Source organism: Pseudonaja textilis, chromosome 2, assembly GCF_049901715.1.
Source record: "Pseudonaja textilis isolate UNSWEBS1 chromosome 2, rPseTex1.2, whole genome shotgun sequence".
NCBI classification, from domain to species: Eukaryota; Metazoa; Chordata; class Lepidosauria; order Squamata; family Elapidae; genus Pseudonaja; species Pseudonaja textilis.
In genome coordinates this window covers 16,142,512-16,286,690 of record NC_141991.1, presented here as the reverse complement: position 1 = coordinate 16,286,690, position 144,179 = coordinate 16,142,512, and the positions used below count along the sequence as shown (strand labels likewise).

At 40.0% G+C, this 144,179-nt stretch overlaps 5 protein-coding genes, 1 long non-coding RNA gene and 1 pseudogene across 8 annotated transcripts; 3 read left to right on the top strand and 4 right to left on the bottom strand.

Moving 5' to 3' along the window:
• The first annotated feature begins 9,474 nt into the window (after positions 1-9,474).
• LOC113451361 (vomeronasal type-2 receptor 26-like) lies at positions 9,475-20,930 on the top strand. The gene is made up of 5 exons (XM_026722742.2): positions 9,475-9,762; positions 12,975-13,235; positions 15,447-15,674; positions 16,881-17,007; positions 20,020-20,930. Exons 1-5 carry the CDS (start codon positions 9,475-9,477, stop codon positions 20,928-20,930), a joined length of 1,815 nt encoding a protein of 604 aa, XP_026578527.2.
• Positions 20,931-24,901: 3,971 nt separating this feature from the next.
• Positions 24,902-32,989, bottom strand: LOC113451360 (vomeronasal type-2 receptor 26-like). 2 transcript variants are annotated; one of them, XM_087923338.1, is made up of 3 exons: positions 32,857-32,989; positions 27,216-27,342; positions 24,902-25,800 (listed from the first exon to the last, which is right to left on the bottom strand). In XM_087923338.1, exons 1-3 carry the CDS (start codon positions 32,983-32,985, stop codon positions 24,902-24,904), a joined length of 1,155 nt encoding a protein of 384 aa, XP_087779464.1. In that variant the 5' UTR covers positions 32,986-32,989. The 2 variants fall into 2 exon arrangements, 1 of the variants encoding a protein (XP_087779464.1); XR_015741557.1 differs by lacking the exons at positions 24,902-25,800; positions 27,216-27,342 and adding an exon at positions 31,537-31,771 and having other exon boundaries at positions 32,857-32,935.
• A 29,742-nt stretch (positions 32,990-62,731) lies between these two features.
• Positions 62,732-77,819, top strand: LOC113451362 (E3 ubiquitin-protein ligase TRIM39-like). 2 transcript variants are annotated; one of them, XM_026722744.2, is made up of 4 exons: positions 62,732-63,010; positions 74,729-74,815; positions 75,394-75,468; positions 76,900-77,819. In XM_026722744.2, the coding sequence occupies exons 1-4, from the start codon at positions 62,932-62,934 to the stop codon at positions 77,418-77,420; spliced, it is 762 nt and encodes a 253-aa protein (XP_026578529.2). In that variant the 5' UTR covers positions 62,732-62,931; the 3' UTR covers positions 77,421-77,819. The 2 variants fall into 2 exon arrangements, with proteins under 2 accessions (XP_026578529.2, XP_026578528.2); XM_026722743.2 differs by having other exon boundaries at positions 62,776-63,010; positions 74,717-74,815.
• A 15,182-nt stretch (positions 77,820-93,001) lies between these two features.
• On the top strand, positions 93,002-108,024 carry LOC113451363 (16 kDa beta-galactoside-binding lectin-like). The gene is made up of 4 exons (XM_026722745.2): positions 93,002-93,147; positions 101,963-102,042; positions 105,419-105,590; positions 107,809-108,024. Exons 2-4 carry the CDS (start codon positions 101,966-101,968, stop codon positions 107,947-107,949), a joined length of 390 nt encoding a protein of 129 aa, XP_026578530.1. The 5' UTR covers positions 93,002-93,147; positions 101,963-101,965; the 3' UTR covers positions 107,950-108,024.
• Positions 103,757-112,466, bottom strand: LOC148126759 (uncharacterized). Its single transcript, XR_015741558.1, has 5 exons — positions 112,353-112,466; positions 111,353-111,452; positions 107,710-107,982; positions 106,540-106,614; positions 103,757-105,579 (listed from the first exon to the last, which is right to left on the bottom strand). It is a non-coding gene; the product is annotated as an uncharacterized LOC148126759 (long non-coding RNA).
• A 2,064-nt stretch (positions 112,467-114,530) lies between these two features.
• LOC113451359 (heat shock 70 kDa protein 4L pseudogene) lies at positions 114,531-115,256 on the bottom strand (annotated as a pseudogene).
• Positions 115,257-119,704: 4,448 nt separating this feature from the next.
• LOC113451364 (uncharacterized) lies at positions 119,705-138,353 on the bottom strand. The gene is made up of 2 exons (XM_026722747.2): positions 138,060-138,353; positions 119,705-126,557 (listed from the first exon to the last, which is right to left on the bottom strand). Exon 2 carries the CDS (start codon positions 126,341-126,343, stop codon positions 125,036-125,038), a length of 1,308 nt encoding a protein of 435 aa, XP_026578532.2. The 5' UTR covers positions 126,344-126,557; positions 138,060-138,353; the 3' UTR covers positions 119,705-125,035.
• Positions 138,354-144,179: the final 5,826 nt, after the last annotated feature.

The window sequence follows — 144,179 nt, the reverse complement described above, 5'->3', positions numbered from 1 at the left end:
TATGGCGGTGCCAGATGCACCGGTCTTGCAGTTGGACCCTTGTCCCTGGCAGAGTGGGCAGCAATATCAAGGGCAGTGATGGGAAGTTTGAGATCATTGATCTGGAAAACAGCATTAGTTTGTACAGGATCCTCCACAGGAACAGGCAAGGGGCAGCGACTAAGAGCATCAGCGTGGCATAGACTCTTGCCAGGTCGATGAACCAGTGTATAGGAATAGGCAGCCAGAAATAAGGTCCACCTGGTCATCCTTAGAGACAAAATCTGAGGAATTTGTCTTTTGCCTGACAGAAGGCCTAACAGAGGCTTGTGATCTGTAATCAACTCAAAATAGTGTCCATATAGAAACTCATTGAATTTTTTGACAGAAGCAACTGCAGCCAAAGCCTCCTTGTCAATTTGGCTGTAGTTGTGCTCAGCTGGGGAAAAAGTTCTGGAGAAAAGGGCAATGGGTGCCTCAGAACCGTTAGACAATCTATGACTTAAAACAGCACCTATGCCAAAAGGAGAAGCATCTGCTGCTAAAACTAAAGGTCAATGCTCATTAAATTGGATCAGGACAGCATCAGATGTAAGTAATGATTTGACAGCACGGAAGGCATGGGTTTCCCTAGGTCCCCAGTGCCAGGAGGATTGCTTATCCAAGAGTCCATGCAGAGGCTCTGCAACGGAAGCTTTATGTGGCAAAAATGAAGTGTAAAAGTTAAGAAGTCCTAAAAAGGCCTGGAGCTCCGTTTTGTTAGTTGGCGTGGGTGCCTTGTGAATGGACTTTGGATTTGATTGAGTGAATACCAGAGGCGTCAATTCTGTATCCCAAAAATTCTATCTGTGGGGTGGCAATAGTGCACTTGTCTTTCTTTAACTTAAGACCATGCTTTCTGAAACGATCAAGGACTCTTCTGACTCTTTGCAGTAACTGAGATTTGTCAGAGGCAGATATTAAAATGTCATCAAAATATGGAATTACGCCCGGTAATCCTTGAAGAAGTCTTTCCATTAAGGATTGGAAAATTCCTGGGGCCACACTTATGCCAAATTGGAGGTGCCTACATTTGAAAGCACTCTTGTGTGTTACAAAAGTTTGTAGTTCAGAGGCTGTGTCATCAACAGGGAACTGTTGATAGGCCTGTGACATGTATAATTTCGCGAAAATGGTTCCTGACTCAAAAGATTGTAGTAGGTGCTGGATAACAGGGACTGGATAGGGTCTATGGCATCTAGCAAACAGTCAAATTGGTTTCTGTAGGATTCCCATGTTTCTGCTGTTGGTCTGAAAGGTGGGAATGCAGGGTTTGAAGTCATCTTGACTCAGCAGTGCCAGATCTTCTGAGGAAAGTTGAAATTCACACTCGCAAATAGTGACAGTAAGCTCTTAAAGTGACATTCAGCTCAGTAGTGACTTCGGCTCTTTTTTGGAGTGACGTCACTTAGCGATTCTTTGCCTGGTTGCCTCTTATATGTATCCCACCCTTGTCTCCAGTGTTGTAGAGTGGCGGAATAACCTGAGGCAAACACAGAGCGAACTTCAGCTTTTACTTTATTGTAACAATAAAGGGTTGCTGTGGCTGCCGCGCTAACAAGGCAGCCAGCTGGTGGACAACAACTGATGCCATTTGACAGCTCCCTTTTCTAGCTGGCTGTCAAATGGCATCAGCCAATAGGAACAGTCCGTGTTCCTGCTGGAAACACAGACTGGAGTGAAGAGTTCAGCTCAGTCTTTTCCGAACGCCACACTCACCATCTAAGTTAGGCCTTAATCAAGTCAAGTCAGAAGGTATTTTCTAATCTCCTCCTCTCCCAATATGTTTATTGTACCTGATTAGTTTTAGAAACATATTTTATGTATTGTAGTACAAATTGGTTCATCGACATTTGTCATGATCTTACAGCTGCAGAAACAAATGCATGCAATAAACATTTTTTGGATGCAGCCCATTGTGCAAAGTGTCCAGATGATCAGCATTCCAATAAGAAGTGAGAACAGTGTATTATCCCCAATGTTATAACGTACCTGTCCTATAAAGAAAACTTGGGTCTCATCCTGGTTCTCTTTGCCTTTGCCTTATCCATAACTACTGCCTTTTTTCTGGGAATTTTCATTAAATACCAAGAAACCAGCATAGTGAAAGCCAATAATCAGGACCTCACATATGTTCTTCTGATTGTCCTCCTACTTTCCTTCTTGACTTCACTTCTATTCATTGGGTGTTCCAACACAGTGACTTGTCTTCTTCGACAAACCACGTTCAGCATTGTTTTCTCAATTGCTGTGTCTTCCTTACTGGCCAAGACTGTCATGGTGGTGGTGGCATTTCTGGCCACAAATCCAGGCAGCAGGATGAAGAAATGGCTAGTTTGGCCACCTCCATTGTCTTGTCCTGTTCTGGGGTTCAGGTGGACATCTGTTTGATATGACTGAAAATTTCTCCAGATTCTGGGCATCTGTTTGATATGGCTGAAAATTTCTCCAGATTCTCCATTCCCAGATTCTGACCTATATTCTCAACCAGGACACGTTGTATTGCAATGTAATGAAGGCTCAGTCACCGTGTCCTACACTGCCCTTGGCTACATGGGCTTTCTGGCTGCCATCTGCTTCTTCTTGGCTTTCCTAGCCAGAAAGCTTCCAGGGACCTTCAATGAAGCCAAGTGGATCACTTTCAGCATGCTGGTTCTGCGCTGTTTGGATTTCCTTTGTCCCCTCCTACCTGAGCACCAAAGGGAAATACATGGTGGCTGTGCAAATATTCTCCATCCTGGCCTCCAATCTGGGCTTACTGGGCTGCATCTTTACACCCAAATGCTTCATTATTATCCTGATACCTGACATGAACACTAAGGAACATCTAATGGTGAAAAACTAGGAGGTTCCGGATTTTAGAAATTATTTTTGAGCAACTTACTGGTATTATAAAATAATATGCCTTGTAATTATTCTTCTTTTTAGGTGTTCAAAACAATATTCATCCATGTTAGATCTGAGTTATAATATCTAATTACAGGTAGTTTTTGGAGAACGATACTTATACAGTAACTATTCAAAAACAGGACATTGCTGAGTAAGTGATACTTATGACTAGCCCTCAAAGTTATGGTTGTCCCAGTGACATGGCCATTATCTGAGCACTTGGCAACTGACTCTCACTTATGTCACATAAGCAAGTCACATTATCACCATTTGCAAGCTTTCTTTCTTTTTTTTTTAAGAACAAGTTTTATTGATTTTTGAAGACAAACAAAACATAACACATAGAAGTATAAAACCTCCTTTCTAAGAATTACTTATAAATTTCAACAAGGCAAATAAAGCATTATTTTTTAAAACATAGTTCCACATTATCACACTTCCATTTACACATATATATCTTTTCCAAATTTCTCATTATTTCTCCCTTCACTTTCATTCAATCATATTTCCTTCTATCAAGGTTTCAGTAATTCTCAATCAGTCATAAGCACACAAAATACATAACCTAAAGCAAAACATTGGAGAAAAAAAAAAAACCTCCTTAGTTATCATTTATACATATCTTTTCCCAATTTCTCTCCCTTTAATTTCATTTCTCCAAGATTTTATTAATTTAGAATCAAACGTAAATAATCCACACACTAAACATAAAACATAAAACTTCTTTTGAAAAGTGACTTGGCCCCAGGTTACATCTTTTTTGACAGACCTAAATCAAATTCATGCCCACCTTATATACCCTTCATATCTTATTAACCATTTTGTATTTTCTATATAACTTCTCCCATCTTTTCACTCTCTTAATTATATTTTATTTATTTCATCTTATTTCAAAGTCATTATACTTATATCTTTTGTCCGTTCTTTACCAAACATCTATGTATCTCTTCCCTTTAACAAAAAATTTCCCCTGTAATCACTTTTGAAGTATGACGCCTTCTCCTAAAATAAAGCTTAAAATAATACATAATTTCCATCCTGATTCTGCTTAGTACATTCTACATATTAAATCTTAAAATAAAAGAATAGTAAACTTATAGTATAATTAAATATATAATTTCTATTCTAATTCTAATTCTGATAAGTACATTGTTTTAGGATAGAAAAAATAAAATACTAAAGTTATAATAACATTAAAACACTAACAAATTAAACTTTAACTAAGCATTAATCATTTAACAGTCTCCTAATATTCAATCAAATATCAACATCTATCATTATTAAACATTAATATTTTATTAAATATTCCAATAAACTGTTTCAAATGCAAATACTACAATACTATCTTATGCACTCTTGCAGAATCTTCTTTAATTATAAACTATCTATCATCCTTCATCTCTAAAAAAAACACCTTTTTTTTTTAAAATCTTATCCTAACCTGTGGCTTTTTTTTTCTTTTTCCCTCCCTTTCTTCTCCAATCTGGTCTTTTTGCCCCCCCCCTCTCCTCTCCCCCTTTTTAAGTTTCCCTCTCTGTTGTAATTCTCTTTTCAATTGCTTTCTAACATTGTACCTTCTTTTCAGTCTATTTTTCTTTTTCTTGGTTGTTTTATTAAATCTTAAATTCTCCTTTTCCCTTCCTCCCTTCCCATTTTCTTTCTTAGTCAAACTTTTTAGTCCATTAAAAATGGCTTCTTCTTCTTCTTCTTCTTCTTCTTCTTCTTCTTCTTCTTCTTCTTCTTCTTCTTCTTCTTCTTCTTCTTCTTCTTCTTCTTCTTCTTCTTCTTCTTCTTCTTCTCCTTCTCCTTCTCCTTCTCCTTCTCCTTCTCCTTCCTCCAGTGTTTGCTGGTATGTAGAAACCGCCATTTCTAAAAAATGGAAGGCAGCTCCCAAAGAATCCTTGCCACTTTGTTGTCTTTCTTTTAATTTTTCATATTCCATTTTCAGTTCATCAACCGATGGTACCATTATAGGTTTTTTTTAAAAACAACCCAGATGCTTTCAATCTTGAAGTAGTTTCCAAATGTCAGAGTTATCAAACAATCCAAACAAACAAAACTTTTTTCCTCTTCTTCTCTTTACAGTTTTTTCTCCAGAGGCAAAATCCCAGATGTGTTTTAAAAGCCGTATTACCATTAATTAATGGTCTTGTAATCTTCAAGGCGTCTCCTCCAGCAAAGTTTTTTAAAAAAATTTTAGTCCTCCCCTTCCCACTTATAACAAAGAGCTTATTTTTACCTTTAAAGAGCAAGTTTTTCTGTGCTCCTTTGCTTTCTCCGTAAGGAGGGGGAGTGAGCTTTCCTTCAGCACTTTCGCCAATGTAACAAATTCTTTTGGAAACAAATGTATTAATCCAAAGTCAGGTTTCCAGGGTGTTTTAAAAGTAACATAATGTCGTGGTTTAGCCAAGAAAACTTCTCCTTCTAAGACTTCCTCCTGCACAATCTTATCCAGTTGAAGATTCCTTTGTGGCTGCCATGGAGACAGCCGCTCCACCGTCTCAGGAAAAAGGAGTCTAGCTGGCTGGGGAAGGGGGGTGCGATGTTCCCAGACCCCTGCCCGGATCTCATCTGTCTTCCGCTGCCCCTTCAGGGCAGCAACAACCCCCAAATCCAGTTGGATCGGGGGTACCTTGACAGCGAGCGCAGCAGGGACCCGCAGAGAAGCGGATTCCTGCCGCCGCCGAAGCCTTACAACCGGAAGTCTGCAAGCTTTCTTTTTTGCTTCCCACAAGCAAATTCAACAGGGAAGTCACCAAGGAAGCTGGCAAGTCACTTCCCACCATTTTTTTCTCACCCAAGATCTTCACCATTGACTTTATAGACATAATCATCAATTTATTATTTGGCATTTTACCGATGTCTCTGAGCTCTATTTAGATCACTGAAGAAGTTTCAACATAATCATTTTCATATTCTGAAAGCCCGGTGCCCTAGAGTCTCTCACTCAGAAGAAGGGGAAGAAAGCCAAGATGGTGAAGAATATTTGAATTGGATAAGAGTGGACACAAGTGATGTAGTGCAACCTTCTAAGTGTGAGGTTGTTGTTATTTTTGTAAAATGGGATCTTGAGATTGTCTATAGCCCTTGAGGCAGCCATTTTGTCAGAATGCCTCTCACCTGTTTAATGAATATATCCACTAAACTGAATATATCCCATCTGAAAACTTTACTGAAAAATGGTTATGATTGTTGTTGTTGTTTGAAGCTAAATGCTTCTGTCGTGATGGGAAATCAGCCTAGAAGAGATTGTCATGGTTTCCTTAATACAGAGGCAGTCCAGCTGTGGCTTCAGTGCAAAAATGACACTTTTTCCTAGCATAGTCCCTGCTTGAAATCTCAGCCCATGATCTTGGTGTCCCATTTTGAGCTTCAGGGTTTTTTATCCTTTGCTATCAGTATTTTCATGCTTCACTTGCTGCAAATTTTAACACTATACATTTAAAGATAAATATTGACACTATTCCCAGAGCTTCACCAATGGAAAAAAAAAACATAATTGCGATTTTTATAATTACAAGGGATGTAATACTACTGTCATGTTCTTAACTTGGTCCTGTGCAATAATTGGGGAATAAGTGAATGGCTGTGGGTCGGGAAATTGGGGTTCTGATCCATATCAAAATTAGAGAAATGAGAGGAAAGAACTAGATAAAATGGATGGTCCTACAGGATACCAGCAAAACCAATTGAATCTATCAGTGGATGGCATGGAACACATGATTTTATGTTATCTCCCCATGTCTATCAATTCATTGTACTTAGTGTCAGCTTTGGAAGGCATTTTTTTTTAGAAACTTCCACACTGCCACATTCTAGTGCCTGGGAATTTTGGAAGTGGGGAATAGAGGTGGAAGTTTAGACATAACAACCAACATTCTTCTTCTGAGTCAAGGACAAGCCATCCTACACTTGGGAAAGGAGTGATTGGTGGGATGTCTTTAGTTAGGATGGCTGGTGATTGGACCATGTGATGGACTGATGGGTGCAGGGGATGGGGTTTGGATTTTAAATTACAAAGGGAAAATCCAGAACTCTCAGATTCAGTTTTTCCCAAATGTGCCAGTATGACTATTCTAATAAAATGGAACTTTGACAAAATGCCTGTCTCAGAGTCTATATTGGTTTGGAGTTTGTTAGTTGGAATGTTGACACTTAGCAATTTCTAGACATGAGATAAGAGGGAAAACACGTCTTTCGAACTGTTTAAAATCATCCTTGGACTATCTGAGGGGTGGATGGAAATACAATAGCAGTTGTGGGCATGTGGACATCTCCTCTAGGAATAGCTAGAGGGAAAAGCAAAGCAGCTGTGTGAATGCAATCAATGAATAGCCCTTTAAATCATCCTTGGGATAGCTGTATATTAGGAGGACACTGATATAAAACCTTTCCCCTGCCTTGAGGCCTTGGCTGGTTCCAAATTCTACACCAGTTGGACACATCTCCGAGAGAAGAACACCCCACCCTGGATTAGGCACAACTCAGTGATGCATATCAGTTGCTTTTTCCTCCCCAATAAGGTCGCAAATGAGGAGACGCCTTGTGGTTGAATGACCTGGCATTCATCAGCAGCAACTGAAGGCTTGGACTTCCAAGGATCTGCTGTATTCAAGCAGATTCAAAGCTTTGTTCAAGCTTTTCTTGCTGATTCCTTTTTATAACAGAGTGGGACAGAAGATAACACTGAAACAGAACAATATGAACTACATCTTTACTTACATCTTTATTAAGGGTATAGATTTACAATAATGAGTTCCTAAATCTTCTACAAATTACAAGTAACAGGCCATTTTGCAGATTAATGCATTAAAGGAAAAACAATAAAATTTTAGCAAAATACAAATTAAAATCCAAAGCATTATAACTTCACCCAGGATATTTTTCTCAGATCTTATCTCTAACGATGAAGGCTGATAGTCTTCCATATTTAGAAACTACAGAAGAAGACTTTTAACAGGGGCCTCTGATGGTTTGTTCAATGAACCATGATCTGGGGGTATCTGTAATATCTTGCCTTCATGAGAAGAATGGGTTCATGTGCACCAGTCAGAATAAGAAGGAATTATTATCTCTCCACTGCCTAGTAAAAAAAAAGTTCAGTTGTTTTAGCAAATCACACTCTCTAAAATCTCAAAAATAAGTTTCTAGTGTAAAAGGCAATTAAACGTCCTTGAATTGTTTGCTTTCTGACTCTTAAACTGGAGGTATGCCCTTGAATCATGCAATGCACACCACTGTTGCGACAGTCATTCCCAATTCCCCTTCTAATTATTTAAAACACGATTATTTATTCTACATTGAACAAGGTTTATAGGATTTCCACCATCACCTTTAGTTATAAAGCAATGTGACAAGAAATGGTATATACAACAACTGAAAATGTGACCTGACACTACGTCCTCTTCAGATCAAAGCAAAGAAAGGGGTAGAATTAGACAGGGTCTATGTCAGTCTGACATTTCAGATTCCTTCTCCAAACCCAGGCTGGATCATCTCCCATGCAATTATCTTCTTTTGTGAGCTCTGAGATCCAATAAAAAAAGAAACTATAGGAAGACACTGCATTAATGTATGTTGATGCTGGAAATACATCTCTTTCTGCTTCTGCTTCTCTTATTAATTCCCTATGCCATGATGCTGATAAAATGTCCATTCAAGGCAATAATAGAAGCAAAGAAGGAGTTTAATTACTATAAGCCAGGAGACTACATGATTACTGCAATAACATCAATAATATTTTCACATCTTTACCCATATGATTTTTCCAAGCCTCCACCGTATAGATTGGAAAGGTAATTATCAGAGTGTACAGGTTTCTTGGGGGGTTAATTTTACCTGCCTCAATGTCATTTTGTAGAAATGATGTCTTTTTAACAATTCTTCAATTTGAGAAAGGCAGGTCATTATTGTTTCTTCCAATGTGCATTAGGGAAAGAATCTCCTAAGACACATGAAAGCTGACCATAAAAATTTACTTGTAGGTTCTTCTACAAGGATCAGTCTCCAAACAGGACCAGGGTAAAAGGGTAATAGATTCTACCTGTTCTCAAAATCATTACCTTGCCTTGCAAAGACTCTTGAGCAGCAGAAAACTTTTAATCTTACTTCTCACTATCTCCTCTCCTTCTCTATGTTACATTCAATCCTTCCCTGCTCTCTTTCCAACCTTTTGTTCCACCCAATGCCTTTTTCCAATTTTGCAATCTTTTGTACCTTCCACTTTACATTTGGTTTCAATAAAAAGAATATCGTAAAAAAACAAATACAGACACTCAGTATGTGTGAGTGTGTGTGTGTGTGTGTGTGTTCTCTTTTTCACATTTTTATAAAGCACTGTTTATGTGTTTTTTTTTACTTTGTTGATATATATATATATTATCTGTGTATTTTTTCATTTTTATTTTGTTGCTGCTTTAAAACCAATAAAGTGATTTTTTTTAACAATGAGCATCTGATCATATTTTATGCATTGCAATATAGAAATATAAATCCACAGTGAATATGACTTTATTGAACTGAAGAAGAAAATTCAGGTGGATGATATGATATCTGTTATGTTGCAGTATGGATACAAGCTTCTACCATATTCTGCCCTTCTTCTTATCTGTTCATGAGATCAACCAGAGCCCAAAGGTGTTACCCAACATCACTCTGGGGTACAATATCTACCAGAACTTCTTCACTGCAAGAATGACATATGAGGCCATGATGGACTTGCTGTCTACAGGACAGGAGAATATCCCAAACTACAAATGTGGAAGACAAAAGAACCTGCTGGCAGTCCTTGAAGAGACAGATTCTGAAATCTTTGGTCATATTTGTACTGTTTTGGGCATCTACAAAATTCCACAGGTATGAAGTTAAAGCAAACTTAATTCCTTATTGTAAATTCTTAATCTCAAAATAAATCTTAAGTGACCAAGTAGATATTAGAAGACCAGAATGAATTTTCTACCCATAACTTACATAGATATTTCTTTACAAAGTCTGCACTACTATTACTATTAATCTACTCATCATTCCTTATCACCCATCCTCTCCCACTTGTGACTGTAGGACTGTAACTTTGTTGCTTGTATCCTCATGATTTATATTGACTGTTTCCTAGTATGATTTGATTGCTTATTGACTATTATTAATTTTTTTCTAATTTTATCTCCCTGCCATAAAATGGCTTGAAAACACAAAACGTAAGCTTCGTGATGTCTTTATTTTTGCCATTGAAGAATCTTTCTTTCAAAAAAGGATAACAATATGTAGTTGGTTTACTTTATTGATTAACCCATCGACCATATCAAAGTGCAGACTTCCAAACACTAATTATTACTAAAATCCAGAAAAAAAAATTAAAATGAAATTGGAATAATATGCAACTTAAAATGAAATTGGAATAAAATACAATAATTTAATATATGGGTAAATAAAATATGTTTGTCAGTTCAGGGAAAAAAACAAGTGCCATGAATAAAATCACATGGACTGTCTTTGAAGTTTAAACAAAGTTTCTAAGAAACTGAGTGTTGGATGTAGGTATCGGTTGAACTTTGAATGGTGGATCTGTGTATGTGTTTGTGTTTGTCTCTCAGGAGAGTTTTGTCTTCCAATGTATGGAGATGTTCCTTTCTGTCCTGGATCATGTGATGAGTCTGATCCGCTATGTGGTTGATGCACAGATTGTGTAGAGCTCGTGTGAACCTCAGTTGTTGGCAGCTAAAGTAATCTACTGCATCTGTTCATTCACCCAGGCTTAGCTACATGGGTAGGTTTTGACCAGAAGGGTATATTGCATGAAGATCACCCATGAGAACTACCTACAGATTAGAGCATCCTAGTCTGAAATTTCTATGGAGAATCTCAGTCTTCTAGGTCATATTTGTCCCAAAGGTGCTTTTTCAAAAGACAACTGGACTTTGTTTTTTCTCCTTGAAGACATTTCACTTCTCATCCAAGAAGCTTCTTAAGAACTGGAGCTAGCCTGAAATTGTTTTCAGTAAACTTCTCTCGGCAGTGGAGAAAAGCTCTTAGAGATAATAGAAAATACTTGTTAGGTCTGGTTTTAGATTTTGGAAGTTGTTTGCTCTCCAAGCTTGTTTCCATTTAGTTTCTGAACATTTCATTACCAGACTATGTAACATCGTCAGTAGGATTTTTTTGTCCTATTCTCCTTAGCTTATAAATGTCTTGTGTACCAGGTTGGTCAGTTGGTTATGTGACTGGTTGTTCATTTGGAGCTATATTTAAATTCTGAGCAGCTGACTGGTGCTCTTGTTGATTGGTCATTCAAATGGTCTGGTTTCTTATGTATTCATATGCTGGATCTCTAGATCAATATGCTTATTAATTGCTCCTTTGGTATAAATTTGTTTAGTAGAAGAAATGCTCTGTCCTACAAATTGACAAAAAAAATATCAGAACACCAAATACAAGTTAGGAGGAAACAATCTTGTAGATGACCCTCACTCTGTCAAGGACCTTAGATCTCAAATGATCTAAACCCCAAATCTCACTGTAACAGCATTGCCAAAAAGGCTTTCAGAACCTTATTCTGTGAAGCTTCTTCTCTGGCATCATTGAATTGTTAACTAGGTCATATAAACCTTTGCCAGACCAATTCTCAAATACAGCTCGTTCACCTGGAACCTGCACTATATATTTGACATTAACACAATTGAGTGGGTTCAGAGGAATAGAACTCACAATAGAATTCCCTATGCCTCCAGGCTCAAAATTTTGGGCCTGGACAATCTAGAACTATGCCGCCTGCAGTCCGATCTAAGCATAATACACAAAATTGTCTGTTACAACATCTTACCTGTCAACAACTTCTTCAGCTTCAATCACAACAATACACGGGCAAACAACGAATACAAACTCAAGGTAAACTGCTTCAAAGTCGATTGCACAAAATACAACTTCAGTGACAGAGTGGTCAATGCCTGGAATGTCCTACCCAACTCCATTGCTGCAGCCTAAACCAATCATAGCTTCAATCTCAAACTGACTACCATGGACCTCACCCCATTCCTAAGAGATCCTTAAAGGGGGCACACATATTTACTCCCTTTGTTCTTGTTTAGGTTCATACTTATACTTGTTATCTTGTACAAGTTTGACAAACAAACAAACAAACAAACAAATAAATAAATAAAATAAAGAGACAGGCAGGCAAAAAAAACCCTCCGCAGGCTTCAATAAATTCAAGTGCATGGCAGATGCTGGCACGGCCAATGATTTTTATTCCTTCCCAATCTAATTGATGTTGTTTATTATCAATGTGGTTTGAGGTCAGGAATTCTTGGTCGTGGCATTTAACCACTAGTTGATGTTCATAAACCCTTGTTTTCAGTTGCCTTACTCTTTGTCCCATGTAGAAATATTTACAATCGTTATGATGGATTTTGTATACTACGTTGCTCTTAGATTTAAACTCTTAGATTTAAGACACTGACTTTTATCATTAAATGTGACACAAACTACCAGTGTTTTTTCTTCCAACTCAGATCAACTATGGCATCATCAGCCATACTCCTGAACAAAACCATCATTTCCCTTTTTTGTATAGGTTGACCCCAAAACAAGAACCTCCTTTCTCTGCAATTATCAAGCTGCTCCTTCATTTCCAATGGACGTGGATCGGTCTCATTTCTCAGGAAAATGAAAAAGGGGAAAATTTTAGAAGAAGCTTGACAAATCTAGCTGTAAAAAATGAGATATGCATTGTCTTCTCAGAGATCATTCCAACGATGAACATGGATAGAAGTCTTAAAGGAAAAAGAACGAAAGGTCTTCTTTCTGTTTTCAGTAGTCAAGTCAAAATTATAATCTGTCAACTGGATTATCCAGCCACAGCAACACTATCAAGCCTAATACAATATACTGATTCAACTAATGAATTCACTAAGGGAAAAGTGTGGATTGCAGCAACTTTGTCAGATATAAGTTTAAGAATATTTTACTACTCTGTTGATCTCCAACATAAACATGCTTTGTTTTCCTTCCTCACCCAGACAAAGACGAGGACACAATATTATATTTTTAATTCATTTTCACATATTGCCACACAGTTTGGCATGGAGGCATTCCAGTGTTCCCATTCAAGGCCTGTGTGGTCTAAAAAAGTTTGGGAAAGATGCACAGAAAAAGAGAACTGGGAATTCCCACCCAATCATGTGGTTGCAAGAATTCTGTCTGAGAATGGCTCTGGTATTTTCAAAGCAATTCAAGCTGTGGCCTTGGTCCTCAATGCTGTTTCTTCCTCCCAATTCAGTAAGAGGAGGATGTTGTTTAAAGACCATCAGTCAGCCCAGATTGTACAGCCATGGCAGGTGAGTATTCTCCTTTGAGGCTCCACTAATGGTCCCCTTTCATTTCCTCTGTCAAACCCCAAAACAGCAAGGATGACAAATGCTGTCTTAGGGTTGCCATACCTGGGGAGAAGAGGCACAGAAGGTGGTGATGGCTAAATGAAGCATTGAATTTTTGGACCTTCAGCTATGAGTGGCGAGCAGCAAGTGGAGCCAGAGTAGAACTGATAAGCAGCTGATCCTGTGTGCCTACAAGCCAGCCAATGATCAGCTGTTCAAGGCTGCCTGCAGGTTGGCTGACAAACAGTTTGATTGAGGCTTCCTGTGAGTTGGCCAACAAACAGCTGATCATGGCTGCCTGCAGGTTGGCTGACAAACAGATGATTGAGGCTGCCTGCGGGTTGGCTGACAAACAGATGATTGAGGCTGCCTGTGGGTCAGCCAACAAACAGTTGATCATGGCTGCTTGTGGGTTGGCTGACGAATAGCTGATTGGGTCTGCCAGATGTTCAGCTACTCCAGCAGAGGTGGGGCTCTGGCAGGCACTAACTTTTTTCCTTTTGAACTAAACTCACCGTGTGCTGAGATTTCAGTGAAATAAACCATTGGGAAATCACAGCAAGTGGTGTCCTGATTTGATTTTGGTCCAGAACTCAGACCTGTGAGTAATTACTTGATTGACTGTAGGGAAGGGTAGGATATTCCAAAAAGCAAATACCTAGATTATATTATTTGAGAATGAACATGAGAGAGATAATGGGGATAAATCTTTCAAACTGTCTATGCTGGTTTGAGATGCTTAAATGACAGAGATAGCTGTAAGGTGATAAAGCTATTTTCCTCATTTGCAAATTAAATAAGCATCAGGATTCTCCAGCAATCTTCAACCTTCTCCTTTGATCATATTTGCTGCTCTTGTGTATTTGCTAAGCCAAGGAGTTAGTCCTGATTTTGTTCTAATCTCAAATTTACATATCTTGAAGGTCTCATCTCTTTTTACATTCTGATTTGACTTCACCAACACTCTTGAGCCTTTTTTGTTGCATTTATTAATCCAGCTCCTGTCTTCTTAAACCAATGGTCTTAGTTCTAGATTCCTTTTACTCAATCTACTTTCTATCAAGATACTTCTCTTACAACTACAAACTATACTTCCAAATTATTGAATCATTATACCTACATATTTCTCTAATGTTAACTTCTCTATCTCCCCATTTCTATAGCACTAATCTCTATACAGTATTCATAGGTGTGTGTTTGTGTGTGTGTAAAGAGGATATCTATTCTGGTTCCCAACTGCATTCAGTCTCTCATCTCTTTGGAATTTCTCCTGTCTTCTGCTCCATCAAAGACCCCACTTTTCCTACAATGGTGGGTCTTTGGGGTCCTTCTTTGTTCCTGGTTGGGCTTTCATCTTCTAGACCTTTTGTATTGCTTCCGGGGGGGGGGGAGAGAGAAAGAGGACTTCTAGTACATCCCTATTTCTAATTATTAACAATACTATTTCCTTTCTGCTTAGCAAGATTTTGGGCTTCAGGAAGGCTCCCATCTACTTCAGCTTTTTCACAACTCACATGGATATCCATCAGGTCTTTGTGTCATTTCTCATGGATACCATGACAAGCTTTCTTGTTTCTCCCACTATCTCCACACTTCCATGCAATTTTTTGCTCTTCATCCTTCACATCCAGCTGCTGTTGCTAGCTATGCCATCTGAAGACTGGGGGAGAACTGAAATGGGAGGCTTGCAATCTGCTAAGGAAAGGAGAGTTGGGTTTGGTTCCAGGACAAGACCCCTGAAAGTTGGGAAAAAGTTATTATTTCAGAGTCTATATGTATGTGTCCATATTTGTGTGTGTACACACACATATACACACAAACACACAAGATTTTATTAATAAATCAAAGTAGAACAAATTTTAAAAGTCTCACACAGTATCACAGGAAAACACTTGGATTTAATATGATATAGTTTCAATTTCAGCTCTATGCACTTTTATTTTTTGTTAAAGTTCTGGTGCTAAGCTATAATTTGGTAGGATAACTGAAGAAAGAGGGAGAGAAGCTTCCCATAAATTCCTGAATCAACCTCCTGCAGGTCAAAGTGCTGCTCTAAAGAGATTGAACTATTCAGAGAACTTCCAATCCAGAGTAATCACCAGAAAACATTGAATAATGGCTCAAAGGGGAATATGTAACCTGCCCAGGTATTTTTTTTCTATGTCTTTGCAGCTTCAACGGAAGCTAAGATACTTCCAGCTTTTCAATATTTCCAGAGATGCAGTTTATTTGGATGAAAATGGACTTCCTATGGCTGACTTTGATATCATGCACTGGAGAATGTTTCCCAATGCGTCGGTGGTTGGTGTGAAAGTTGGGAGTGTAGAAAGAGAAACCTCATCTGAAGTCAAGGTCTCCAACAATCAGAATGCCATTATATGGCCAACATCATTTAACAAGGTAGCTGATGCTGCTTGATTTTGGGTTTTCCTGTTATCTCTCTGCATGCAAACTTTTCTGTTCTTAAATAATTCTCATTGAGAATTGATAACTTTCAAATAAGGAAACATAAGACCCCATTAATTTATTGGATACCATGGTTCTTTAGAGCGTTCAGTAATTTATTACAACCTGGAATCTGCTATACCAACAATTGTCAGATTCCAAACAAACTCTCCATCTCAGTTCAGCACTCAAGAGTCAAAGTCCATCCAAGTAAGAATTTATTAGAGAAGTCATATTGGCACATCTGGGAAAACCCGAATCTGAATTCCTGTGTTTTCTCCTGCTATATTAAACTCACACCCAGCCCCACTTTTCTGATGACCCTCAAGGCACACTCTCCAATCCACTTCCATTCTAAACTCCTGCCAGTCACTCCCCTCCAGACTCCAGTGACTTGGCCTTGAGCTCTGGCTAAAGAATGTTGTTGAGGCTATCCTCCCTTCTCACTTTATTTTCATTCCCTTGGCTACCCATCCTCCCTTGTAGCAGCCCCAAATCTGATTCAAGATGGATGGGGCTGACAACAATTGGATTAGGTTTTACAGTCTACATTATTGAATGGGAATATGGTATCCTAATCAATAATCTTTTGAATAATCTTATTTTCAGAAGAGAAAAGCCAAAGTTTCAAGGGGATATCACCCTGCATTACATGAGAGAAAGCTATCAAGTTAATAATGTAATGAAGGAAATTGGGGTAGTTAAAAAAAGACATTTTCTTGATGCAATGTTCCATTGTAGGACAGAAACATTTGTCACATTGACAAAGAAAGCCACATTTTGGAGGTTTCCTGCCAAAGCAAAGATGGAAAGAAAACTACAAGATGTAGCATTCCCACACTTGCCCTAAAGAGAAACCCCATTTTGTAATGGAACCACTTTCCTTTAGAATGGGGAATAATGGAAATAAAATGTTTCTGGATTGACAATAGATGTGATAGAGAAATATATCTCTTTCATCTGTTGCTGGTGTGCAGAGTCCATTCCCATAAAGATCAATGTTAGATGGTACCTCCAGTGGTGAGAAATTGAAAGTTGAGGGTTTGCTATGCTACTACTCCTTGGTTGAGTTGATTCAGTGTGCTCTTTGTCTTCCAGAAACCAATTGATAAAAAATATTTGTATATGTTACCCTGGTTGATTTTTATTTTTTATGTTTAGATGGCACCTTCTTCTAGATGTACAGAAAGTTGTTACCCAGGACATGCCAAACTCATTAGAAAGGATGCCCCAGTTTGCTGCTATGACTGTTCTCTCTGTATGGAGGGAACATTTTCTGTGCAACAAGGTAGGTGGTTTTGGAGAGAAAAAGCATTGAGAATGCAATCAAAATTCATTCCTGGTTTTCTGAAAAACATTTCTAAACATGCCCCAAAAGTATTTTTTCAAAAGGTAAGTGGAGTTTTTCCTTGAGGATGTTTCACTTCTCATCCAAGAAGCTTCTTCAGCTCTGATGCAAGAATAAATCACAGTACTCACAATTGGTATGGTGAAGTTTATTACAGCAGTTCCAGTCCTGATAAGCAAAAAATGGTATTTCCCAATTAAAGTCAGCTCTGGGAGCGTCTGCCTCTCAGTGCCTTTTATGCTGTGCTCTAGTGCCTCCCAGCTAACAACCTGAAATCCACTGCTGCATTATCTACTCCCGTGCCTCCTCCTCATGCCTTTTTGTCACTGCTTAATCTTTATTTGTATTCCTTTCTCTGTGCTCCCTGTCCTATCTATCCCTTCTGTATCCTTACTTACCTCCCATTCCCCTGACATCTACCTGAATCAGGATCATAAATCCCCACCAAATGATATCTCCAAAGCCCCACATTGTGGTTTATATCAACACGCAGTCCGGAAATAAGCCTGATGACTGATTAGCGTCCATGTGCCTCTCAGCTGTCTAGCCAGGCTAACGTCCATGGTATTACATCGAACACAGTTCCAGGCGGCTCCCATGCCTCTTGTCTCCCATCTCAACAATTCAGCATAAATGACAGTTGTTCACACATCCATCAGTCCCACAGCCCCAGCAATGTGTCAGGCTCTGAGTGAGTGCCAGATGCGAGTAAATTCCTAGTGCCCGATGGTTACCTTTTGAAAAAGTACTTTTGGGACAATCATAACCTGAATTATTAAGAATCTTCACAGACATTTCTAAAAATGTGTTCTTTCCTGCTAGTTACAGACCTAATGACTAGCATAGTTTCTTTTACAATTACACAAAGTAAGAAAAAGTTCACAAACTTTTCAAGGATTTGGTACTATTGCCAAATGTTGCCTGATGATGGAGACATTAAAATAAATAATGAAAGGTTGCTGCAATCTCTCAACTTGTCTTCTTGCTGGTTTCAGTTCAGATAAGTCTTATGAATGCTGATGATCACATTTTTCTTCAGCCTTTAAAGCAGTGGTGGGATTCAAAACAATGTACTACCGGTTCTGTGGGCAGGACTTGGTGGGTGGGGCATGGCTTGGTGGATGTGACTTGGTGGGCATGGCAGGGGAAGGACACTGTAAAATCTCCATTCCCACCCCACTCCTGGGGGAAGGTTACCCCATCCCCTCCGCACCCCACTAACCTGCTTTCCAGCTCTGTTCTCCTGTGCAGGGCAACAAAGCCTATCAGTTGGGACTTGGGAGGCATAGAATACATGGGGGGAGAGCAAGTCAGAAGTGGTATTTGCCGGTTCTTCGAACTACTCAAAATTTCCACTACCAGTTCTCAAGATCTGGTCAGACCCTGGTGAATAACATCACTGCTTTAAAGCAAATGATGATTATTTCAAATTAAAGTTGGGTGCTTTGTATATCTCTGTTCGTCTCCCTGGTGGGCAAATAAACTCCAACATGGGTTGTTTTTTCCAGCCACAGGCCAGACTTAATGTGCTAACAGCTACACTCCCTAATGAAAAAAAGGAGAGAATACAAATCTTAATTTTACTTAAATTAATGAATGATTTTAATGAATATCATTTCAGCCCACACTTCGAAACATTTTTTCCACTTGTAAAATCGAATCCCCTAGTGGCGCACTGGTTAGAATACAGTATTGCAAGCTAACTGTACCCAGAGACAAGGAGTTTGATCCTGTCAGGGCTTAAGGTTGACTCAGTCTTCCATCTGACAAGCCCCTTACCCCTTGGTAGCACAGTTGATCTGACAAGCCCCTTACCCCTCAGTAGCACAGTTGATCAGCAGCTCTGGACACCCCACCTCATCCAGTACCGAATGCCGCCCTGCTGACCATGGTGGCATCTTCCAAGGAGCTGGCTGCATGGTAGAGGGCTGCAGGCAGTAGTGGAAGGCTCCAGAGGCTGTTGGTGATGATGTGGTGCACAGCGATGACCTGGATGGATACTACAGTGGCAGGTGCTCATGGCTTTGTCAAGCCCTTTAAGGATGGAGGGGAAGACAGGAAGATTGGGGCTGCAATGACGGCGCCTGTAGAACTATAATCACTGTTAGAGCTTCAGGGGCTCGCCATAGGAAAGGGAGGGGCTGACATAATGACATGCAGCACTGGCAACAGTCTGATTGGAGCTGAGATACTGCTGGCTAAGATTGCATCAGCACCTACCAGGGAGCATCCGTAAGGCTGTTTTTGTGAGGACATTGTTTCTACTTGCCCCATTTCAAGCCTGTTGTCTGACCGTAGCCACCATTGACAATAAACCTTCATCACTACATCTGGTGTGGAGTGTGACTTGTAAGTAACTATGGTTCTGGTCCTAAGGGCATTGAGACCATCCTTCGGAGGACAGTAAAATGGGGACCCAGGCTTTTGGGGGCAATATACTGACATTGTAACCTGTCCAGAGAGTGCTGTACAGCACCATGTAAGGTCTAAGTGCTATTGCTATTGTTGAAACTATCCAGGTAGTAAATTTGATATAAGTACCCCAAAAACATCCCCTTCCATTATAATATATGGAAGGCAACAACACAAGAATATCCCAATAGTAATTAAGCAATTTAAAGCCAAAGTTCAGATTTCTGCCCATCTGATGCCTCTTGTAAAATTCAAAACCCAACATTGCACAACACTTTTACATTTCAGGTGATATTCAGACCTATGCTCCGTACTATTTGTTCAGTATTACTTGTTCATTTATCTTTCATGAATATGTTTTCACACCATCCAACATGGTGTGAAGAAATAACTAAATACATTGGGAAAGTATTTTCTAATATGTTCTCAACCTCCTTCCATATCCTCTCTCACTGCAGCATATTAAAAAACATATTTTATGTATTTAGTAATAATTTTCATGATTGTACAGTGGCAGAAACAGATGCCAATGTTTTTCAGATGCAGCCCATTGCAGTAAGTGTCCAGATGACCAGTATTCCAATGAGCAGCGGAATCAATGTGTCCCAAAAAGTGTAAGCTTTTTGTCTTATGAAGAAATGTTGGGTCTCATCTTGGCTTTCTTTGCTCTTGCTTTGTCCCTCATCACTATCTTTGTCCTGGGAATCTTCATTAAACACCGAGAAACTCCCATAGTCAGAGCTAACAACCGGGACCTCACCTATACTCTCCTGGTGTCCCTCCTCCTTTCCTTTTTGGCCTCCCTTCTATTTATTGGTCACCCCAAGAAAGTGACCTGTTTTGTTCGACAAACCATTTTCAGTGTTGTCTTTTCTGTCGCTGTGTCTTCCTTGCTGGCCAAGACTGTCATGGTAGTAGTAGCATTTCTTGCCACAAAGCCAGGCAGTAAGATGAGGAAGTGGCTTCGGAAGAGTCTGGCAAACTCCATTGTTTTATTGTGCTCTGGTGTTCAGGTATGCATCAGTATCATATGGCTGGGATTTTTCCCCCCATTTCCAGATTCTGACTTTCATTCCCAACCAAGACATATCTTGATACAGTGTAATGAAGGCTCAGTTACCATGTTCTATTCTGTCCTTGGCTACATGGGTTTTTTGGCTGCTATCTGTTTCTTGGTGGCTTTCTTGGCCCGAAAGCTTCCAGGGACATTCAATGAAGCCAAGTTGATCACCTTCAGCATGTTGGTTTTCTGCAGCGTTTGGATCTCCTTTGTCCCTACTTATCTGAGCACCAAAGGGAAATACATGGTGGCAGTGCAGATCTTCTCCATCCTGGCCTCCAGCCTGGGTTTACTGGGCTGCATCTTTGTCCCCAAATGCTATATTATTATTCTCAGACCTTCTATGAACACCAAGGAGCATATGATGATGAAAAACAATGAGGCCTCCTGATATTGGTGCTTTTTTAAAATTACAACTTACAGGCAGTATAAAATAATTTATCTTGGAAGTAATTATTTTCATGAGTTGTAGCTTATCTTTCTTCATTCCATGTGAATTTTGAATGATGATAATTGATTAATAAAGTTGCTGAAACAACTCAACTGTTTTCAAGTTCTTATATTGTTTTGCTATTGAAATTCATGTTAACTGAAATGAAGCCAGGTAAACTATTATCAGAGATGTTCTGCATGATGTAGTTTTAGAGGAAGTCAACAGCTATGGCTAATTATGATGAGAGTTTCTGTTATTATATTTTGAGATTACATCTTATTTGCTTGAAATTTCTTCTGAGATTTAATTTTTTTATCAGTTTCCAATATATATTTGGCTGAAGGATAGGTGACAGGGTTGCAGGAAGACACCCCGCCCCCGGAACTGTAACACATAATTTTCCTCCCATCATTTTTTTTTCTCCACTAATTTCTTATCTTTTTTGTTCACATTGGCAAGTAGGTCACAGATGGCTAATAGGCACATCTTCCTTAGTGCCGCTCTGTACTCCACTCTACACTTGTACTTTACAGCTGGGATTCTGAATCCAGATCCCCATATCTGACAGGCTCCAACTGATTTGAATGTTCCTTAGCCATGTCAGGTCTGAAGTTGCCAAATAGTCTTCAAAGAGACATTCACGTACAGTGCTTTGAAAGAGTTCAAGCAAGTCTGTGGAGATTCTCAGTCATCCAGATCATGGTTGTCCCAAAGGTGCTTTTTCAAAAGGACTTTGTTTTTCCTTGAAGATGTTTCACTTCTCATCCAAGAAGCTTCTCCAGTTATAACTCTGCCTTCGATCATAACTCTTGATCCCTGCTGAAAGAGGAGGTAGTACTCATGACTAAGAGCAGGGGTGTCAAACTCAATTTCATTGAGGGAGGGCCGCATCAGGGCTGTGGTTGACCTTGGGGGGCTTGGGTGGGTGTGGCTGACTGGGTAGGTGTGGCTGACTAGATGAGCATGGCCAGCTTGATGCCATTCCCCGAACTGCTGGCATGTTTCCTCTTTGCATTGAGTAGACCGTTCCAAAGCCATGCTGGCATAATTGGGTAGAACGGGCTGAAGCTACATTGACCTAATCTTTCCTCTCTGCATTGGGTAGACCAGGCTGAAGTGATGCAAGTAGACCAGAACAGCCCTGCAAGCCAGATCCAACCATATTTCTGTTTGTCCCCACCTGTATGAAATTCAATGTAGAGAAAAGTAAAGTCCTACACTTAGGCAAGAAAAGCCAATAGTACACATACAGACTGGGTGAAACCCAGCTCAATAGCAGTAACTGTAAGAGGTATCTTGGAGTCCTAGTGGACAACCAGCTAAATATGATTCAGCAGTGTGCAGCAGCAGCCAAAAAAGCTAATACAATCCTAAATTGTATTAACAGTGGGATACAATCAAGATCAAGGGAAGTACTAATACCACTCTATAAAGTCTTCATAGGACCACACCTAGAGTACTGCATCCAGTTTTGTTCACCACATTATAAAAAAGATGTTGAGTCTCTAGAAAAAGTACAGAGAAGAGCAACCAAGATGATTAGGGGACTGGAGGCTAAAAGATACAATGAACGGTTGCAGGAACTGGTCTTGGCTAGTCTAATAAAGAGAAGGACCAGGGGACACATGATAGAGGTCTTCCAATATTTGACAGGCTGCCACAGGGAGGAAGGGGTCAAGCTATTTTCTAAAGCCCCTATAGGCCAGACAAGGAGTAATGGCTGGAAACTGAACAAGAAGAGATTTAACCTAGAAATAAGGAGAAACTTTCTGACAGTGAGAACAATCAACCAATGGATTGCCCTTGGAAGTTGTGGGAGCGCCATCACTTGAGACTTTCAAAAAGAGATTGGACTGCCATTTGCCAGAAATGGTGTAGGGTCTCCCGCTTGGGCAGGGGGTTGGACTAGATGACCTACAAGGTCCCTTCCAAATCTGATTACCTGTTATCTGTACTGTCTGAATTGCCAATTATTGCTCAAATCTTCTTTTTTATCATATTGGTCATTCTGTATTTCTTCCTTTCTTTTTTCCCCATTCTTCTTCCTTTCTATTGCCACATTCAAACTTTATATACCACCCTTATTAATTCCCTTCCTTCTACTCCCTTCCTTATATTTCCCTTATTAACTTCCTTCCCTCTACTCTGCCTATCCTCTGTTTACCTGTCCTTTTAGGCTGAGCTAGTGAAATAATACCTGGATTTTAGAAGTCTCACAAACAGGAAATCCTTTCTTCCTAAATTGTATTCCTTGGATTTCTTTGCTTCCCATTTTAAAGAATAACTAATTCTTCCATCATTCATTGTGGTGATATGCCTTTGTGGCCATCGCATGCCACTACTCTACAATCTTGGGTCGCACTCAAGAAAATTCAAGAACTCAATGATGCAAGTAAAAGATATGAGGCCAGAGAAAATGGCTTAATTCCTCCCCAAGCAGAATCTCTTGTAATTCGCATATATAAACCATCATGGATAATCTCTGAAACTTTTTTTAAATGGATACCATTTAGCTCTGTGGAAATTAAATTGTTTCCCATAATCCAAGGTTTGAAATTAATTTACTTAGAAAGTAATCTGAATATATGCTTTCAAAAGAAGTATTGAAAATAACTGAACTTTAACTGTCGTTTGGGTTCAGGGGAAGACTTGGGAGTTACTTTTTGTTGACTTTCTGTCAGGATTTTCTTCGGAAGATTGGAAGTAATTTGCTAATGCTATCTTACTAGGACTGGTCCAAAGTCACCCAGTTGGTTTCGGCCCAAGGCAGGAGTAGAAATCAAGTTTCTTGGTTTCTAGCCTGGTACCATTTACCACTATACCATTTCACCAAATTGGCTCTGAAGCCAAGCTTATTTTCATGGCTGCCGTTCTGCTAAGCAACACAGTGCAAGCTGATAGCCTGACATGAGAAACAGGGAGGAGAGGGCAGTGAGGGAGGGGAATGGAGGGAGGAAACCAGGAGGCATAGAATCTAAGCTGAACACCATCCGAGTGGTGAGAAGCACCAGCCGATTCAAGGTCATACACCAAAGAATGCAGAGCTGGTGAGCATGTGAAGACAGGGACCGTTTTCTAAATAATTTGTAAACACCTAATTGTACAGTGACTGATAACCAGGGGGCTGGCTGAGGACAAGGGAAAGTTAGCTGTATCCTTTCCTCATGAAAATCTCTGATCCAGCTTTGCCTTTTCTGCATACTTTTGGCTAATTATGGGACAAGAGTCTTTTTTTTCCTAATGGACCAAGTGGGACAGTTGACTTGTGTGCCATTGTAAATCAAGTTTATTGAGATTTGGCTGTTAAAGAGATCTTTTATTGTTACTACAGAGTTTCATTCTCAAAATGAACTAATCAATATGTAAAAGACAGCACTTCCTATTATCTTTAATTCAAAATATAAAGTATTGAGATTAAATTATTCACAGCAACACATATTGTATTCAAACCAATCTATATCATCTCCAGAAAAAAGAGGGAGGGGGTTAAATAAATTGTAAAAAGATCCAGAAACAAATAACTAAGTAAAAGTTATAATTGTGCAACTACAGCTATTCAAAATCTATATGAAATAGAAAAAGATACCAAAACCAGATCATCATTAGCAATAGATTGTCATCTCATCTAAAAATTATTTTGAGCAAAAATGTTTTATAATTCTGAAATATGTTTCAGAAAATATATTACTATTAGTGATTATTTGTGATTCAGGAAACAAAACTATAATAAAATAAATTAATGATTTAAAAGAAATTTGTCCTCTTATATATCACTTCCATTTGACACAGATTAAAAGCTCACACTGGAGAAACAATTGTTAAAAAAACATAAACATGTTTTTTATTACTTCTATGCCATCTTATTTTATATTACAGTACATTGTTAAAAAAAAATCCAAACAAAAATAAGAACAAAATCAAGAGCCCTCCTAGTTTTTCATCATCAGATGCTCCTTCACATTCATATCCGGTCTCAGTATAATGATGTAGCATTTGGGAATAAAGATGCAGCCCAATAAGCCCAGGCTGGAGGCCAGGATGGAGAAGATCTGCACAGCCACCATGTATTTCCCTTTGGTGCTCAGGTAAGTGGGGACAAAAGAGATCCAAACACTGCAGAAAACCAACATGCTGAAAGTGATCATCTTGGCTTCATTAAAGGTCTCAGGCAGCTTTCGAGCTAGGAAAGCCACCAAGAAGCAAATAGCAGCCAGAAAGCTCATGTAGCCTAGGGCAATGTAGAACAAGATGACTGAGCCTTCATTGCACTGCAGCAGGATCTGTCCTGGTTGGGAATATAGGTCAGAATCAGGGAATGGAGGAGAGATTCCCAGCCATAACAGACAGATGCCCACCTGAACACCAGAGCAGGAGAAGATAATGATGTTGGCCAGAGTTTTCCCCAGCCATTTTCTCATTCTGCTTCCTGGCTTTGTAGCCACAAATGCTACCACCACCATGACAGTCTTAGCCAGCAAGGAAGACATGGCAATTGAGAAAACTATGCTGAAAGTGATTTGTCGAAGAAGGCAGGTCACTTTTTTAGGTCGACCAATGAATAGAAAGGGGGTCAAAAAGGAAAGCAAGAGGACAATCAAGAGTATGTAGGTGAGGTCTCGATTATTGGCTTTGACAATGGGAGTTTCTCGGTATTTAATGAAGATTCCCAGAATAAAAGCAGTGATTATGGATAAGGTAGTGGCAAAGAGACTCGGGAGGAGACCAAGTGTTTCTTCATAGGATAGGAAAGTTATAACTTTGGGGACACAGTGATCTTGTTTCTTATTAGAATGCTGATCATCTGGACATTTTTTGCAGTGGGCTGCATCTGAAAAACACAAACAACTTAGGGCATTCTGCAATTTTGTAGTGTGATATGACTAGAAGACTAAAGAGTTATTCATTATCATAATGCCTGCTTTTTCCCCGAAAGGTTTGACTGATTATTAATCACTGTAAAAATCTGATTCCCATTTTTAGGAATGCCCATACATATTTGGCTGACCAATGAATAGAAGGAAAGGCAAGAAGCAAAGCAATAGAGAGACTCTGAAAATATATATAAAATTCCAGTTGTTCGCTTTGACTATGGAAGTTTCACGGTATTTAATGAAAATGTGTAGAATAAAGCCAGTAGTTAGGGACAAAAATCAAGGTAGAAATAGCCAGGATGAAATCTAAGGTTTCTTCATAAGACAAAACTTTATAGTCTTTGGATCACACTAATCTCAGTTTTCACTGGAATGATGTGTTAGAATTTGTTGCAGAAATCACTTCCAGAAAGCACACACAGATAACTGATTCAGTAGGATTCATTAACTTCTTTATATATATATAACACATAAGTAAATGTACAGTACCGATGTACGTTCTTCCAATGTGGTAGTAGTTACAGGCAAAACACAAATAGAGGAGAGAACAGTTTCAGTTTTCATTCAGAGTTGCAGACTAGACCAGACTTGTTTGCAGCTTCAGAGCTCAGAGCCACGCCCAGGCTCCTTCCAGTCTCAGCTCCCAAACAGCCCTCATTGGCTGACTTATTGGCTATACCCATACATTGGCTGACCTTGTTACCATGTCCTATTCCATCCAGTCCCCAATGGCTGACCTGTTGCTCTGTCTATCCCAGTTCATGAATATTCTGACATGATGGTCATTTGGACACTTTTTACAATGAGCTGCATGCAAAACACAGAAACAACTTTTTGCTCAATTAACACCTATCTTGTATTCATAAGCATCCACATGTACTGTATGTGTCCAACAATCTCACCCATATTCTAATGTTTGCCCCTCCAGTGAGGCCCAAATAATCATTTTGTTCAAAATTCTGGATAACCTCAGGAATCCTGTGGAACACCTTCATATTTATCATGTTGAGGTCAACTTTTATACTATAATTAATTATTACTATAATTAATTAATTAACTACAATATAACTATAAGCTGCCTGGAATGACCTTTGATCATGAATTGGGCAGCATATGAAATTAATAAACAAATAACTATGTGATCTTGTTATTAAATTCATTCCAGTTAACTTTGCAAGAAATAGTCATTGTTACCTTTATAAGATTTTCCTAGTTTGCATTTAGCCCCAGAAAAATCTGAGTGACTTTATTCTCCAGATTTCTCTTCACTGTGGTCCATTACAATCCATTGTTCTCTTAAAGTCTTCCATTAAGAACAGAAGTAATTGCTTAGCTGGATCCTCAAGCGCTGTTTTGCTTTAGAGTAACTTACCTTCTTGCATGGAAATTGTTCCTTCTATACACTGGGAACAGTCATAGCAGCAGATGGGTGCTCCCTCTCTTATGAGCTTGGTGTATCCTGGGTGACAACTTTCAGTACATCTAGACAAAGGGGACGTCTAAACATAAAGGTCAAAAGCAAATTAGGAGTTATTTTTATGAATGGCAATTAATCACAGAATGGGTTTCTACCATCCTGGTATTCAGCTGGTTCTGACCGGTTCTGGCATACCAGTAGGAAAAATTTTGACTGGTTCAGAGAACTGGCAAATGCCACCTCTGGCTGGCCCCACCCACTGACCCCCACTCTTACCTCTCCTATATTCTGTTGTTTATTAGCTCAGCTGATTCACATAGAGTGGATTGCCATGCCTCAGCTGAGCACAGCACAGTACAGTGAGCACTCTGAACCAGTAGGATTTTTTTTTTGAAATCCACCACTGGTTTCCACCCTGGACTAAACTAATCATATAATCTCTTAATATAATCAATGCTTTTTACACAGTTTGTGTTTGTTTAATTTGAACAAGGCTTGGGTCAGAACAATAGCAGGATTTGGGATAGAGCAAAGAGAAGCTATATTTCAGCTCATTCATGACTTCTTAATCCAAACTGGTAAAGAACCTATACTTGGCAAATATCCTGATTATATACACCAGTCAGGTCCGGATCATAAAAATCAAGAATATGTTTCAAGGTTGCTTTCCAACTTTAAAAAGTTGGAAAGCGAAAATATTATTTTCAGAAGCTTCTTCAGAACAAAAGAAGTTCCTTGCATGAGAAACAAAATATTTTCAAAGAAAAAAAAAACAAGAAAGTCAAATTGCCTTTTGGGAAAGCACCTTTGGGACAACCATGACCTGGATGACTGAGAATCTTCATAGATATTATTCATTTTCAACCTCATACTCCTTTTCTCAAGCAACCCTAGAAATAGTTTAGTTCTAGTTCTTGTTTTAGCTCTACTTCTAGATATAGATCTATAGCTCTAGATATCGATGGCATGCATTATTAGTTAAATAATAAAACAAAAAACAATCAATTATAGGTACCATGTTAAATGATATTGGCCATATAATGGCACTTTGATCAATGGAGACCTTGACTTTTGAGGAGGCCTCACTTTCTGTACTTCCAATTTTCACCCCAGAATTAGATTTATTGGGAAACACAGCTCACTGTATGATGTCAAAGCCAGCATCTGGAGTTCCATCTTTGTCCAAGTAACCTCCATCCACAGAAAAATTTGAAAGCTGGAAGTTTTTCAGGAATGGGTGAAGCTGTAAATGTATGGAAAATCAGACCTGTAACTTATATATTCCACTTTGAACCTTGATCTGTTTTCTTTGTGACTATTATTATGGGTTAGGACTGATCTGAATAATTCTTCTTCAACTCAGTGCTTCTGTCAGGAAAGAGACTTGGGATTTTAAGGGAAGTTTTTCTCCTTTCTTCCACAAGGAAAGCAAGATCTTGTTTAGATGTGTCTTGTGTGATATTTGAATGAATCACTATTTGTCACTGAACATTTTAGTGTCCATGAGAACTTGATCTCTCAGAAGAATAAATCTGATAGTATAAATATTTTGTCCAAGCAATGTTCTCATGTAAGATCATTTAATTTTTGAGGTTATACTTTAATGTCTTTGAATCTCCACTATCTCTATCTCACACATCAAATGAAATCAGTGAAACTGACATAGTATGATGATTCTTGCTACCTGAAACTGTTGCTGATCCTATGCTCATTTCCTTGAGCCAATGAGCAGAGTCCTGAGATGATGGACAAAACTTTGCATCCAAACCCACTCCATTCCTGTTCAATACTATCACTGGAGGAAGATTTTCTTTCTACCTGGTGACATGTAGAAGAAGAAGGACATCAAAGCTGGAGGAATTTACCAGCCCCTTTGCTCATTATGCTTTTAGTGGCAAAATCAAGATTGCATAAAATAGAATAACCAAGTTTGAAGGGACTTTGGAGGTCTTCTAGTCCAACCCCCTGCTTAAGTTGGAAACCCTATACCACTTCAGACAAATGGTTATCAAATCTCTTCTTAAAAACTTCCATTGTTGGAGCATTCACAACCTCTGGAGCAGTGGTGGGATTCAATGTTTTTTACTACCGGTTCTGTGGGCATGGCAGTGGAAGGATACTGTAAAATACTGTAAAATCTCCAGTCAGAGGTGGGATTTGCTGGTTCTCCGAACTACTCAAAATTTCTGCTACCGGTTCTCCACAACTGGTCAGAACCTGCTGAATACCACCTCTGCTCTAGAGGCAAGTTTTTTCTCTGATTAATTCTAACTGTCAGGAAATTTCTCTTTAGTTCTAGGTTGCTTCTCTTCTTGATTAGTTTCCATTGCTTCTTGTCCTATCCTCAGGTGCTTGACTCCCTATTCTTTGTGGAAGCCCTTGAGATATTGGAACAACTACTATTATGTCTCCCCTAATCCTTCTTTTCATCAAAATAGACATACCCAGTTCCAGCAACCATTCTTTATATGTTTTAGCCTCCAGTCCCCTGATCATCTTTGTTGCTTTTCTATGCACTCTTTCTAGAGCCTCAACATCTTTTTTACATCATGGCAACTAAAACTGGATGCAGTATTCCAAGTGTGCCTTACGAAGGCATTATAAAATGGTATTATTAACACTTCCCATGATCTTGATTCTATCCCTCTGTTTATGCAGCCTAGTATCATTGGGAGTATCATCGGGAGTATCATCGGGAGTATCATCGGGAGTATCATTGGGAGTATCATTGGGAGTACATCAGGTCAGAGGCAGGCTAGGGATTATCAATTGGTGCAGAAATTTCATGTGAAACATTTTTCGTCAAGGATGATGGAGGTAGGCCCTTTTCTTGGGTACTGCCACATTTCATTGTTTTATCAAACCAACAGAGAGAAAGACATGAGAAAAAGAAGAAGGTCTGCAGAAGTAACAGAGCTTGCATACAACTAAACATTTCAGTATTTGATTTAAAAAGAAGAGAGGAGAGAAGAAGGAAGTTGGGATCTGATCCTAAATTGGTGATGGAGGGTTCTATATGTTCCTGGAATATAGGAGGCTTGATCGCATTGCTGGATTTGTTCTCATATCTAGCCCTACAGATCAACAGTTTATCTGATTTGTTGGTCCCCAAAAGCCTGGAAAGATGCACTGGTTTTATATCATCTGGCTTTCTAAGGCAGGGGTCTCCAACTTTCGCAACTTGAAGACTTCTGGACTTCATTTCCCAGAATTCCTCACCCACCAAAGCAAAGCTGGCTGAGGAATTCTGGGAGTTGAAGTACAGAAGTCTTAAAGTTGCCAAGGTTAGAGACCCCTGTTCCAAGGAATTCTTCAGGAGGAAAAACTATGTTTAGTCCAGAACTCAAAAAGACAACTATATTTTGGGACTGGAGACTAGAAAAGATGAAGGTTGCATGATCCAGGGAATCACTTTCACCCCAACAGATTGCTGCCTCATCTATCTGATGCTTATTTAATCTAAAAATGGGGGGAAATCTTCCTTTCTGTAGAGTTACCCATCCCTGTTATCACTACATTGAACCCACACAAATGGCTCTTGATGGGAAACAGTTGAATTCCCTCCTCTCAATATGCCTCCACATCTCATAGAACAAACACCAGAGATGGGAAAGTCTTCTTCAGAACACTTGTCCTCCCCAGCCCTGCTGACCTCCAGTGGAGCACTGAGAAATTGAAGGGGGACCATCAGTGAAAAGAAGATGAAGTCCTACCTGCCATGGCTGTATCATCTGGGGTCCAAGTTGCCTCCTCTTCTGGCCCAGTTGGGAGGTATGGGCAGCATTGAGGACCCAGGACACTGCCTGAATTGCAGTGGGAATACTATAGGCATCCTGGGACAAGATTTTTGCGATAATATCAGCAGATGTAATTTCCCAGGTCTCTTTTATTGTGCATCGTTTCCAAACCTTCCTTGACAGCTCAGAGCTTGAATAGGAACATTGAAATGTTGACTGTGCTATGATCTCAAAAGCAAATAAGTCAGAAGGAGCAGGATTGTATGAGGTTCCTGTCTTTGTCTTAATTACGAATGATAAAAAAGCATGCTTGTGGTGGAGATCAACGATCCTGTATAGCAATGTCACACTAAGATCTGACAAGGCTGTTACAATCCACACTTTCCCAATGACTAATTTTTCTCTCCTGTCCATGATTCTGATTATTAACCCCAGTGATGTTACAGTTTTCAAGTCCAATTGAGAAACAATTGCATTTACGTTACTCTTTCTCAAGTATAAAAGCAGGTCTTTTTCCTTTTCAAAATTGAGCACCGGGATGCTTTCTGAGAAGGCAACGCAAACTCCTTTCTTGAGGGCTGCAGGCACAAATGTCTTTCTGAACTTTTCCCCATTTTCATTGTCTGGTGCAAGGAGGCAGATCCAGGTCCATTGGAAATGGAGGAGTAGCTTGACAATCACCAAGTGAGGAGGTTCTTGTCTTGGACCCAACCGGTAAGAGAAAGGAAAATGATACTTATGCTCAGAAGCATGACTGATGATCCCATAGTTGATCTAAAATGAAATAGAAAAGCTGAGTGATTCTTTTGCTACTAGAGATAATATTCAATTGCCAGAAACATTCCAGAAAATAATACCAGCTCAAAATTTGAGTTCTTCTTGCTGGTCTTTTTCCAGCCTCTCTTGTCTCTGATCAAGTCATCGTAGTTTTTTCCAAGAAAATAGGTGATTAAACATAAGTTTTACCCCTTTGAAGGAGTAAAGAGAAGGGAAACAAAATTTTAACATTGTGCATTTATTCTTCCTTCATTATTTCTTTTGCAGGTTGATCCTGATCATTCTTTCCAGTCCACCAGAATGCACATCTTTAACTTTGTGTAGCAATCTGTCTCTAATCTGCATTTTTTTTTCACCCCCTGACTTTTTAATTCACCAAGTATCCTTTTTCAAACTTCATATTTGCTTGTCTTCCGGAGCACTCTATGGTGTAATTTCTTTTGTTCTTTTCCAAGCAGCTTTCAAATTCCTTTCCCTTACATCCACGTTCCATTCCTTTTGCTATTGTTTCAAAACTGCTTCACACAAAGATGCCAAGTAAATGAAAAGAAAAATGTAAAAACATTATGAAAAGAAAATTCTTACAAGGCTTTTGACCTTTTCGATGGAATTAGCAGCGATGGCTATATTGACTGCTTTAATTAAAGAAAATAACACAGCAAACTTCATTTCCTTTTTGAAACCACTTCTTGAGGTGGAAAAAAATGAAACTTTGGGTTTTGCTAATTAGATAGATTTGTTGTTATAGAAATGGCTAATATATATTACTGGGTAAAAGTAATTGTTAGAGTTATTCTCTTATTCTACTGTGCTAAAAAGAATCAGAAGACAATGCTTTTCTTTCTTTTTACCTTTTTACCCTACACTTTCCTCTTCCCTTCCCCCTTGCTTTCCCATTATTTTCTTTTTGTCGTTGTATTTTACATTGTGATAAACTAATAAAAAATTAAATGGCAAAAGTCTTTTCATCTTTAATATCTGGCCTTTGATTCTAAATTTATTCAGTGATCTCCACCAAGATCTATTTCTGGACACCTTCGGAAAAAGTTGCAAAGCGAACATAGCTTCAATTATATCCATACCTGTGGGATCTTGTAGGTCCCCAACATAGCTGCAACATAATTAAAGAGCTCAGAATCTGTCTCTTCCAGAACAGCCAACACACTTTTTTGCCTTCCACACCTGTAGTTTGGGACAGTCTGTTGCCCCATGGAGAGCAAATCTATCATGGCTTCATGGGTTATTCTTTCATTGAAATAATTCTCATATATGTTGTAGCTCAGGGTGATGTTGGGTAACAGCCTCGGATTCTGATTGATTTCACGAATAGTAAAGAGGAAGGACAAGATATATGAGAATCTTACCGTGTCCATACTGCAACATAAGAGATATCAGTGGATTGTCAGAAAATACGACTTCAGCAAAAGAGTATTCAATGCCTGGAACTCACTACCTGACTGCTGTTACATCCTCAAACCCCGCAAACTTTAACCTCAATCTGTCTACCATGGACCTCACTTCATTCCTAAGAGGTCTGTAAAGGGGTGTGCATAAGCACACCAGCATGCCTACCATCCCTGTCCTACTGTTCCCATTGATTCGTACTCATTTATAATGTATATACGTATACCTGTTTATACTTATATGTTTATATGTTATGTTCATACTTATACTTGTTTTCTCATACATGCTTGACAAACAAACAAATAAATAAAAATAAAATAACAGTAGAGTCCCCTTGACATCAATGGGGCTTCTTCTCACAACAAATATTGTAAGAGGAAGAAATGTTTTTTACATCAAGCAAAATTATCCTCACAGAAAGAAGCTTTGAGTGAGGGAGACAACATGAAAAAGAATTCCTTCAGCAAAATGAGCATATTCATATTAAGTCAAAGGAAAAATATCCAAGTAGACAGATTTCTTAGTAAATACTGTTTATCTGTGATTCAAACTAATGTTTGTATAACCAACCAACTATTCAATTAGTCCCTTTTTCAGGGATAGATAGCTGGAGGAATCAACATTCCGAAGAGGCTTGTATTTGTTATTTTATTTCTTGTTTACAGACTTAAATATTCAAACTGATTGGGGTTGAGTATAAATAAAACAAGTCAAATGTACCAAAATGCTTTGTTGCACAATAGTGCTGCTTTATTGCTCTATAACTGTCAGCTCTAGAGCTCCAGAGGCTTTTTCTGCACATTATTCTACTTTTATGACAAAATGCTCTTTCCTTGGTAAGCACATACATTCAGCTCAGCGGTGTTCTCTTCCAAATTTGTTGTTTTTAACTGTTCATTTAATTTAAATAAAATTAATTTAACTAGGAAATTCAAAGATTTGCAGAGGGGGGTAGAAAAGAAGGAAGGAAGGAAGGAAGGAAGGAAGGAAGGAAGGAAGGAAGGAAGGAAGGAAGGAAGGAGAGAGAGAGATGATAGATGATAGAAAATGATAGATAATGATAAATGATAGGTGGAAAAAAATTATAGATGATTGAGATAGAATTAAATGAGATAGAGACAGAGACATAGAGGGCAGGAGAGAGGGAGGGAGATGGAGAGAGAGGGGTTGGGATTGGGATTGGGATTGGGATTGGGATTCTACCAGTTCGCACCTATTCGCTAGAACCAGTTGTAAGCATTCTAAGCAGTTTGGAGAACTGGTTGTTAGAAGAAATTACTGGCCTAACCCTGTAAGGAAGGCAGGAAGGAAACATTCTGGTGTTGCTTACCGAAACTGCCTCTCCGTTAACCCTTATTACATTCTTGGCAGGACTAGACTTCCTGTCTCTGGAACTTCTCTGGAGTTTTTTTTTCCCCTCCTTTGCTGGTACTTTTCTTGTGTGGAGGGACCATTCAAAGTTACAATGGCACTGAAAAAAGTGACTTATGACCATTTTGCACACTTACAACTGTTGCAGCATCCCCACAGTCATGAGAGGCCAGGCAAGGAGATGCGTGCCTCGATGTGAGTGATATTGAGTTGACCACACCCAGTCAGTAACATGAGCACCAAGCCATGTCCACCCAGTCACATGACCACCAAGCCATGCCCACCAACTAAGCCATGCCCACAGAACGGGTTGTTAAAAAAATTGAATCCCACCTCTGGAGTGAGAGATATTATACAGCAAAATATATCAGAGAGAGCATTGCAGGGAATGAATAGAAATCTGGGTGAGCAAGTTCATAAGTTTGTCTTTTGCCAAACACTGTTTCCACCCTGATAGTCATTTTGTGGACAGACATGACACCACCTATTCAGCAATTATTTAATGAGAATACTGCCAAAGCTGTGTGTGTTGATGCTGGCTCTCAAACTGCTTAAAAGGAACCTGTAAAGTTTGGCCTTTTAAAGTCCATTGTGTGATACCAATGCTTTGTTCCTCCTGCTAAGGATACTATTTCTCTTTCAAACCATTCCAATTAAATTAGATAAAAAGTTCTTTAATGAATTAAACAAAATTACCATGAAATTTATTTGGTCAGGAAAAAAAGTGAGAATAAAATTAAGCTCACTACAAGATAATAGATGCAGAGGTAGATTTGGTCTCTCCACCTGGGAAATGTACTATAAAGCAGCAGTCTTAACATGGATTAAAGAATGGGCCAATCTGAGAAACAAAAGAATCTTAACCCTAGAAGGGCATGGCTTAGAGGCGGAGTGGCATGCCTTCATGTAGAACCCTGGAAATAAGAGATATACACACTTTAATAGGCATGTAATTCAAAGCTCATTATTGAAAGTGTGGAAAGATATTAAACATAAACATTTTATGCAGATTCCAGGGTGGGTATCCATCATGGAGGCATTGATCCACCCCAATGCCTTAGAAACCGGAAGAAAGATTAGATATTATGATGTCCTAAACTCCCAAGAAGGATTAAAGACGAACCAAGAATGTAGAGAACAAGGGATGAAATAGAGTGGTGGCCATATTTACAACTTAAGATGAGATATAAAAAAGATATATAAGAATTTGGAATTGAGGTAAAACCAAACCAATTAGATAAAACATTAGAGCGAACAGATGAAAAATTAATTTCTAAAATGTACAATTATCTATTAGAATTTGAAATGGCAGAAGAAATAGTTAAAGGCCCAATGATTGCATGGGCAAGGAATGTAAGGCACAACATTAATCTGGAAGATTGGGAAAAAATTTGGAAACAAAATTATAAAATAACAAAATCGGTTGTTTATAAAGAAAACCAATACTAAATGTGTTACTGGTATGTGTGGCACCTTAAAGGTTAGCGAATATGTATCCAAACTTAAATCCGGCCTGCAGGAAATGAAAGCAAATGAGGGGTATCTTCTTTCACGCTTGGTGGCTTTGCCCAAAAAGTAAAAAGTACTGGAAAAAAATTAGAATTTGGATAAAAGAAATTACAAATATACAACTAGAATTTAAGGCTGAAATATTTTTGTTGGGAATGTTAAAAGGGGACTATGCAAAAGAAATGAAATACTTAATTCTCCATATAATCACAGCAACAAGAATGGTGTTGGCACAATGTTGGAATGGTGACCAAATGCCAACAAATAACTAGATAATTCAGAAAGGTCTTGACTATGCTGAAATGGACCTACTTAGGGATAAGGCAGACTCCAAATGTAGTACAGCTTGGGAAAAATGGTATAATTGGATTCAGGAGAAAAACTAGGAAATTAAAAGATTTGCAAAATGAAGTGGTTAGATTAAGAGTATATACCAAAATAGAATATGAATATTAGTAAAAAAAAAAATTGAATAAAAGATCAAACCATCTTAGCTCATATATGTTTTATATTTGTATTTATATATTGATTTTGTTTGCAACAAAACATATCTTTCACATTGTATATATTTTTTTCTTTTTAATCTTTAATAAAGTTTATTTTTTTTAAAAAAAGAAGGAAAGAGCATTCCATACTTGAAAGAGAACATCGGAGAGGACAAAATCAATCAGCAGAGTCATGTGCATCACAATAAATTACCTGTAAAACCTGTTGGTTGGTGGCATGTCAAAAACATATGGATGAAATAGAGTGTTGACTGTAGAGAGAATTCCGCTAATCAGGTAATCTCCTGGCTTGTAGTAATTGTATTTTTCCTCTCTTACCAAGTTCAAGGGACATCTGGTTTTCAGAATCCCACAAGGAAAATGGGACATCAGTAGAAACAGAATCAGCAACACTTGACATCCCATGATAGAAGCACTTGCTATAGCTGGACACAGACAGTTTTATTGTTAATGTCAGAGCTGCCTCATTAGAGGCAATTAAAAAAAACCCTTTGTCAAAGGGCACAATGGCACTTGCTTTATCAGAAGTGAAATCCAGCACCAGATCTGAAAAGAACTACATATTTCAAATAAACAAAGTCCCTCCTTTCTCCAACCAAACCCTCCCATCTCTGCCAAAGAGGTGGTACTTATGGATCAGATTTTTCAGATTTTGAATGTGAGCAGTTGGTAAATATTTCTCAGAAAGGCATCCTGGGGCAGAAGATGAAATCACGAACACACTAGGGGCAGAAGAATAAATTACTACACCATGACTGTGATAATTATAAGTTAACATATAAGAATCCCAGCTGATTTTTAAAATTTTATCTGGGGATGCACAGCAGGAGAAATATCTTTGTTGGACTCCTGGGCATCATTTCATTTTAAGTGTTAGGATTCTGGCAGTTACTCCAATTAAATCATGAATCTCAAGCCAAACTTCCAAAACTTCAAAGAATTTATTGAGAGTTAACATGTCAGCACGACCTGGGTATAGCCAACTCTGTGACACATAATTTATTGTCACCCTTGACCCTGGCTTCCCCCCACCCCACCCCCTGGGTGAATCATAATTCATATTCTCCAATGAGACACATCCATAGCCAAGAGTCATCAATCACACTCCTAACTACCTCAATTCCAACTACAACTGGCCTTAAATGCAAGCTTCTCAATGCACGAAGCCTTGTGAATAAAATACCTGAATTTCTCCTCTTACTAAATATGGCTAAATTCAACATCATATTTGCCTGTGAAACATGGTTCAATGCATCTCTCCCTGACTCCATTACCACAGTAAGAGACTATCATGTTTACTGAGCAGATTGTGAAATCCGTAGAGGAGGTGGTGTTGCTAACTTCTATAAAATCATCTAAAAAACATCCAAGTTACCCAGGAGCTTGCTCTTCCTGAGACCATCATCTGTGAACTGTCCTTAAATATCACATTTTGTTTCTTACTATGTTACAAACCCCCTGATTATAACATCGAACATGTAAACAAGCTAAATACACTACTAACATGGGCAGCATCCTGCCCACACACGTTTATCTTTCTTGGTGACTTCAATCTACCTCATATTAACTGGACCCTAAACGAATGTAAAACTGAACCCATACATACAAATTTCTACAAAGCTGTAACAAATCTGGGACTGGAATAACTAATAAACAACAATGCTAGACTTAACAACTGCCTCGATCCCATCTTCTGCAATAGTTTGAATTCAATTTATGGAATACAAATTAAAGAACCCACAATGAGATTGACTTTTGTCTCAACATACATCCATACAAAAATCATCACAATGACGGAATTCCCAATTATAACATCAAAAAGGCAACTATGATCTTATAGACAACGATCTCTCATCACTTGATTGGCAATCTCTATTCACTGGACACAGTACTGTTGAAGACCATTACAACATATTTTTACTTTAAGTCAAAAGAGTCATCAAACTTTATGTACCAATAACAACTCCCCAAACCAGAAAAAACAGATTACCCATAACAATAAGGAAGCTTCAATCCAAAAAAAAATCACTTTGGCGAAAAAACAAATCTGGTCACATTGCCAACTTCAAAAGCCGATACAAAAATTTATGCCACCAGATAAAGACTGAATGCACCAATTATCACATTAAACAAGAGGAAAACCTTCTATGCACCAATTCCACCCACGCTTTCTACAATTTTGTAAACAACAAACTAAAAGACTCAAGGTCCATCCCACCCCTGAAAGGACCTAATGGTAAAGACTGCAATGATGACACCATTAAAGCCAATCTCTTTAACACATTCTTTGGCTCAGTATTTGTAAACAGCAATGGATCATGCCCAGTATTTCCTAATTGAACCACAGACTACAATGATCTAGTACATATTGATTTTACAGAAGACAATGTTGAAAAAGGACTACGCAATCTAAAACCATCTCTATCTATTGGACTGGACGGAATATGTGCCTACTTCTTAAAAAAGCTATCCACTGCCATAGCAGAACCTCTAAGCATAACCTCTTTGAAAAATCTTTCAGGACCAGCTCCTTGCCAAACCTATGGTCACAAGCCAGGCTCATCCCATCTTCAAAAAAGGAGACCCCAGCCTAGTTGAAAATTACAGACCAATCTCCTTATGCTGTGTCACCTGTAAACTCATGGAATCAATTATTAACCAATCCGTCATCCTCCACTTGGAGACAAACAACCTACTCTCTAATAAACAATTGGGTTTCAGAAAAAAAAACTATCCTGTAATCTGCAACTCTTACACTGCAAAAACATATGGACTACACAGCTCAATCAGGGCAAAGCAATAGACGCAATCTACATAGACTTCTGTAAAGCCTTTGATTCAGTGGTACACGACAAACTACTACTAAAATTAAAATCTTATGGTATTTCTGGACACTGCATAACTGGATAGAAGCATTCCTGTCAAACAGACAACAAATGGTCAAAATTGGGAGTGTCCTATCAAATTCTGTACCTATCAACAGTGGTGTCCCCCAAGGCAGTGTTCTAGGACCAACTCTCTTCATACTCTACATAAGTGACCTCTGTAATCATATTAAGAGCAACTGTGTTCTCTTTGCTGATGATGTAAAGCTATTCAACACCACAGACAATACTGCTACCCTTCAAAAAGACCTTGACTATGTATCAGAATGGTCAATCAAATGGCAACTTCAAATCTCAACAAATAAATCTTACATATATGTCTTACAGATTGGCAAAAAAAATATCAGAAAATAAAATACAAGCTGAATAGTCAAGACCTTGTCAATGATCCAAACTCTGTCAAGGACTTTGGAGTACTCATCTCTAGTGATCTAAGTGATAGAGCCCACTGTAACTACATAGCCAAAAAGGCATTAAGAGTTATTACCTAACTGTAGTATATAAAATCATACATTGTAATGTCCTACCTGTCAATTAATACTTCAGCTTCAACCATAACAATATAAAAACTCAAGGTTAACCACACCAAACTTGATTGCAGGAAATACAACTTCAGCAACATAGTGGTCAATGTCTGGAAATACTCTACCTAACTCTGTGGTTTCTTCCCCAAACCCCAAAAACTTTAACCTTACACTGTCTACTATTGACCTCACCCCTTTCCTAAGACACCTGTAGGGGCCATGCATAAGTGCACCAATGTGCCTACCATCCCTGTCCTATTGTTTCTTTTTATTTTTCTTATATGTATCCATTTCATGACTTCATAACTATGTTTATACTTATATCTGTTATCTTGTAAGCAATTGACATATCAAATAAATCAAATAAAAAATAAATAAATGTCCTCCAGTTAGATTTTTGTGTGGCAGAAACTTCAGTCACCTAATTACTATCTCTGAAAAACTATTTATGGAATGCACTTCGGATTTCCAAGTTGCTGTACTGCTCTTTCAAACCCCCTTCCCTCTCCCTTTCTGTTGGCAACTCTAAAATGACCATAGAAATATTTTATGACTTGACATTAAGGATCAATTAGGCAAGAATCACAAAAGTTTTATCTTTACTCAATAAACTTATTTTTGAGGTACCAAAGTTTATAATATAGCAATACAACTGAGCAGTTTTTAAAAGAGAACATAAAAATTCCTCTCCCTTTTCTCCATCTTGGTATGGTTGAGATCAGTGGTGGGATTCAAAAAAATTTACTACTGGTTCTGTGGGCATGGTGTAGTGTGGCGGGAGTGGCAGGGGAAGGATACCGTAAAATCTCCATTCCCACCCCACTCCAGAGGGAAGGTTTCTGCAAAATCCCCATTCCATCCCCACCCCACTAACTTGCTTTCCAGCTCTGTTCTCATGTGCAAGGTGACAAAAGAAGACCTTGCCAATCAGCTGGGACTCGGGAGGCCGAGAATAGATGGGGGTGGAGCCAATCAGAGGTAATATTTGCCATTTCTCTGAATTACTCAAAATTTCTCCTACTGGTTCTCCAGAACTGGTCAGAACCTGCTGAATACCCACCTCTGGCTGAGTCTCCTCCCTATATTCAGATCAAATGCAGCAGAATAGTACCTCAGTACTCAATTGCTTTGAAATTCATAGGATTTGGTATTCAACAAATTTTGACAAGGAAATTTTGTCCAATACTTGTCATTTGTTTGGCAGTCATCCTGCAAGCCAGAACTTTTAGGTGTCCATTGCCTCATGATTCACTACCCTTTCCCATTGAAACAAAGGATGATGTGTTAGTCACGCAGTAGCTCTTGCCCCATTCACTTCCACTTGTAGTCTTACCTTAGCTTCTAAGGTCATTTTGTGTATTTTTGTGTGATTTTCCCCTTATCTGTAGAGCTAAGGTGATTTTTTTATTTTATTTAATCTAAGTATATATTAACTTTTGGGTTTATTTTTCATGTAAAGTAATGACATACAACCCTATCTATTTACATATTGCCTTAACAATATGCATTGTCTTTGGTTTGGAAACATATTACATTTATTTACCTTATTTCTTATGGGAAAAATTTGTTTGGCTCTCATCAGTTTTGGTGCTCATTGCACCTCTCAGAGCCAATTAATGATAAATATCAAGGTACCATTTTATCTCCAAGAGAAGATGATTAACTTTCCTGATTACAGGAAAGTTGGTGGCTATCTAGGCTGTGAATAGAATAGAATAGAATGGAATGGAATGGAATAGAAAGGAATAGGAATAGGAATAGGAATAGGAATGGAATAGGAATAGGAATAGGAATAGGAATAGGAATAGGAATAGGAATGGAATAGGAATAGGAATAGGAATGGAGTGGAGTGGAGTGGAGTGGAATAGAATAGAATAGAATAGAATAGAATAGAATAGAATAGAATAGAATAGAATAGAATAGAATAGAATAGAATAGAATAGAATAGAATAGAATAGAATAGGAAGGGACCTTGGAGGTCTTCTAGTCCAACCTCCTGCTCAGGCAGGAAACCCTATACCATTTCATACAAATGGTTGTCCAATCTCTTCTTAAAAACTTCCAATAATCAGAGCATTCACGACTTCTGGAGGCAAGTTCTCCCACTGGTTAATTGTTTTAAACTGTCAGGAAATTTCTCCTTAGTTCTAGGTTGCTTCTCTCCTTGGTTAGTTTCCACCAATTGCTTCTTGTCCTGCTCTCAGGTGCTTTGGAGAATAACTTGACTCCCTGTTCTTTGTTGGAGCCCTGAGATATTGGAACACTGCTATCATGTCACCTTCTTTTCATCATACTAGACATACCCAGTTCCTGTAACCGTTTTTAATATGTTTTAGCTTCCAGTCCCCTAAACATCTTTGTTGCTCTTCTGTGCACTCTTTCTAGAGTCTCAACATCTTTTTTAAATTGTAGTGACCAAAACTCGACGCAGTATTCCAAGTGTGGCCATACCAAGACATTATAAATTATAAAGATTGTGCATAAGTCCACAATCATTGTTCTGTATTTTGTACAGTGGTGGATTTGTAAGCTGTACAGATACAGATAGATAAACTCAACAGGATGTCCATAACAAAGTATATTTATTGGTTCATCAGGTATCCTCATAACTCACATTTGTGATGAAGTTCTTCTTTAAGTTCTTCTTTAATGACCAATCTTTGTATATCTGTCTTGTAGGTAAAAAGATGGTTATCTTCTATCCTTTTTGTCTCATCTCATGGTGATAGACGTAGAACAGTTACCATGAGTCTGTGAGTTCAGCCAAGAGTGAGGAAAACTCCTCCTATCCATCGAGGGTCAATTTAGTGACCAATCAGGATTACAGATGTGGTCACGTGATATGGACTACATTTCCCAGGATATCTTAACTACATTTACCATAAGGGGACAGCTCACAACTGCTACCTAACTATCCAAATCCCATTAACTCTAAACTATCTGGACAGTACACTCCCCACCTGGAATTGTAAATTCCACTATTCCACTATTAAAAGAAGAAAAAAAAAATTAAGGATAAACTAAGATAAGCAGTAGACAGTAATACTAACTGAATAGCAGATAACTATATAACTAAGATAAACAGTTAGCTATATAACTAAGAAAAACAGTAAACTTTAACAAAGCATCAAACAAAGCAAAGCATGCAAAGCTTGAGGTTCAATCTTCAAGTTCAGCCTCTTGGTGCAAGTCTGCTGGTCACCTCTGGTGGCCTTTTACAGGTGCTCTTAGTGGCAAAGGTGAAAGTCTGGTGGTCGCTTCTGGTGGCCTTTTAGGATTGGAATGGTACTCTTGCTTCCACAGTGTCAAAGGGCATCAGGAAGCTGTTGGAAAGGATGTTGTGGAGGCATATGCCCATGTACAGCATCTTAGTGGGTGTCTGGTGGTTGCTGGTAGCTGTTTAGGGTGTCCTAGCGAAAGTGTACTGATCACTGGGGGCCTTCTAGTCTGGAACAGCATTCTTGTTTGTGATGGTGCTAAAGGGCATCGGAAGTCTGTTGGAATGGATGGTGCTAAGGCATTTGCCTGGGTTGGAGCCTGCATCCAATTGACACTGACAATTCCTATGATTCCCCCATCCTAGTAGAGATATGATGGCCACTGGGCCGTCTACAGTGCCACCAACTGACTTGGAGAAGAGAAAGATGGGTGGGGCATTATTTCCCAGCAAGAGTAGGATCTCAGCCTCTGGATCTAGAGCAAGGAAGTGATGAGCCAGGTGCTGTAGGTGAGGCATGCTACTTATGATCTCAGGTATTGCAATCTGAATGTGGTCGTTCAGTACCCCATCACATTCAAACAGTGGTAGTGGGAACTGGGAACTTCCATCCAATGACTCCATGCAGAGTCCAGTAGCTCTCCTCCCCGCCATGCTTCTTGGTCCATGGCACATTGATACAGTGAAGTTCATCCTGTTGCACCTCAAAGAGGTTGAAGAATGGGGGTCTGGCCAGGGTGCAGGTGCTTTGAGTATCTATTCGCATGTACATTTTCATGGCATCTTCAGGGAATCCTTCAGGATACACTTTGGCTAAACAGATGGGAAGATACAAATGAGGGCATGGTGCGTCGGCGCACTATGCTGTGCAGTTGACACTCATCCTCAGTTTTGGTTGCGGTTTGGCAGTCTGCTGAGGAGCCCTGTATGCTTCTGTGTTACATTGAGGCTCCTTGTCTGAAAGAGGGTTATGCGATATCTGCAGTGGTGGCTCAGAGTCTGGATGCAGCGCGGTCAGGTGCTGGTCACTATTGCATAAGTTGCATTGCACCTTGGTTGTGTAGTACTTGGATGGGTGTTTGGATTCACAATACTTGTAGCAGTATTGGTACTCCCTTAGCAACTCTTTTTGTTAGTCAGTGATTTCGCTGCAAACCCAGTGCACCTGTTCAGCGAGTGACGAGTGTGGTGCATAGGACAAAACTGTATTCTCCTTGTATGTGGAGATCTAAATTGGGTTGTATCTTGATGAGTCAGCTGCCAAACTCTTTTTTAAAAAAAAAATTTTTTATTGGTTTTTAAGACAAACATAGACAAACAAAACTTAAAAACATCAAGCCATCTTCCATATATATACATACAGCGTGTCCATTGGTTTACAAATTGTTTTTTGCTTCCATTTCGTAGTCTTCAATTACAATTACATTGTATATATTCTCATATTTTCAATCAAATATTAAATACATTAATATCATTATTAATCAATCATTTGACTATACTTTTATTCATTCATGTTTTATGAAGTAATCCATATTTTACTTAATTTGTTTTATGACAGTTCATATTATCATCTCTTTATATATTTATTATTTTCTAAGAATCTACATATTTCATTACCATGTTTTATTGTCTAACCATTGATAGGATAGATCCCAAATCTTACAAAATTGTTTATTTTCTTGTTCTCTGATTTTAAATGTCAATCTACTCATTTCAGCACATTCCTTTATTTTCTTAATAACTTCCTCCTGTGTTGGAATTTTCTCATTTTTCCAGTTTTTGGCAAATACAATCCTAGCCGCTGTTAATACATTTACAATCAGATATTTCAAGTCTTTACTATATATTTCAGGTAAAATTCCCAATAAAAATATCTCTGGTTTCAAGTCTATATGTTTTTTTTCTCATTTTTTCCAACCACATGTGGATTTTAGTCCAATATTTTTTGGCATCCGCACAAGTCCACCACATATGGTAATATGAGCCAGCTATCTGATGACATTTCCAACATTTTTCAGATTTGTTCTTGAACATTCTTGCTATTCTTGTTGGGGGAAAATGCCACCTGTAAAACATCTTATACAAATTTTCTTTATTTGCTGTTGACATTGTCATTTTATAATTTTGAGACCACAATTTTTGCCATTAGATCAATCCCATATCCAAAATTCTTCCCACAAGCAATCATAGTTTCTTTAACTTGTTCTTATTCTAGTTTAATTTCTAATAAATATCCATACAATTTTTAATCACCTTTTCATCAGTACCTGTCAAAATCTTATCTAAGTCAGTCAGTTTATCATAGAAACCTTCTGTTTTAGAATCTTTGTCATACCTTGAATGTATTTGCACATATGAAAATAAATTCATCTTTATACCTTGTTCCTCTAATTTTTGCATGGATTTAAGTTCACCCTTTTCATTCAATATTTCACCATATCTGGCTGTTTGTTCCTTTTTATATATTATTGGATAAGAAAATGCTTCAATAGTCGATCACCAGAATGGAATTTTCAAATAACATTGCCTTTTAGTCTTCTCCCAATTTAACCACAGAGACTCCCATATATAATGTCTTCTAAAATACCCCTGTGTTTTAGTTCCTTTATACCATAGAAAAGCATGCCACCCCAACAACAGATCATGTCCTTCTAACGTCAACAATCTAGTATTTCTTAATGTTATCCATTCCTTAACCCACATCAGATTTGTAGCTTGGTAATACAACTCCCAATTAGGCAAACCAAATCCTCCTCTAATTCTAGCATCTTGCAAAAGTTTTAATTTTATTCTCGCTTTCTTACCTTGTCATATATATTTCAATACAATTTTATTTAAATCTTCAAAATAATCTTTTCCAAGCCTAACTGGAATTGTTTGGAACAAATATAAAATTCTGGGTAATATATTCGTCTTCATTGTTGATATTCTCCCTATTAATGACAGTTGTAAATTTTCCCATTTCGCCAAATCTAGTGCTATCTGCTGTTTAAGTTTGATATAATTATTCTCTTTTAATGTACTACATCTTGCTGTCAAATGTATCCCCAAGTACTTGATCTTGTTCGTGACCTGAATTTTCAATACATCCCACCAGTTCTTCCTTTTGTCTTGATAGCGTATTCTTTGTCAAGATCTTTGTTTTATTTTTATTTATTTTCAAACCAGCCACCTTTCCATATATCTCTATCTTTTCTATCAATTTTGATGCTGTTTCTAGTGGGTCTTCTAAAATGAAAACCAGATCATCTGCAAATGCTTGCAACTTAAATTCTTCCTTTTTAATTTTCATCCCTTTTATATTATTTTTCTCTCTAATATTTCTATTTAGCACTTCCAAGGTTAACACAAACAACAGAGGTGATAGTGGCCACCCTTGTCTTGTTCCTTTTCTTATATCGATAGAGTCTGTCAGTTCTCCCTCTATCATTACCTTTGCTCTTTGCTTATGATATATAGCTTCTATTGCTTGAATATTTTTTTTTGCAAAGCCCATCTGTTCCAGCAGTAATAACATGAATCGCCAATTCACATTACCAAATGCTTTCTGTGCATCTAAAAATATCAAAGCCATTTGTTTTTCAGGGTGTGTCTCATAGTATTCCAAAGTGTCCAAGATTACTCTCATATTGTCTTTAATTTGTCTCTTTGGCAGAAATCCATTTTGATCAGGATGGATAAAATTGTTTAAGTATTTTTTTAAGTCTTTCTGCCAATATTGAAGCAAAAATTTTATAATCTGCATTTAGTATGGAAATAGGTCTATAGTTCTTGATTTGTAAGGATCGGCCTCATCTTTTGGGACAAGTGTAATATAAGTTTCTGACCATGATTTAGGTAACTTCTTCTTTAACATAACTTCATTCATAACTTCTAGAAATGGAAGGTTCAACAATTCTTGTAGTGTTTTATAAAATTCTGTCAGAAGTCCATCTGGGCCTGGTGCCTTTCCATTGTTTTGTTTCTTTAGTGCTTCAGTTAACTCCATCATCGTTATATTGCTTTCTAACATTGTTTCAATCTCTTTAGGTATCTGGGGTAGATTAGCATTCTGTAAATACTGTTTAACTCTTTCCTCATCAATATTCTCTTGTGTGTATAGTTTCCCATAATAGTCTCGTATAATTTCCTTCTTCTCTTTACTACCGTAGCAAACTTGGCCTTGGTCATCTGTTAATTGCAATATTTTCCTTGATTCTTTCTTCTTTCTCAATTTATATGCTAACCATCTACCTGGCTTATTTGCATCTTCAAAATAGTTCTGTTTTGCACCTTTAATTTTCTGTGCTAGTTCTTCTTTTTCCATTAGTCCCATTTTATATTTAATTATATCCATTTTTAACTTAATGTCCTTTTTCTGTGGCATTTTCTGTAGCTCTTTTTCAAGTCCTTTATACTCATCCTCTAATGCCTTAGAGGCTAGTCTTTTCATGGTATTACTTTTCCTTGTATAGTCTATTATCAAGCCTCTGGCATATGCCTTCATCGTATCCCATATGTTCTGCATTGATGTATCTTCTTTTTTGTTTTCTCTAAAGAAGAAAGCCAGTTCTTTCTCCATCCACTGTATGAAGTCTTTTTCCTTTAATATAGTATTATTTAATGTCCATCTAGATCTTCTTCTTTGTCCTTTCCATTTAATTCTCATTGGATTGTGATCTGCTCAAGTACTTGTTTCAATATTTATTTCTTGAATATTAGCTAACAATTCTGTTGATATCCATATCATATCTATTCTGGACCATGATAAATGTCTGTTTGAATAGAAGGTGTATTGTTTAGTCTTAGCATTTCTTTCTCTCCATGTATCTTTTAAATTTATTTCTTCTATCATTTTGAAAAAAGATTTAGGGAGAGTCTTTCTGTTTTGCTTTGTTGTTTTCTGTGCTGTATAGTCCAATTTATTATCTACAATTCCATTAAAGTCTCCCATCATAACGATATTAGCATAGTCCAGTTCAATTATTTTCATATGTAATTTTCTATAAAATTCTTCTTGATTGTCATTTGGGGCATAGATTGCAATCAGGAGTGTTTTCATATTATTGTCCAGTATTTCCACCATTAGTAATCTTCCATCATCATCAGTATAGATAAATTTCGCTGGGATAATATCTTTAATGTATAAAACCACTCCTCTTTTCTTGCATTGTGTCAAAGAAGTAAATATTTTCCCCAATTTTGGCTGTATCAGCAATTGTTCATGTTGCTTTTTAATATGTACTTCTTGTAGGCAGATTATATCAAATTTTAATTTCTCTAATTTATGAAAAAAAAAATCTTCTTTTAACAGCTGAGTTAAGTCCATTTATGTTAATTGTAATCAGTTTTTTCTCTTCCATGGTTATATTTTGTAGTTAGGTTTAGCAGCTCTCATAGATCTTGGTTCACGTTGTGCTTTGACTTCCACCTTTTCGCCTACTGCACCTTCTTCTTTTTTAGTCGCTATTTTGGCAGTCCTCTTGGAATTCAATTAGTGAGATTTCTTTTTCTGCCTCCTCCTCTTTCCCTCAAAAATATTCTGTATAAAATAATTCTGCTTTCTCAATTGAGTCAATTCTATGTCTCTGTTCTTGCCATGTGAACATTAAACCTTCTGGGATCAGCCATCTATAATTCACCTCTTTTTTAAGTAGAATTTTAGTCAGAAATCGGTATTCTCTTCTCATCTCTCTCACTCTTCTGGGTATTTGTTTCGGGACCACAATCTCACTGTCTTTATATTTCAGTGTTTTCTCTCTTGCCACTTGCAATATTTGCATTTTAATGGCTTTCTTTGTAAATCTGATGTGAACTTCTCTTGGTAAGCTATTTCTCATTGCATATCTTGTGAAGACTTGATAAACCTCATCTATTCCATCCATCATCTTCCCTTTAGTTATTTCCAGAGCTTCAGCCAAAATTTCTATCATTATCTCAGCTAGGTTTTGTCCCTTTTCTTCCTCTATGTTTTGGAATCTGAGATAAAATTCAGATCTGTCCATCTCCCATCTCAACATCCTACTTTTATCTTGTTCAACCACAGTTAATCTGCTATTAGTATCTCCAATCTTCTTATCTGTTTATCTTCTTCAATTTTTTGGAATCTCTCATCATACTTCATCATCATTTGTTGAATGTTCTCCACCTTTTCATCAGTTTTTCCTGTTCTTTGTTCAATGTTCTCTATTCTCTTTTCAATATTCTCTGTTCTTATTTGTATATTTTGAATTCCTTGCATAATCGTCTGCAGCGTCACTTTTTCCTTTTCTTTTTCTTGCTGTAACATCTTCTGTATTGAGCGTTGTCCTCCAGATGGTGAAGAGGAAGAAGTAGAAGTTGAGGAACCAGGGGCTGTTAGTTTCCTACTCATTTCAGACAATTCAAAATCTTCAGGTTCTTCCAGACCTTAGTGGGAAAAAAGAAGCCAAATAATAACAATAGTAATAATAATAAAAAGAAAATTTCTTCAGGTTCTTGTATATCTTAATCCAATCGATTGGTTAGATTGCAGTAAAAACTCAAAAATGGAAGAAAAGACTATAAACACACACAAAAAAGAAAAAAAAATATTAAATCCTGGAAAAAGCAGAGAAATAGAAAAGAAAAAAACTAAAGAAAAGAAAAATTCTTCATGTTCTTCAACACCTTAATCCAATTAAAAAGTCTCAGGTATAAAAAGATGCATAACAAAAAAAAGAAAGCCACAAAAAAAAAACCCAATATGGAAGGTAAATAGAAAAAAAATACAAGGGAGGGAAAGAGAAAAAAGAAAAGAGACTACTCCCTTAAAAAAAAAAAAAAAGAAAAAGGAAGGGAATCATTAATACAAAGCTTTTCCTTTAAAATAAAATGCAAACATAAAAATTAGACTTCAAAAACAAAAAGACAAAAACAAGTTCCAAAAGTCCAAAGATCCAAATAGCTATTACAAAATGTAAGCTAGTAAGGAGGGGGTTTGTTAAAGTAAGAAATAACCCAGCTTTAAAAAAGTAAAAAGAGCACACTGCACCTTGTTTGGTTATCCAAGGCTTTTGTTAAAATTTATAACTCTCTTCTCCAAAGTCTTATCACCTTTTTTTTCTATAAACTTCAACACCAGACTCCAGCTATTGATAGAAATCCAGAAGAGCACCTGCAATAATACTCTCCCATGCTCGTCCCTCTATCTTACCAAACAGGTAATATCCTTGAAAAGAAGTCTCAGTTCTTTCTCAGCTTTGTCTGGTCAAGAAAAAAAAGAGATAGAATATTTTCAAGTCTCTAGTTGGCAGTGTTACAAAGTTTCTTCTGCTTTCACTTTCCCCCTCCTTTTCCAAACAAGATATAATAAAAATTAATTAAAAAGGGAAAGAGCTATTTAAAAAGATGACAAGAAGGGAGTCTCTAGCCTAAAATATTATAAAGTCAAAAAGGAGAGTAAGAGTAGGTGAAAGAAAAAAAAAAGTCCAGTTTCAAAATATAAAATCATGTGTAAAAAATCCAGCAATGAGAAAAAAAATATTACTTTGACTTTCTGTCAAAACTTTTACAGATTCTTTCTTTTCCTTAGAATGTCCTTTCAAATCTTAAAATAAAGAAAAAAATCTCACCAAACCGGCACACTTTCTCTTTCCATTCTCTTTCGTTTCGGAACTGTCCCAACTTCAGCAGCTTTAATGGTTGCCTCTTTGCCGCTGGCAAAAAAAGCTCCTGGATCTATTAGGGACTTTGTGGTGTCCCTGGGATCGACAGGATGTGCTCTTTACATTCACCATCTCTTCAGGACATCCGTTTGGACCATCCAGGAGCAAAGATATCGACAGTGATCTCAGACCTCTAAGATCACATGCTGTATCATCGTGACACCAGCTCCGCCCTCTCAGCTGCCGAACTTGTGAAGGTTGAGGAGTGTACCTCTGTCTTATGGACAGCTGTGAAGTGTCTTTCCCTTGCAGTGTGCATAGGGCCTGTGGACAATATATGGGTGCTGTTGTATCGTTTTTCATTGGGAGGGCTAACAGCTCTGAGTGCACAGGCCCGGGAGGAGTTGCACACTATTGCCTGGTGGGCCACAAATTTTTCAAGAATGGTTGTTAGGAATAACATAGGTTACCTAACGTAGTTTGGGTAAAATAATATATATAAACTATGATAGTAAGTTTAAGTGTGTGTCACTTTAAACTGCAAAGCATGTAATTTTGGGTGCGGTGTTGAACCGCCATAAGAGGGAGCAAGAGAACCTGCTCATTTGCTGATGATTCCTGATGATTCCTGATGATTGACTGGTTTGATGAATTGATGGTTTGTTAACTGCGTGTTTTCCCTACTGCTGAGTTGCTGAAGGAAGAGAGGAGGTTTTCACTTCTTCATATCTCTACTGCGAGGAGATATATTACTGGACTGATATTTGTAAGTTTACTGACCTCTCTTTTTCGATACTGGAATTAGCAACTGAATAATCCCTGGATGGACTGAATTAGTGAATGATATATGGACTGTTTGACTATGCTATAACTCTTACTGGAATAAACTATTTAACTAGCACTGTGTATCTGTTTTACTGAGTGTAAGCTACAAAAATGTTTATCTCACATATTTTGCCTGCCTGCCTGACAGCTGTGCAGATTCTGCTAGGGTGTATCCCTAACAATGGTAAAGGGTATAAAGTTGTGGCAACCCTTGGCCAAGAAAGTGTTGGACATCTGGAGCCACTGTTCAATTAGCACCTGTGGGAGTTTTCAAATGATCTTGTTTTGCATGTTGTCTTGGTCAAGGCAAGTGAGTCCCAGTAACTTGGGATCCTGTTGTGCTGCTTTCAGTTGTATAAGTATATTAGAGAGTTCCGTGATCAGGTGAGGCTTGCCGATAGGAATTTTAGGAAATCTGTGAAGCTTATCCAGGAGTGTTGATTGTACATCTGAGGCAGCGCCATACAGATCATAGGGCAGCATCTGGGTCGTCTACATGGGAGGCATAAAGTGCCTTCGTATCTCTGGCAGACTGCGGCCCTAGCCATGCCATCAAGTGTATGAGTACTTCATCAGATTTCAGGCATGCAGCCTGAATGGGGCGCAGGAAAACTTTCTTCCATATGAGATATTTGCCGCCTGGCTCATCAGAGAATTTGTATACACCATTAGCATCCAAATCTAGCTTTCCTCTGTTTACTGCCAACTCTCTCCAGTAGTCAGCATCGTCTGTAGAGTTGGGTTGAGGCATTGACATAGAGGGGTCTTCCTTTGGATTCTCATAGGGTAGGTTCGAGTTGTACGTCAATGATGGGTTGTAGCTTTCCTCCCAGTGCTTATGGAGGATATCATTCTGCCATTCCAGAGACAATGATGGAGCTTCACACTGCTGTGTAGGCTGGCTGCAGTTATCTGGTTGTGCCTGCGAACTCGGGTAGTGTGGAGGTTGTGGCTGGAATGGTACCACCTGAGGATTGAGTGTGGCAGGTGTCATTGGTTGCATGTCTACTCAGCGAGAAGTCATCATGCTCACTGGTGGGCTAATTTGCTCACCTGGCAGGCCATGAGACATTGAAGTAGGGTTGCTGGTGCTGGGAAGAGAATCTAGGACCTTAGTATGCACAACATCAGTTGGGGAAGGTTTGCTGTTGGTGGGAAATGAATCTCATACTTTAGGTCATACAACGTCAGTTGCGGAACTGATGTGTAGTCTGTGATTGATATTCATCCCTGTGCTTCCCTGTTGTGGGAGGCTGCTAGGCAACTGAGGCAGTTCCATCTGCTCATTATGAAGTGAATGCTGCTCATCCACATAGGCCTTGACCCATGTATCTGGGCTCTCTTCTCCCAAGTCTTCGAGGTCGAAGTTGAGGGAGGCAGCGTTGGCCGCCTTCTATCATGCTGCAGCCCATGCTGTTTTCGCTGCCGTCTCTCTTTGTCGTTTGAGTAACTCTACTTGGGCCTGAGCTTTGGCTATTGCTGCTTGTTGATTGGCCTGAGCTTTGGCCATTTCTGCCTGTTGAGTGGCCATTTCAGCTTTCTGCCGTGTCACCTCTGCCATAATAAATCTGCCTCTGCTGCTGCAGCTTCAACTTGGGCTTCTACAGCTCAGTCGGCGTAATTGGCTGCTTTGGAGGCCTTAGATGTGCTGCTACAATGGGAGGATGTTCTGGAAGGATGGTGAGAGCCGGCAGCAAAGAATTGGCATGAGACACTAGAACCTGCCTGCAATCTAGCCAATTTGGGATGGAGGGAGGAGGCTTTCTTTGAGTGGTGGGAAGAAGCTGCTTGTGATTGAAGACCTCTGTCAGATGTGGCTTTCACCCTTGGTATTTGCTCCTCCTGTTGCACATTGAGGAGCGTGGCCTGGAGGGAGTTTTTCTCTTCATAGATGCAGTCTTTGCATTCTTTGTTTGCCTCCTTGAAGCATTGAATGTGTTCTTTGAGCTCTGGGTCTTCCAGGTTCAACTGTATGTGCTTGAGCTTATTTTCACTGTTTCTCCACCATGTGAAATGCTCTTCTAACTCCTTCTGCATTAGGAAGAGGCTCTTGAGGGGCAACTTGCTTTGGGGGGTGTCACAGATCTTGATCAGCTCTGTCCATGCATTTGTATGACAGAGATACTGCCTGTTCCAATCCTCTCTGAAGCATGTCACCATGGGTGAGGTAAGCTTCCTATGGTGTCTGAGGTCGTAGGCTTTCTGAGGTATCACGGTTTCTCCAGAGGTTTGGACATCTAAAAGTGGTTGTTGGGAACCAGGCTCCACATTTACGTCAAAGGTGGGTGAGAGTTGGAGTCCCCTGGTACATCAGAGATATCTGTCATGGCTGAAGTAGTTGCCATGTTTAAAATTGGCAAAAGGTGACTTTTGGAAAATTTAGTGGTTTTCTGTGCAATTCACTTTTTTGTACTAGGGTGCACTGCAAGCAGGTAGTAAAACGTAGAATTGCTGCTGGATTTAATACTTGAGCATGTATATAGCACTGCAGAGTCTGGGAGATGCTAGCACAGCACACAGTATGGCTGTTTCTAGGGTGTGTTGGGTGCTTGCTACATAAGGAGGCACTAGAGGTTGCGTAGCGAAGTCTGAAGACTTGAGGGATAAACGCAGAAATATGTTTGTTAGTGTTGCTTGCTCCACAAGGTGGCAGTAGAGGTTACGTAGCGAAGTCTGAAGACTTGGAGGGCTAAATGCAGAAATATGCCTGTTAGTGTCACTTGCTCCACAAGGTGGCAGCAGAGCATCTGGAAGACACTGTTGCTACGCCAATGTTAGGTTGCAGTTAATCTTGGAACCTTGAATTAAATTCATTAAATTGTCCACAGTAGTTGCAAAAAGGAATTGTCATTCAATAAACATGTATTGGAAAAATATGGGAAATTTCTCCTTGACCACCAGATGGTGCTGTAGGCTGCTTTGCTTGAGTCTGTTAGGTTGCAATTAATCTTGGAGCATTTGAATTAAATTGATTAAATTGTCCATGATAGTTTCAAAAAGGGATTATCAATGCAAACACGTATTGGAAAACTCAGGGAGATTTTTCTTTGAGCCCCAGATGTGGCTGTGGGCTGCTTTGCTTAGGTCTCACTTCCTTGTTGAAGAGAAAAAGGGGGGGATTCCTTGCCCAACATCCAAGGGGCCTTTTAAAATATATGTTGCACAGATAAAGAGAAAAAGAAGATCAGATTCCTTTGCTTGGGAGGAGAAAGGAAGTCACTGTAGGAAAGGAACACTTTCTGCATTTGTACAGAGCTTTGAAACAAATGGGTCTGCCTCTTGGCAGGCTGTTTCTATGGTGATGAGGAATGCAAGGTATCTTTATTGCTCACTTAGGGAAGAAGAAAGAGAGAGAGAGAGAAAGGCAAACCCTCTCCAACTGCTGAGAATTGTAGCTTCAGTTTCTTATTTCCTTAGACCACAAGAAGAGATTACTTTGACTTCCTTCATCTGCATTTGAAAAAGAGTTTGTAGGTAGTAACTGGGGAGAAACAGGGTTGATGAGCACTTAATAAACATTGTGTTGTCTGGGTATTTAATTTGCTTAACAATACTGATTATATTCTTAATCTCCACCCCTTTTTTCCAAGCACTGGTAAAATAGATTCCATGTTTGGTAGTATTCTGTGTCTTCTTTCTGCTTAATTTTCAATGTCAATCTATCCATTTCTGTACAGTCTAGTATCTTCTTAATTATCTCTTCATCTTGCGGTGTTTCTTCATTTTTCCAATGTTGTGTGAATATAATCCTCGCTGCTGTTACAACATGTAATATTAAATATTAAATACTGTACTTTTCTTATCTAATTTTTCTGATATTATACCTAATAAAAACAGTTCGGGTTTCCCTACATCTACATGTTTCCCTATCATCTTTTCTAGCCAACTGTGTATTTTTTTTTCTGTGGTATCTTTTCTGAGTGGTGCCTATCATTGTCCTTCAGCAATTCATTTTCTCCCCTCCAAATACGATTAGACCTGGCCATAGCAGAACCTTAGCAGGAAAGAATCACAAAAGTCTGAATAAAGTTGATCACAGAACATAATATTCTGCAATGTCTATCTTCATTATTTCCAAAGTGTTCCCATTCACCTTACCTGGAAGTCTCCAGATTACAATCCCATCATTTCTCTGAAAGCACAATGGAAACTGTAGCCAGGTGCATTATGTAAACGCTGGTGCAATAAATAGTGCTTTCCAAAAACATCTTTCTCTTCCTGGCAAGGCAAAAAATATGGCTAAAACAAAAAACAAAACAAATTAGTCCAGGAAAAGAGAGAGGAGTAAACAGGAGAATAGTGTGTGATCACTGCAGTTACATATATTCAGGTAAATTATAGTACATAGTGGGAAGGTTGTTCAGAGAAGAGTTAAGGATAAAAGTGAGAGAAGCACCTCTCAGGCTGATCACAACAAAAAACCCAAAACAAAACAAGATGAACTTTGTAGATTAACTAACTGGACCAAAGGAAGACCTTGATATACTAACTCATCTCCTTATCATCATCCAGCTAGACTACTGTTATATTGTCTCCTCAGACTGCCCTTAAAAACTCTCTCTCTTTTTTTGCAGTGCACACCAGAGTAACTAGACACAAGGACAGTTTTTCTCCCCTATACCATCACTTTGCTAAACTAATTCCCACAACACTGTCAAACTAGTTACTAAGACTATATTACTATTATTCTTCTCATCCTTCCTATTACCTATTTCCTTTTCTACTTATGACTATAATTTTGTTGCTTGTATCTTTACGATTTATACTGTTTTATTTAGTTTCCTAGTATGATTTATGTAAATTGTTTAATTAGTATGACTATCACTAAGTGATGTATCTTATGATTCAGGATGAATGTATTTATGACTGTGATCATGATTTATCACTTATATATTTATGTACACTGAGAGCTTATGCACCAAAGACAAATTCTTTGTGTGTCCAATCACACTTGGTCAATAAAGAATTGTATTCTACTTTATTCTCTTCTCTTCTACTCTCTTCTACTCTACTCTACTCTACTCTATATTCTACCCTATCCTATCCTACATCTGACAAGCAACTCAATGGGGAAGCCACATTCACTTACCAGCCATATTACTAATTTAAGAATTGCACTTAAAAACTGTGACAAGAAAGGTCAAAAAATGGGGCAAAACTCACTTAAAAATGTTTCTCTTAGCAACATAAATGTTGGACTCGATTGTGGTCATAAGTTGAGGACTACATGTATTAGTTCCTACTATGTGGATCCTGCATTGGCTGCTGATCGCTTTCTGGATACAATTTAAAACTCTGGCTTTGACCTATAAAGCTCTTTGTGGCTTGGATATCTGGGTGAGATCACCTGCTCCATCTAGAACAGGCACAACTGACCAGATCAAAGAGAGAGAAATTATTATTGACCCCATAGTTTTGTGATGTTTGGGTAGCTGGAGCACGAAGGTGGTGCTGCTTTTGGATGCCAGAATCAATTTTGTTGAATAGTAAGAGAATAGTAAAAGATCAGGCAAAATTTATGCTGCTACCAGTAGAGGTCGGGCTTGCTCCTTCTGTGTTGCAGATGCTACAGAGTTGTTTCAAAGAGCCTACCATAGTGTCATCAGCTTCTATTTTTATTATTTATATTCTTACGTTTACTTGTTGTTTTTATAGAAGCTTGCACTGTGGGTGTTTTACTTGATTTTTATTTTATATTCTGTTTAAAGTTGCCAAGAGTCTTTGGGTTGCAGTGGGATAGAAATATAAAAAAATAAAGAAATTAATGGTAAACAAATTATTTTTTTTTTTTAAATAAACTTTATTAGTCTTTTATATCTTTAAAATTGAACAAAAAATATATAAATATTATGACATTAACAATGTGTGACATCTATCTCATGTACTTCTATTTTGTGCTATAGTTCATGCGAATATAAACCTTTAATCTATAAAATGTTTATCATTAATCCTTTTCATCATCCCTTTGTCCTAATTCAATGTAATCATACAATTTTTCCCAAATTCTATAATATTCAGACTCCTCTTTCTCTTGCATCATCAGGGTTAATTTATCCATCTTGGCACACAGCATTATTTTTTGAATAATCAATTGATCTGTTGATATAGAATTCTGTTTTCAACACTGAGCATAGGCAATTCTAGCAGAGGTTAAAATATGTAATATTATATATTTTGTATCTTTCCCATATTTCTTTTTAATCATCCCTAACAAAAATAATTCTTGTTCCAAATCCATTTGTTCCTTGAGGATCTCTTGGTAAACAAATTATTTTTAACCAACATAAACATACTAATAAAACTCTGAATTTAGGTAGAAAAACACTTCAAACATAAACAGAAAATGGGAGACCTCAGGCTCAATAACAATATATATGAAAAGGAGTTAGTGTTTTTATCAGACGTGCCAAGTAATATGATTTAGTGGTATTAAATGACAGCAGGAAAGGAAAATGTAACGTGGTTACATCTACTGGAAGATCTGCACAGTAAGAGCTAATACAGTAAGAGCTAATAATAGTCCTCAGCTTATGATCAAAATTGAGTCCCAAATTTATGTTGCTAAGTGAGACATTAAGTGAGTTTTGCCCCATGTTATGATTGTTCTTTTCCATAGTTGTTAAGTAAATCAGTGCAGTTCTTAAATTAGTAATATAATTGATAAGTGAATCTGGCTTCCCCATTGACTTTGCTTGCCAGATCACAAAAGGTGATGGTCAAAATTGGGAGTGTCCTATCAAATTCTGTACCTGTCAATAGTGGTGTCCCCCAAGGCAGTGTTCTAGGACCAACTCTCTTCATACTCTACATAAATGACCTCTGTGATCATATTAAGAGCAACTGCGTTCTTTTCGCTGATGATGTAAAGCTGTTCAATACCACAGACAATACTGCTACCCTTCAAGAAGATCTTGACTGTGTATCAGAATGGTCAAACAAATGGCAACTTCAAATCTCAACAAATAAATGCTCTGTCTTACATATTGGCAAAAAAATCCGAAAATAAAATACAAGCTGAATAGTCAAGATCTTGTTGATGATCCAAGCTCTGTAAAGGACCTTGGAATACTCACCTCTAATGATCTAAGTGCTAGTGCCCACTGCAACTACATAGCCAAAAGGCATTAAGAGTTGTTAACCTAATCTTACGTAGCTTTTCTCTGGTAATATCACACTACTAACTAGAGCATACAAAACATTTGCTAGACCAATACTCGAATACAGCTCATCAGTCTGGAACCCACATTACGTATCTGATATTAGCACAATTGAGAAAGTCCAGAAATATTTCACAAGAAGAGTTCTCCACTCCTCTACTCGTTGTGAATACCTTATGCCACCAGACTTGAAATTCTAGAACTAGAAAACCTTGAATTATGCCGTCTTGGTCTGATTTAAGCATGGTATATAAAATCATACATTGCAATGTCCTACCTGTCAATGAATACTTCAGCTTCAACCATAACAACACAAGAACACACAACAGATACAAACTCAAGGTTAACCGCACCAAGCTTGACTGCAGGAAATACGACTTTAGCAACAGAGTGGTCAATGTCTGGAATACTCTACCGACTCTGTAGTTTCTTCCCCAAACCCCAAAAACTTTAACCTTAGACTGTCTACTATTGACCTCACCCCTTTCCTAAGAGGTCTGTAGGGGCGTGCATAAGCGCACCAACGTGCCTACCGTCCCTGTCCTATTGTTTCTTTTATTTTTCTTTTATTTTTCTTATATGTACTCATTTCATGTATTCATAATTATGTATACACTTTTACTTATCTCGTAAACAATTGACAAATAAATAAAATAAAAATAAATAAATAACGTGATCCCAGGAAACTGCAACCATCATAAATATGAACCAAGCATCTGAATTTTGATCATGCAACCACAGGGATGCTACAAGGGTCATAAGTGTGGAAAAAGGTTATAGATTACTTTTTTCAGTGCCACTGTAAAAGTTCGAATGGTCACTAAACTTGTAATGCTCCCTATTCTACTCTGATCAGACTTTCACTGTGGTCACTGTGCTCAGTATTGGATACTTCAGTGTATGGAAGAAATCAGCAATCCAGTGATGTGAAAACTGCCTTAAGGCCTCCTCCCTTTTTTAACAGATTAACAGAGTTCAACCATAACAATACAAGAGCAAACAATAGATACAAACTCAAGGTTAATCACACCAAACTAGATTGCAGGAAATACGACTTCAGCAACAGAGTGATCAATGTCTTGAATACTCTACCTGACTCTATGGTTTCTTTCCCAAACCCCCAAAACTTTAACCTTAGACTGTCTACTATTGACCTCACCCCTTTCCTAAGAGGTCTGTAGGGGGCATGCATAAGCGTACCAATGTGCCTACCATCCCTGTCCTATTGTTTCTTTTATTTTTCTTATATGTATCCATGTATTCATAACTATGTTTTTACTTATACCTATTAGCTTGTAAGGAATTGACAAACCAAATAAAATAAATAAAAAATAAAAAAAGAGTTGGAAGGGACATTGTAGGTACATCTTGTAGGAATTGCATTGCCTGCCAATTAATTTCCGGGTGCAATTCAAGGTGCTGGTAGTCACCTTTAAAGCCCTTCATGCCTTGGGACCAGGTTATCTGAGGGACCGTCTCTTGCCAGGCACATTTACCCAACCCAGGGGTAGGATTCTACCGGTTCAGACCAGTTCTATAGAACCGGTTGTTATGATTCTGTGCAGTTTGAAGAACTGGCAAATCATGCCTCTAGCTGGCCCTGCCCTTCTCAGCCCACCCCTCCCCTCTCTACCCAGTCAGTCCTTATCGTGCATGTGCGATATTGCATGCATGCCCGACATAACTAACTGCGTTCTCCCGCACCCAATAACCCCTTAAAGTTTTTCCCCTCCCGATGATCAGCTGTTCTGATTATCAGCTGTGCCAGGATCCCCCTTGCTGTCTTACTGTTTCACCCAGGAGTCTTCCCTAAGGCCCAGGAGGTTTCCCTAAGGACCAGGAGGCAAAAAGGGATGCAGGGGAGTGCGGGTGGAGGGTGCAGCTCAGTTTTTTGCCTTCCTGGGCCCCAGGGAAGCTTCCTGGGAGCAAAAGCGTCCCCCATCAGGCTTCCCTGAGGCCTAGAAGGCCCCATAATGGGGGGTATGCTTCAAAAAAAGAAGAGGAAGCCATGCCCACCTAATCACATGGCCATGTCCACCTAGCCACGCCCACAAAACCAGTTGTTAAAAAATTTGAATCCTACCCTTGACCCAACCCATCAGAGCAGGGAATGCTGTGAGTCCCATCCCCTAGGCTATTGACTGCCCCTGTGTAGAAAATAAAAAAGACAAATGTGCCAGAATCGCTTCCATGACATTCTTGCTATCGTGCTCTGTGGGCCTAGTTTTCCAGCTTCCCAACTTTAGAAACCCTATACCCTGGTAATCTCCCATTCAAGTACAAGGCAGGGGATAGCTGTGGTGGCCTTTCCATATCATATGGCTCTTATGCAAATTACAAACCCAAGCAGGTACTGTTTGGGAAAGAATTTTAATAATCAATAATTACAGCATATTATTTCTGTCTTGAATAGCTGACTAGAGCAAGAAATCCAGGTTGTAGTCAAGAAGATACATTTTAATAAAGAAAGCCACAAAATTGCTGAAAGCACATCTCTGCTAACAATCAACTAATATATAGTAAGTACTTAGGCAAGACAAAATTATCCAGACCCCCCCCCCAAAAAAATCTGTTCATTCACACATCCCTGAGTAGCAATAGCGCTTAGACTTACAAACCACTTCACAGTGCTTTACAGCCTCTAACTGGTTTACAGAGTCAGCATATTGCCCCCCATAATCTGGGTCCTCATTTTACTGACCTCAGAAGGATGGAAGGCTGAGTCAACCTTGAGCCAGTCAGAATCGAACTCCTGGCAGTGAACTAAATTAGCCTGCAAATACTGCATTCTAAGCACTGCAGCATCATGGCTCAACCAAAACCCACAAATAGGCTGCCTGGACACCTTATGCAACAATGGCAAGCCGAAAGAGACCAGGACAATTAAGGTTGACCTTTTGACAGAGTTACATGCTAAAACCAGCAGTACACACCACCTATGCCTCTCAAGCTTACACCAAGGACCAGTCTCCTATAAAATTACTTCTCTGGGCCCCATTTTCTCTGCAGAGCACCCCATTACTTCCAGGAATAAACAAATCTCCTCACAATATGTCTGGGTTTCATTTTGATTTGTTCCTGCACAACCCTGCCTCAAGTTGGAACCTCAGGTTAATTATTTGACACAAGGAAGGATGCATTACTCACATCAGATTGAGACAGACTTCAGATGACATTGCTAATTAAGTTTGAATGTCCCATTGGCTGGATATAGGGCTTGTCCTATATTTTAGGAGTGGCTTGACAAGTCCAAAAAAGCTATTCTACCTTTAGAAGATACTAGGATTTCTCAAGCTGGTGCGAGCCAGAGACACAAAGACTTAGCTTTAGTTTTGTTCCATTGAGATAGTTTTATTTTACAAAATTAAAGCACAACTCTTTACTTTTAATCATATTGCTAACTCTATGGCTGTGCCTAGTTCCTACTTATTTTCTTTCTGCCTGCCTTAATCTACAGTTGTCCTATTGCTAGAATTTACACCTACTTTTGTCTCATCCCATCTATGCATGTCCATCTGTTCTGTTAGGTCTCGTGTATGTTTGTATCCCTGTATTCTTAGCTTGATATTTTCCTATCTTGAAAGCTTTTAAGTCTTTCACATTTCCTCGGGTCTTTAACTCTTGTAGCAAAACAAGTCTATTTGCATTTGAAAAACCCTTTTACTTTTTTTCCTGATGGACTTTTCTCTCCCTCCCTATTCTTTCTTTGTACAACTGTTTGTCAAACTCTACTTTTTTTTTTAATTTAACTGAGAAATTGCTTTGGTGGCCTTCTTTGCAGATGCTGGTGGGAATCTCCTTCCTCTCCCAACTTTTGGCTCTGTCCTAGCAGATGATTGCTATTGAATTGCTTTCCCTTGGATTAAAGGCGTTTTCCCAGTCTGTGTAGACTTGGAGGCTATACTTCCTCTTTCTCAACACACATGCTGGGTTTGTGGTTTATCGTGAGAGACATTCGCCAGTTAAGAGGAAGGTAGAACCAATTTAAAATTGTTTGCCGGATGGCACTGAAACTTTAGATTTACGAGGGAAGGAAAAGCACCCACTCATTTGGGGGCAGTTCCACTGAAGAGGAACTGAAAACTAGTATATTTTGGTTTAATGCTCAGGAATGATCTCATTCGTATGACTTGCTCCCTGTGGTTTGCTTAGATTATGGAAGATGCAGAGGGTTACATGGTAGTAGAACCTTCAAGACATATCTACACTGATGCTATTCCCAACAAGACAGAAGGTAATGATTGAAGTTTCTGTTGGCTTTAACTGGCTATTTAATGATAGTGTTGGTTATAGATCTTAATAAAGAGAGACCACTTGGGATGAAGAGTTACAATAGCCTTTTCAATTTATTTAGTTTCCTTCTGGGTATGTTGTGATCACAGTATGGAATGTGGACAGAGTTTGAACAAAATTATGAAGATGCAAATTCATAGTTGTCTCACCCATGAAGCTTAGCTTATGCTAATTCTGCAAGCAGCACTAAATTATACAAGCAATGCATGAAGCAGATTGGTGACTGGAGTTTCATGATAGGGCTGTGGATTAGTTTATCAAATAGTCTGAAACTTACATTAGGCTATCATGGAGTGAAACCTTAATCACAATCCATAATTGTGGTTTGTTCATGTTTATCTTACCTTAGCCATAGTCTGGTACAAGGGTCTTCAAACTTGGCAAGTTTAAGACTTGTGGACTTCAACTCCCAGAATTCCTGAGCTAACATGACTGGAGGAAGAATTCTGGGAGTTGAAGTCCACAAGACTTAAAGCTGTCAAGTTCGAAGACCTCTGGCATGTCATTGGATCCCAGGTTAATGGCTGGGGAATGATTAAGCTGCTTTTAGCCTTCTAAAAACAAATCTGTAGAATTCAGAAATTTAAAACATGGTTGAGTGTTTTGTATGAGGATGTGCTGAGCCTGATGTATTCAGTTCATTGATAGAATATCATTCACCTTTTCAAGTAGATCTAAAATTATGACATTTCAAATCCTTCCAGAACTTGCAGAATTGGCAAAAAATCATTCAAACACAAGCTAATTTTGGTGAAAGGAGAGACTGTCATTTTCAAGCCAGTTACCTCTCTTTATGCTAGATTTAGATTAGGGTTTCTCACATGTTACCTTCTGACAAAAAATATTTTGCAACACATCTTTGCCTTACAAACGAAACCCACAAGCCATAGTTTACAAATTACTTTGGCTGCCAACAAGTAGTCACAGGATCTCTTAGTGTACTAAGTACAGGTAGTCTTCAACTTACATAAGACTTCAACTTACAATTCCAATTGAGTCCCAAATTTCTTTCATTAAGTGAGTTTTGTCCCATTTTATGACCTTTCTTGCCTGAGTTGTTAAGTGGATCACTGCAGTTGATAAGTTAGTTGTTAAGTGAACCTGGCCTCCCCCATTAGCTTTGCTTGTCAGAAGGTTGCAAAAGGGAACCAGCTGTCAAGCATCTCAATTTTGATCACATGATCATGGGAATGTTGGAAAGGCCGTGACTGTGAAAAATGGTCATAAGTCACTTTTTTCAGTGCCATTGTAACAATAGCCCTTAGACTTATATATCGCTTTATAGTGCTTTACAGCTCTTTCTAAGCGGTTTTACAGAGTCAGCCTATTGCCCTCCAACAACCTGGGTCCTTATTTTACTCACCTTGGAAAGATGGAAGGCTGAGTCAACCTTGAGCCGGTCAGGATCGAACTCCTGTAGTGAACAGTGAATTAGCCTGCAATACTGCATTCTAACCACTGCACCACCTCTTCACTCTTTGAACAATCACTAAACGAACTGAGCACTACCTGTACAGATGTACAGAATCCAAGTGCAGTTTTTTAATTATTCTGTACCCCAAAATAATCACCCTTCTATTTATAGGGTTTATATATTGTGTGTTAAACCATAACAAGTCACAAACCACATAACATTGTGGCTTGTTGTTTTTTTAAATGATAAATATTCTGGGAAGGTAGCCATTGTAGTTTGTAAACTATGACTCATAGTTTACTGTTACAGCACTGCATTTCTCATCAACGTTGGTAACTTTAATATGCGTAGACTTCAGTTCCCAGAATTTACCACCTTAAAGTTGCCAGGGTAGAGAAATACTGCTATAGCATGTTTAGAATAGAATAGAATTCTTTATTGGTCAAGTGTGATTGGACACACAAGGAATTTGTCCTGGTGCAAATGCTTTCTGTATACATAAAAGAAAAGATACATTCGTCAGGAATCATGAGGTACAACGCTTAATGTTAGGCCTAGGGTACAATAAGCAATCAAATCATACTAGGAAAGTCAATATAAATCATACGGATACAAGCAACAAAGTTACAGTCCTACAGTCACAAGTGGGAAGGGATGGGTGATAAGGAGTGATGAGAAGATTAACAGTAATAGTAGTGCAAACTTTGTAAATAGTTGAATAGTGTGGAGGGAATTATTTGTTTAGCAGAACAAGTTCTGTGAGCTCATCAAGGTTTGCAGAGGTATCTTCAAAAACATTCCAGGCAACCCTGGAGCTTCAGCTTTGCCTCATCAGACCAAATTTTTCAGTGTCTTCATTTAAGATGCCTCCCCAAAATGGCTGGGGGAATTTTTAAATATATATTTTGGTTGTGTTATATTGTTTTACTGTCTTTACTTTATGCACATTGTTATTTTTAAACTTATAATAAGAAATATCCTTCATAATAAGAAATATCCTTCCACTGCAGGGTTTAAGGCAAATTTGGCTCTTGTTGATATTCTAGTGACTCGATTTCATTGAGGGCCTCATCAGGCTTGTGTTTGACCTCAGGGAGGGAGGGAGTAGCTGGGGTCAGTGTGGCCAGAGCACGTGGACCTCCCAAGCTCCATTTTCGCTGGCAGGGGTACTGCGGGCTGATCATTCGCTGTGTCCATGGCCCATGGGCCTTGAGTTTGACACCCCTGTAAATCTCTCCTGCTCATTAGAGAGAATACTGCAGCAGTTTATTGGAGTGAGGGGTAGAAACAGTGGGAAACTGTTTTTAAAACTGCAAGCTTTCAAATCGGCGAATACAATAAAAATAAAGTAAATAAAATAAAGAATAAAATAAAAGCATGACAAGAAACAATGGGTGGAAACGACTGAAAGAGAGAAGCAATCTAGAACGAAGAAGAAATTTCCTAATTGTGAAAACTGTTAATCAGCTCCAGAAGTTGTGGGTTCATCAACACTGGAGGTTTTTAAGAGACTGGGCAACCACTTGTTTGGAATTGTATAAGATCCCCTGCTTAAGCAGCGGGGTTGGACTAGAAAGCCTCCAAGGTCCCTTTCCAACTTTTGTTCTGTTCTGTTCTAAATGAGTAGCCCAGAGGTAGCAGTGACAGGTCAGAAAGGGTATAGTATGAATCATGGAGGCAAGGAGGAATTGGATGGAGGCAAAGGAGTAGCCCAGCAAGGAGAAAGCATCTGATAAAAAAATGTCTGGTTGTTGGAGCACAAATTCTGCCCGTTGTTGTATTTTCAGAATTTGCGGTGAAATGACACAGCGCTCCGTTTGTCTTTTTGACCAAAAACAAACAAACAAAGGCCAAAATAGGAGCCCACAACTATGTCAAAGGATTGAGAAAAGTGTCATGCTGTATCCTCTTCTTGCCTAACTTTCCAGGAAGTTCCCAGTTATGCAATGTAAGAGAAACTTGAAAGTCTGCCAAACCTGAAATGATTTTGTCACAACTGTTTCTTCGTTGACTAATCAATTTCAGTTCTTTCAATGTTTCCTTCCTTTATAGGAGAAGCTTCTGCTTTTTAAAGCCAATTCTCAAGGGCATGAAGAATTAATTTATTCACACACACACACACACACACACACACACACAAACACATACATATATACATAAATACACACACACACACACATATATGCGTGTGTGTATGTATATTGTATATGTATATGTGTGTGTGTGTGTGTATATATGCGTGTATGTGTATGCATATGTATATGTATATGTGTGTATGTATATGTATGTATATGTATGTGTGTGTATCAAACTATTCTAAAAATATGAATTCCAGGTATATTTGTATTATAGTTTGTTATATATATATATATATATATATATATATATATATATATATATATATATATATATATATATATATATATATATATAGATCTTTGTTGTTCGGGTTTTCTCCGTAAGATTCGAAGTATCTAGGCAACGTTTCGATGAAGTCTCATTCATCATCTTCAGGCTTCTGTCTCCGGCTCTGTGCTTTTCAGAGTAATGTGAGATTGCAGCTGCTTCCTCCTTTTAACTGCCAGTGGGGTGGGACTTGATTGGGTGGGGGCTTGGCTGTGTTCTGATTGGGTGGGGTGTGTTCTCATTGGTAGGGGGTTTGGTTGTGTTCTGATTGGTTGGGGGTTTGCCGTGTTCTGATTGGTTGGAGGCGTGTTCTGTTCAGGTGGGGCTTGGCTGTGCTCGGTTAGTCTTAGTTGCTGGGGATTTGAGCTGGTGAGTTGTGATCTTGCTGTTTGGCTTCTAGTTCGTGGTCCTGTTGCATCTTCATAGTGGGTGTCGGTTTGCTTCATGTATGGCTCGGAGGGGTTTGAAGTGGGTAGTGATGCAGCTGTAGTGCAGCTTCTGGTCCATGGTCGTGTCTCATCTTCTGAGTGGGTGAGAGTCTGTTTTCTACATGGAAGTGTGGTGGTGGCATCTTGTGTGGCTCTCATGGGTGTGGGTCTGGTGTCCTTCTTCATGTTAGGTACTCGTCTGTTCATGAGGGCGGGTTTCCAAATGGCTGGAAGGCGGGAGGTGTCATCTCGTTTGTTCATGCTGTGTGGGCGTTTTTCTATCTCTATGGCTTCTCTGATTATTCTGCTGTTGAAGTGTTCGGTTTTGGCGATAGTTCTGGTATTTTTAAAATCAATTTCATGTCCTGTGGCTTTGAGGTGTTGGACCAGGGAAGAGGTCGTTTCTTCTTTTTGATTGAGTTCTTATGTTCTTCAATGCGTGCATTTATTCTTCTGTTAGTTTGTCCAATGTATGTGGTAGGGCAGGCAGTGCAGGGGATTTCGTATACTCCTTGGTTTTCTAATTCGATTTTGTCTTTGGGGTTTCTTAGGATGGTGGATATTTTTCTGTTTGTGCAGAATGCTGTTTTGATGTTGTGTTTTTGGAGGATCTTGCTGATTTTGTCTGTAGTGCCTTTTATATATGGGAGGAGGGCTTTGCCGTTTTCTTGTTCTCTGTCTTGGATTTTGGTTGGGGTTTCTTTTGGATTAGGTGGGTAATCTTCTTTCTTTGGAATCCATTGGCTGTAAGTACGTTGGTGAGAGTGTGTAGTTCGGTTTTTTGGTGTTGTTCATCGGCTAAGCATTTTGTTCTGGAGATGAGTGTCTTGGCTACGGAATTGATCTGTGCTGGGTGGTGGTGTGAGAGTGCATGTAGATAGCGGTTAGTGTGTGTTTTCTTCTGGTAGATGGTGTGTCCTAGGGAGCCATTGGATCTTTTGTATACCAAGACATCTAGGAAGGGAAGTTGGTTGTTGGCTTCTGTTTCCATGGTGAATTGTATTTTGGGGTGTAGGCTGTTGAGGTGTGTGAGGAAGTTGTTCAGTTTTTCTTTCCCATGTGGCCAGATTATGAAGGTGTCATCTACGTATCTGAGCCAGAGTTTGGGTTTGTGGTCGTATTTTTCTAGAGCTTGTGTTTCAAAGTGTTCCATGTAGAGGTTAGCGATGACAGGTGAGAGGGTGATCCCATGGGTGCTCCTTCTATTTGTTTGTATTTTTGTCCATTGTAGGTGAAGTATGTATTGGATAGGCAGTGGTTGGTTAGATCTAGGATGTGCTTGGGGGTTGTATTTGTTTTGGATGGCTGTCAAGGCTTCTTTTATTGGCACTTGGGTGAAGAGGGATATGACATCGAAGCTTACTAGTAGGTCGCTAGGTTGTAACCCCTACCAATGAGAACACACCCCCACCCAATCAGAACACAGCCAAGCCCCCACCCAATCAAGTCCCACCCCCACTGGCAGTTAAAAGGAGGAAGCAGCTGCAATCTCACATTACTCTGAAAAGCACAGAGCCGGAGACAGAAGCCTGAAGATGATGAATGAGACTTCATCGAAACGTTGCCTAGATACTTGAATCTTACGCGGAGAAAACCCGAACAACCAAAGATCCACATATAAATACCCAGAACCTCAGAAAACAAATATTGCACCTCTACGGGAGGAAACCCACCATCTGACCAGGACTTATGAAAAACTTGAAGTCCAAAGAGCCTCCATTTTATGTGACCTTGCATTCCTATGCAACTGCCGAGATCAAAATTTAATTCCCACAAGCTTCCAATTGAAATTCCACACCAACACAGCAGCCACCAAACGCATCCTTAAAAGAACAGAACTGGCCCTAATTAGAAATGAACTTCACACGAAAAGATTTCTCCTAGACCAAATCAACAAAGATCTCCTCACACTCCACCTCAGACTCAGCAACAAGATTCACCCTCTACTTTGGGACAAATCCAAACAACTTGCTGTCTGGAGAGCCGAAACACAGACCACCCTCAAGACAGATACTCACACCAACAAACTCAGGAAACTACAACAATGCCAGAAACCAACTCCCCTCCCCCACAGCCACACATGAAACAAACATTGCACAACATCTCAGACAAGATCCTCACTGAAGCTGAAACCAAGGTCCTTTCAAAAGGATTCAACTTTGCTGTCGCTCCCAAACACATCCCCACAGAAACCATCATATGTGGAGTTGAAACCAGCCTGACCAAAACCAACCCTGATGATGCTAACAAAATCAGACTCGAAATCACCAACATCCTCTGCACTAGCAAACCACCCAAAAGCAACTTATCCAAAGAAGAACAAACTGCACTACTTAACCTGAAAGAAGACACCAGCATAATAATCCTACCAGCAGACAAGGGCAATGCGACAGTGGTTATGAACACATCTGACTACCAAACCAAGCTAACCAACCTACTCCAAGACCCCACATACAAACCCCTAAAGACAGACCCCACCACCTACCTAGAAAAACTACCAAATCCAAAATAAAAGCCTCCCCATCAGTGAAGAAATCCAGCAACGAATCATACCCAGAGAAAATCATCCAGATGCCCCAAGCTTTATGGTCTCCCAAAATACACAAAGAAGGAACCCCACTCAGACCAATAGTCAGCTCCATAGGCTCACCTCTACAAAACCTAGCCAAATTTCTCCAAACAACTACAACCTTATGCAGAATCCATCAACTCACATGTAAGAAACTCATTCCAGTTCATCGAGATCATAAAGAAACAAAACTTACAACCTAGCGACCTACTAGTAAGCTTCGATGTCATATCCCTCTTCACCCAAGTGCCAATAAAAGAAGCCTTGACAGCCATCCAAAACAAATACAACCCCCCAAGCACATCCTAGATCTAACCAACCACTGCCTATCCAATACATACTTCACCTACAATGGACAAAAATACAAACAAATAGAAGGAGCACCCATGGGATCACCCCTCTCACCTGTCATCGCTAACCTCTACATGGAACACTTTGAAACACAAGCTCTAGAAAAATACGACCACAAACCCAAACTCTGGCTCAGATACGTAGATGACACCTTCATAATCTGGCCACATGGGAAAGAAAAACTGAACAACTTCCTCACACACCTCAACAGCCTACACCCCAAAATACAATTCACCATGGAAACAGAAGCCAACAACCAACTTCCCTTCCTAGATGTCTTGGTATACAAAAGATCCAATGGCTCCCTAGGACACACCATCTACCAGAAGAAAACACACACTAACCGCTATCTACATGCACTCTCACACCACCACCCAGCACAGATCAATTCCGTAGCCAAGACACTCATCTCCAGAACAAAATGCTTAGCCGATGAACAACACCAAAAAACCGAACTACACACCTCACCAACGTACTTACAGCCAATGGATTCCAAAGAAAGAAGATTACCCACCTAATCCAAAAAGAAACCCCAACCAAAATCCAAGACAGAGAACAAGAAAACGGCAAAGCCCTCCTCCCATATATAAAAGGCACTACAGACAAAATCAGCAAGATCCTCCAAAACACAACATCAAAACAGCATTCTGCACAAACAGAAAAATATCCACCATCCTAAGAAACCCCAAAGACAAAATCGAATTAGAAAACCAAGGAGTATACGAAATCCCCTGCACTGCCTGCCCTACCACATACATTGGACAAACTAACAGAAGAATAAATGCACGCATTGAAGAACATAAGAACTCAATCAAAAAGAAGAAACGACCTCTTCCTGGTCCAACACCTCAAAGCCACAGGACATGAAATTGATTTTAAAAATACCAGAACTATCGCCAAAACCGAACACTTCAACAGCAGAATAATCAGAGAAGCCATAGAGATAGAAAAACGCCCACACAGCATGAACAAACGAGATGACACCTCCCGCCTTCCAGCCATTTGGAAACCCGCCCTCATGAACAGACGAGTACCTAACATGAAGAAGGACACCAGACCCACACCCATGAGAGCCACACAAGATGCCACCACCACACTTCCATGTAGAAAACAGACTCTCACCCACTCAGAAGATGAGACACGACCATGGACCAGAAGCTGCACTACAGCTGCATCACTACCCACTTCAAACCCTCCGAGCCATACATGAAGCAAAACCGACACCCACTATGAAGATGCAACAGGACCACGAACTAGAAGCCAAACAGCAAGATCACAACTCACCAGCTCAAATCCCCAGCAACTAAGACTAACCGGAGCACAGCCAAGCCCCACCTGAACAGAACACGCCTCCAACCAATCAGAACACGGCAAACCCCCAACCAATCAGAACACAACCAAACCCCTACCAATGAGAACACACCCCACCCAATCAGAACACAGCCAAGCCCCCACCCAATCAAGTCCCACCCCACTGGCAGTTAAAGGAGGAAGCAGCTGCAATCTCACATTACTCTGAAAAGCACAGAGCCGGAGACAGAAGCCTGAAGATGATGAATGAGACTTCATCAAACGTTGCCTAGATACTTCGAATCTTACGCGGAGAAAACCCGAACAACCAAAGATCCACATATAAATACCATGAGAACCTCAGAAAACAAATATATATATATATATATATATATATATATATATATATATATATATATATATATATATATATATATAACAAACTATAATACAATATTTATATATTTATATATTTATATATTCATATATATATATATATTCATATATATATATATATATTCATATATATATATATATATATATATATAAATCTTTATATATATAATATACTGTATATATAAAGAAAACTATAAGCTAAATGGCATGCATATCTATATCTATATCTATATCCATATCTATATATCTATATCTAGCTAGCTAGCTATGCATGCCATTTAGCTTATTGTTGGAGATGGCCATTGACTCTTCCCAACAGCACTGTCCTCTGTTAAAACACATTTCTACTACAGGTAGTCCTTGACTTATGACAATTGAACCCAAAATTTCTCTTGCTAAGCAAGACAGTTGTTAAATGATTTTTGCCCCCATTTTATGACTTTTCTTGGCACACTGGTCAAGGCTCAAATAGCTGAAGTTGTTAAGGCTCATTTTTATTTGAGCTGTCATACTGGCATATCTGGAAAAACCTGAATCTCGGAGTTTTTGAACTATTGGAGTTCATTTTTCTGGAACGCTGACATTAAGTTAGTAACACAGTTGCTAAGTGAATCTGGCTTCCCCATTCACTTGTCAGAAGGTCACAAAAGGAGATCACGTGACCCTGGCACCCTGCAACTGTCATAAATATGAGTCAGTTGCCAAGCATGTGAATTTTGATCACGTGACCATGGAGATGCTGGCAACAAATGTAAGTGTGAAAAATGGTCATGTCACTTTTTTTCCAGTGAGGTTTCAACTTCAAACAGTCACTAAATGAACTGTGGACTACCTGTACTCCATAGCAGGGGTCTCCAACCTTGGCAACTTTAAGACTTGTGGACTTCAACTCCCAGAGCCAGCAAAGCTTTAAGACTTGTGGATTTCAACTCCCAGAGTTCCTCAGCCAGCAAAGCTGGCTGAAGAACTCTGGGAGTTGAAGTCCACAAAGTTGCCAAGGTTGAAGACTTCTGCTTTATAGTTTCCTTGGCTTCTCATTCATCAAGAACATTTCCATGGTTGAAAATACTTCTTTAGTCTTTATGAGAGTTTGTGTTAGTTTTTATGTTCTTTGTAAAACATTTAATAACATTTAGAAAGAAAGGTGGATGGATGGCAAGTAGATAGATGTTGGGAAGGTAGATGATACGTAGATGGCAGATTCAGTAGATTAGATTTCCATGGGAGGATTTCTATGTGATGGCTTTCTTAGGGATCAAATGGAAGGCGAGGAGGCTGCAGAGAACACTTAGAGAGAAGAGGATGGTACCAGGAAAGACAGGATATTCAGACCCCACAACCTTTGGACACCTCATCATAACTAAATAACTATAAGAAAACATTCACTGAACATATCAGAACTTCACTTAAATTCTTATCTCCTTTGAAATGGCAAAAAGAAACATTTTTTCATTGAAAGGAATGTTAAAATGGGTAAAGGAGTCTCTGCGGATATTACTCTGCTAGTCATTGCCGACTGTAGGAGGTGGTGCTCATCCCCGTTTCAAGGATATTGAGCAAGTACAGTTCAAAGCCATGTGGCCAGCATGACATCATGGAGCATTATCTTCCCACCTAAATGATACCTATTTATCTACTTGAATTTGCATGCTTTCGAACTGCTAGTTTGGCCGGAGGTGGAGCAAGGATGGGAGCTCACCCCATCACGTGGTGCTCGGGTCTCAAACCTCCAACTGACAAGCCCTGCATCTTAACTGTTGAACCACCACTGTCTCATCAAAATGAATAACAAATTGAACAAATACAGATGTTTCCTCCTCCCCAAACAGCAACTTTTTAAATTGTTTTATTAATTTTTAAATAAGAATTTTATTTCCACATAGTAGCAAAGCCACAACGTAATGTTTCGGGCTTGTGATGGGTCGAAATATAGTTGAAGATTGTGAGTTTCAGGCCTTCAGTTTTTAACCAAAAAATTGGCTTCAGCTACAGTAGTTTCTGTGTGCACCATAGAGTGGTACAGTGGGTGCAAGTGGCTGGCAGGCAGGAACTGTGAAGGTAAGCGCCAACTGCCAACATTGCTCAATTAGAGAATATCTTTTCATCAATATAGCCACAATCACAGGTGTCACCTAACTCTTTGTGTGCACAACCTTAAGATATTTTAATAGACTGCAAATGGAGAAGGCAAGAACCATTGTTCCTTGGTTTTCACTTAACGTATTGGGTGAGGCCAGTTGTTGGGGCATACAAACCATGGTTTATAACCTGTTGTGATAGGTAATCCAAAACAGTCATAGCTTTTGTTCAACAAATCATGTTTAAGCATGTCACAGGTTAGAACATGATGAGAACCAGGTCACTGGGAGATTTTATGACTGTTTTCACTCTTTGTAACTTTGCAAATCTTTGGTGGAAGGTCCATAGTGAAAAGTTAGACTAGATTAACAGAGTTGGAAGGGACATTATAGGTCATCTAGTCCAACTCCCTGCCCAAGCAGGAGATCCTACACCATTTCTGAGAGATGAAAGTCCAATATCTTTTTGAACATCTCAAGTGATGAAGCTCCCACAACTTCCAAAGGCAAGCTGTTCCATTGGTTGATTGTTCTCACTGACAGAAAGTTCCTCCTTATTTCTAGGTTGAATCTCTCCTTGTTCAGTTTCCATCCATTATTCCTTGTCTGGCCTTCAGGCGCTTTGGAAAATAGTTTGACCTTCCTCCTCTCTGTGGCAGCCCCTCAAATATTGGAATACTGCTACCATGTCTTCTCTGGTCTTTCTTTTCACTAGTCAATTCCACAGGTCATTCGAAATGCTGCAAAATCATACTCTGGATCATACTGGGAGGAAGCATTGCTTTGAATCTGGCTTTTATTGTTCTTCTAATAGGTAAGTATCTGAGGTCAAAAGGTGAATGAGTTACAGAGATGGATTTCAATGGGGGGAATAGAAGTTCAAATTTTGACTAAGCCTTAGAGCCCAGCCCCTCTCTTTCCACCAAATCCACTTCCCAGATTTGGCATTGTGGGAATAAAATCTGGGGAAACCTCATGTAGCTCTCATTAGGTCCAAGACTGTTCCCGATCCAATGCCTTAGTCCTTCAGTTCCCCAAAATACAACAGGTGAAGTTTTGGCCATCGAAGATTCCACGTCAGGAAATGCTTTGCTGATTGCATTTCTGGATATTAAGCTGATTCCACCAGTGGCATTTCCCTCACATGATCTTGCTGTTTTTGACAAAACCACTGTTGTATAACTCTGCCTTGAGCTCCACCCCTTTTATACACACTGCTGATGACATATTGTCTGTATAAAGTGGACAGCAATTACAATGTAATGGCACAATGCTGTTTTGTGAATATGTCTCCTCCCCCACATTCCATTCTGATACCACTGGCTGATTCCCACTAGGTAGATATTACCTTCCCTGTTATATCTATTGTATAACCTAAGCTTTTTAAAACAGTATTTCAGACACAAAGTGTTTTCTACCCACCGACTTCAACCAATTCATGTAGATGGATCCCAGGCACTTCAATAGGTAATTTTACATTATTTATTTTGGGGTTTTGTTGTTTAATTTTTCTGAAGTCAAGATTTACAATAACGATAGCTAAAGTAAATCAATCTAATTTATCCATAATATAGAACACAAGACTGATCTGGTTCTCTATGAATGTCCTGGAAAAGACAATCATAGCAATTTACACTATCGTAGTAAAAAGCTGTAGTCCCATGACACATTACACATGATTTTACTCAGCTACACTAATTTTTAAGTCTACACAACACTTGCAAATCCAAATATTCATAATAGGGCATCATGCAGAGATTCTGTGAACTCTGAGATATCATGATCCCAAGAATGATAAATGGATTTGTGAAATGCTTTTGGCTCCATAAATATAATTATTTCTTCCTAAGCAGTGGGTTGGATTAAAAGACCTCAAAATCCCTTCCAACTCTGTTATTCTATTCTATTCTATGCTATGCTGTGCTGTGCTGTGCTGTGCTGTGCTGTGCTGTGCTGTGTTGCGCTACGCTACGCTATGCTACGCTACTCGGAGGTGAAAAGTTATACAATGAAAATTGATGCATACAGTAAATTCCATTGACTGTACTGAAATTAGGAAATACATGGTTTATGTTCATCCTCTTATTTTATAAAACTAATTGCTGTGTTGCCTCAGTCTCTCTATTGATTTTTAGCCATAGACCAGGGTAAATAAACTATATTAGATTGTGGATGATTGTGGATAATCATTGAAATGCAAGATAGGTGTGTGAAAAGATTACCTGCCAAGGCAGCAGATTTGGAAATTCAAATTCATTGGAATTATTAGGGCTGGATAAGAAACACATCTTTTTAATACCTAGATCATAATTTAATCTATATATCCAATAAAACAGTCTTAAAATTTTAACATTTTTTTTTGTCCGCTTAACATTCCTAACATTTTCTGACAACTACACATTGAGACTCTTTTGCTTTTTAATAAACCCATTTATGGACTCAAAATATACATCATTTTCATCAAATATTATTAAACCTAAGATTTATTTTTCTTAACACTATTTGTAGCTTTTTTCTTAGAATCCAATAAAATTTTGCATTATTTAAATTTAAATAATGCAACGAGATTTGAGTATGTAGGGGATGGGGTGTCCATGAATGTCCAATGACCATTATAATTGAAATTACATTTATCTACATGAAATTGCATCATTTGTGGCAATTTATATAATTTACATCAACTACAGAAGATGCACCATTTTTCCCCAAAAGATTAATTGGCTCAACAGCTCTGGAAATAATAAACTTTTTGAGAAGTTAAAACACCCACCAGAATGTTGTCTATAGCCTCCAGAGTCTGCTGAACTGAGACCTGAAGAACTGATCATGCATTTTGAAAGGAAAAAAAAATACCAAACATACTGCAAATAAGTTCACCATTTTGCTTTTCTCTTGTAGTCTCCGTGACCTTTGACCCAGACACTGCTCATCGCCGCATTGTCATTTCTAGGGATCGGAAAACTGTGACATGGGGAATGGAAGAACGACCACTTCCCGATATTGATAAAAGATTTAACCCACGAGTGTGGGTTCTGGGCCAGAATGGGTTTCAATCAGGAAAAGAATGTTGGGAGGTGGAAATAAAACACGATGGAGAATGGGCTGTGGGAGTTGCCAAGGAGTCAGTGAAGAGAAAAGGAATGACCGATTTTAGCACCAAAGAAGGCATCTGGGCTATTGCAGAATATTGGGGGAAAGAAAAATACGTAGCTTTTACTGAGCCACACACACCACTTTCTTTTGAAAAGAAGCCCCGGCGGATTCGTGTGTTTGTGGATTATGTCTATAAAGAGGTGGAATTTTTCAACGTAGAAACCAAGTGTACCATATTCTTTTTCTCAAACGCATCCTTCTCTGGAGAAAAAATCTACCCCTGGTTCCGGGTTTGGGACGGAACTGAGCTGACACTTCATCCCTAATGCCCAGCACTTAATGAAAAAGGGAGCTCCTTCTCAAGCCACTCTGCTGGGTAGGTATGGTAGGGGCTGTGTGGTCTCAACACATTTGAAAGGTTGCCCTGTGGGATATACTACTTGGGACTGTGAACGTTATGCAACCATGGCTCTTGCAAAAATGCTTACTTCAACCATCCATACAAGACACTCTAACCTCCTTTCACCTTTTAGGGAATTTTAGGAATTATAGATAGGTCCACAATTGGGGGAAGCCTAGTCTAGACTGTGAAAAAGGTTGCAACCTAGTTAATTCTGTTAAAAGCAAACTTTATTGATTATACAACTAAAATAACAAACACATGCACAACATAAAAAAAGGAAAAGAAAATGAAAATGAATAAAAATAAACAATTCCATTATCAACAGTCTGTGGTTCCTTATTTGTTATCATTATTGGTGTCATATTACAAATAAGTCTTATTGCGAATGTGTAAATACTACCTCTATTACAATTTAACAATATTTACTAATATATTTTCTGGCAATGGTTGGTATGATTGGATAAAACAAAGCAACCTAGTTAATTCTGGGCAGTCACAAGAGTAAGATATGCAGATATCTCCACAGTTTTGAATAAGCTTTTATCATATCAATAAGCTTTTCAACAGAGGTCCATTGTATTCCCACAGTATTCCCACTCCTATGGTCCATGATAACCACACAGGTTGCTTGTAGTGCAAACGGTGGTTGAAAGCTCACAATATTTTGGCAGAATTGCTCAGGATTTCAATAGAGGATTAATGTTTTACATTCCCATGTGCGACATCATGAGATCCATGCATCACAGCAGTAGTGGGCAATACACTACCAGTTTGCTTATGTAACAATTTTTGATAAGGCTAAAGTATGCATAAAGAAAAAGGACTAGCACTTGCCAACTATTCAGTTTTCAGCACCTTGAGTAGTCAAGATAGAATTCCATCCTTGAATCTTAGTGTTCTGTGAAGATTCCAAATACTATGAGCCAGGTCTGATCTTTCTGAAAGACTGGGCAATATTTCTACATTTGAAATACATTTTACCTAAGCCAAAATGAAATAAACCACATCATGACTTAGGTGATTCATGAATTCGACCATGTTCTAGTATTGCAGTGATTTCAGTAGCTTGAACCCAATTTTTGTCATATTTTTAATAATGTTAACTTAGGGTGGCTTCTAATAAAACTCCACCACTCCCTCCTTCAATCATAGCATCATTTAGTTTAGTTAGTTCAGATTCCTCATGATTCAATGGAGATTTCCCCAGGATTGCCAGAACTGCTGCTTTGAACTCTTGCATGCTCAATCAGGTGTCACCAGTGATAGTATCTAGCCAATTTGTATCTGTTGGCCATTTGTATTGATTGCCTTCCATTTTTCCAAACATCAGGAACTTCTCCATGAATCTTACCTTTGTGTGATGTGCCCCCCAAATTCTTAACACAATCCTTCTAGTATTGAAACATTCTTGCAGTCCAAGGTGTTTTCAACCACCACCCCCCCGCCAAAAAAAATGCAGGTTCCTGCAAATGTATTAGGGAGTGAAACTCCCATAATGATAGCTTCCAAACAGCTACTGAAATCTTTCAAGAAGTAAATATATATATTCTGTAAATATCTTTTGTCCTATTTGTAACATTCATTGGGTGTTTGCTGATATGAATTCTCAACTGTTAACTGAAGTTCTTTGTGACAGAATCCTTTCTGCCATTGTCCAGGATGGCTCTTTGATGTTCACAAAGTTTATAATTGTAGTAAAACGTTTTCTGGGCAACTTTTGTCTTTTCTTTGGGGATGGAGATAAAAGTGCAAGGACCTAGTTCACTATAATAAGTTTCCTGAGTCAGAAGGAACCTTCATTCATGATGGAAAATGACTGAGAGTCTACTGACATTTTCAGAAGAGGGAGAAATATCTGTTGAAGATCTACCTTTTTTACCTGCAAAATAACCAAAAAGTGGCAAGGTTTTGATCATGTTCTTTGAACATCCCTTGCTGATATCCTGCATTATGGGCTTTTCCTCAGCATTGTATACAGAATCTTTTGGAGTGGGCAGGCATAACATTTAATACAGTCAACCCCAACATGCTCATGTCAATGCACAACAGACTGTCCAAACAATCCATGTATGTGTCACCTAGTTTAGACATGACTAATTTACCCTTTAAACTAGTCCTAAATCACAAGACTACTGAATCACAAAATATCCAGCCACCTTTCAACAGGTTTGTGCATTTTGCAACTCCAGAGAAGGATGTTTGCATTTGCATGTGTTCATATTATATATTTGTGGAATTGTCTGTAATGGTCTATAGCAGGGGTGTCAAATTTGTGATGTCATGTCAGGTGATACATCATGACTTCCCCCCCTTCACTAAACCATGGGTGGGTGTGGCCAGCGTGTGATGCATCTGGCCTGCAGACCGCGAGTTTGACACCCCTGGTCTATAAAAATAGCCTGAGCTATAGGAGAAAGAACCACCACAGTAAGTCTGTCTGGGGAATTTGGAAGTTAAAGCCCACAAATCTTCAAGGTGCCAAGATTGAGAAACATTACCATAACCTGACAACAAAGGTGATGCTAGTACTCAGAAATTTCATTTCTTGTCTAGGCTACCTCAAAGGGTGGACACCAGAGGTGGTATTCAGCAGGTTCTGACCAGTTCTGGAGAACCGGCAGCAGTAATTTTGAGTAGTTCAGAGAACTGGCAAATACCACCTCTGACTGGTGTCAGCTGATTGTGGGATGCTTTTTTTCCTTCTCTCAGCTGATCGTGGGAGGCTTTTTTTTCTCCTCTCAGCTGATCATGGGAGGCCTTTTTCCTCCTCTCAGCTGATTGTGGGATGCTTTTTCCCTTCTCTCAGCTGATTGTGGGAGGCTTTTTTTTCTCTTCTCAACTGATCATGGGAGGCCTTTTTCCTCCTCTCAGCTGATTGTGGGATGCTTTTTTCCCTTCTCTCAGCTGATTGTGGGAGGCTTTTTTTTCTCCTCTCAACTGATCATGGGAGGCCTTTTTTCCTCCTCTCAGCTGATTGTGGGATGCTTTTCTTTCCTCCTCTCAGCTGATCGTGGGAGGCTTTTTTTACAACCGATTCGGCCAAACTGGGCCGAACCGGCCCTTGCCTAGAACAATGTTTCTCAATTTTGGGTACTTAAAGATGAATGCGTCAACTCTCAGAATTCCATAACCAGCCATGCTGGCTAGAGAATTCTGGGAATTGAAGTCCACGCACCTTCAAGCAGCCAAGGTTGAGAAACGCTGCAAGAGAATGAATTAGTTTCTACACAGTGGCTTTATGTTTTTGCAGGTTTATTATAATTAGCCACCTAGAAATGTGCTCTCAGATGAATGGCGATGCAAAATTTATGAAATAAATATCCTGAATTTTCTGCAGGAATTCAAGGAGATTTACAAATATCCCCAGAACAATAGGTAGCTCAGGCTAAGAGACAAAGGTTTGAAAGGCTGAGGATGCAGTTGAAGCTACAGCAGAGAGAAGCAACATTCTACCATGGTTTTTGTCAGAGTATATTTATGAAGTGGAATAGAGCATGGTAACAAGGTCAGCCAATGAATAGGCATAACAACTAAATCAGCTAATGAGGGCAGTTTGGAAACTGAAACTAGAAGAAGCCTAGGCTGGAAACTGAAACTAGAAGTAACCTAGGTGTGGCTCTGTCTATTGAAAGTGAAACTGCTTCATGCTTGCATGCCTGCTGAACTAAAGTGAAACTGATATCTGTTTCTGTTCTCCCTGTTTTGCTCATGCTACTGAAATTACTTGCAACATGTTTCTGCCTGAGTTTGCTCCATGTTGGAGAAATCTACAACTGGTTTGTAAAATCTGCTTATTATGTTTATAAAGATGTTAAATGAAGCATCAGCCACCTGTGTTTATTTTTCTGGAGCTGAATTAACACTGCAAAACTCTGAACAGTTTTGTGCTAAACCAGGCTGTAACTGGTCCTTAAATCCAGTAAGGTTTGAATCAGGTTACAGTTCCTTGATCCCAAACTAGATCCCTTCATTGTTCAAATGGAATCAGCACTGTCTTTCCACTATGAACCACACAGGTCAACAACACTGATAGAATAAATGTTCAACATACTTCCACAGAAAGACTGATCTAAGCTCTGAGAGTGCCAGTATTCAATGAATATCTCACTCATGCTAAACCCAGGTGCACAATGGTGGACCTGCCATACAGGATGGGAAGGGCATGTTTTCTTTACAAACGACTTTCTGGCTTTAAGAGGTCTATTCTCCATCAGCTATCTTCATCTTCACACCATAGACAACTTCCCTCTATTTTATTGATCAATTTCGTACTTTGTCTATTTCTAGGGCCACTCATGTTAAGATTCTCATGCCATGCCCTGTGCAATGATACAACTAAAAAAAAGAGAAAAATATTGGAGAAAGGGAATGGCACTTACCTTGCCTGTGCTTCACCCTTCTCTCTCGTGCCTCCTGGGCCCACCTCAGAAAATATATCTAGTTGAATATTAGCATCTGTGGAATTTCAAGACAGATGGGGTGAGTGGGAGCTCATCCACCACCATCCACCAGCACTGCTCAAAGGAGAAGCCACTTCCACCTGTCAACTTCGCCCCTATATTCCACCTGCCAATTTCCATGGCTTTGAATCCATGAAGATCCACTGGATTCCTTTCACCATGACCACATTCACATACCATTCGCCTCAACCGCATTCAATATGTGCATGAATGGGTGTCAATGGACTTGACTCAAAGGAATGATGGCTATGATTGCCCTTTGGGCACCCATTCACTCTCACTCTCTTGACTTTCATTTCATGAATATCAACCCAACTTCTGTAGGTTGGAAGATCCATTTCCATCAGCTTGCACCTGCCAACATCTACCACATGTCTTGTGACATGTGCAGGAATTTGTAGGAGTTCCACCAGCTTCAAAGACCAACCTCCACTGGTTTCAGCTAGGTGCATTGAACTCATTTCCATGGGCTTCATGCCATGGATATCTGCCAGCTTCAGGAAGCAAATTCACCTTCCCACTCAGCAAGTCCAACCATTATTACTAGCGAACTTGCCTCTTTTATGAGCTGTTTCCTCATTTGCTTCTTCACTTCCAGTTGCAGATAGTTGTGATGCTCAAGACACTATCTTGGTTGATCACCTGAAAAGATGCTCAAGACATTCAAGAAAAAAATCCTCAGGACATTCAAGAGCAATACCTGCTACATTTCAGGATACTTAAATCCTAATGATGATGCTCAGCTGGACTTACAAACTAATTTTTTTTTGGGGGGGAGATTTGACATATGGGAAAGTGATGGGAATCCCTTAATTTGTGTTCTTCAAATGTCATCCTGTAGCTTCATTGGAGATACCTTGGACAGTTTCCAACTGCTTTCCTTGCAAGGCTTAACTGCTCAGTTGCTTTATCTTTCTTCCCAGCCAATCAGCTATTCTCTCTGTGTGATGTCACAACCACTAACTGTCAGTGTCCAACTGTTACCCCCTTGATGGACTATGCTGGGTGGCAGTGATTAGTCTTTGACAGTGCCACCAAATGGTTCCTTTTGAAAATGGCAGGGAAATTTGCACTCATTCTGGTACAATTTCACACACATGTTGGTAGGATTTATTATCAACATGTTTCCACAGCTGGGCTGCTGTAAGCACTCTGAGAGTACCAACATTCAATGAATATCTCAATCTAGGTAAAACCAGGGCCACAGTGGTTGTCCTGCCACTTAACAACACTTTCTCCAAATATGTGGCATTGGCTTACATGACAGCCAATAGCGAACCTCTTATTCCCTAGTACAACCTTTTAAAAAATGCTTAATGATCTGCCCAGGAAAATTGTAAAATCTGCAAATTTCATACAATCCCCAAGTCTCTATTCAAGGACTGATCCAAGAATCCTTGAATGTTGAAAGGGGTCAAGTAGGCTATGAAGTCCAACTCTCTATTCAGGGCAGAAATCCAAATTAAGCATCCACAATAGATAGCCAGGTGGCTTTTGCTTGAATATATCAAAGGGGGTCCCCCTATCTTTCTGAATCATTGGTTTCATGATTAAACTGTTCTTTTAGGATTTTTTTTTCTCAACTTAGAATCTACCTTCCTGTAATTTAGATCCAGTATTCTTTGTCCTATTTATTGAATCAAGATATAATGGGACAGCTACCTCATCTGTATGACACACATTCAGGCACTCAAGAATAGGTTTGATCAACATTCTCCCTTATTTATCCATGTTGTTAAATGTAGAAAATAGAAACATTTACAACAGAAGGCCTATAATGCAGTTAATCTCAGTTGGAAGGTCCTAATAGTGTCCTGGGCGACCCTAGTTGAGGTAAACTATTCAATAGGGCTCCTTTTTTAAAAAAAATATCAGAGATAGAATAATATTGCAGTTTTAAAAAGGTATCTGAGAGGCCATCTTAGTTTGGCTTTCATGAACAAAGATAAGATCTGAACCCATGTGTTCATGACTTAGTTGACTAATACACATCAGGTACCTTCCCCTTTTTTAGAGTTTTGTACCTGAATCTTTTCTGAATCAACAAACTTACCAATTTTCAGCAGGCACATTTCAACTTGAAGAAACATATTACTTTTCAAATCCTAAAGATACTTAAATCCTAAGGACCTACAAGCTTAATCCAAGGAGGGTTTTGATGAAATGGGAAAATAATGAGAATTTGTATCCTTCAAAAATCCCCTTGGAGAGACCTTGGACATTTCCCAACTGCTCTCCTTGCAAGGCTGAACTGCCCGTTTGCTTTATCTTTCTTCCCAGCCAATCAGCTGTTTTCTCTGTGTGACATCACAACCGCTAACAGTCAGTGGCCAACTGTTACCCTCTTGATGGACTATTCTGGATGGCAGTGATTAGTCTTTGACAGTGCCACCAAATGGTTCCTTTTGAAAATTGCAGGGAGGTTTGTCCTCATTCTGGTGCCATTTCCTTTGAATATACCCAACCCTATCTGAACAGTTACCTCACATATTCCTCTTGACTGACTTCTTGTTGTACATTATTTTCACAAAGGATTTGTGTGTTTGTGTTTGAAAGTGAGTGTTCTTGAAGTTTTGAGTTGGGAGGGGCCAGAACCAGTGGAAGCACCAACAGGAATTCTCCCTGCTGGAGCATCATCAGTCTCCAGGCAGAGTTCTTTGTGACTTCTCCTGAAGGAGGAGAGACAGTTCCACCCAGAGAGGCAAATGGGAGGGGGATCCGTTCAAGTCTTGGAAGTGGAATTTGCAGCTCAAGGAGGGGCCATGGGAGCCCTAGAAGGGACTCTCCACTTTCTTTGCTCTCTTCACAATTCTCAGCTAGTGTTGTGAGTAGCCGGCAGCAGGTGCAGATGGCTGAGGAGAGCAAGGACTCAGATGAGGGGCCAGGACCATTAGGGAGAGGACTGCTGCCTTCAGAGATTGTGGAGGCTGGCAGCAGCGATGAGGAGGTTCCCGAGGAGCCTGTGCCAAATGCGTGTGCATGCAGGATTGCTCGTAGGAAAGAGCAATTACAACAGCATGGGCGACTTGGGAGTCAGGCTGCAAGGTAATGGCCCCTCCTTCAAGAAGATAAAAGCCAGCTGTGAAACTAACCTTTGCAGAAGGCAAAGACATTTTGAACTCAGTCTTGTGGACATTACAGTTGGTATTTGAAGACTCTTGTAAACTATTTCTTATCTGTTGTGTTTTGGCAGACTTGCAAAAACTTGGCAAGGTTCTTTCTTGTCCGAGCTGATTAGTTGGAAGCAGCCTTTTATCTGTGAAGAAAGAGAATCCTTAGCTGAAACATAAAAAGGTTGTACTGCTGCCTTTGTCTTATGTTTGCTCTCTTGGAACCAGGTTTGGGTCAGAACAGCCAGACTTTCCTCTGTGTGCATGGAGGGGTGGACTAGATGTCTGTTTAGGTTCCCTAACTGCCCCAGGGGGCATTGAAGGGGTGCCTTGTCCTTCTCTGAAAGGGGCCTTTGGACCTCTCCAGATCACCAGGGAGAGGGAAAGAATTTCTGAAACAGGGATTCTGGTGAAAGTATCTGGCTGGGACCCTTCCCCCTCCATTCCTTTCACAGATGAAAATTTATGCCGTAGGATGAGTTACTGCACTGGATGAGAAGAGGCAAGGGGCAGCCTTGAGCATCATACACAGACCCCACCCCCCATCCGAAGGGAAGCCTCCTAAAATCCTCAGATAAACCAGAAAGAAGCAGACAGGATCTGCAGGGATCCCTCCTAGCTTAGTTGGATTCTCCCCCCAGGCCCCTCCTCCCACTCATGGAAATATCCTCTACTAGGCTCTCTTGGGAAAGGCACAGCTTCACTTCATGGGAGAAAAAGGCAATTTCCTTCCTTGAAACATCTGTTCAGAACATCTGGACAAACCAACTCTTTCAGATTCATCTCTCAATCCCAAATGTGAAGGAATCTCCCTCCTTTTTTCTGTGGGTCAACCTGCGAGGGGAGGGGTGAGGCTTCAACCAGTTTGTCAAACTGAACAAAGTTAGCTACCAGTTCTACCGAACCAGTGCGAACTGCCTGAATCCCATCACTGGTCCAATGGACTTATTTACATTGGCAATGGGGTACTGGTGGGAAACCTGCAAGACCAAGTTAAGAATAGATTGTCTTGGAGAAAATCTATATATGTGGTCGCAAGGAGTCCAAAAGAACTTGGGAGGGCATAATCAATTTGTTTTATTTATTTGTATGTTTGTTTATTAGATTTCTACAACCATCCACCTGACCTAAGTGACACTGAGTGGTTTACAGGTTCTTGCAAATGTGCATGAAATGCAAAAACACATCATCACAATTGTGTTATTTTGTTATGCTGTCAGTACACTAGTGATGTAAAATATATCATTTGTCTCATCTGCTTATCTATGTTACACTGCAGATATCATAAAGTAAAATTAATATAAATTTAATAGCCTTATCCAGACTAGAGTAGAATAACAGGAAACCCTATACATTTCAGACAAATTATTATCCAATCTCTTTTTAAAAACTTCCAATGTTGGAGCATTTACAACTGCTTGAAGGCAAATTGTTCTACTGATTAATTGTTCTAACTGTCAGGAAATTTCTCTTTAGTTCTAGGTTGCTTCTCTCCTTGATTAGGTTCCACCCATTGCTTTTTGTCCTGCCCTCAGGGGCTTTGGAGAATAACTTGACCCCTTCTTCTTTGTGGCAGCCCCTGAGATATTGGAACATGGCTATCGTGTCCTTCTTTTCATTAGACTACATACCCAGTTCCTGCAACCGTTCTTCATACGTTTTAACCTCCAGTCCCCTAATCATCTTCTCTGCACTCGAGTCTCAACATCTTTTTCACATCATGGCGACTAAAACTGGATGCAGTATCCCAAAGGTGACCTTACTAAGGAATTATAAAGTGGTATTAACACTTCACAACTTTGGATTGCAGCAGGCCTCTTATTATTACAATGGGATGAAAATGGTTTGGTCTGCTGCATCCAAAGTCCTTTAAATGAGATTCATTGAATCCAAGTCTGAGTTGTATATGCTTCTGTGTGCCTAACTGACTTTGCATTTCATTGAAGCAGGTGGCATTCACAAATGAAGTATATGCAATACATTCATTTGAGAAGTCATTTCTTAACTTTGGCCTGCAAAGCAGCTGTTCTAGGCAGGCCTAAGCACGTACTGTATTTCAGGCAATTGCTGGCACTGTGCCATCTGGGTAGCAAGGAAGACAAGGCAATTTATCTGCTATGCAGTGTGAAATGTTTGGCCCTTTGCCTTTATTTTAATTTCAGCCATATTCTCTTAAGGCTTTGTGTCACCACTTCTTACAGCTTATTAAGAACTCCATATACCCTTAGAAGTATGGAGAATGAAAACAAAAAAGCAACCACTTAATTATTATGATTATAAGTGTCTCAACTTTCTCAGGGAGAATAAAAGAAAGTTGGAAAAGGACAAAGCAATCAGCTGCCCCTGGCAACTTTGAAAGCGGCTGGAGCCCCCAGGGATTGCTTTAAGCACATGGTTCTTCATTCCACTCATTATATTGTCATTACAGCAGGTGTCAATGGGAATTACTGCAGTCCAAATCACCCCAGGGGAAATGTCACTTTGAGAGCACAGAATTCACAAATCCAGAATGAGGATCATCATCATTATTTTTTTAAAACACCTGATCGGTGTCTGCCCAACTTTTGTTAATATAGTTTGTTAATGCAGGGAATGCAGTTGCACAATCAGGCTGACAAAATCATTAGAAAAATAGCGATGGATCTCTGGAAAGGCAGGTGTTTTGTTCCCCTTGGCGGCCAGCAGATCTGCCTGGGAAATCTACAGATGCCCAATTGTGCTTCCTGCTGGTGTACTCCAGAAACTGCACCAAAAGGCACACTTTCTTGTACTGGAGTAAAATGACACAATCATAAGCAGAAAATACTGAGAATCAGGGCTGGGCTGCTGGGGGTTTGCAGGGGTCTGGGAGAGCCCCTAGCTAAGATTCTGTGCAGTTTGGAGAACCCCCAAATCCCACTCCTGGCTGGCACCACCTACTCCATCCCTCCCCTCCCAGGAGTCCCCACACGGCCTGTTTTGGATGCAGGTAAGTGCAGGCCATGCTTGGAGGCTCAGGAAGGGCGAAAAACAGGCCTCCTGGAAGTTCAGGAAGGCCAGAAATGGGCCCTCTGGAGAGACCCTCCGGAGCCTGGGGAGGCTGTTTTTGTCCTCCTGGAGACTTGAAGAAAACCTCCAGAACCTGGGGAGGGCAACCCCCCCGGCCGTGGTGCAGGAGGCTGACTAGGCCACGCCCACCATGGCCACGCCCACCCAGCAACTGGATAGAGAACCCTTTGCTAAAATTTTTGAAGGCCACCCCTGCTGAGAAATCACAATGGATTTATCTCTTTGAGGTTGCATGCAATCCCTGAACAAGCTGGGAATTTGCTCAAGTTTTTTTTAAACTAAATTACATTAAATATTTCTCCTGCTCTTATTGCTTTTTGGAGTTCATCACCCCACTACCACAAAAAAAGAAACCCAACAACAACAAAGAAGTTTGGTTTTAGCCCATAGACTAAGCCATTGCAGTACAGATAGTCCTTGCCTTAGGACCACAACTGAGCCCAATATTTCTCTTGCTAAGGCAGACAATTAAGTGGATTTTGCCCCATGTTATGACCTTTCTTTCTACAATTGTTAAGTGAATCACTGCAGCCGTTAGTGACACACTTGTTAAGTGAATCTGACTTCCTCATTAACTTTTCATGACAGAAGGTGGCAAAAGGTGATCATATGACTCCAGGACATTGCAACCATCATAAATATGAGTCAACTGCCAAACATCTAAATATTGATCATGTGGCCATGAGGTTCATCAATCTTCATTCTTAATCTTGTATGGTATGGGAGCAGCTCTGTAGTGGACAAAAAAGTTCTACAGAGAATCATTAAAACTGCCCAGAATATCACTGGGCTCCAGCTACCAGCCCTGGACAACATCTCCGCATCTCGCTGTTTGAGGAAGTCACACAACATTCTCAGAGACTCTTCCCATCCTGCTTACAATCTTTGTGAACTGTTGCCTTCTGGCAGAAGATACAGAACAATTAAAACTTGGACCACATATTTTTTGAATAGTTTTTTTTTTTATCCCAGAGCTACAATTGCACTTAACAATGAACTTAAGAACCACCATCACTGAGGTGTTGGACAGTATTACTTGGTCTGTTGTGTGGATGTTTGTGCGTTTTTGGGAGGCGGGGAATTTTGGTGGGCGGGAGGTGTTTGGGGATCGTTATATGTGAGTGCATGTTGACTCTGGTCTCTGGGTGTTAAGTGAATTTCGTTGTATGTGTACTATGTATATACGTACAATGACAATAAAGAATTCAATTCAATCCTTCAAATTGGTTCATCTTTAATTCTTCAAGTTTCACATACCCATCATGGCTAATATACTTCAGTTTGAATAAATACTTACATGGCTAATATTCAGGGGTGGGCTTCAAAAATTTTAGCAATGAGTTCTCTGCCTGGTTGCTGGGTGGGCATGGCCATGGTGGGCATGGCCTAGTTGGCCTCCTGCACCACAGTGGGAAGGGGCATTTTTGCTCTCCCCGGGCTCTGGAGGCTTTCCTTGAGCTTCTGGGAAGACAAAAACAGCCTCCCTGGGCTCCAGAGGCTCTCTGGAAGCTTGAAACAGGCGCATTTCTGGCCTTCCCAAACTTCCAGGAAGTCTGTTTTTCGCCCTCTCTGAGCCTCTGTGCATGCTCTGCACTTACCTGCATCTAAAACAGGCCACATGGAGACTCTTGGGAGGGGAGGGGTGGGCGGGGCCAGCCAGGAGTGGGATTTGGGGGTTCTCTGAACTACACAGAATCTTAGCTGGGGCTCTCCCGAATCCCTGCAAACCCACAGCAGCCCACCCCTGCTAATATTACTTAGTGTGAATAAATGCTTACTGAAATTGAAAACCTAGAGTTTTGAGTCTAGTACAGGTAATCTTCGAGTTACAACCATTTGTTCATGAACTTTTGAAGTCTGAACAGCACTAGAAGAAGTGATCAGTCCTTATGATCATTGCAGCATCCTCATGATCATCTGATCAGAATTTGGGTGCTTGGCAACCGGCATGTATTTACAATGGTTGCAGTGTTCTGGGATCATAGATTTGCCATTCGCGATCTTTCCAAATGGCTTCCAACGAACAAAATCAGTGGAGGAATCCAGACTCATTTAATGACCACATGATTCACTTATCAACCATGAGAAAAAAAGAACATAAAACGGTGCCCAACTCACTGAACAACCACCTTGCTTAGCACTTAGAAATTCTGGACCCGAATGTGGTCGTAAGTCGAGGACCACCTGTGCTTTGTTTATGAAATTTGCCTACTATTTTATTTAGCAGCTCTTATATAAAATGTAATGCAAAAACAATTAAGTAATTAAAATAGGAACTCCAATCTAATTGGCTGCTACATTAAATAGTAAAAGCCATCAGCTAAGATTCATTTGATAGAATTTGGCACTCTTGGTTGCCGTTAATCCCCAAGGGCCTTCTAAAGGTAAAAGGAAAAAGTTCCCCTCGCACATATGTGCTACTCGTTTCCGGTTCTGGCGGGTGTTGCTTATCTCCGTTACAAAGCTGAAGAGCCAGCACTGTCCAAAGACATCTCCTGGTCGTGTGGCCGGCATGACTAAACACTGAAGTTGTGTGGAATGCTGTTACCTTCCCAGTAAAGGGGTCGCTATTTTTCTACTTGCATTTTTACATGCTTTTAAACTGCTAGGTTGGCAGAAGCTGGGACAAGTAACGGGAGCTTACTCCATTACACAGCGCTAGGGATTCGAACCACTGAACTGCCGACCTTTCTGATCAACAAACTCAGTGTCTTAGGCACTGAGCCACCACATCCCTTCCAAGGGCCTTCTAGCACAACTATGTTTTCACTTCTTTCTAGAAGTGCACAAAGGGAGGGCAACTGTCTTTGTGTCAGAGGACAAAAGCTACCCAGGAGTGGGATTCAAAATTTTTAACAACCGGTTCTGTGGGCGTGGCTTAAGTGGTGGGTGTGGCTTGGTGGTCATGTGACTGGGTGGACATGGCTTGGTGGTTATGTTATTGGCTGGGTGTGGCCAACTCAATATCACTCACATCGAGGCACGCATCTCCTCCCCTGGCCTCTCATGACTGTGGGGATGCTGCATCAGTTGCAAGTGTGAAAAATGGTCATAAGTCACTTTTTTCAGTGCCATTGTAACTTTAAATGGTCACTCCACACAAGCAAAGTACCAGTAAAGGGGGAGAAAAAAACTCCAGAGAAGTTCCTGAGACAGGAAGTCTAGTCCTGCCAAGAATGTAATAAGAGTTAACGGAGAGGCAGTTTCTGTAAGCAACACCAGAATGTTTCCTTCCTGCCTTCCTTACAGGATTAGGCCAGTAATTTCTTCTAACAACCGGTTCTCTGAACTGCTTAGAATGTTTACAACTGGTTCTATGGAATAGGTGAGAACTGGCAGAATCCCACCCCTGAAGCTACCCCAGAAGAGGAGAACTGTGATGGAAGACCCACCATTGGACCTTCTTTTCTTGTGTCATTTGATAAAAACCCACAGCCAGTACTCCCTTTCAAATAGAATAGACAGAAACATTTTGGAAAAGGCAGTCCACAAAACACCCAGTCTTGAGCCATGGGAACAACCACAGACTTTGCTCTGAATCCTACAATCTAATAAACCAACATATTGGTTTAATGGTGTGGCTGAACCCTAGTAGTATTTGCATCAATTGGGATTTACAATTTAAGGCTGTATTAGACAATTCTGACTTAGCCAGACAATTCTGACTTAGCCAGAAAACTGTGTGTTAACAAAAACATGGTTCGGTATAACATATGAATGTGCTATAACACTACAATCTAATGTTTAGATAACACTAAGATCTAAAGGCCTTGGGAATGGACATTAACAGCTGGGAAATCTTGACCTCTGATCATTCAGCTTGGAGGCTAAAGATGCAGCATGGCCTTCTCTAATTCGAAGAGACACTGGTTCAGCAGGCTGAGGCAAAGAGGCAGTCCCAGAACCAGTGAGATCTGGGGGCTGGACAGGAGGCAGACTATCTGTCTTCAGTGTGGAAGGGATTGACACTCTCGAATTTGCCTTTTTAGCCACACTTGATGCTGTTTTAGGACCTCTTTTCAGAGCACGATACCATAGTCTTTTGAGACTGAAGGATGCCAATATTATAACACTACAATCCTTCACTTGTCTTTCAAAAGTAAATAACATTAACTTCATTAATTTACATTAACTTAGAATCTTCCCTCAATAAAGCAGCCCTCCAGATATGTTGAGGCCCAAACTCCAAGAGTGTACATGATCACTTGCCTTGCTGGCTGGGAAATTGGGAAACAGTTGTCCCAGTATAGACTGGAAGTCCACCTGGTTGAAAAAGCTTTTGGAACAGAGCTCCACATTAAGGTTCTTGGGAATAAATGCCATGGAATGAAATAGGACTTGCCACTGACTAAGTTGCCCTAAAGTACTAACCATAAGTCAACCTCATTTTAATCTAGAAAATTGTGCAGTGTCCAGTTTAGGTTTCAGTGCAAACTCAGAATTAACACTGATTTAAATAAAGGATTAGTGTGTGTATTGTAGAAAGATAGTTATAAGAATATCCAGTGAGTAATAGTTCCCGCTCAAAAATATCACTGAAAAATATGTAGGTGATATCTTATCTTCTTTTTTAATGGCTTCCCTTCCTTGTTCTACACTGGACTTGCATCTGCCCTTATGTCAGACATAAAAGACCAGGACCATATATGAAGTTCCGATTCAACTGATTTATCAGTAATCTTGTCTATGCACAATAATCTATTCAACTAACAGTGAGCATTATCTTGGCATAAGATAAGGACTAACGAAATTCAAGAGCAGTTGGACTTAGTCCATTTATGGGTACTTATTGATTTTAGGCTAACTCTCCTTCTCCCACACCTTGTCTGCAAATGACATAAACCATCAAGCTGAGCAGTAAAACAAGTTCAGTTTTTCAAGGATCAGCCCATTTTCTCCTGATTGTGTTTGGACTTACACCTCATTGGCTGGGGAAATGGCAATGCCCCTTCAAGCCAATATTTAAAATTTAGACAGGGACACACCTTGGCCATTCTTGCACTCTTCCTAGAATTGAATCATCAAGGAATCCGTAAGTTGTCTTTAACCAGGCAGATAGGTTGTTGGGTATAGCAGACTGTTGAGTACTTAGCAAGCTTCCCTTCCCTTAATATATTTATATATTATTGATATGATAGATTGCATGCATTTGATATTATGCCAGGAGACCCAGCAATCATATGTTCTTGAGACAAAGCTTAATGATTCTTCAGATTTCTGGGGCAGAGAAAATGGTAGCTTTTTGCAGTTCATTCTAAGAATTCATTTTTAAAACTATAATGTTTTATTTTGGAACGATGTGATAGTAAAACCTCCTTATTTAAATAGCTAAAAAATCCTACTGAAAAAACACAAATAATTGATACTTTTAGTCATTTGTATATTTTCAAGGATACTTTTCAAGCATAATGTGATAAACCAGATTCTTTTAACTAGTTTGTACTTTGTACACCATGCTAAGGCAAAAATCATGATTTACAAACCATAATAGCCTGATTTGCTGATTCTGCTATGCCATAATGTGATCAGTTTGCTTTTGGAGAAAATACATGGTTAGCCAAAAGTCAGCTTCTATAGGCCATCACAATATGTTTTATTGGTATTTTTTTCATGTTACCATACTTAGGAATTTTCAAAAGCCATTTATCATCCTAACACTAGTTAGGAAGCATTTAGAAGAAAATGGTAATCGATTGTGATATTTAATACATGCATATAATACTCTGTCTATGACACCTGGCTTTTGGTCCACCCTGTATATGAATCCATTGTACTATGTTATGACTAAAGCCTGTAAATTGGTCGGTCATTATGAACAAGAACTGAAGCTTCCTTCTAGCTCCGTATTACCTACGATGTTTATTGTGATCAATAATCCATCTAGAATAAGATATGAAACTATATAAAGACCAATAAGAATATGGTAATCATGGATGCTTGAACTGCTTCCATGAAAAATTAACCCAATATTGGTGATACTGTCCTTGAGATCAGAAATTAAGAACTTTGTATGCAAAAGTTCTCTCTCAGTGTTGTTGCAAGATGGATGAAATGAATGAGTTCCATAGACCTCTGTAAAAATTACAATATGTGAGTGATGGTTTTGATTTTTCCTGAAATTCCTAGACAAGTCTGTTCAGGTAAGGGTTTTTTGAGTATCTGTTCAGTACGAAAGCTGATGTTTTACCAAAAACAAGGATCACCATTATTGATCTGCAAAGCCAGACTTTCTTGCAGTTGGCAGAGGCATCTGTTATGAAAGGGCATTCATTCATTGTTGGAATAGTTGAGTCGGTAGGTGACTCAACCAGCCAGCCGGATATTATGATATTTAGGGTGATTGCAGTGCTAATGGCCTCATTTCCGTCAGCCCAAAAGATCTGAACTAACCCAGCCCAAATGTACTTTTGCATGTAGTATGCATTCCTTCAGATCAGTTATGATTTTCTAGGTCATTAACTCATGCCTGACATATGTCTCCTAGTTGGAATGAAGATTGTTCATGTGAAGAGCAACTTTATCTGAAGATAGATATTTAAGACTTCTAAAAAATGTGGCTCTAACTGTGATTCCCACAACTGGGCTGTAAAATTCTTGATGAGCAATAGATGACATCAAAGAGTTAATGATCATCTAGCAATCTTGCTCAAACATACTTTGCGTGACATAAAGATTCTAGAATTTTCAGACTTAGTAGTCCTTTTGTCTAGTGGCTGCGTAAGGCTGTATTGGCATAGATTAACAAACTTGACCTTGAATAAAGTCTATTGTGTGCTGCTGATCAAAGGATGCCAGATAAATTGCTGGCTCTTTACTTATTAACCATTTGGAGATAAGGTTTATTACAAAGACCATTTGGAGATAAGGTTTATTACAAAGACCATTTGGAGATAAGCTTAATTGCAAAGTCCAAATAGAAGTTGAAATCTTACCCAGCCAAGCAAATTTCACTCCTCAAATTTCAAATTAACCCAATTCACCCATTCACAAAGATTAGATTTCCTCGGTTGGGCTTACTGCTTGATGCATGAATTCAGTTAATTATAAGGTTTTCAGAAAATCATGGGTAACAAAATATACTTAGCATTACAGGTAAGAAGAAGATAGGCTCAAGATCCACATGAATCTTGACAGACTAGAACACTGGGCCGTATCTAACAAAATGAAATTCAGTGTAGAGAAAAGTAAAGTCCTACACTTAAGCAAGAAAAACCAAAAGTACACATATAGAATGGATGAAACCAGGCTCAATAGCAGTAACTGTAAGAGAGGTCTTGGAGTCTTAGTGGACAGCCAGCTAAATATGAGCCAGCAGTGTGCAGCAGAAGCCAAAAAAGCCAATGCAATCCTAAATTGCATTAACAGAAGGATACAATCAAGATCAAGTTAGGTACTAATACCACTCTGTAAGGCCTTAGTAAGACCACACCTAGGGTACTGCATCCAGTTTTGGTCACCACTCTATAAAAAAGAGAGGAAGGGGTCAAGCTATTTTCTAAAGCACCCGAAGGCCAGACAAAGAATAATGGATGGAAACTGAACAAGGAGATTTAACCTGGAAATAAGGGGAAACTTTCTGACAGTGAGAACAATCAACCAATGGAACAGCTTTGCCCTCAGAAGTTGTGGGAGCATCATCACTTGAGACTTTCAAGAAGGGACTGGACTGCCATTTGTCAGAAAGGGTGTAGGGTGGGGGGTTGGACTAGATGACCTACAAGGTCCCTTCCAACTCTGATTATCTGTTATCTAAGGTAGTCCTCGATTAATTACCACAACGGAACCCAACATTTCCATTGCTAAGCAAGACAGTTGAGTTGTGCCCCATTTTACAATTTTTCTTGCCAAAGTGGTTAACAAAATCACTGCAGTTGTTACGTTAGTAACATGGTTGTAAAGTGAATCTGGCTACCCCATTGACTTTGCTTGTCAGAAGGTCACAAAAAGTGATCACGGGTCAAAATTTAATTGTAAAAGGGATTCTGCAAAATATGTAAGATAGCATTGTTATATTACAAATAGAAATAATTTTAGAAAATATGACTAAAATTATGGATAAAATATTCACTGTAATGTAGTGGAATGTTTATTAATAAATAAATGAATTAAAGTGAATGAGATAATTAAATTAGGAAAGAATGGGAACATTTTAATTATTATTAATGATTTATAAAAATATAAGTGAGAAATATGGGGAAAAAAGAATTAATAATGGAAAGTTTATAAGTGTTCCCATGGAAGTATGATATTTAATTGAAAAGAAATGTTAAAGATGTTAAGATTTTAATGAATATTAATGATAGAATTGAATTGGAATGGAATGTGTGATTTATTTACACACACACACACACACACACACACACACACAATATATATATATATATATATATATATGGATCTTTGGTTGTTCGGTTTTCTCCGCGTAAGATTCGAAGTATCTAGGCAACGCTTTCGATGAAGTCTCATTCATCATCTTCAGGCTTTTGTCTCCGGCTCTGTGCTTCTCAGAGTAATGTGAGATTGCAGCTGCTTCCTCCTTTTAACTGCCAGTGGGGTGGGACTTGATTGGGTGGGGGCTTGGCTGTGTTCTCATTGGTAGGGGTTTGGCTGTGTTCTGATTGGTTGGGGGTTAGCCGTGTTCTGATTGGTTGGAGGCGTGTTCTGTTCAGGTGGGGGCTTGGTTGTGCTCAGGTTAGTTTTAGTTGCTGGGGGATTTGAGCAGAACTGGCCCTAATTAGAAATGAACTTCACACAAAAAGGTTTCTCCTAGACCAAATCAACAAAGATCTCCTCACACTCCACCTCAGACTCAGCAACAAGATTCACCCTCTACTTTGGGACAAATCCAAACAACTCGCTGTCTGGAGAGCCGAAACACAGACCACCCTAAAGACAGACACACACACCAACAAACTCAGGAAACTACAACAATGCCAGAAACCAACTCCCCCTCCCCACAGCCACACATGAAACAAACATTGCACAACATCTCAGACAAGATCCTCACTGAAGCTGAAACCAAGGTCCTTTCAAAAGGATTCAACTTTGCTGTCGCTCCCAAACACATCCCCACAGAAACCATCATATGCGGAGTTGAAACCAGCCTGACCAAAACCAACCCTGATGATGCTAACAAAATCAGACTCGAAATCACCAACATCCTCTGCACTAGCAAACCACCCAAAAGCAACTTATCCAAAGAAGAACAAACTGCACTACTTAACCTGAAAGAAGACACCAGCATAATAATCCTACCAGCAGACAAGGGCAACACGACAGTGGTTATGAACACATCTGACTACCAAACCAAGCTAACCAACCTACTCCAAGACCCCACATACAAACCCCTAAAGACAGACCCCACCACCTACCTAGAAAAACTACCAAATCCAAAATAAAAGCCTCCCCCATCAGTGAAGAAATCCAGCAAGGAATCATACCCAGAGAAAAATCATCCAGATGCCCCAAGCTTTATGGTCTCCCCAAAATACACAAAGAAGGAACCCCACTCAGACCAATAGTCAGCTCCATAGGCTCACCTCTACAAAACCTGGCCAAATTCCTCGCCAAACAACTACAACCCTATGCAGAATCCATCAACTCACACGTAAGAAACTCATTCCAGTTCATCGAGATCATAAAGAAACAAAACTTACAACCTAGCGACCTACTAGTAAGCTTCGATGTCATATCCTCTTCACCCAAGTGCCAATAAAAGAAGCCTTGACAGCCATCCAAAACAAATACAACCCCCCAAGCACATCCTAGATCTAACCAACCACTGCCTATCCAATACATACTTCACCTACAATGGACAAAAATACAAACAAATAGAAGGAGCACCCATGGGATCACCCTCTCACCTGTCATCGCAAACCTCTACATGGAACACTTTGAAACACAAGCTCTAGAAAATACGACCACAAACCCAAACTCTGGCTCAGATACGTAGATGACACCTTCATAATCTGGCCACACGGGAAAGAAAAACTGAACAACTTCCTCACATACCTCAACAGCCTACACCCCAAAATACAATTCACCATGGAAACAGAAGCCAACAATCAACTTCCCTTCCTAGATGTCTTGGTATACAAAAGATCCAATGGCTCCCTAGGACACACCATCTACCAGAAGAAAACACATACTAACCGCTATCTACATGCACTCTCACACCACCACCCAGCACAGATCAATTCCGTAGCCAAGACACTCATCTCCAGAACAAAATGCTTAGCCGATGAACAACACCAAAAAACCGAACTACACACTCTCACCAACGTACTTACAGCCAATGGATTCCAAAGAAAGAAGATTACCCACCTAATCCAAAAAGAAACCCCAACCAAAATCCAAGACAGAGAACAAGAAAACGGCAAAGCCCTCCTCCCATATATAAAAGGCACTACAGACAAAATTAGCAAGATCCTCCAAAAACACAACATCAAAACAGCATTCTGCACAAACAGAAAAATATCCACCATACTAAGAAACCCCAAAGACAAAATCGAATTAGAAAACCAAGGAGTATGAAATCCCCTGCACTGCCTGCCCCACCACATACATTGGACAAACTAACAGAAGAATAAGTGCACGCATTGAAGAACATAAGAACTCAATCAAAAAGAAGAAACGACCTCTTCCCTGGTCCAACACCTCAAAGCCACAGGACATGAAATTGATTTTAAAAATACCAGAACCATCGCCAAAACCGAACACTTCAACAGCAGAATAATCAGAGAAGCCATAGAGATAGAAAAACGCCCACACAGCATGAACAAACGAGATGACACCTCCCGCCTTCCAGACATTTGGAAACCTGCCCTCATGAACAGACGAGTACCTAACATGAAGAAGGACACCAGACCCACACCCATGAGAGACACACAAGATACCACCACCACACTTCCATATAGAAAACAGACTCCCACCCATTCAGAAAATGAGACACGACCATGGACCAGAAGCTGCACTGCAGCTGCATCACTACCCACTTCAAACCCCTCTGAGCCATACATGAAGCAAACCGACACCCACTATGAAGATGCAGAAGGACCACGTACTAGAAGCCAAACAGCAAGATCACAACTCACCAGCTCAAATCCCCAGCAACTAAAACTAACCTGAGCACAACCAAGCCCCCACCTGAACAGAACACGCTCCAACCAATCAGAACACGGCTAACCCCCAACCAATCAGAACACAGCCAAACCCCCTACCAATGAGAACACAGCCAAGCCCCCACCCAATCAAGTCCCACCCCACTGGCAGTTAAAAGGAGGAAGCAGCTGCAATCTCACATTACTCTGAGAAGCACAGAGCCGGAGACAAAAGCCTGAAGATGATGAATGAGACTTCATCGAAACGTTGCCTAGATACTTCAATCTTACGCGGGAGAAAACCCGAACAACCAAAGATCCACATACAAATACCCGCGAACCTCAGAAAACATATATATATATATATATATTCTTAAGTTTTCATGGTACTTATGTATGGCATTAGAAACTTTGAAAGAGTATTTTCACGCCATAGTGGTTGTGCTTTTAAAGTTGAGACGAGTTTCAGCAGAATCTCATCTGCCAAGCCTGATGATGGCAGATGAGATTCTGCTGAAACGTCACTACAACTTTAAAAGCACAACCACTATGACGGGAAAATACCCGAGCAAAGCCGAGACTTCATCAAACGCTTTGATTGGAAGTTATGTATTATATTGAATACTATAATCTTAAAAGTATACATTGAAGCTTAAATAAGAGTTTGAATGGATAAAATTAAAAGACATAAAGGTGTCATACTCCAAATAGTAACTATAGGGGAAAATTTGTTTAATGAGAAAAGATAATATCAAATTGCAGACAAAAGTATAAATATAATGATTTGAATTGAGATAATTAAAATAAAGTTGAGAAAATTAAGAGGGGAAAAATTATGTAGAAAATATAAAACAGTAATAAGATATGGAATAGAACATAAAAATGAGCATGAAGTTGAGTTTGTGTCTGCATGAAGTGATAACCTGGGACCATGCTATTTCCCAAAAAGATGTTTTATTTGTATTTTGTTTTTGTGAAAACCCAAATAAAATTTTCAAAAAGAAAAAAAAGGGATCATGTGACACGCCCCCGATTACTGCAACTGTCATAAATATGAGTCAGTTGCCAAGTGGTCAAATTTTGATCTCATGACCATGGGGATGCTATAGTGGTTGTGTGAAAAAGTCATAAGTCACTTTTTCAGTGCCATTGTAAATTCAGTCACCAAACAAACTGTTTTAAGTCAAGGATTACTTGAATAGTACATACTTCACATTAGCAAAGGCTTGAGTACAGAATTAACAGGGGTGGGTTTCTACCAGTTCTGTCCACCTCTGTAGAACTGGTAGCTTTGAAGAGCAGCAGACATAGAACCGGTTCTATGTCTGCTGATGTTTTTGCCCACCCACCCAGGCTTTTACCTGACCTTTATTTCCTGCTTTTTCAACTTCAGCTGCCGTGCGAGGCACAGCTGCAGTTAAAAAAGCAGGAAAAAAGTACTTTTTCAAAGGCTGCTTCTCTGCACGCAGTACTGCTCAGCTGTCCAGGCACCAGGCTGATGATGATTTACAGGCGCGTGAGTGCAATGTGCAGGGAAGCACATCGTAAATCACCGAACCTCGTAAATCACTGAACCGGTAGTTAACCCTGTCAGATCCCACCCCTGAGTATTAGTATACAGTCAGGAGTGGGATTCTCTTTCTCCCAGTGTAACAGCTGATTTGCTAATCACGCGTGTGCACAGCTTTCAAAATTACTTACCTTCAATGTTACTTCAGGGAAGTAACACAGCCGCGCGAATCAGTTGAGCAGATTTAAGTGAGTACAGTGCAGGGGCAGACGGGTGGGTGGGCACACATGATGGTCAGATTGAACCGGTTTGGAACCAGCTACTCATCGTAGCTAGGGGTTTGCATGAACTAGTCCAAACTGGGAGAATCCTATCCCTCTATACAGTACAGTACATTATATAGATGTACAGATTACGGATGTAATCTGGCTTCACACATTATACTAAGTTATGAATTGTTGAATAGGTGGGATTCAGATCAGTGGTGAGATTCAAAAAGTTTTACCACTGGTTCAGTGGGCGTGGCTTGGTGGACGCGCTTTGCGTGCATGCACACTTTGCATGTGTGCGCACACCAAACGCACACTTTGCACAGGGGCAGAGGCATTCCAACTCAGCTCCTGCAAGCCTGCACTCTCCCAGTCGCTTCAGCAGCTGCCGCGCAGCACTCTGCTGTGCCACACAAAGTAGCTGTGTTTCAAAAACAGAGGATAAAGGTGAGTATGGGAGCCAAGGCGGGCAGGTGGGCCCAACAACAGAGGGGCAGAGAACCAGTTTTGGTCTCCGCTGCTCATTGGTGATACCAGCTTGGCAGAACCAGGCTAAACCGGTAGAATACCACCACTGATTCAGATATTTCAGTGACGTAGTGAAGAAATTGAAATTGGTTTGAAAGTTTATATGGGACTTTCACTTTCATTAGCATCCTTCAGATCCTAAGGATCTGGGGATGAGGCAAGGGGTATTGCACCATGATACATATGACACGATTTTGAAATCATTGTAGGTTTTACCAAATCTACCAATACTCAAATTCCTTGACACCTTTTGCAACAAATTCTGGGTGGAGAAGTTCCAACACACCTGAAGGCATGCAGAGGATTTCTTGATAGAGCATTCATAGCGAAGAATGTTTCTTATCCCATTGAGTGTGTGAGGAAATGGAGATGACAGAAGTGTTGTTGTCCTGAAAGCCACGGATATCACAACAAAGACACACTTCCTTGTTTCTTTTTCAGACCATGAGAGTCTTCGATTTGTCAGTGAAGCACGGCGACTGCATCAAACTGAAGGGGAAAATACATAATGGAGCCAAGAGGTCTGTATGAATAATTGGCTTTAGGCAGGACTGAAATGACATTAGTCCTTTTCTGGCTTTGGGCAGATTTAAAAGTCTTCCTTTTGCACTTCTGTTGCTCACATAAATATTAATGCAGTGTTTTCATTGGCAGTGAGCTTCAGAAATTCGGTTTGCAAACAAAATATCTTAAATTACCAACATAAAATGACTTTGAAATGACCAAAGCTGGATTCCAGCACCTTGACAGGCAACATGGCTTGCTGGCGTGGAGATGGATAATGAGCCACCTCAACCTTTTTTCAACTACACAGCCTTTTTAAATATTCCCAGATTTGCCCAAAGTCATTTCTATTGTCCAAATCCCAGCAAGCATGGTATATGGGGGTGGGGAATGTGGTTGGGATGAGCTGATCAAAGTGATTGGGTTCACACACAGTGTTCTAATTTGGTGAATAAACTGCAAATACCAAAAATACGGGTAGATCTTCAGCACAAAGTTACCCCCTAAATTAATGTTGGCCCTATCCATTGAAATCCACACTGAAATTTCTGAAGTTGGGTTAAGAAACAGCTAGTAGTACAGTGTTTTTCAACTTGAATAATTTTAAAAGAAATGGATGTCAACACTCAGTATTTGAAAATCATATCCTGGAATTCAGCCGACTGGGGAATTCTGGAGGAATTGAAATCCATATTTTTTAACATACAGCGGCAACAATTTTTTGGGTGCCAGAGACTGGTTACATGGAGAGGAGTTTTTCTGTGGATCAGAGGGTAGGGCAGTGATGGCGAACCTTTTTGTTGTGGAGTGCCAAAAGCACATGCATGCCGACACCCACAATGCAATGCCCTGTCCCCTGCGCATGTGCATACAACACCCCCGCACTGCACATGTGTGTGCAACACCTTACCTGCACTGTGCATGTGTGCGCCTCCCAGCTTATTTTCAGCCCATTTGAGGCTGTTTTCACCCTCCCAGAGGCTCAAGGAAAGCCTCTGGAGCCTCGGGAGGCTGAAAACAGGCTCATTTTGGCACTTCTGGAAGGTCTGTTTTTTGGCCTCCCGAGGCTGCAGAAGCTACCCTTGAGCCTCTGGGAGGGAGGAAATGGCCTCCCCCAGATTCCAGAGGCCCTCCAGAGGCTGAAAATGGACAATTCCAGTGTTTCTGGAAGGTCCGTTTTTTGGCCTCCCAAGCCTGCAGAGCCTCTGGGAGGCCAAAAATCAACATGTGCAGTGCAGGTAAGTTTGGCTGGGGCTTGCGTGCTCGCACAAATGGCTCTGCGGGCCACCTGTGGCACGCATGTCATAGGTTCGCCATCATGGGGGTAGGGGGTGGTTTTGCACATTGCTTGCATCCCATGTGTGTGTGCAGATGGGAATTCAATCATGCGGCCTGGTTCCTAACAGCCTGCAGACTGATATCAGTCTACAGCCCCATGTTAACAGGGTTGGGGACCCCTGTTAACATAGGACAAGCAGCCTACACTCCTGGGCAGAATTGCCCTTGGAAGATTCCCTCAGAGCAAACCTCACTTTCAGCGTAACTAGTTATGAAGACTTGCTATCAGCAAAATAATAGGGAAGCAATATCGATGACTAAAGCTGGGCTTCCCTGTCCACCCTTCTGTCTTTACCATAGTAAGCTTCTCTCATATTCAAATCAATTCTTCTTCTTCTTCAACCCAGACATAGCCAATTCATGATCTTCAGACATTACAATACATTCATTCCTATTTCTATGCCCCGTTTAATGGCAGATCCAGACATCCTGCTATGCCCATCAGTAATACGCTCCCTATCTCCTAAATGCAGAAAAAGATGCCCTTCTTCAGATCACTGCAAAGTTACTTCCCACTTCCCCTGCCCCAGTTTAATTTTCTAGCTCTGATTCAAAATGGCTGCTTTCCAACTCGAACCATTTTAAGACCTTCAGGATGGATAGAGTGTAGCAGAAGTGGTATTCAGCAGGTTCAGACCAGTTCTTGAGAACCGGTAGTGGACATTTTGAGTAGTTCAGAGAACCGGCAAATCCCAGCTCTGACTGGAGATTTTACTGTATCCTTTCCCTGTCATGCCCACCAAGCCACGCCCACAGAACCGCTTGTAAAAAAATTAATGAATCCCACCACTGGTGTGTAGGACTTCCTTCTGGCTGAGTTTCAGTTGCAGCTTCAATTGGCTGCCATCAGGTTCTAAAAAACAACAGACACACTAAACATATAATCTGAGAACTCCTATGGAGGAGCTTTCTTGACTTTTTTTCTCCCACATGCTAAACTTTGCTGCCCTTTGCTCTTCTGGAATACACTTCCTTCCTCCTGGGAATCTGGACTACATTCCACCACAGCTCCAGGGCTTCCAACTTCCCTTCCCTCCAGTAGTTGGTCACTGCCCTCAGTAGCCATTTTGTGCTGGGTTGCTCTGTTCTCTACTACTTTGAAAAAAAAAAGTGCATTTAATAATGCCCATTAAATCAACTAACTTTCCCTACCAATGATTCTCGACCCTGTCTAAAAGCTCTATTCAGCATCCACAGTGGGCATTTTTTCAAGTTTAAGGCCAGAAATTCGGTCCCAATATTTCCCGCTCATTTTGCAATTAAGAAGTTGATGCAATGCAGTTTTGATGCTTCAAAGGTTTGTTAGTCAAAATCCTGATGAATCCTGTGCGCTTGAGGCATACTAGAGTTTGCTGCAATGAAATTATGATGCTTCAAAAGCAAATGAAAAAAAAAGTTAAGGGGATTATATTGGGGTCAAGTGAGAGAATGCAGGAAGAAAAACATGCAGGGACCCCATCAGGAAAACACAAGGAAGCCAGTAAGAAGAGAACATTTCCTAGAAGGAAAAGAAGATATCAACCCCAAGCTTGCCTTCTCTACATGAATGGGAAAGGCAAAAAATAGGGAAAGAACCAGAGGTGGTATTCAGCCCGTTCTTACCAGTTCTGAAGAACCGGTAGAGGAAATTTTGAGTAGTTCGGAGAACTGGCAAATACCACCTCTGACTGGCCCCACCCCCATCTATTCTCTGTCTCCTGAGTCCCAGCTGATCGGCTGGGTCTTCTTTTGTTGCCCTGCACAGGAGAACGGAGCTGGAAAGCAAGTTAGTGGGGTGGGGAGGGAATGGGGATTTTGCAGTAACCTTCCGCCTGGAGTGGGGTGGAAATAGAGATTTTTACAGGATCCTTCCCCTGCCATGCCCACCAAGCCACGCCCACAGAACCGGTATTTTAAAAAATTTGAATCCCACCACTGGATCGAACAAATCAAACCTTGTAATGGCCAAAGTCCAGACTGAGCACCAGCTGCCAGACCACTGAAAATGGGACTGCGTTTTTTTAAAAAATTGGCTTAAGAAAGTTGTGTTTAATGTGTCTCCTTCCCCTTTGTTAGTTTTGCCCTCAACTTAGGTCAGGATGATTCAAATCTGGCCATTCACTTCAATGCTCGCTTTGAAGCCCTTGGAGATGTCAAACAGATTGTGTGCAATTCCAGATCAAATGGCCAGTGGGGTGCAGAAGTACGGCCGTCGATATTCCCGTTCCAGGAAGGAGCTGAAATCAAGGTCAGGAAGAACGTTAAGGCACTGAAGTGTCAGTTCATAAGATGTGGGGTCTCTTTAAAAAAAATGTGGTTGGATGCTCAACAGTTACAGATACAGATAATCAGAGTTGGAAGGGACCTTATAGGTCATCTAGTCCACTACCACCCCGCCCAAGCAGGAGACCCTACACCATTTCTGTCAAATGGCAGTCCAATCTCTTTTTGAAAGTCTCAAAGTTATCCTTTCACTGAACCTTCACCGGATCTTCCTGGCCTGCCCCACGTGAAATGCCACTGGGGGGAACCATGTTGGAAAAAATATTAGTTGCTGCTACTCACTCACTTTCTCAGTCCCCCTTTTCTTCCTAGGGGACTCTGAGGTTGGATCCACAGCTTAGGTTAAAATAAAGTTGAATGGCAATAGCAATTAGACTTATATACTGCTTCACAGTCCTCTCTAAGCTGTCATGACATTGCCCCCAACAATCTGGGTCCTCCTTTTACCAACCTCAGAAGGATGGAAGGCTGAGTCAACCTTGAGCCGGTCAGGATCGCACTGCTGGCAATGGGCAGAGTTAGCCTGCAATGCTGCATTCTAACCACTGAGATACCACGGCTCTTCATAATGCCCCATTTTACAACGTTGTCACAATTGTTAAAAGAACTGCTGCAGGTGTTCCGTTAGTAACACAGTTGTAAAATGAATCTGGTGTCCCTGTTAACTTCATTTGTCAGAAGCTTACAAAAGTTGATCGCATGACCCCGGGACACTGCAACCGTCATCAATATGAGCCAGTTGCCAAGCGTCCAAATTTCAATCACGTGACCATGGGGATGCTGCAATAATCGTAAGCAATGGTGGGGTGCAACCACTTTAATAACTAGTTCTATGAGTGTGCGCTTCACCTAATGTGGGCTTTGTGCACGTACACAGAGTTGAAAAGCCACCAATTTTAAGCTTAAAAACTTACCTTCTATGTCAGCACTAGTGAGTAAAACAGCTGAGGCAAAGATTGCTGAACAGATTGCCGTGCGAATCAGGTGAGCTAAAAAGCAAGGACATATAGATAGATAAATACTTTATAGGCCAAGTGTCATTGGACATACAAGGAATTTGTTTTGGTGTAAATACTCTCAGTATACACAAAAGAAAAGATACATTCTTCAGGAGTCAAGAATCATAAGGTACGACACTTAATGATAGTCATAGGGTACAATAAGCAATCAATCATACTAGGAAATAGTCAATATAAATTGTAAGGATACAAGCGACAAAGTTACAGTCATACAGTCACAAGTGGGTGATAAGGAGTGATGACAAGATTAACAGTAATAGTAGTGCAGACTTTGTAATAGTTGAAAAGGGTTGAGGGAATTATTTGTTTAGCAGAGTGATGGCTTTCGAGAAAAAACTGTTCTTGTGTCTAGTTGTTCTGGTGTGCAATGCTCTATAGGACAGGAAAGGGTGGACAGGTGGGGGAGCAACCGCTCACTGGAGCTACTGGTTCTCTAGAACCTGTGCAAACTGGCAGCAGTCCACCACTGGTTGTAAGTGCGAAAAGTGATCCTATGTTAGTTACTTTTTCCAGTGCTGTTGTAACTTTGGACACTACATGAATGGTTGTAAGTCAAAGGCTGTCGGGATTCCAGCAACCACTCTAATTAAATCATGATTCTCGAGCCAAACTTCAAAAAACTTCAAAAGATTCATTAGAGGCGACATACTGGCATTGCCCTGCATGAAGCCAACTCTGGCATACGTAATTCACAGTCACTTGTGACCCTATTTCCCCCCTCCCCTCTGGGTGCCTCCTAAACCAGATTCTCCCATTGAGCACCACAACAGGCTGGGTGTCATCATCCACATTCTCCAATTAAATATATTCACGGGCAAAAACTCGGGTATTTTAGTTACAATCTTTTAAAGATAAGAGTTGGAATGTACTTTCGCTTTCCCCCCCTTTTTATGGCAACTACTAAAATAGGCATAGGAATGTTTTATGAGTTGACAGACTACTTTTATATTTATTCCCATAATTAGAGCAATTAATGGATTATGTATTTGGTCATCCATAGGCAAAAATCTATATACATTTGAAATATATGGAGTGGGGTTTGCTCTGCCTCCAAACCTAACTTACCTTTATTTAGGCCAAAATTATTGATGGGTAGAGGAAGAATCTGGAGTTTCACTTCCTGTGGCTCATCAAGGAATTAACTCGCTGGCCTATTCTTAACAGATGTGCCTCAGCTACCAAAGTGGGGAGATAAAGGTGAAGATCGATGGACAGGAAATCAGCTTCCCCAATCGTCTTGGCCTGAATTCTGCCCAGTACTTCTCAGTGGATGGAGACATCAGTATTCTGTCTTTCAAGTTTTGATGAAACATAGTCACACTCCCACCCTGTGGATTTCTTGAATAAGATACAAAAAAGGCAAATAAATAAGTCATTTGACTTCTGTCTCAGTTTCTTTTTTACTTCTTTTGAAATAATAGAAAAGAAATAATACATTAATGTAGTTATCTTAAAAATGCATACATTGTCAAAAAGTAAAAAAGGGAATGCTTTTAAAGTGAAAAAAATACAACGGAAAAGAAAAATGTATTGTAACAATAAACTTATTTTCTAAATATACATATGTAATTCAAATAAAGTCTATGTATTTCTAAATATAAACATACATATATATGTATATGTGTGTCTGTATACATATACACACAAACACACATATATATGTTTTCTTAAGTTTTCGCGGGTACTTACATGTATGGTATTCAGCTTTGTATATATGTATGTATGTATGTATGTATGTGTGTGTGTGAGTTTTCTGAGGTTTTCGCGGGTATTTGTATGTGGATCTTTGGTTATTTGGGTTTTCTCCTGTGTAAAATTGGATATCTAGGGTCTCATTCATCATCTTCAGAAGCACAAAGCTGAATCCCAAGAAGCTAAATCATCTTGTTTATTCATGCTGTGTGGGCATTTTTCTATCTCTATGGCTTCTCTGATTATTCTGTTGTTGAACTGTTTGGTTATATACACACACACGCACATATATATATACATATATACACGCATACAGGGTATGTCTTTGTATATATGTATGCGTGTATCTATATCTATCTCATCTATATTATCTCTATCGATCTATCTATCATTGATATCAGGGCTCACCAACCTTTTGGACCTCAGGGACCACCAAACTCAAAATTTTAAATCCCAGGGACCACTAACTGGTTCTGTGGGCATGGCCTAATTTGTGGGTGTGGCTTGATGGTCATGTGTGGCTGGGCATGGCTTGTATATAAGTATTCTAAATATTTATATAAATATTGAATTTTTTATTTTGAAAAAGGAGCAATTTTTACCCAAAATCAGGCAAAGCAGGGAGGCAGATTGAGTTACTCACAGAATCACAGATTCATTCAGAGATCTATCTATCTGCCATCGGCTAGCTCAGTCTGTCACATAAAATTTGTTAGCAAGCAAACTCACAAAATTAACTCATAACACACCATGTATGTAAATATTGAATTTTTATAAAAAAAGAGCAACTTTTACCCAAAAGCAGGCAAAGCAGGCAGGCAAATTGAGTTGCTCACAGAATCATTCAGTGATCTATCTATTTGTCATCGACTACCTGAGTCTGTCACATAAAATTTGTTTGCTGTGAGTCTGCATTGAATATAGAACCTTCAGTCCTAAGGGAGGTTCGGCTGTGCTTAAAAGCAGAGCTGAAGATCTAAAGACTAGCTAGAAAGCAAGAAATCCAACTATTTCCTGCTTCCTAGCTAATCTAAATCTCCTGGCACAGCAGACCAACTGATAGTCAGGGGGAAAAAAAAGGAAAAATAGCAACTTAGCAGGCAAGTTTGCCAGGTATGGAGTGAGTGGGCGGGGAGGGTTCCTGCAAGCCATGTGGGCGGCGCAGCCTTGTGTTTCTGCACACTGGATTAATTGCTTTGGGGGATGCTCTGTGGGTGACATTTCTCTGCGCACCACCAAAATTTTGGTGGCAACCACTGATCTAATCTCTATCTATCAGATTTTAAAACAGATTTTTTAAAACAGATTTTATCTATCTATCTATCTATCTATCTATCTATCTATCTATCTATCTATCTATCATCTATCATCTATTTATCTATATTCAATATTGCAAAATCAGTCTTTTGGCCACAGTAAGGACACACAGAATTCATTTACTTTATCTAGTTGTCAAATCCAATGCACCACACATATAGCTCAAGAGAAAACTGAAAATGTTATTTCTTCATTTGTATCCTACCTTTATTACTTTTACAAACAACTTAAGGCAATGAACAGATTTTACATATCTTCCTCCTCCTATTTTCCCTACAACAACAACCCTGTCAGGTGGGTTGGGATGAGAGAAAATGACTGGCCCAAAGTCACCTAGCTGCTGTTCATGGCTAATGTGGGACTTGAACTTAGTCTCCTGCTGTATAGTCTGGCACCTTAACCACTAGACCAAACTATCTTGTTTTAATCTTTTGTCACTCAATCAAATTTATATAATCCACCACTTTTTCCACAAATCTAGCAACTATAGGACATTGTAAATACAGGTGTTTGAAAGAAGCATTATCCTTATTACATTTCCAGCAAAATGTTGCTGCTGAAAATCCTTTTTTATATATACCAAACAAAGTCCAATAAATTCTAAATATGATTTTATTTTGTTCTATAAGTCATAATTTAGGACCCACTGATACTCTTATTACAGGTATCCTCAATTTATCATCACAACTGGTGCCAGAATCTCGGTCATTGAGCAAAGCGATTGTTAAGCAATTGTGCAAGGGTGCCAGGCCAGGGAGGGGGAGGTCCCCTGAGGCCTGAAAACTGTCACAAACTTGTAGGCCTTTGTTGACTACAGGGTCCACTGAAGACCTTGTAGGATGAACTTTGCAATATTTGAAATATTGAAGGTCTCAGGTTAGAATTGGGGAAGTTTGTTAAAGGAATAGCCAAGGAAGAAAGTTGCAGCCTAGATGAGTGTAACAACACCAATAACCAATGGCAACAAGAAAGATATAAAAGTTAGAAAGACGCTATTAGAAGGATGCTAGCTAAGGCACATAGATATAAACTTTGCTGACTCTAGAGCCATGGTGGCACAGTGATTAGAATGCAATACTGCAGGCTACTTCTGCTAACTGCCATCTGCCAGCAATTTGGCAGTTCGAATCTCTCTAGGCTCAAGGTTGACTCAGCCTTCCATCCTTCCAAGGTCAGTAAAATGAGGACCCAGATTGTTTGGGGGCAATAGGCTGACTCTGTAAAACCGCTTAGGCAGTAATGCAATGTGAAGTGGTATATAAGTCTAAGTGCCATTGCTATTGCTGTTGCTTATAGAAACTAGGACTTGGCCAAGGTAAAAATGTGTAAAGATGTACTCTTTATTAGTCCTATGTTGGAAATACTTTAATGGACAGAATGCTAAAATGTACAGTATTATAAATAAAAATGCATATTACTGCTCCTTATTTCCCTAGCCCTCTGAGATCAAAGTGGTGCACAGGGGATTATATTTATCCATTTTTGATGCTTTTCTATGTACAAAATGGTTCCTATTGATTTTATAGCCAAATACTGATCTGATGGATACCTGTATGGTTTAGAGCTTAGAAAGTTGGTCTATGAAGCCATCAGATGATTGTCTTGATTTTCATAAAGTAAATTGGATGCAAATCAACCCTTCCTATTTGCAGGCAAATTTTTATTTTGAAAGCCAAATTCAACATTAATGAACCTTTACCTTTATTTGTACAGTATAATCATCAGAGACTGCCATCTACTGGGAAGATTTTAGATCTGTGATCAATCAAAAAGCTCCCCCCACCCCCAAATGATCAAATCTGCAAAAAAAGCAGAGAATATAACTATGTCTTAAAACATTAATACAGAAGAATATGCAAAGTGTATTCTCAGGATGGTTTAAAGTAAAACATTTATTACTTCTGACCATTAGCCAGATCTGTACGACCTAATTTGATTGATTGCTTTTATAGCTTGTCTTTCCTGCAGAAGTAAAATATCTCAAACACCCCTTTATTTTTATACTAACAGTTAATTGGGTACAATATATTAAGCTGCAAGATATTCTCTTCCTCTTTCTCAGATTTATATTTTCTTCCCCCTTCCTATCAGTTCAGTGTGATTACACTGCAATCTCTTTTATTTTATTCCCATAAAAGTAAATGTGTGAAATTATGGACAAAGACTGCATGACCAAAATCACCCAGTAAGTTGCTACAGATACTCCTTATGACTACAATTGAGCTTAAAATTTGTGATGCAAAGCAAGACAGTGGTTAAGTGAATTATGTTGTCTGACACTATAAAGGTGCTCATAAGTCAATCAATAAACCAGAAAGAGAGGAAGGCTTTAAAGCCTTCTAGTGTGCTGAAATATAAAATGAATTGTGTAGGATTCTCAACTTCGGAACTTTTTTTAGCTGTTATGCTATTACACGCTGTATTAGAGAAAAGGGGAAATATTGTACATTATTACACATTAATTTAAATTAATGATATATTAATTATGATCTATTATATAATAAGGTGTGTATCCTGTGTGGATCTCACTTATGTTAGGTTGTTTTACAACTGTAGTTCAACACTATGTAATCTTTAGTGTACTTTACAACCGCAATAAACTGGAATGGAATAAATCTATCAGTACTGTAAAATGCTGTTCACACAATGCAGCTGCTTGCATTTGCACAAAAATGCATGTACATCCTCAAGACTCTAACCGTCTCTAAGAATCTCCGAGATCCACCTGCAAAATCCGGCAACACCAGCTCATTGCGAATCTTACAACACTTGGTATTCGTCCAGTTCCAAATGGAACTGAGCATGTGCCCCATGTGCCGGTTAGCATTGGCTGATAGACGGAAAAGACGTGTGATACGTACGGGGAGTTATAGAGGCGGAGAGAGGAAACAATGGTCGCCCGCTGGAATTTCTCTTCTCTAGGAAGACGCGCTCTTTTATTTTAACCCTTCGAATGACCAGTCCATTGTGAAAAGGGGAAGCGCTGAGAAATGGTCCAAAGTATAAAGTCCCGGTGTGTGTTTTGCTCTCAGAACAAGAGAAGACTGTCGCGTTGGCTGTCCGGAAAGAAAATTCCAACATTTAGTTAAAGGCGAATATTTAAAGGGAATCTGAATGGTGGGAGAGAGCCTGGGGGGTGGGGGGGGGTGGAGAAATCTTCTAAGTTCTCTTTTCCTGTGTGGTACAAGAAAGAAAAACGCACAGTGCACAAGTTAAAATCTGCACACGCAGTTCCATAGAAGGGAGAGAATTCCTCCTTTTCTTAGAAAAATAGGGAGAGATCTGGTCTTTGCGAGGAGGAGGGGCATACTTTTCCCATGCAAAGCCCCAGCGAGCAAGAAAGGGGAGAGGATGCTCCTTCTGACCATGGATGGACAGCCTACTTACAGATAACCAGAGTTGGAAGGGACTTTGTAGTTCATGTAGTTCATCCCCTGCCCAAGCAGGAGACCCTACACCATTTCTGACAGATGGGAGTCCAATCTCTTCATGAAGGTCTCAAGTGATGGCGCTCCCACAATTTCCGAGGGCAAAGCTGTTCCATTGGTTGATTGTTCTCACTGTCAAAAAATGTCTCCTTATTTCCAGGTTAACTCCCTCTTTGTTCATTTTCCATCCATTATTCCTTGTCTGGCCTTCAGGTGCTTTAATAGCTTGACCCCTTCCTCCCTGTGGCAGCCCCTCAAATATTGAAACACTGCTCTCATGTCTCCCCTGGTCCTTCTCTTCACTAGACTAGCCAAGCCCAATTCCTGTAACTGTTCTTCATATGTTTTAGTCTCCAGTCCCCTAATCATCCTGGTTGCTCTTCTCTGTACTCTTTCTAGAGTCTCAACATCTTTTTTATAGAGTGGTGACCAAAACTGGATGCAGTACCCTAGGTGTGGTCTTACTAAGGCTTTATAGAGTGGTATTAGTACCTCACTTGATCTTGATTGTATCCCTCTGTTAATGCAATTTAGGATTGCATTGGCTTTTTTGGCTTCTGCCACACACTGTTGGCTCATATTTAGCTGGTTGTCCACTAAGACTCTAAGATCCCTCTCACTTACTGCTATTGAACCTGGTTTCACCCAGTCTATATGTGCACTTTGGGTTTTTCTTGCCTAAGTGTCGGACTTTACTTTTCTCTACATTGAATTTCACTTTGTTAAATACTTGCAGGCTTCATAATAAGATCAGCTAATAGTCCTTGAAAGGGGTGGGGGGGAACCTCCCTGAACTACTTTGGCATTTGCAGTTGAACTAACTTTTGTGGATTTGATTCAGGCACACACTACCTTGTTTATTCTTTCCTGCCACTTTTAATTAATCAAGCTATACAGATGGATCCCTTGAGTGCCTCTAGCCAGTAGGTGGCAACAAAGATTTAAGAGTCTGTATCTCAGCCACACAGAACAGATTTTTTTAGTGTCCCTGAATCTAAAAAGTTATTTAGCCTTTTTTTTTTCTTGTATGGATGTTTATCTCTGTTGACAGTGTTGATGTTCATGGAATGGGAGGAGAGGAGAAGCTATGGAGCCAGAAATAATTTTTATATTTTCCAAACTCTTTTACTTTTTAAATCTCAATGTGTGATCTTTGATTTTTTTTTATATATCAGGGAAGACTATTATTATTGTAACAAATTTGCAATCTACTATTAACTATTTGTAACCTCTATTTTGAGTTCAAACGCCCTACATCACTACCCAGGAAAAATACCAACGTGTTTGTTCCCCAGAGTTGCTTTTTCAAGAGGCAACTGGAAAAAGCACCTTTGGGGACAACCATGACCTGGATGACTGAGAACATAGACATTTACCAATTCATTTTGCTTTTTTTTATTTTTATTTTTTTACTTGCACTGTTTTTAATGAACTCAAAGAAGTATAAAATTAGTCCATGTCCATTTCTTCAGATGATTCAGGCTGCTGGCAACTATCATCTAATTTAGTGTCAGAGCTACTTTGTCCATTCATGTTTTGTTCACTATTAGATTTTCCTTGATCTTTAGACAGTGGTTCTGCTTTGGACTTAGATTTGTAAATAATTGGATTACATAAATTGTCCAGTTCCTTAGATTTTGCTTTTATTTCTGCCACCTTAATAATAGGATCCTGTGTCAAATTCAGTCTGTGCTGTATATGCATTTTTGAGCTCAACCAGTTCATTGCTTCACTGGAATATTTTTCAACCTTTCCCATATCAACAGGATCAATGTGATCATATTTTTTATCCTTATTTTCATATTCTTCTAGAGTTTTCATAAGCATCTGGAGTTTATTTTCTAAATCAAATAATGCTTTTGGTCGCTCTTCATATTCCTTATATCTATCATGAATAGGGCCACCAATTTCTTTCATTTCCTGAAGTTTTTCAACATATACATGTTTTGGTTGGTCCTCTCCATCTTCATAAAGCCAGTTTTCTATATCCTCTAACATTAATGTTATTTTTCTTGAATCATCTTCAGTTATGAATTTTTCATAGGCACCACAAAGCTTATCTCTCAAAACATACACATGTTCTTCAACAGCATTTTTCGCATCATTTCTCTCCTTCTCCAGAATGCCTTGCATTATCATCTTCTGCTCATTTTCAATTTGTTTCACTTTTAACATAGCTAAACTGAATTAAGCTGGTATCGGTAGTTCCCACTTTCGAACCTTGAATAATTCCCTCAGTGCTGTCCAACCATTTACAAAGTCTACACTACTATTACTATCTTCTCATCACTCCTTATTACCCCTCCCACTCGTGACTGTATGACTGTAACTGTGTCTCTTGTATCCTTACGATTTATATGGACTGTTTCCTAGTATGATTTGATTGCTTATTGTACCCTATGACTATTATTAAGTGTTGTACTTTATGATTCTTGATGAATGTATCTTTTCTTTTATGTACACTGAGGGCTTATGCACCAAGACAAATTCTTTGTGTGTCCAATCACACTTGGCCAATAAAGAATTCTATTCTATTCTATTATGCACGCCCTCTTTAAGGACCTCTTAGGAATGGAGTGAGGTTCACAGTAGACAATTTGAGATTGAAGCTGTGAGGGTTTCAATCCACAAAAAGAGCCACACAGGGGAGAAGCCCTATGAGTGCACTTAGTGTGGCAAATGTTTTAGCGATAGCAGCTCCCTTTCGTTCCATCAAAGGATCCACATGGGAGAAACCTTATTTGCAATTAGAATAGAATAACAGAAGGGATCTTGGAGGTCTTCTAGTCCAACCCCTGCTTAGGCAGGAAACCGTACACCATTTCTGACAAAGTGCCTGGAATGTGGGAAGCACTTCAAATGGATCAGCGTCCTCGCTTCCCACAAAAGGATTCACACAGGGGAGAAGCCATATAAATGCACTGAATGTGGAAAGGCCTTCAGCACCTGTAGCAGACTTGCTTTTCATCGAAAGACCCACAGAGCAGAGAAACCTTGCAAATGCCTGGAATGCCGATAAAAGCTTCAAACAGAGCAGATCATTCACTTTTCATAAAAGCACCCACGCTGGGGAGAAAACTCTATACATGCCTGGAGTGTGGAGCAGAGTTGTGCAGAGTGCACAACTCCCGTAAGTGGATTCATGTGAGAGAGAGAAGGCCCGTTCATTTATGGAAAGTGGAAAGACAGAATAACTCTGGTGGCTCTTCTGACAAGCAAAGTCAATGGAGAAGCCAGTTTCATTTAACAACTATGCTACTAACTTACCAATGGCAGTGATTCACTTAACAACTGAGGCAAGAAAGGTCGCAAAATGGGATAAAAAAGTCACTTGACAAATGTCTCGCTTAGCAACAGAAATTTGGGGCTCAGTTGTGGTCGTAAATGGAGGACTACTCATATAGCTATTTTTTTACTTACTTCCACAGTTAGGACCAGAATTTCTGTTAGCAAGCAAGGTGGTTTTTAAATGAGTTGTGCCTGATTTTTAAGGACCTGTTTTTTGGCATGGTTCTTAAGCAGATCACCACAGTTATTAAGGGAATCACCTGGTCGTTAAGCAAATCCAGGTTCCTGTATTGATTATTCTTGTCAGAAACCAGTTGCAAATGGCAATCCATGATGCTGCAACCATCTTAAATACAGGCTGATTGCCAAATGCCTGAATTTTGATCCCGTGGCCATGAGAATGCTGTAGCGGTTTTAAGGGCAAGGATCAGTTGTAAATCCCCTTTTTTCAGAGCTGCTGTAACTTCAAGTGGTCACTAAGCAAATGGTTATAACTTGAGGGTGACCTGTAAGTCAGAAGTACACTGGTTTCTTGACAATGTGATCTGCTCTTCATGTTAGCTTGTTACAATAAAGCTTAAGAATCTGAGATAAATTTATATAAGTTTAAAAGTGTATCAAATATTTTTCCATCATTGTATATTTTGGGAGCAAAGTGATGGCGATGTTCGGTAATAATACTGTTGTTAACGTATGAGGGAAAAGGATTATTTAATCTAGAAGACTATTGAGAACTGCCCAGAGTTATGTTTTTAAGATGGGCAGCAACATAAATCATTTAAATAAATGTGTAATTAAAACTAGCTAAACAGAAAGTGGAGGGATTTTTTTTCCTCAGGACATTTCATAGCAGCTATAGAAGAAGACACACTGTCTTAAGTCTCGGAGTTGTGTTGTTTTTCTTCTATTGTCTGAGGAGTCAGGATGTGATATATGCAGATATGGTAACAATAAATGGAACGTTAGACGAATTAAGTAGCCAAATTGGCATAATGACTGTTACCAAGGAGGCTCAGGGTTATATTTGAAAACGATTTACGTGAGCAGAGAATTGTTAGAGATAACGTAAGCAAAATCAAAAGCAATACATGTAGTCCTTGACTTACGACCGCAATTGAGCCCAAAATTTCCATTGTTAAGTGAGATATTTGTTACGTGAATTTTGCTTCCATTTTACAATCTTTCTTGCCACATTTGTTAGGGGAATCACTGCAATTGGTAAGTTAGTAACATGGTTGTTAAGTGAATCTGGCTTCCCCATTGACTTTGCTTGTCAGAAGGTTGCAGAAGGGGATCACATGACCACCCCAGGACACCACAACCATCATAAATACGAATCAGTTGCCAAGCATCTGAATTTTGATAAAGTGACCAAGGGGATGTTGCAAGGATTGTAAGTGTGAAAAACGGTCGTAACTCCCTTTTTTTCAGTGCAGTTGTAACTTTGAATGGTCACTAAATGAACTGTTGTAAGTCGAGGACTACCTGTCCATCAGAATATCCTGCCCACAAAAAAAACCCTCAAGTGTTCAATAGTGTCCAGGCTGTTCCCACCCACTAGGGGTCCCCAGACTGCATCACAGCGAAATATCTCAGATTTTCCCATGGTTAATACTAGAGTGGTTAAGGTCAGTTTTGAGGTGCCTCAGACATTCAAAACACTCAAGATGACTTTAAATTGTCTCAAGCAAATGTTGTATATGAGATGAAGGCAGATGATGACAACATGACCAAAAAAAAGTTGTCAGGACATGTTTGTGCAATGGCTAGCAGGGGGAGGGGGGTGGAAATCATAATTTGTATTTTCAACCAAAAATAAAAAATGCTCCTAAAAAATTAAAAGTATTTAATAAATCACAGTGTTGCTCCTATATTGTTCTCCGTGTTCAACTATACCAAAGGGACAACTTCTTATCCCTTTCAACTCCCAGTATTCTTTCCATTAATAGTAGAAAGAACACCAGGAATTGAAAAGGAATGAATATATATTTCTTTTTTTTATTTGATACTATTTTTATAAAATTCTATTAAGATAGACTTGGTATGACTTTATGATTTGTTATAAAATAAATTAAGTAAACTATAGTTATCTTGTTAAAGTATGAACTAACAAAATTATAGTCAAATGATTGTTTAATAATGATATTAGGTTATATAATTGTTGATTGATAATATGAGCTATTATGTAATATAACTACAATGGAGACTATGAAATGGATGCACAAAAAAAGTGGTAAACCAACTGATACACTGTCTGTAAACTCATGAAGGAAAGGATGATGTTTTTATGTTTTATGTGTTTTTGTTTGTTGTTAAAATTAATAAAACTGTTTTCAAAAAAAAAAAAAGAATTGAAAAGGACAAGAAGTTGTCCCTTTAATTATTAAGTCAGGCCTTCTACAGATTAGAATACAACAGAATAACAGACTTGGAAGTTTTCTAGTCCAACCTCCTGCTCAAGCAGGAAACCCTATACGATTTCAAACAAATGATTGTCCAATCTCTTCTTAAAAAAAACCTCCAGTGATGGAGCACCCACAACTTCTGAAGGCAAGCTATTCCATTGATTCATGTTTTTCCTTAAATGTGGGTTGGTCCTCTCTTTGATAGGCTTCCATCCATTGCTTCATAACCTGCCTTCAGATGCTTTGGAGATTAGAATAATATAATATAGAATAATAGTGTTGGAAGCAAATTTAGAGGTGTTCATGACTGTAACTTTGTTGCTTGTATCCTAATGATTTTTATTGACTGTTTCCTAGTACGATTTGATTGCTTATTGTACCCTATGACTATTATAAAGTATTGTACCTCCTGATTCTTGACTCTTGATGAATATATCTTTTCTTTTATGTACACTGAGAGCATTTGCACCAAGACAAATTCCTTGTGTGTCCAATCACACTTGGCCAATAAAGAATTTTATCTATCTATCTATCTATCTATCTATCTATCTATCTATCTATCTATCCATCCATCCATCCATATCATCTATCCATCCATCCATCCATCTATCATCTATCCATCCATCCATCATCCATGCATCCATCCATCCATCCATCTTCTAGTTCAACTCCCTGGTTGAACAGGAGACTCTATATCATTTCAGACAAATGGCTGTCCAGTGTTTTTTGACTTCTCTCTGACAGATATTGGAACACTGCTATCATGTCACCACTAGTCCTTTTCATTAGACTAGACATTTACCCAATTCCTGCAATCATTCTTCATTTGTGCTTTAAATAAGCCAACTACTTTTTCAGATCTTGGCAATATAACCAGTTGAGTTCTGAGGTTAAAGGAAGGATGAAATTAAAACTGAAACATTTTGGAGATAGGTGCAATGAAGTATACTTTATTGAAATACGCTTACAGCAGGAAAAAAGACCCCAGAGCAAAATATTCCTCAGATTATATAGGTTTGGTTAATTAACATTTGAAATGGTAAGATAAAAAGAATGCAATAAAACTACCTTTCAGAATGTTTTGATGAGCTATTGAAATGATTGCCTTGTTATACTTCATACTTGGAGTTTCCTTACTATTATCTTTTTAAAAATAATACTTTTATTAAAAATTTAAAAATGCAAAAAAAAACCTACACAAAGTTTTATAGATAGAGAGAGAGAGAGAGAGAGAGAGGTCTTGGCATGTTCGGGTCTTTTCCCATGTAAGATTGAGAGCATCTTGGCCACGTTTCAACGAGGTCCCACTAGCCATCTTCAGGCTGGTGCTTTCGGCTTCGTGCTTGTGCGAGCCGAAAGGACCAGCCTGAAGATGGAGAGTGGGACCTCGTCAAAACGTTGCCAAGATGCTCTCAATCTTACATGAGAAAAGACCCCAACACGCCAAGATCTGCATACCTGTACCCATGAAAATCTACCCTGTACCCATGAATATATATAAAATAAAAAGTGCAAAAGGAAGAAGGGAAAATGTCTACATAAAGTTGCTTTTTTGGCATCCTTGATAATCTATGTGTACCTTAAACAGCAATATTGTGATCTCTTGTTGCAATATTTCATTGGAATAATAACTGTGGATTAGGATATAGCACTAGATACTGGTAAATATAAATAAATGTTTATTTTAAATACCATGCCTCAAGCCCTGATGATGCAGTGGTTAGAATGCAATATTACAGCCTAATTCTACCAGCTCAGCCATTCGATTGTCACCATCTCAAGGTTGACTTTGAGATTGATAAAATGAGGACCCAGATTGTTGAGGGTAATATTCTGACTTTAAACCACTTAGAGACAGCTGTAAAACACTATGAAGTGGTATATGAGTGCTATCTAAGTGCTATTGCTATGTTAAGCATCATACATAGTAATGGGTGCATGTATTTTAACAGATCATATATTCTTGCAGATAAGCCCATCTACAATAAACTGACCCTCAAATTTTTCATGCTTTAATTTTCACGATTGGCTGACCTGTGGGTGGCACATTTTTCATGGTTGTTGGGTTGGAAATGTGAAGATTGCCTTACCTGCAGATGGGCTTTCCCTGTCTTTTCTTGGCAAGTTTTTTTTTTTTTCCAGAATTATTTGCCATTGCCTCCTTCCTAGGACTGAGAGAAAGTGATTGGACCAAGGACCGAAACCCATGCAGCTGGGTGTTGTCAGTAAAGTAGGATTAGAACTCACAGCCTCCTAATTTGTAGCTAATGCCTTAATCATTACACCAAACTGATGAGTTTATATTTGAGTATATATGAATCCTTTTTAAAAAGTATTATGGTATTTACTTACAGATGAAGCTCAACCATGGATAAGCCAAATCCAGTTTTGGGGGTCTATTTTGACTCAAATTCTTGACTTACCGGTGACTAAATTTGATATTTGACATACCACAGGCTGTGCGTTCTTACTCGCAATTATTTTTTTCCCATTTAATTGGATTAATTTATCTTTATTGCGTAACTGTGTTCTTTGACCTTGTGTGCATACCAACCATTGGCAAGGAGGCACAGAGGCAGAAGGGAGATCTTATAGCTGGAATGTTTTAGGGATAATGTATGACTATAACTTTGTTGCTTGTATCCTTATGATTTATATGGACTGCTTCCTAGCATGATTTCATTGCTTATATCATTAAGTGTCGTACCTTATAATTCTTGACCCTTGATGAATGTATCTTTTCTAAGTTCTTCTAAGTAATCTTTATGTGATTGAATTGGACTTGGTGGCAATTCCTAAGTTTCACCTCTGGAAGGAATCCCATTCATCTCATCTGCCATCATTAGGCTTGTATATTGTGTATACACAAGCCTGATGATGGCAGATGAGATTCTGCGGAAACATCACTACAACTTTAAAAGCACAACTATAATGACGAGGGAAAATACCCGAACAAAGCTGAATACCATACATATAAATACCTGTGAAAACTTAAGAAAACATATATCTATATATTTCATTCTCTCCCCCCTCCACAACTCCTGATTACTGAGCTATTGACTTTTAATAGGCAAAAGAAGAAAAATGCAACGGAGGAAAAAAAAGCAGCATTGATCCAGGATTCAGGAAGAACAAAGCGGGAAGATGTTTAGGTAAACATAATCTTCCCCAAGCTTTTCAAAGTCTTAAAAGGGCTCACGAAGGTAGGTATCTTGGATTCAGCAAATAGGAAAAACATTGAGAAAAATAAAATTGGGGAGCGGTTAACTATTTAGAACAGGGGTGTCAAACTCAATTTCATTGAGGGCCGCATCAGGGTTGTGTTTGATCTTTTGGGGGGGCTGGGATGGGCGTGGCCAACTCGTCACTCCTGTTGGGAGTGCCTGCAGTGGCCGAATGCTCTGCCAACAGAAATGGGCTCCCGAGTTCCATTTCCGGCAAAGCCTTCTGCAACCCTCTGCCAGCCAATATGGAGCTCGGAAGGATTGCATGCGGCCCTTGTGAGCTCCATTTTCCCTGGCAGAGGCACTGCAGCCTGGTCCTTTGCTGTTTCCAGGGCGACTCCGCAGGTCAGATCTAAGCATTCCACAGGCTGGATCTGCCCCCACCCTGCCTGGACCTTGAGTTTGACAACCCTGATTTAGAACATAGAAAGTAGAATCCACCTGGAAGGGACTTCAGAGGCCTTCTAGTCCAACCCCTTGCTCAATGTAGGAGTCCTTTCACATTTACAAATAGGCTGAATAACAGCTTCTACGCCTGGGCAGTAACTATATTGAATTCTACTGTACGGTGCAATATTAATGCAGTATCGGGGGTTTTTGATTCAATTGTATAGAATGTGAAAGATGTGTGTTTGTGTTTTATTTTTATAGTTATAATGTACACTGAAGATGGCATTTAATTTTGTTATACGAGGTGCAGTGACAAACTAAACTAAAAATTTCACATAACGTTTTACTTTAATTTTTTTTTAAATTTAATTTAATGAAACTCAGTGAGCATGCCAGGAAGAACTTTGGAAGTTGCAACCGCTTCTACCTGTGGTCATTTTGTTTTTCTGTTCAAGTAAGGAAATATCTCAGAAATGATGACCCAGTGATCTAGTAAATAATACATTTAAACCAGGTAAGATTAAAATAATCACAATGCTGATAGCCTTATTTTGGTCCATTCTTCCAATGTTCTTACCACCATATAGAAGTGTTTCCTTGTTACAGCCAGCAAAGGCTTCTCCACTCTTCATGCTCTAAAATGTCACTTAGGTTATATCTCAGCCTTAAATATTTGTAAAATACTCACTGAATTTATTAATAACTGATTTCAGTGGTTTTCTGTGTCAAATTGATAACCATAAAATCAAAGGTAAGGAGGCTTTTATATCTGGTTCCTATATGGCTTTCAACCCATCAAAGAAGTTTGCCTTTTTAATAACATTTTTAAAAAATGTTTGTGATTCTCCCTAGTTCATCTCTTAGAGAGGAATTAACTTCCTAGTTCATCTCTTACAGATGAATTAACCTAATTTCAAATTTAACCAAGGTAATAGTAGCTTTTATTCTCATTTTCGGATTCTGGTGAAATACTGTGCAATATTTGACATATTTGAAACCATGCACTAGCCAAATTTTCTAAAATTATCTGTAATTGTTCCCCTGCTTTAGGAATATCCCTAATACAGAAATATTTTAAATCATGAGTGTTATCAGCTCCCACTCCTGCATCTTTTTGAAAATTTAAAATGATTGAAGAGGTGATAAGTGCGAAATTAATGTTAGGAATATATGTTTACCAAATTTTAAACAATTTCAGAAAAATAATATTTCAGCTTCGGTACTTTATAAATATCCTCTCTGAAGGAGATGGGCAGTTAAGAAATAGAAAATATAAGTAAATAAAAGTTTTTCACAAAATTATGTGGTGTAGAGGCTGAATTTGTTTTTGTTTACTCCTGAAATCTCTGTTATTACCCTTAACAGCTGAAAACTAGTTTTTTTACTGCTGAAGAAAGCAAATAAAAACTTTACCTGAATGGAACTTTTTTTTCCTGTTTCTCTTAAAACTTTGAAGTCCAGTCCATCAAATAGTAATTATGCTAGAACACTGCTAAATCATGGTATAGAGGGAGTTTGGTTAAAAGGGGGAAATATGAAATAAGCAGAATACACAGACAGTAGCCAGATACAAACATGAAGGGACCTACTGAACTAGACTATAGTAACCTTATGATTGACATAAGCAACTAGATCTCAAGTAGATCCAACCTGGTCCTTCTCAAAAGGGAAGGAAAAAGTATCCACACAGGTCACAGTTGCAAGGAACTCCATGTACAAACAATACATGCATGTTTAGCTACTCATTATCAAGAGCCAGTATGTTGTAGTGTTTAGGCATCAGACTAAAAATCAGGGCACAGTGAGTTCTATTCCTGCCTTGGGCACGAAGTCAGCTGAGTGACCTTGGGTCAATTACTCTTTCTCAGCTCTAGGAAGGAGACAATGGCAAAGTACTTCTGAAATCTTGTCAAGAAAACTGCAGGGATTAGTCCAGACAGTTTCCAGGAGTCAAAACTGACTCCAAGGCACATAGACATCAGTTTCAGAGGTGGTATTCAGCAGGTTCTGATCAGTTCTGGAGAACCAGTAGCGGAAATTTTGAGTTGTTCAGAGAACTGGCAAATACTACCTCTTACTGATCCTGCCCCCATCTATTCTCTGCCTCCTGAGTCCCAGCTGATCGGCTGGGTCTTCTTTTGTTGCTCTGCAGAGGAGAACAGAGCTGGAAAGCAGGTTAGTGGGGTGGGGAGGGAATGGGGATTTTGCAGTAACCTCCCCCCCGGAGTGGGGTGGGAATGGAGATTTTACAGTATCCTTCCCCTGCCACGCCCACCAAACCAGTATTAAAAAAAATTGAATCCCACCACTGCATCAGTTAGATGAAAATTAGTGCAAAATATATACATAAAGGGGTCTTTCTTGAAATGAATTTCTCCAAAGCTAAGGTTTTTGTTTTGTCCAGAATATGCCCTAAAATTCAGCCTTAAAAGAATAGTTAAATTGATTGGGTCAATTTCAAGTACCTAAACACCAACATCCTCTGCCTATTGGAAGAACCAACTGAGTGAGTTCCTGTTAGGAAAAGTTTCTAATGCAGATTTAAAACATGTGGCAATAATGATGTTCCTACAGCAATCACCTTGAATACAATTTAACTATCATTGAAACGGCTTTGTCCCAAGTAATGGCCTTGATGAAAAGGACATCACAAACAAAGCGGCAATCCACGTGCTGCTATTGGGACTACAGTTTCCAAAATCTTTGGAATGGATTTACGGAAACTCAGTATGAACTTCAGTATGGTTATTAACCAAGTACAAGATATCTTACACTGGATGATGCCCTCAAGGTAGAATATATCAATTGTGTTCTCCCCTTTGCCAGAGATGAAAACCATCTCTCCTTCGTCACATTGAATAATAAGGTGAGCATTCTTTTGCAAAAATGATGTTTCCCCACAAAATACATCTAGTGCTTTGTTGAATGCGTCATGGACATGCCTAGGTAGTTCCTTCAGATATCGGACCTTTTTCCGCATTTCCTGCAGTTTTTCCACAGTAAGCTCATGGGTTTTACCCTTGTTCTGCTTTAAAAACAGCTTCCAAGTATATAATGTGAAGTCAACATTTACTGTTCCGTCTTTATTCTGTACGATGATCTTCCAATCTCCAGACTTGGAGTTTACAGATAGGCCTTGCTCATTGCAGGTGAAATAAATTTGCAGCTTCTCCTCAATTACCTCAAAATATTCAGGCAATATATCCACAAGGTGATTAAAATATGATTTCAGGCTGTCGGTGAGCAAATCCCCTTGAGCTAATTCACTTTTAATGCTCTCCAAGTTATCAACATCCAGTGTCAGAAGGGAACACGAGAAATTCTCTAGTTTGTTGCCTGAACTTACATGTAATTCATGGTACTGAGGTTGCCCATTGGAATGAGTAACGTCCATTTTGTAATCTCCGTTCCCTGAGATGAATACATATTCCATATTTTCTCCATCCATGTCAAAGATGAATTTTACCTGGGCATTATTTTGTATTTCACTTGATTTCTTGAGGAACCACTGGTGGACCATCTCTAAGCAACTGTTCTCAGCGGGAGTCAATGGGCCAAATGTCTTCAAGTCTTCTTCCACTTTATTTAAATATCTAATGCTAAGGGGTTGCTTCCGAGACCGTAATCTGGCCAGATATGCAGATTTTGATGGGGCTTTCACACGGAACTTGTAGTCTCCAGCAGAAACATTGATTTTCCATTCTTTTTTTCCTGAAGTAAAAGAGAGCACTTTCCCATCATCCCCCTTGAGAACTATCTGAGCATTTTTCATTACCCATGAAGGCTCATTTGGAAAGTTCTTTATTACTTCTTCTAAACATTTTCCCATCCCCTCATCCATTCCTAAATTCTCCCATTTGTTCTTCACCTTGAATAAGCTGTCAATATTCAGGGGATGTGTCTGTGACAGTAATATTTTCAGCTTGAAAATGGAAGATGAAAAAGCATTTGCCATGGCCTTTCCACTGTGAAATGGCTCCAAATTATTTGAATGCACTACATTCAAAAAAATACTCTTGATTGCTTGGGACTTATTTATTAATCCACATAAAAATTTTTACAGTCTCTTTTGTTTGAGATTTCAGGCCTTAGGTTTCAAAGGATAATCCTTCATACTGATTGTAGATCAATGCTCACAGTTCAGGATGAACATTTAGCATGCTGTTTATCTGGAATTGTTTTTTTTTAAGGAAGAAAACAATATTTTATTGATTTTTTTTAAAAAAAACATTTATCTAGCTGCTTATTTATACATTTATTTAGTTGCTTGTAGGTTAAAAGATAGATAGATAGATAGATAGATAGATAGATAGATAGATAGATAGATAGACAGACAGACACAGATACAAAGACACAGACAGTAGATATAGGTAAAGGCATAGATATAGATGATAGATAGATACATAGACAGACAAACAGAGACACACAGACAGACACAAAACACGTAGATGGTACATAAAGGTAAAGGCATAGATATAGATGATGATAGGTAGGTAGGTAGATAGGTAGATAGATAATGCTTGACTTGCAACAGTTCATTTAGTGTATGTTCAAAGTTATAATGACACTGAAAAAGTGGCTTATGGCCACTTTTCACAGTTATGACCATTGCAGCATCCCCATAATCATGTGATCAAAATTCAGATTCTTGGCAACTGGTTCATATTTATGACTGTTGCTGTATGCCAAAGTTCAATGATCATCTTTTTAACCTTCTGACAAAAAAAAAAGTCAATGGGGAAGCCTGATTCACTTAACAACCAGGCGACTAATTTATCAATTGTAGTGATTCATTTAACAACTGTGGCAAGAAAGGTCATAAAATGGGGCAAAACACACTTAACAAATGTCCCACTTAACAACAGAAGTTTTGGGTTCCATTGTAGTCAAAAGTCGAGGACTACCTGATAGATATAGATATAGATAGACATAGATGTAGATATATATATATATATACACACACATTAGGTTTTCTATATTTGACTCCACAGTCATAAACTTGAGCTATAGGTAGGGCTAAAACAGAGTGACTGTCAAGGAAATCAGGAGTCCAAGCAGTTTAAATAAATATAGGTTTATTGTATGCTAATGCTTGCATGAAGAGACTTGAGACTGATGACCTGTTTGATCCCTCCCTCCGGCTCAATCTGGTCATCTCCTAGGGTAATTATTAAATATTCAGGACAAACAGAAGCTTGATCCTGAATATCCCTCCTCCTTCTTCATAATAACCTCTTACCTCTTCTCAAGCAACTCATGATCACGAGTTGAAACAGGGAAACTGTTAGTAAAAATTATTCAACATTAACCTATCTGTACTAAGAAGCACAGGCACTGCTCCACACAATTATGAGGAATCAAGACTTGAGTTGAAGCCCTTCCAAAAGGGAGGGGACAAGAATGTAATCAATCTTAAAGTCAATCAGAATAGAGCTAGAAGGGACCTCGGAGGACTTCTAGTCCAGCCCTCTGCTCAAGCAGGAGACCCTATACCATTTTATACAAGTGACTGTCCACTCTCTTCTTAAAAGCCTCCAGCGATAAAGCACCCACAGCTGCTGAAGGCAAGCTGTTCCACTTGGTTAATTGTCCTCAATGTTGGGAAGTTTCTCCTTAATAATCTTATGGAGTTCCTTAATATGTTCAGGGAAGTGAATGTAGTCATGTATGAAAAGTCTGAGAGATATTTCAGGAAATATACATAGGTGTTTAGGTTGTTCTAGTGATATCTAAATGGTTGAAGTAGAAATTCCTAGGTTGGTGATAATTGCATTTTACCTTCCAATGAAAGAAAAATGATGGAAGATTTTGAAGGGATATTTTATGACATCCTGAATTAACCTGAAATAGGAGAGAAAAATATTTTGCTAGAAAGCATGAGTAGATTGGTTAGTACAAGATCAGAGTGTATGGAAAAAGTGACTCTAGAATGAATAATAATTGTGGCTGATGAGGACTGGCTCAAAAACATAACTTTTGAAGACATGGTTTAAGCACAAGTTCAGATGGCAATGGAATGCAATCAATTCACCACATGATGGAGTTGATGGTTTATATCAGGCTTGTCCAACCCGCGGCCCACGGGCCGCATGCAGCCCAGGTCACCTCGTAATGCGGCCCAGTGCCCACCCCAACCATCGTGCCACAGCCAGCGAGAAGGAGGAGGAGAGGCAGGCGCGAGGCAGGGCGAGGCGAGCGCCAGGCCAAGCAGCAAGAGAAAAGGCGGGCGCTGTCAGAGCACCACCTCCTGCTGTTGCCGCCACCGGCACCGGCACCGCTTCTGCCCCTGCCACCCCTGCTGCTTCTGCCCCTGCTGCCATCCCCGCCGCTTCTGCCCTGCCACTGCTGCTGCTTCTGCCCCCGCTGCTGCTGCTGCCCCCGCTGCCGCTGCTGCCACCACTGCTTCTGCCCCTGCCACCACCCCCACCGCCACCGCTTCTTCTCCCGCTGCCACCCCCACCACTTCTGCCCCCGCCGCCGCCACTTCTGCCCCCGCCACCGCTGCTGCTTCTGCCCCCGCCGCCGCTGCCCCCGGTGGCGGTGGTGGGGGAAGAAGCGGCAGCGGTGGTGGTGGCGGGGGCAGAAGCGGCGGTGGCAGCAGCGGCAGTGGGGGCAGAAGCAGCAGTGGTGGCGGGGGAAGAAACGGCGCAGCCGGGGCAGAAGCGGTGGCGGCGGCGGGGGCAGAAGCAGCATATAAATAACAAGAAGAAAAATCAAGGAAACAGTTGATCCACTAAAGAAAGAAGACGGCATGGAAGTAACAGACAACAGAGAGAAAGCAGAACTGCTTAATTCATTCATTGCATCAGTCTTCATGCAAAAAACCCCTATGGCACAACCCACCAAAAACATAACTGTAAAAGACAGACCAGAAATAAAAATTAAAATAAGCAAAAAAATAAGAGAATACCTGCCTGATCTTGATGAAAACAAATCACTGGGGCCTGATGGATTACATCCCAGAGTTTTAAAGGAGCTGGCAGAAGTCATCTCAGAACCACTGCACCATATCTTTCAAAAATCCTGGAGCACCGGGGAACTGCCAGAGGACTGGAAAAGAGATGATGTGGTTCCCATCTTCAAAAAAGGAAAAGAAAACAGACCCAGGAAACTGTAGACCAATCAGCCTAACATCAATACCCGGGAAGATACTGGAAAAGATAATAAAAAAACAGATCTGCCAACATCTGGAAACAAGTAAAGTAATAACTAGCAGTCAGCACGGGTTTGTTAAGAACAGATCATGCCAAACCAATCTTATTTCATTCTTCAACACAGTGACTAAATTAGCAGACCAGCAAAATACTGTGGACATAATATATTTAGATTTCAGCAAGGCATTCGATAAAGTAGACCACACAACCTACTTCTTAGTAAGCTAGAAAAAAGTGGAATAGATAGCACCACCACCAGATGGACTCACAACTGGCTGGCAAACCATACTCAACGAGTAGTCCTTAATGGGTCTAAATCTACATGGAGGGAAGTAAACAGTGGGGTGCCACGAGGTTCCATCTTAGGCCCAGTACTCTTCAATATCGTCATTAAGAACTTTGATGAGGGAATAGAAGGGGAACTTACCAAATTTGCAAATAATACTAAGGTGGCAGGAATAGCTAACACCCAAGAAGATAGGCTCAAGATCCAGATGGATCTTGACAGACTAGAATACTGGGCCGTATCTAACAAAATGAAATTCAATGTAGAGAAAAGTAAAGTCCTACACTTAGGCAAGAAAAAACAAAAGTACACATATAGACTGGGTAAAACCAGGCTCAATAGCAGTAACTGTGAGAGGTAACTTGGAGTCTTAGTGGACAACCAGCTAAATATGAGCCAGCAGTGTGCAGCAGCAGCCGAAAAAGCTAATGCAATCCTAAATTATATTAATAGAGAGATACAATCAAAATCAAGGGAAATACTAATACCACTCTGTTATGTCTCACCTGTATCCACAGGTGAGCAATTAAAATTCTAAAGTTCCAAAAATATAAGCAACCAAAAACAAACCCCAACAAAGATAACTGCTGAGGTTTTTCCAGTCCTCAGCAGTAAGTCCGAAATCTGTTTGGCAATCCTGAAGTGCCTATAAATCACAATGCCTCAGAGAATCTTCACAGTACTTTCGCTCCAACAATACACTTTGCTTCTGGCAAATTTTTCAAGCCAATTTGTTTCCTTTTATCCCCTAAAGGGGGTGTGTTAGTCTCATTAATCACTGGCTTGACGCTTCTTTCCCAATTGAGATTGACGTCTCAATCTCCATCTATTTCTCACGTCAAGCCAAGATCTCTCAAAGTCCTCCTCTTCACTTGAAACCTCTCGCATGTTTTCCTGATTATCTGTTCCCAGCTGCTGTGTAATCAGAGAGGGATCTTCAGGGGAGGATTCTGACCCCTTCAATAAATTAGGTTCGTCTCTCATAGCTAAGTCCTCATCCTGGCTACCTTCAAAATCACTCAACAATACAGGCTCATATCTCAGTGCCAGATCCTCTTCACTCGAGCTCACATCTGCTGATGGACCAGATTCAAATCCCGGAGTCACAACACTATTCTTCACTGCAGGGCCCTTCCCCCAAGTCTGACGATCCGGATGCGGTTTCAACAGAAAGCGTTCACGGAACCTCCGGATAATGTCTGGGGCATGAAATGTGGAAGCATCCGTCCACGAAAAAACCTCCGAGCCATCCGCTCTCCTCCCGACGAGGTACTGGAAGCATCCCTTTAGCCAGTGAGAATCAGTAATGTGGACCACCGAGTCATCAACTTCAGCCTCCTCACTGGGTGTTGATGGAGAAACCGCACCAGTGGGAGAATGAAGAGCACACTCTTGGGAGTCAGGAACCAGGAGGGAATGATGGAAGACAGGATGAATGCACATGGAGCACAGTAGGGTAAGTTGATACGCCATGGGATTGATGACCGCCTCAATAGGGAATGGACCAATGAAACGGTGGTCCAACTTCTTAATTGGGCGATCGACCTGAAGGTGTCTTGTGGATAACCACAACTTGTCACCCACAGCTAGCGGAGGCTTCGCTCGATGAGAACGATCTACAAACCATTTGTAGTCTTCCTTTGCCCGTTCTAATTGTTGCGCCACTAATCGGTGAACTGACTGCAATTCCTCGAGAAACTCTTGTGTTTCTGGAACCAGGGAGTCCATCATTGTCAATGGAAAGAATCGTGGATGATAGCCCACATTCACATAAAATGGCGTTACTCGAGTGGAGGTATGCTAAGAGTTATTAAAGGCAAATTCTGCCAAAGGGAGGTATTTCGCCCAATCGTTCTGTCAATGGTTGACAAAACATCTCAAATACTGAGTGAGGATGCCAATAACTTTCTCAGTCCCACCATCAGTTTCCAGATGGTGCGCTGACACCAAACACACCTGTACTTGTAATGCTGTCATTGAACGTTTCCAGAACTGAGCAGTAAACTGGACACCGTGATCCAAAACCACTCTGTACGGAAGACCATTTAAGTGGAAGTCATGCTGTAAAAATAACTGGGCCGTAGTGCAGGTTGATGGTAGTTTTTGACAAGTGATAAAATGAGCCATCTTAGTAAGCCACGAGTACCATCGTGTAACCCGACGAGGAGGGCAGGTGCATTAGAAAGTCCATGGAGATTGCTCCCCATGGTCTGCTTGGAGTCGGCAGTGGTTGAAGGAGTCCAGGAGGCACACCTGATGCTGCTTTCGCTTGTCGACATTGTACACAAGAAGTGACGTAGGGAAAAATATCATGTCGAACTCGAGGCCACCAAAAAGTCCGGGTGACCAAGTGTAGAGTTTTGTAAAAACCAAAGTGATCAGCAGCAGGGTTGTCATGACATTGAGTCATGAAGAGAGCTCTAAGCGTCCTGGTGGGTACATACAATAAACCCCGATGTCTTAGCAAGCCCTCCTCCAAAGTCCATGGGGAATCAGGACCAATTTCCCCCCTTCTTTGTTGCGACCATGCGTCCAATCGTTGCGCCTTCCGTATTCGAGCCCTCAAATCCACTGGATCCTGAAACACGGCCAAAGATTCCAGTGGCAACACTGTTCATGGAGGAAGAGGATCCTCGGGACCAATATATTCAGGTTTTCTAGACAATGCATCTGCTCTCCGATTCTGTCCACTGGGAACATAGGTGACAGAAAAATTGAACCTTGCGAAAAATAACGACCACCGGATCTGGCATTGGTTCAACTTCTTGGCAGTAGACAAATGTTCCAAGTTACAGTGATCCGTCCGAACCTCCACCTTGTGCCGAGCCCCCTCTAGGTGATGTCGCCAGGTCTCAAATGCAGCCTTGATAGCCAGCAACTCTTTTTCCCAGATAGTATAATTGCGCTCAGAAGTTGTGAGCTTCCTTGAATAATATGTGCATGGGAAAAGAGGTGCGCCATCCCTTGAAGCTTGCAGCAACACCGCCCCAATAGCTACATTAGAGGCATCTGTCTCGACCACAAATGGACGATTTGGATCAGGATGCCTCAATATCGGTTCAGCCACAAAGGCTTTCTTTAGAGTCTCAAAAGCCTGTTGCTGCGGGGGCCCCCACTGGAACAGGACCTTCTTGCGAAGGAGCTGAGTGATGGGATCCATCAGCATGGCAAAGTCCGGGATGAAGGTCCTATAGTAATTGGCGAACCCCAGGAGACGTTGCACATCCTTTACTCGACGAGGGGGTTCCCAACTACACAAGGCCTCTACTTTCCTCGGGTCCATGGCAATGCCCTTGGGAGAGATGATATGCCCCCAAAACTCTATAGAAGTCTGGAAAAAAAAACACTTCTCCAGTTTCGCATAGAGCTTATGCTCTCGAAGACGTTGAAGTACCTGATGGACTTGACGAAGGTGGCTATCCCTGGACCACGAGTAAATCAAAATGTCGTTCAGGTACACCACCACAAACCGATCCAGCATGTCCCTGAAAATGTTATTCATTAAATGCTGGAAAACCGCGGGAGCATTGGTCAATCCAAACGGCATTACGGTGTATTCAAAATGTCCATATCGAGTGCCAAACACCGTCTTCCACTCGTCCCCCTTGCGCATCCACACCAGGTTGTAGGCCGGCAAAGGGTAACTATTCCTCACTGTGATGGCGTTCAACCGGCGGTAGTCACAGCACAAACGAAGCTCTCCCATTTTCTTTTTTACAAAAAGAACGGGAGCTGAAAGGGGAGATGACGATGGTCGGATAAATCCCTGAGCCAAGTTCTTATCCAGAAACTCTCGAAGAGCAGCCAATTTGGGCTCAGACATGGAATATAATCGACCCTTGGGCAGTGGAGCATCAGGTAGAAGATCCACGGGACAGTCATAGGCTCGATGCGGTGGTAACTGATCCGCCTCCTTCTCACTGAAAACGTCGGAGAAGTCCGATAGCTCTGGAGGTATGGAAACAACAGGAGCGGCGATGTCCTGGCCAGCTCAGGTATGTCTCAGATGATCCACGCACTGGAGACTTGGGAAGGAAATGGTGTTCTGCGCCCAAGCCACCAAAAGATCATGCAATCGTAGCCAGGATACGCCAAGAACCAAAGGGAGATGGAGGTCCGAAATGATATAGAAACTTATCGCTTCCTCGTGATCCCCTATAACCATACGCAATGGCTGGGTGGTGAAACAAATGGGCCCAGACCGAAGCTCACGCCCATCCACGGTTTCCACCTTGATGGGTGGATCCACAGCAACCAATGGGACCTCAAAGTGCGTTGCAAAATCCCAGTCCATAAAACTCATAGTAGCCCCTGAGTCTACCAATGCCACCGCTGGAATCCCCTCCTTCCGGGAGGTGTGTCGGGTGTCCAACAGTAAATGCCGAGGAGGGCCAGAGTTCACCTCAGCAATTTGGAGTGGTGGTGTGAGATGTGCCCGACCTAGGGTTTCCCTGAGGTCGGGCCTACCCCATTTCCCGATAAGCCAGGATTAGATTCAGGAACTGGTCTTCGAGTACCTCTCCGTTTGCAAGAATTGGCGAAATGTCCCGGTCCCCCACAATAAAGGCACAAGCCTTCCTGAAACCTTCGCGAGCGTTCTTGCGCTGTCAACCGAGGGCGGAGTGCACCCAACTCCATTGGCTCCTCGGTCCTGATCATGGTTTTATAAACTCCCAATGGCGTGGTTTGTGAACGTGAATGAGAAGGTGGTTCCACAACTGGCCCTCTGCTCCTGCGCTGTTGTAAATGGGCTTCAATACGCAAGCACTGTCCCACTAGCGCATCCAAGGTTAAAGCCCGCTCCGCATGCACTAACTTGTCTTTGATGTTATCTGCCAAGCCCTCCTGAAAAGCATCCATGTGAGCTGACTCATTCCAAGTAGAGTCCATGCAGAGCAGACGAAACTCTGCAATATATTCTTGCAGAGGACGTTTCCCCTGACAAATGTCCCACAAACGTCTAGCCAGGGTTTGAGTCTTAATAGGGTTTTCAAACATGACACGCAATTGCTGCTGGAAACCCTGAAAATCATCCAACAAAAAGCTATCTTGTGTCAACAAAGGAGTAGCCCATTTGGCAGCCTGTACAGATAAGAGGCTAATAATAAACCCCACCTTAGCCCGGTCATTAGGAAAGTCTTCAGGCCGCAAGGTAATAAATAATTGGCACTGCCCCATAAATGCCGGGAACATATCAGTCTGTCCCGAGAATTTATCCGGCATAGATACCGGGCTTTTCCTCAAGGGAGGGGCTGAATGAGCAGCAGGAGTTTGTAAATTTGAAACATGGTTTACCAACTGTGTTACCTGGTGTTGGAGGACCTGGTTATTTTGTAGCAGTTGGTCTATCTGTTGCTGTTGCTGCTCCATCAAACACTGTAGTTGAGTTTGGTCCATCTTGGTATGAAGATGGTTTGTTGGGCCAGAAGCAAAAATGTTATGTCTCACCTGTATCCACAGGTGAGCAATCAAAATTCTAAAGTTCCAAAAATATAAGCAACCAAAAACAGACCTCAACAAAGATAATTGCTGAGGTTTTTCCAGTCCTCAGCAGTAATTCCAAAATCTGTTTTGGCAATCCTGAAGTGCCTATAAATCACAATGCCTCAGAGAATCTTCACAGTACTTTCGCTCCAACAATACACTTTGCTTCTGGCAAATTTCTCAAGCCAATCCATTTCCTTTTATCCCCTAAAGGGGGTGTGTTAGTCTCATTAATCACTGGCTTGACGCTTCTTTCCCAATTGAGATTGACGTCTCAATCTCCGTCTATTTCTCATGTTAAGCCAAGATCCCTCAAAGCCCTCTCTTCACTTGAAACCTCTCACACGTTTTCCTGTTTATCTGTTCCTGGCTGCTGTGTAATCAGAGAGGGATCTTCGGGGGAGGATTCTGACCCCTTCAATAAATTAGGTTCATCTCTCATTGTCCTCATCCTGGCTACCTTCAAAATCACTCAACAATGCAGGCTCATATCTCAGTGCCAGATCCTCTTCACTCGAGCTCACATCTGCTGACGGACCAGATTCAAATCCCGGAGTCACAACACCACTCTATAAAGCTTTAGTAAGACCACACTTAGAGTACTGCATCCAGCTTTGTTCACCACATTATAAAAAAGATGTTGAGACTCTAAAAAACGTACAGAGAAGAGCAACCAGGATGATTAGGGGACTGGAGGCTAAAACATACAATGAATGGTTGCATGAACTGGGCTTGGCTAGTCTAGTGAAGAGAAGGTCCAGGGGAGACAGGATAGCAGACTTCCAATATTAGAGGGCCTGCCACAGGGAGGAAGGGATCAAGCTATTTTCTAAAGCGCCTGTAGGCCAGACAAGGAATAATGGATGGAAACTGAATAAGGAGAGATTTAACTTGGAAATAAGGAGAAACTTTCTGACAGTGAGAACAATCAACCAACGGAACAGCTTTGCCCTCAGAATTTGTGGGAGCACCATCACTTGAGACTTTCAAGAAGAGATTGGACTGCCATTTGTCAGAAATGGTGTTGGCGAGGCTTGGGCAGGGGGGTTGGACTAGATGACCTACAAGGTCCCTTTCAACTCTAAATACAATTGGCCTTCAACTTAAAGCCACAATTGAGCCGCACATTTTTGTTGCTAAGCGAGACATTTATTAAGCGAGTTTTGCTCCATTTTACGACCTTTCATGCCACAGATATTGAGTGAATCACTGCGGTTGTTAAGTTAATAGCATGGTTGTTAAGTGAATCGGGCCTCTCCATTGACTTTGCTTGCCAGAAGGTCTCAAAAGGGATCAAATGACCACAGGACAGTGCAACCGTATGAATATGAGTCAGTTGCTAAGTGTTTGGATATTGATCACATGACCATGGGAGGTACTGCATGTCAGGTTTTACCGCACAATATTAGATGTTAGAAACAACCTCCCAAAGTCACATTCTCCAACAGAAGTAATTCAACATTGCTTGATGTCATAAATCTGCACCTCAAGGGGCCTGAGCAAGGTCAGCTCGTTTTTCCACAGGAAGAAGAACCACCTAGCCTAAACAACTCTCTCTATCTCCACTCCTCCCCCCTCTTAGGAATGTGGCAAGCCCAAAACCCTTCCCCCATGACCGCCAAAAAGAAAGTAAGAAAAAGAATATATACTATATACTAAACCTAACCAAAATGGCTACACATCTGTCAATTTCGATTTTGACACTACAATGATCCTAAGCATGAAAAACAGTCATAAGTTACCTTTTTAATCTTATAACTTCATTTGCTCACTAAATGAACTTTTGTAAATCAAGGATCTCCTGCTTGAGTAGGGGGCTGGACTCGAAGACCTCCAAGGCCCCTTCCAGCTCTAATTCTGATTCCGAGGATATCTGTATGTGACTAAAGCATCAGGTTGCCAACTCCTTTCTTATTAAATAAGAAGGTACAAGAACCCTGCGGATCGATTCTAGTCTAAGGTTCTGTATCATACAGTGGCCTTCCAAATTCATTCAGGAAGGTTGAAGGCCAAAAAAAATGGCTTGCGGGGGAGAGAAAGAGAAGAAGCGAGGGAAGGAGGGAGAGGGAAAAAGTAAGTGCACAACACTCTTCTAGGTAAACTCCCTCTGAAGCTGAAGGCTATATACAGCCGTTTGTTTGTTTGTTTGTTTGTTTGTTTGTTTGTTTGTTTGTTTATTTTGTCAAGCAAGTATAAAAACATGGTTATGAATACATAAAATGGATACGAATTTAAAAAAAGAAACAATAGGACAGGGCCAATAAGCATGTTGGTGTGCTTATGCATGCCCCCTACAAGCCTCTTAGGAAAGGGGTGAGGTCAATAGTAGACAGTCTAAGGTTAAAGTTTTTGGGGTTTGGGGAAGAAACCACAGAGGTAGAGTATTCTGGGCATTGATCACTCTGTTGCTGAAGTCGTATTTCCTGCCATCAAGTTTATTAGCTTTATTTTTTAGTACAAAACTCCTTTTATGGGCTCAGCATTCAAACCTCCATTAGCTTCAATGTGTTTAAATACTGTGAGAGAACAAAAATAATAATTGTAGATAGATGTTCTATACTTATGCCGGTCTTACATGGTCTTTTGTACCACCCATCTTTTCTGCTAAACTCAAAAATACAAAAATATATTGTAGTCCTTCCCCGTAGAATTGCACTCTTATTTCCAAATCATTTCCCGTGAGTAACATAATCTACAACAACAACTGCATAGAGCTAAACATCCATATGTTGATTGCAAATACATACCTCAGACATCGGATCATCGCTGCAAGTGTGGCAGAAGACAGGTGAATAGATGAACACGCTTTGTGCAAGGTTACTTGTTGAAGTTTGCACGGCTATTCCTACCTGTACAAAGGCATAAGTACGCATTGAGATTTTCAGGGAAAGCACTCTTGGAGTGTGTTGACATTTCTACACAATGGGCTTGGTTTGTTTAAACCAAGCAAAAAATTCCTCCTGGGGCTTTACCATTGCAGAGATTTTAATTTTCTTCAGTGTTCAGGGCAGGAAGCATGTGCGAATCAGTCCACACCCTGCTACACTTCCTTTGGGGACTTTCCAAGGAGCAGATTTTCAAATCTGATAGTGTTGCATTCAGCAGCAGGGACCAGGCACCTCCTGAAGCTGAGAATAATTCAGCTGAGAAACCCATCTACCATACAATCCCTGACAGTCAGTCCTAAAATCCCTAGGATTGAAGCATTAGACAGACAATTAGCATTAGATAATAGTCTGTATATATTCTCACTCAGGGGTGGGATGCAAATATTTTTACTACCGGTTCTGTGGGCATGGCTAGGTGGGAGTGGCTAGGTGGGCATGGCCATGTGGCTGGGTGGGCGTGGCTTCATCTATTTTTTGCAGCACTCCCTCCCACGCGCCATGTTTTTTTGCCTCCTGGGCCTGAGGGAAGCCTCTTGTGAGGGGGCATTTTTGCTCCCAGGAGGCTTTCCTGAGGCCCAGGAAGGCCGAAAATGGAGCACCGGTGGGTTGCGCAGCACTCCCCCCCCCCGGTGCTCCATTTTTTGGCCTCCTGGGCCTTAGGGAAGGCTCCTGGAGGGGGTGTTTTTGCTCCAGGAGGCTTCCCTGAGACCCAAGAAGGCAAAAAAATGGCGCGTGGGAGGGAGTGCTTAAAAAAAAAAGATGAAGCCACGCCCACAGAACCGGTATATAAATATTTGCAGGTTCCCCCCACGTGTGCCCCTTTTTGCCTCCTGGGCCATAGGAAAGCCTTCTGGGCCAAGCAGTAAGACAGCAAGGGGGATCCCAGCACAAGTGATCGTTGGAACAGCTGATTGTCAGGAGGCGGGGAGAAATACTTTAACGAGTGACTGGGCAGGGGAGAATGCAGTCAGCGATGTCGGGCATGCATACAATGTCACGCATATACGATAAAGACTGACTGGGTGGGGAGGGGGAGGGGCCGGGCCAGCCAGAGGCATGATTTGCCAGTTCTCTGAACTGCACAGAATCATAACAACCGGTTCTATAGAACCGGTCCAAACCTGTAGAATACCACCCCTGTTCTCAGTCATCCAGGTCATTGTTGTCCCAAAGGTGCTTTTTCAGGAGGCAACAGGACTTCCTTGTTTTTTTCTTTGAAGACATTTCACTTCTCATAAAGAGTTGAAGAAGCTTCTTGGATGAGGAGTGAAACGTCTTCAAAGAAAAACAAGAAAGTCCAGTTGCCTCCTGAAAAAGCACCTTTGGGATAGCATTAGATAATGGCACATAAATGAAAGCAGCTTTTCTTTGGCTTGGTTTCATTGATTTAAATATTGCTTTACAGGTAGTGCTTGACTTACGACCATAATTGAGTCCCAAATTTCTGTTGCTAAGCAAGATGGTTGTTAAGTGAGTTTTACCTCATTTTACAACTTTTCCTGCCACAATTGTTAAGTGAATCACTGCAATCAATAACTTAATAACACGGTTGTTAAGTGAATCCGTCTTCCCCATTGACTGCTTGTCAGAAGGTCACAAAAGGGGATCCCATGAACTTAAATGTCAGTGGCCCAGCATCTGAATTTTGATCATGTGACCATGCGGATGCTGCAATGGTTGTAAACATGAAAAAGGATCATAAGCAGAGGTGGTATTCAGCAGGTTCTGACCAGTTTTGGAGGGCTGGTAGCAGAAATTTTGAGTAGTTGGCACATGCCACCTCTCACTGGAGATTTTACAATACCCTTCCTCTGCCACAGCCACCAAGCCACACCCACAGAATCGGTAGTAAAAAAATCTGAATCCAACCACTTGTCATAAGTCACTTTTTTTCAGTACCGTTGTAACTTTGAATGGTCAGTAAATGAACTGTTGTAAGTTGAGAACTAGCTATAGTTAGTTTCATAAAGAAATCCCCTTCTCAAATGTTCTTATAGAGTATTGGGGCTATTTATTAGTCTCCACAATAACATACTTACCACATTTACAAAATTGTCAAGGAATGTAATTTTGCGGCTGATACATTTAAATAGAAATACAATTATTGTGGAGAACTTATGTGGAAAAGGTGGGAGAAGTGTAAATCAGTAGGCTAGTCTTACATGAAGGACATAAAACTATGCTTCCACAGCTCATATCCTCTTATTATACTCTTCCACAACAGGCAAAAAATCCCCTTTCCCTTCCTAATTAACCAATGGAACACCTGGCCTTCAGAAGCTGTAGGTTCTCCATCATTGGAGACCTTCAAAAAGAGATTGGAGAACCATTTGTCTGGAATGTATAGGGCAAGGGTCTTCAAACTTGGCAAGTTTAAGACTTGTGGACTTCAGCTCCCAGAATTCCTGAGCTAACATGACTGGAGGAAGAAGTTTAGGAGTTGAAGTTCACAAGTCTTAAAGCTGTCAAGTTGGAAGACCCCCTACTGTAGGGTCTCCTGCTCAAGCAGGGGTTGGACTCCAAGATCCCTTCCAGCTCTATTATTCTATGTTGTATGCAATGTATTTTGGTTACTTCAACCAAGGCTGTTTTTGTCTGGCGTAGTCAGCCTACACTAAGGGTGTCAAACTGGTGGCCCAAAGGCTGGATATGTCACACATAGGCCATGCCCACCCAAGCTCCGAGAAAGGGAAAAATGTCATGAAACGTCATGTGATGGGGTGAGTTTGACACCCGTGGCCTACCAGAGGTAATATTCAGCAGGTTCTGACCAGTTCTGGAGAACCGGTAGTGGAAATTTTGAGTAGTCTGGAGAACCAGCAAATACCACCTCTGACTAGAGATTTTACAGTATCCTTCCCCTGCCACGCCCACCAAGCCATGCCCACAGAACCAGCAGTAAAAAAATTTTTTGAATCCCACCATTGTGACCTACACTGTGATGGGGAGCCATGCAGGAGTGTCATTTTTTCGCCCCCTGGAATACAGGCCTAGCAGCTTGTTTCCATTGCCAGAAAGCAAAAAAAAAAAAAAAAGAGCCTGTTATTTCAGAGGTTCAATTATAAATAGGCAAAAACTCCCTTCTCAGGAATGTTTATCTATTGCTACTATATACAAATCCTTTGAGGCTGATTAGTGCTACGGTGTTTAAGCTGTTTCAGTTTCAGCTTTAACTTTTTTTCATGATGGTTCACCATCTTGAGTGTCCTATGAACTGAATATAATTAATAAAAATAAGTTTAAAAAAATATTTGCAAAGGACCAGTAGAGGACTGTGGACTTTGGGATATTTAAAGTTCCTTTCCTGTTTTAACTTTAATAGAATAACAGAATAACGGGGTTGGAAGGGATTTTGGAGGTCATCTAATCCAACCAGGTGTTCATGAAGGAAACCCTACACCATTTGAGACAAATGGTTGCCTAATCTCTTCTTTAAAAAATCTTCAGTGTTGGGGCACACACAACTTCTGGAGGCAAACTGTTCCACTGATTAATTGTTTTAAATGTCAGCCAATTTCTCCTTAGTACTAGGTTGTTTCTCTCCTTGAATAGTTTCCACACATTGCTTCTTGTCCTGTCCTCAAGTGCTTTGGAGAATAGCTTGACTCCCTTTTCTTTGGGGCAGCCCCTGAGATATTGGAAGACTGCTATCATATCATCCCTAGTCTCCCCGCGCCCCGCCATTAAATTAGAATATCCAATTCCAGAAACCATTCTTTAAATATTTTAGCTTTCAGTCCCCTAATCCTCTTTGTTGCTTTCCTCTGCACTCTTCCTAGTGTCTCAACATCTTTTTTACATTGTGGCGACCAAAACTGGATGCAGTATTCCAAATGTGGCCTCACCAAGGCATTGTAAAATGATATTAATACTTCACGTGATCTTGCTTTTTATTCCTCTGTCAGTTTGATTTATGCGTATGTCAGCTGAATATAATGGAAACAAATAGGAGCTGGATTCCAACAAGAAAACTTGTAGTGTGCTTCTATCATCACAACCATCATTTTTTTAAAAAAAATCCTCTGCTGGTTAATGACTGCAGTAAAGTTATTTGGTTTGATTCGTTAATAAAAACCTGGACTTTCACCTCCATAGTCAGTAACCTCAGGCAAACAATTCAATAAATGTACATGTGATGAAAAACACTGTTCTATTGTTTATGTTATTATTTATTTTACGACTCCAGAACATCTTACAGTAAAAAGGGAGACTATGATACTTAAAATCATTATTCTTATTATTGAAACACTAATGAATATCTTGTGATGACTATGTCAAACACTTCAGGTGAAATGAAGTTCTTCTTTAATTTTCTGCTTGTGCTGCTAACCATTTTCATCAGCCAGTAAGGAAAAGATCTATCAGTCAGGGTCCAGGAGTAAGAATGAGGAGGGTTTGACCCTCCCCATCTCTTTTCTAACACACAGTTTGGACATCTTCAGGGGTGGGCTTCCAAAATTTTGAAATGGGTTCTCTGCCCAGTTGCTGGGTGGCCGTGGCCAGGGTGGGCATGGCCTAGTCGGCCTTCTACACCACGGGCGGGGGGGGGTGATTTTTGCCCTTCCCAGGCTCCAGAGGCTTCCTTCAAGCCTCCGGGGGGGCAAAAACAGCCTTCCCAGGCTCCAGAGGCATTCTGGAAGCCAGAAACGGGCCCATTACCAGCTTTCCTGAACTTCTGGGAGGCCCGTTTTTCACCCTCCCTGAGCCTCCTCACGTGCCCTGTATTTACCTGTATCCAAAACGGGCTGTGTGGGGACTCCTTAGGAGGGCTGGGGCAGGGTGGGCAGGGCCAGCCTGGAGTCGGATTTGGGGGTTGTCCGATCTGTGCAAAATCTTAGCTAGAGGATCTCCTGAACCCCTGAACCCCTGCAAACCCCCAGCAGCCCACCCCAGGACATCTCCCAAGGTAAAAATGATATAAAGGGTAGAAAAAAGCTTAGATAAGAGAAAGCAGACCTGCTACGATAATGCAATAAGATAGGAACTGAAACTAATTAGGGTTTGGCCTAACCCTGAGCCTAACTTAATAGAGAAATTGCCACAAAGAGGAAAGGGTCAACTTATTTTCCAAAGCACCAGAGACCAGGACAATAAACAATGAAAACTAATCAAGGAGAAAAGCAGCCTGGAATTAAGGAGAAAATTTCTAACAGTGAAAACAACCAGTGGAAAAGCTTGCCTAAAGTATTATAGATACTTTATCACTGGAGATTTTTAAGAAGAGACAGTTATTTGTCTGAAATGGTATAGGGTTGCCTGCTTGAGCAGTGGGTTGGACTAGAAGATCTCAAAGATTCCCTCCAGCTCTATTCTGATTGATTGATTGTTCCTAACAGGGAGGGAAAAATGATTGAAAGTAATAAGAAAAGAAAGTGATTATTTAAGCAACAAAGTGGTTGTATATCGATGGTGTTTTGGTAGAATAGGTGGCAGAATGTAAGTTTTTAGGTATTACCCTGAAAGAAGATCTAACATGGGGGGCAAATACTTTAGCCCTAGAAAAAAAGGCTCATCAACGACTGTATTTTTTAAGACTTTTAAGATCACAACAACTGCCAGAGAGTCTGTTGGTTGCCTTTTATCAAAGCTCTATAGAGAGCGTTTTATCTTATTGCCTCTGTGTGTGGTTTAGGAGTTGTACAGAGGCGGAGAAAAGGGCACTCCAAAGAGTGATAAAAAGGGCACAAAAGATCAGCAGATGTTCTCTTCCCTCATTGGAGGAGTTGTATAACATGGGATGTTGAAGGAAGATACAAAAGATCTTGAGAGACCCTTCGCATCCAGGCCACTCATTGTTTGAGATCCTACCATCAGGAAGACTATATAGAGTGCTGAAAGCCAGGACAAGTAGATTTAAATATAGTTTTTACCCAAGTGCTGTGATCAGGTTAAATGCAGAGTTATGAATCTGGTGGTCTTAACATATATATATTCTGGTTGTACAGTTTTTAACTGTTATTTATTTTAATTTGTTTTACA

Excerpts from the sequence above, each read along its gene's own strand:
- LOC113451363 (XM_026722745.2), top strand. The coding sequence starts at position 101,966 with ATGAGAGTCTTCGATTTGTCAGTGAAGCACGGCGACTGCATCAAACTG. Across the intron at positions 102,043-105,418 it reads ATACATAATGGAGCCAAGAG|TTTTGCCCTCAACTTAGGTC; the intron begins GTCTGTATGAAT and ends CCCCTTTGTTAG. Across the intron at positions 105,591-107,808 it reads AGGAAGGAGCTGAAATCAAG|ATGTGCCTCAGCTACCAAAG; the intron begins GTCAGGAAGAAC and ends TATTCTTAACAG.
- LOC113451362 (XM_026722743.2), top strand. The coding sequence starts at position 62,932 with ATGGAAGATGCAGAGGGTTACATGGTAGTAGAACCTTCAAGACATATC. Across the intron at positions 74,816-75,393 it reads TTTTATTGTTCTTCTAATAG|TATTTCAGACACAAAGTGTT; the intron begins GTAAGTATCTGA and ends TTTTTAAAACAG. Across the intron at positions 75,469-76,899 it reads GATCCCAGGCACTTCAATAG|TCTCCGTGACCTTTGACCCA; the intron begins GTAATTTTACAT and ends TTTCTCTTGTAG.
- LOC113451360 (XM_087923338.1), bottom strand. The coding sequence starts at position 32,985 with ATGGGGCAACAGACTGTCCCAAACTACAGGTGTGGAAGGCAAAAAAGT. Across the intron at positions 27,343-32,856 it reads GGACCTACAAGATCCCACAG|ACGTCCCCTTTGTCTAGATG; the intron begins GTATGGATATAA and ends CTTTATGTTTAG. Across the intron at positions 25,801-27,215 it reads AACAATTTCCATGCAAGAAG|ATGCAGCCCACTGCAAAAAA; the intron begins GTAAGTTACTCT and ends TGTGTTTTTCAG.
- LOC113451361 (XM_026722742.2), top strand. The coding sequence starts at position 9,475 with ATGGATACAAGCTTCTACCATATTCTGCCCTTCTTCTTATCTGTTCAT. Across the intron at positions 13,236-15,446 it reads AGATTGTACAGCCATGGCAG|CTTCAACGGAAGCTAAGATA; the intron begins GTGAGTATTCTC and ends ATGTCTTTGCAG. Across the intron at positions 17,008-20,019 it reads AACATTTTCTGTGCAACAAG|ATGCAGCCCATTGCAGTAAG; the intron begins GTAGGTGGTTTT and ends AATGTTTTTCAG.
- LOC113451364 (XM_026722747.2), bottom strand. The coding sequence starts at position 126,343 with ATGGCAAATGCTTTTTCATCTTCCATTTTCAAGCTGAAAATATTACTG.